The following is a 109685-nucleotide window of genomic DNA, read 5'->3' on the forward strand; positions in this document are numbered from 1 at the left end:
AGGCACCTACCGATATGTTAACTGAACGCTGAGTCAACCTACAGGAGGAACAAAACAGGTTCAGATCTCGTAACTTATTTTTTTTTGTCTGGGGGGGGGGGGGGGGTCAGATGGCATCGAGTACAACGTAAACTTGTGTCGTGCACTCTCCTCCACCCGACACAGCCAAATAGATGCTGTTGCGCCCAATTGTGTTTCTTCAACACACCGGTGATGTTGGTGGGCCATCCGCACCATTTAACAATGAGGTTCCGACGTTTCGCCCGAAGTCACAGCCAACACAGTCCGTTAAAACCAAGCGATGTGGGTAATAGCATTGGCCGTGAAAGGCTGCACGTTAAATAAAAGAGGTTAAGATACCACGTGTCATTGATGTTAGCAATGGCCCGGAATCGAACGCAGGTGGGGGTCTTTTATTTTTGGTGGGGTTTACACCTTCCAGTGGCAAGCTGAAGGTTGGTTTAACAGCAGAGTCCGCAACTGAGCAATTACCAGGACATCAACATGCATGCCATTGTTTATCGTTAAGGAGCCATCATTCAACAGCAGTATCGGTATCAGTACAAGATGGATAGTTCACTGATACGGTCAATGGAAGGCTTTTCGAGCTACGTGGTCATAAAGATGTTGAATAGTGTTGAAGCCAGAGGGCATTCCTGTCACACAGGAAATGGCTGTGACTCACGGCCACGAAGACCCGAAGCCCCAGACTGTTGAGCAAAATGCTGCTATAGCGAGCACAGGTTTATTCAGACTGATGGGGCAACCTCCACGCTCCACCGCCCTTGCCTTCCGAGCACTGAACAGATACTCCCCCTATCCTTGCCCCACCCTTTCTCCATCATAATCATTCCTTGCCATCCCTTCCCCTCCCCAACACTCAAACCCCATCCCTTTTCCCCATCGGTCAATAAGCAATATACCGTTGATAATTCTTGTAAAGCTCTTTCATAAAAGCGCTATATAAAATCCTAGATAAGGTTGAGTCGACCTCGGGGAGGCCCAGATCCGCGGTTCGGAAATCCCTCTCCAAAGTAATGTTCGCCTTGGCAGGAATTCAAACACAGGAAACAGCTTCGTAGCGCAGTGCGTTAACCACAGCACCACGGCTCTCCCGGTCACATCGGACACACACACACACAACATCCATAAGGAGCCCTCTATTTTCTCCGTGTTTCTCCGGAGCCAGCGGGGAACCGCAAAAACAAATATCGAGACCCAAGAATAGCGACGCGCCATCCTCGCGAAGCAATTGGCCGCGAGGTGATGTGACAAATTGTTGCGTGCGGACGTGCGAGTGGTGGGGCAGCGGTTAGCGCACTGCGCCACGACCCCCAGCCGCCCGAATTTGATTCCAAGCTCACGCACGGCCAACACCGGCGACGATGATCTAAACCGGTCAAATGAGTGCCCGGTGCGGTGTGCAAATATCGCTACTCGGGAGACAAAGGCGGCCGGGCGTAGTGCTGGGTCCGCCCACCCGCTCGTGTGCCGTGGAGGCGTTCATAGGTGCTCGCTAACAGCACTTGCCCCAACAGGAATCTGTGCGTTGTCTGCGCAGGAACAGCACGGGTTTGGCTGTAAATTCGTAGCTGCAAATGACCACAATCCCCCCCCCCCCTCCCCGCTTCGTAGGCCCAGAAAAGACTCATTGAGCCTCAAAGATTGTTTTTAAAGGGGGTCCTGAACTCGGGGAGCGTAGAAGTGCAGTGCAACAATGCATGTTGCTTCACTGCCCTCTGCCTCGCCCACGACGTAGTCCCGCAGCAGCCTGTAGTACCTGGTATGCAAAGTGTTCGCCCATCCATGCACGAGCTAGGCTCAAGACCGCTTAGCTTCCGAAATTTGACAAAATTGGTTGCATCACGCGTGATTTGAACATCCGGTAGGTGCATCCTACATGTCGTCATACGTGTCATTATGCATGTCATCATACATGTAATTATACATGTCATCGTACAGGTCCATCAGTCGATGGGCGTTTCGGACACATGTAATCAGGCAAACGCCTAAGCGTTTAATCAAGCGGTTTCGACCTGATGAGTCTCGCCAGTAAGCCGCTGCCTGTCTGTATTGCTGATCAATGTATTGCCCATATTCTCCCATGGCGGTGCATACCGAGTGTTGTGTTAGGAGGGAATGCAAATCAATCGGTCCGTGCAATGCATCATTCCCCTATTTTACATTCGAGCCGACAAGAGTGGTAACCGTGACGGAGCGAGGAGCGACATCTTCACGAAGAATCCGGCGCCTTCACACCCGTAGATCAGCGTGCAGCCATGATCTGTACAAACAAAATTAGCACCGGCGACCGATAGCTTAGTTAATGTTGATATAATCACAGCGTTGATTTAGGAACAAATTAGACCTCCCGTACAGAGAGCAACGCGCAGCCTTTATGAAGCCGTCTTAGTTCTCTTCATGTGCCCCTTGAAGTGCAATGCACTTGGTCAATTACCATCGTCATTGTCGTCATCATCACCAATGTCCAAAGGATGTGATCCCTGCACGGAATAACTCTGTCTCGCTCCTCACCGCAGCTCACATTTCTTCATTGTCACTCGAAAATCTCTTCCGCGCAAGTACTCAGTGAACTGTGTGGAGCGGCGTGGAAGGGGCTTTTGGGGGCTATGGCAGGTGACTTGGGTTTTCTTCAGATTTTTTTCCAACACAGTCTCTGATTTTTTTTCTGCCATATTTTCCGAGTTTCAGATTTTTTTTCTTGAGATTTATCTGAGATTTCTGCAGGGGGCTTTCACCAGGTTTATCTAAACGCTTCGTACTCAGTTTATAACTTAACACAAACAATATTACTTGGAACATTTGACAAAAATGCGACTTAATCCATTGCTATGCTATGTGGTGGTTCCTCATAAAATGTACTTTCAACTTAAAATTCACCCTTCATTGCAAAACCATAACTTCTAGGTTAGACCACAGACTATTCGATTACCCTTCGTAGGAATTACAACCAACCATATCACGTGTGGTTAACCTGAGGCGAATGTTGATACAGCTTCCCAGCTGGAGTTGGATGCATTATCAAGTGGCAATTCTGGTTGTTATACAAGATGGACAAGGCAACACACATATGGCCACGTTGTTTATTTTAACACTTGCATTAAACCATTGTCATTGCTTATTTTTTTAAGTGAAAAATTTATCTATCGGTTGTTTCTTGTTCTTCATGTGGGTTCACCTCAAATCTGTTGTTTACAAAACTCTAGCAAGAACCCCGAGTGAATTGAGACGAAACATAACTGGTGAATGTTCAAATATTACACCATTGTAAACTTTAAAAAGTCCTAAATTCAGCTCAAAATATAATTCATGTGTGCATTAACGTTAATGGCAGTCAGTTTGAACATTTGTTTAAATAAATACAATAACCCTGCGTGTCCAGACGTTCGGGCCACCATGCATATAGACATAGGGTGGAGTGGTGGCCATGTGGTTGGCACACTCTCTGCTGTGGAACCGGCGGCTCGAGTTCGATTCCAGGCCATAACAAAGTTCTGTAAATTATTGTTTTTTTATTGTGAGATGACACCAACAATGATGGAAACCTGGAAAGATGTTTATTAGAATTGTTATACATATGTATAGAGACGCAGGACACAGAAGACATATATACACTGCAATGATTAATCACACATATATCGCATCACAGTGAAATAGTAAAAAAAAAGCACATAATTAGTTTAGCAATCCATCCCCCTCCCAAAAGGGCAGCACGTGTAACAGTAATATTTTAAAGTTTCAATCAAATTCTAGACTAATTCACCAACTCAATGATTGTTACATTCTGAAACATTTTTTTTAACCACATTAAGCCTTTTATTTTTTGTTGCTGCAAGATTACACTTTTTGTGCTGTTCGCATTTCCCTCATAAAGCATTGGGTGGGGGAAAAATACAATTATCTTCGTATCCACCAAAGCAGCCTTTTAAAGAAACTCTCCCCCCCCCACCGGCCCCCTCCACCAAGATGTATTTATGCAAAAAAATCAACATCGGTGAGTGTAATATAAATATTTACATGCAAATGCAATCAGCGCACAGTTGTATGTTTTTATTGCCATTGGGCAGTAGCAGTTGCGATAAAAAATAAACGTAGTTATCCTGCTGCTGCTGCTGTTTCTGCTGCGGGGCAAACAGCAACACAAGCCATCTGCAGTCAGTCGGAGAAACGGGGCCGTCAGAAGTCGGCGAATCCCAATCGCTTCATTGAAAAAGGAAGTTGAAGAGGTGTTATTATTATTATTATTATTTTCACCTACGTGACTTTACCGAAAGAACCAAAGAGTAGTAGGAGAAGAAGTGCTCTGCCCGTCGTATACCAGCAACCCGGCATGAGGTGGCTGACCACAGCAGCGTCCTCGTGAAGTCATGAACAGCCACGGCCATCATCGGATGGAAAAGACAACATTACTTTGCCGCTGTGCAAGTCGCTAACTCTTTGCCTCATAACTGAAACAATCTTAATCTGGACGCAAGTGTGTGCAGTGGGATTTCTCGGGGAACTCTTGCATTGGCTTTGATATCCATACATACAACAAATGCTAAACATCGTAAGCAAGCAATGTTTCTTGATATATAAAAAAACATCTCCACACTTAATGAGGTTTTTTCGGGAAACGGCATTTGTTAAGAAACTATTATTTCATAATTCAGCTGTAAAGTATTAATGAGGTTTAGAAAATGTCAGCAAGAATTTTAACGCCACTGACAGTAAGCTCCCGTTTTAATACCGAATTAACATGCAAGGGGTTTGATTCATAGATTTAGTTTTCGTTATTACCATGTTTAGCATGGTAACAGCATTGAATTGCTTTGAACTGCAGGACACATACGTAGATAAAAACTGCAACAAGTTGTCGGTTTGTTAACCTTGCCATAAACAGTAAAATCGGCATTCTGCAGTTTGAAATAATGAGTGCAAGTGACATCGAAATAGTGCCATCACGTGGTTAACCACGTGATGTTCTGATCCATGCCTCATTTAGGGCGCCTTAGTTCGGCTCATTGGGTTTGGATCAACTCCACGAAATTACTTCAACCCTACAAAACAGCAAGAAAACACCCTCTGCTGAGTATAACGAAGTACATCACCATTGCAACATGGTACAATGCCAAACAGGGATGGAATTGTCCAAACACGGCAATCAATGCAGGTCACTCCTGAAAAATAAATATCTGGAGACTCAACGGGGGCTTTTCCTGGATACGTAATTTGCAATGTTGACATAACCGAATGTTGACTAAATGCTCATAAGCTGCAGCTCGTATGTAGGGGAGGCATGTGACGATTCGCCTCTCAGATGCAACACATTGCCACGATCCGGGGGTCACGATTTGATTCAAGTGTCAATTGTTTGTATGTATATAAAGTGAGAGCAAGCTCTACCATGGCTGCAGGAGTCACACAAACCAATTACATACAACACATACGAAATGACAATAATCCATGCCGACACGTACGGCTCGATGCGCACGTCGCGAAACGATCAATCGGTCCAAGTCCACGAATCGATGCGTCGTTGCGCGCCGGAGCTTCAAGTTTACACGCGAGCCAAGTCGCAGCGGTCAAGTTCAGCGGACTGCGGCGACCGAACTGCCATCGGTGAAGGGGCGTGCAGCCAAGTGCTGATGAGAACGCCGAGGGCTTGGCTGGCAACACGGAACCGCCACACCTACCCGCGCCGCATTTTTCTCATTATCGAACGCAGCACAGACATGTTAATGTACAGCTATCGCTCCGCAGCCCCGTAGGGCTCGCGAGAGGTTGGGAACTAGGTCAGCGTGTTTGCCTCTTGTATAATCCGGTGAAAACTTTCTTACAACAGCCCTTCTAAAGCCATTTGTCTGCGAGACCACATCGCCACTACTCCCTCAGCCCCAACACGAGCCGAGGAAATGGCATTGCACACCCATCCATTCCTCCAGCAATATTAGACTGATATGGCTCAATGAACACTGATTAAAACACATTTATTTATTCATTTTATGCCAAAAAAAACCGTGTACAATTTCAGGCGCCCTGGAGCTTTTTTTTTTTTGCAAATTCACAAGATAATCTGGATTCTGTTTGCAGAAGATAATTTCATTCATGCCCGAAAAACCCCAGCTTTCAATAGATTTTTTTCCCCCTTCATTTCCAAAGGTTGCTCTGGTCAAATTCGCGATGATGTGTATTGTATTATCACTCATCATAACTCAATGACTATCCCCGCTCAATCCACTATAAAACCAACCTGTCAACCTGCAACCCACCAAGACGTACAGCTTGGTGGTGGTGCTGGTGGCGCGGCATGGTTAGCCGGTTCGTTTAGCGCTTGGGACGGCGGAGAGAAGACAAATGAAATCCGGAGCATCAAGTTCATGTTCATCTTTAAAATGTTAATGCAACACGACACTCCAAAAGTTTACTCTCATTCCAAGACGGCCACACCCAAGACACATATTGCATACATTTTTTTTATACATACGAAAATAACGGATGGCGAGGTTTCAAAGTTTGCCACAAAAAATGTGCACATTCCACGTCACTGTCAGGCAGAATGGAAGGGGAAATGATTTCACAATGTATAGACGTTCAACAATGATACACTCGGGCACTGAAAACCAATGGCAAGAGAGGGCCTTGATATATATATTTTTTAATTCTTTCGCAAATTCAGAATTTTCAGAATACAACAACGAATTGTGTGTGCAGCGGGCATAACAATTTGAAGGAAATCCAATATTCAAACTTTTTGGGATATTTCTATTTCAAACGCTTGCGATAGGTTTTCAATCCCAGACTCTGTGGCAAAGGCTTGCAGCACCATAATTTGATGTAGGCTATTGTGGTTTCTGTACATTCCAGCCACCAATTCATCATCATTATTCTTGAATACTGGTCCACAATGGGCACAGTTCATGCGGACTGCCAAAACACATTCTCGGCATTCCCATTTGCACGTAGCATCTGCCGGCCCAGCGCCGTAACCGTGAGCGCACATCATCGAAACCCTGGGTTAGTGTGAGAGCTCAAACTCACGAGTCTATCGAGCACAGCTCAAACGGCTAGGATAGCCATCAAAGAACTTGCGATGAGAGGAAAATGGGGAGAAATAAAACTCATTTTGCGTCAACCTTTTTAATGAATCAAAAAAACAACATTTAGAAAATACGAATAAAAATTATTTTTGTAAAAACGTAAGCATATGCAAAAATTTTAATGGGACAGTATTATGTTTATTTCAAACACGTTTTTATTGCGTGATGTGATTCAAATCGAACCTGATCCTAACAAGTAAAAAAAAAAGGACTCGGATCAAACATAACCAAATGCAATGGCATGGTTTGCTGACGGCAACAAAAGATATATATACTGTATATATATGAACTGGACAGTGCATTGCTGTTTTTATTTTTCATGGAGCATCCGCCAAAGATGCATTCCTGTCCCCGTGTGCACTTGCAAGGCAGCTTGCAGAGCCCCAGATGTGCGAGTATGCGCGAGCGAGCAAGCGTGCGTGCGTGAGAGCGTGAGTGCGTGAGTGGAGCTCTGATGCCACCCGTTAGGACATGACGCCAAAAACCGGGTTGTGGCGACAGATGCTGGGCCCGTACTCCTCATAGTCCTTCTTGGTGTGGCAGACCTGGTAAAACTCGGGCTGGAGGAGGAGGAGGGGAGATGCAGAACCAGCAGGGTGGGGGGAGGGGAGAAAAGTGTTTGGGAGGTTACTAAACACATTTTTTTTTTATTTTAGCAGGTAAAGCCCACTGAGCTATAATCGCTCTTTTTCAAACGCAACTTGGCCACAAATGATAGCTCAATGAAGTGGCTTATCACGTGGAAATTTAGAGAAGCCAAATAATTTAAAACGAATGTTTCTAAATGGGGAGGAAAAAACCGGAAGACACGGGAGGAAAAATCCTCGCAAGAACATGCCAACTCTAAATATACAGGCTTTGGGGTCATGGTGGAACTCATGCCCTCCTGCATACCAGGCGAGGGAGATGACATCTCACTACCACGGCGTAGGATGCGTGGTTGGGCAGGACAGCAGAGGACAGAGAAACCCAAGAGGGAAACGAGTCAGGAATACCGCAGCACAAAGGGCAGTGAAAAAGACGAATCAATGGGCAGATGTTGCTTTATGTGAAATACATTTTTCACCGCATTATTCGCAGGCTGCTGTAATGAATGGGTTGCTAATAGAGCTCAGCAGATGGGAAGGGACTGTAACCGATATGTCCTGCAGGCTCACCATAAATTAATTAATATTACACAGAGCCTTAAAAAAATCCTGACAAGGATCTTGCAGAAAGCATAGCTCATTGCTTTTTTTAAGTTTCTATTCGAACAGACTTTCCATGAATACAAATCATCATGAAAGAACAAAGAGTTTAATTTGCTCTGTACATACTCAGCACCGAGACACAAACAAAACCAATGGGCGAAACAAACTAGGGGCAATCATTCCAAGAGTTACACAATCATTTACAGCGCTTTGTCAATCTACTGCTGGATGAAGGCCTCCACAAACGGTGTGTATCATCGGGGGTTGTCTGGCCACATCTCACCAGGCCGCTCAGTGCAGTTTGGTGAAGCGACATCCAGGACAAACCACTCTCTCCATTGACGTTAATCGTGGCCAAGAATGAAACTCAGGTAAGCAAGGTTCATACCGCAGTGCGCTAACGACAGCGCCACCATGACCCCACATTCCGACAATAAAAATTGAAAAGTCACAAAAAAATATGAGTTAAAGAGTGAAAATGAACTGATATTTTGCCCCAGGGTGCTGTGTATGCAACAATATCAAGAGTGTGTGCGGATTGGCAAGGCACTTACGGTGGAAGCCAGCATCGAACCTCCGAACCACACGGCGTAGCGCTGCATGTGATGGGTAACTACTTGCACATCGATCGGTTTTGGCTGCGGGAGAAATGCATTAATATTTTATACATAGAAAAACCACGGCACGCACAGCTAAGGAATATGCCAAAACACCGCCCAGTGCCACCCGCGGACCGGCATTACGAGCCGCAGCTAACCCCCAAAATGGCTTTTTAATTAGCTTGCTCCGTTTCTATTTTTAACCCCCCCCCCCACCCCTTCTTTGTTCTTCCATTGGAGGGTATATTTATTTATTATGAAATGAAATCAATGTCGTGCTTCTCGGTGACAGACTCACTTACTGCAGTGGTCTTTACAGGAGCCGCTCAGAATTAATTTATTTTAAATGGACATCTTAAGTGTAATTTAATATTGCAAACAAGGACATCGCTCTGCTTACCGTGCTGTGTACTGCATATGAATGCACATGCATGCACATACACGCAGACACACACGGGGCAGTAGTTCACATATTTTGGAATAGAATAAAAAAAATGCACAAACTTATTAGAGTTTTACATCTTAGTGTATAACTATTCACCCCCCTCAAAATGTCACCATTCGGAGTTGCAATACGATTCAAGAAGATATATTTTTTTAAAATTGCAGTCCAATGTTGCGACTCTCGTGTCTACTGGGGAACGGGGTGGGGGGGGGGGTTCACGGGAACTCATTGCATGCAACATATCCGTATAGAAAAATAACGGATTCTCAGCAGCACAATTCGATTAATTTGCTTCAACCGTAACCGATTTTAATCTATGAATCGATGCATCAGTATACCACCAAATAGTTTACCACCAAAGACGGTCACTGCATCACGTGCTTTTACATGCGCTTCTGCGGCTCTTCCTTGCAATATTAGAAAGCCACTGGAGCTATGCACTTTTAAATAGAGGTTGAAAACTCATTTCTTTAGAACGTCTTTTTGTCTTTAGTTTGTTATATTTCCCCCGCACCTCCGATTAGCAAGGCTAGCTACGTACAGTGCGAAAAAAATCAGCATACATACACCCGTCACAACGTGCGATTAGATGGTACTTTCAATGAAGCCTGATAATAGGTGGGTGAGTTATTGCACAGTGCCTGATCCAAAAACCCTTTTGATTTAGATGTCCTGAAAGACACAAAACACCGATAAAAGCCCAATGACTTGACACCGACTTACAAATTTAAGATTAAGATTTCTGTTTGTCTGAGAAATTTGAAATAGATTTCTGGAAGGTCGATTATATTTATTATTTTGGTGCCTGAGAAGAACAAAACCCGCATTGTTCGTCGTGAACGCAGCAACGCTAATGAAATGTAATTCTAGTGCGTCATAATGCTGAGAGCAAAATCATGGTGACGGCGCTGGGAAAGAGTGGCAACAACCTGGAAAACAATCATGTGCCTATTAGCTCAATATATTGGCTTCATTGAAAAGTCAATATTACATTATAATAAAAATTGAGCAAACAATGCATCAAATTTTTGCAGTAAGCTTGGAAACATTGAGATTTATCACACATTCGTTCACTTGGGGACCGAACGCAGAGCAATTTCATATATATACACACACACACACACAAAGATCCCTCGTATAGCCTGAACAGACTGTTGGGGCAAGTGCTGTTAGCGAGCATCACGGCACACGAGGGGGTGGGTGGCCAGCACCACGCCCGGCCGCCTTTGTCTCCCAAGTGGCGATGTTTACTACACACCGCACCAGGTACTCATTTGAGACCGAGTCACCCTAGGTGAGGCCCAGATAATCGTCACTTGTGTTGGCCGTGAGCGGGAATCAAACTCGGCCCACAGGGTTTCATAGCGCAGCAAGCTCACCGCTACACTACCGCTTCCCACACACACACACATATGCGCACGCGCAAACAACAAGCCACCTTACAAAATGGCCTGCTATATAAAGGCATCTCTAAATATAGGTTTTGTCCCTTGTTTATTTTATGCCAGCACAGAGACTCGTCTCCATTTTTCAGGCAGCGAAGTCAGTTTAAATCTAAGTGTTATTACTGTTTGTCCGTGTGGGAAGATGCATTAGGGTGGACTGCCCTCCCGTGCAAATGCACACCCAATACTCTCTGTGCCAAGGAAAGCTTGACAAAAATAACCACTTTTTCCATTACAACGAAATGCTAACTGCTCGTGTTAGTAGCCAGTGCCGATTTCCTGCTTCGTGTATGGCCGCAGAATGCTAATAGCGGACCGAATGTATTACTTTACATGTGTTTAAATGAGGCGAATTATTCCTTTCTTTGTAATGCAATAATCCGATAGTGAAATAATACCCAGCCATCTACAAAATTAATTGCTGGTGTGGCAGTCCTCTGCCTTTTTATTTAATTTTGCCCAAGCTGTGGTGGATAATAGATACACACTGGGCACAGCAGCGTAGGCCTGTGACATCCAGGGCTTTTATAGGCAAAGGTTGGTGGATCGTGCAGACTTGTGAAACTTCCAAATCAGCTGGGCCACCATGTGGCCAAATGACAGTGAACCAAATGCATTAGTTAATGCATGTGTACGAACCGTGGAGTTCTATCTAATCGTACGCCTACATTTTTCATAGATACTACAATAATCTTGCACATACAAGATACTTGTGGTAAAGCAAATGGCCAAACGTCGAAATGTAAGACGGTGCTCAAGTATCGAAGGGGATTGCCTGAATGAATAAATGAAGGGTATCTTTGAAAACTTTATAACCCACAAAAGGCTCAATGTCCAAAACGTGTGAATATGTTGAGAATGGGAACAATAAGTGGATGGAGTGAATTATTATGTTTCATGTGTGTTCTATGGGGAGACGATGAAATAAAAATGATGAAAAGTAGTACTGTAAAGTGTTCCAAAGAAAGCAGTAGTTTTTCAAGAATGCCCCTCAGGTGACAGGGGCGGTGGAGGCGATGCACGCACACCTGTAATCAAGCGCTATGCAGTCGATGGTTGGTGGACCGCACAAATGTTCTGAAACTATCTTCCTGTGGACGATGAGAAGGTGCCATACCCTGGCTTCCAGAAGGCAGTACAGGAGAGTGCAACTTATATAATCTGTCCCTTTTTTGTATGGGATAGAGTACTGCCCCTTCACAAGCGTGAAATCTCCCTGGGAGCTTCGGGGTCTCCCCCACATGTATTAACAATCATTAATTGGATGAAAACATCTGAATATATCGAGGACCACAGCGCTTTGGCAATTGTTGGTAGCGCTGGCTCACCCCCTGGCTACCTTGTCTGTGATTTCTCAGCCAATTAAATTCAATCGAAAAATGTAAGATCCAATATAAAACAAAACATTATTACTGTAGTATGTCTGCCTCCCCCCAAATGATATTGCAAATACATTATTGGTGGCATATAAAGAGACAAAGAACTTTACATTGAGGAAATGCCCCACGCTGATTTACAGAGCAACAATGGAAGAAGGAAATCACAGAACTACTTTGAAAGTAATATCAATCGGACTCTTTACGCACACCAGGGACACACCTGTTTTATGTGCTGCACGGAATGTTCATCGCATGAAAAATCAAATCTCCTTTAATCCTCTCAGCTGGAACATACCGAATTATGCAAAAACACCCACCTTATTATCATGGGTTTGTTTCTGTGCAGTGAACTGGCTGAGACTACCAAGTTGCTAAAAAAAGGCCAGATAATGACCTTGGGGTCAGAGAATACTGAGATGGTAATGCTGAGAACCTGGGTTCGAATCCAGATTGCCATCCATGATGGAACAAAGATCTCAAGTGAGCTTACCGACTCATCCCAATTACCAATAACTAGGGAACACATTCCATGTTCAATTTGGTGCTTCACTTAATTTGGCAAATGTTTAATCTCTGAAAGTTGAAAACTAAGATATTGGTTTGAATGCCATGCAATGTACAAAACTACATAGCGGAGTGTGTGGAAAAGGGCAACACAACAAATGTGGAACGTTATTGTTATTACACTTGTTCGCCCAAGAAAGCCAAACTTGCAACTCTTTTTCAGGACGGTCCTGCCAATTGTTTTGCAGCTGTAAGCGACGTTGTTATGGGTAACCCCACCTAAGTAATTTGCATTGGGATGTTAGGCCAATACCATTTTCGATTTAAAGCTTTCGTGACTGCAGGGATTCATCTTCTTGGTTCTTTCGGTAAAGTCATCACGTAGAAGGGAAATAATAAAATAATAAAAATAAAACATAATAAAATAATTCTGTCTCCCCGACAGACCTGGTTTTCACCTGAGGACGGCTGCTTGCGTTGTGGCCGAAACCTCGTGAGAATTATTTTATTTTTATTATTTTATTACTTCCCTTCTACGTGACTTTACCGAAAGAACCAAGAAGAGGCCAATACCAGTTACAATGTTTTTTTGTATCTATTGGCATCTCAGAAGTAGCTCTGAAATATATTCTTCCATGGGCCATTCTCCACCACAAGGTGATGTGATACTCTTAAGAATTCTAAACGGACACCTCACCCATGTGACAAGACGCCGATAACACAATTGGAATACAATTGGTGAAAACGTCCAAAAATAATAAGGAATCCATTTTAATCACGGGTGGCTGAAACCTAAATTCAAACCCAGGATTCTCAGTGGTGCTCGCTCAATGCTCTTACAGTGATTAGCCACTTGAACCATCCAGCTACCTCAGCAGGTGTGTGTGTTTGTACTTGCCTGTGTGAGCATGTGTGTGTGGAAGTGATTTGACTTGCGGATGACCGGTACAAGCATTGTTAAGATCGACCTCCGTGGTGGATGCTACTGGGCAGTATCATCCTTCAAGAGCATCACGAAAGAGCGATGCTCACAGCAATTAATGGATTTGCCGGCCAGTCAAAACGTGACTTCCTGCCAGAGTAACTTTCGACACTTCACATGGCCTCAAGGTACACCAATCCTGGCACAAGCGACTGTTGTTGTTGCTGTGTTTGTGTGAGCGGCGGTACCTTGATGCGACCGCCACTGAGTTCCTCGCTGATCCGGAGCCGGCTGTCGACCGTGCGCTTGAGGTCACGCTGCAGTCGCCGTCCAAAGTCACGGAACATGGTGGAGCCTCCGGACAAGACCACATTCTGCATGCAACCACATGCACAAAGATTGGGAGAAGTGCTGTTAGCAGGCGACGATAGGCGCTGGTACGGTTGCATGAGGTGAGTGCGGTCGGCACCACACGCAGCCACCTGTGCGTCTCTCCACTTCTGATACTTTTGCACCCGTACCCGGCACTCATTTCAGAATGAGTCGACCAAATGGCGGTCGAGGATAAGTTCAGGTACGACTTTCCACCGATTTTATTCATCGTCGACAATCAAACGTAAAAGGTCCACAGCATAGTGCAGGGTTCTTGAGATATGCATTCCAGTGGGCCACAGAATAAACTTATCATGTGCCGGTGGGTGACGTGACATAATATCTCATGTAACTACTACTCTGCATCTCTTGCCTGGAGGTCTCTCATCTCTCGCTTATGTTTATCTTGATTTCACCTCACTAATCTGTTTCTTTTCAAGTCCCGGTGAGCCATATATCCCTGTGTGGGCCATAGCTTGGCAGGCCACTCCAAAGGCCTTCATGGGTCAGATGTGGCCTGAGGGCCTCCGACTGAAAACCCCTGCTGTCGTACAATAGCCACAGTCACAGTTTCTCATTATGTGCAACCACAAAGACAAATATTCCGCCCCCCACGCGTTTCATCTTAACTAACTGTTGGGGCAAGTGCTGTTAGAAGAAGCACCTACGAAGGCGGGTGCAACCACACACATTCACACACACAACAACAGCAGCAACTGCTGCCGTTAACCAGCAAGTGGAGAATACATCACCAAGTTGCTTGTACCAGGCTAGGCGGAATTTTCAGCCACGTGGAGTGCTGAAGACATGCATGCAAGAGGTTAACTAGCAGGGGTGACTGAAAGACAAGTCAGTGTGTAATAAACTTAAGTGCCTGGGCCCCACATTGTTAGAAATAATTGCCTGTAACATACTGTATATAGCACATTGTGAACAATGTTCAGGAATGCATGCGTTTAATATTTAAAGATATCTTCGAATGGTCTATTGACATACGCCGTTGATTTATTGATAATATTAGGGTAGGACTCAACAACGGTTTAATGAGGCCACAACGTTCTGAGGTGACCTGGTGCAGGTCAAAATAGGTTCAGTGACCTTATTTGACACAAACACTCCTGAAAAACATCAATTCGGAAGGACCATAGGCAGATAAATATGTATTGCTATCCTTCAGCAATAAAACAAACCCCTAGCCTAGTTATGTTCATAAACATAGGCATACATAATTCCCCACTTGTGAATGAACACAATACAAAAACAACCGTGCGACATATACAAAAGACAAAGAACCCCCATCTAAAGCATAATGGGGCAGGTGCTGTTTGCGAGCTCCTATTAAGGCTTACAATGTGCAGGAGGTGGTGATTTGGCCAGTACCAAACCCGGTGGTCACCTTCCCTTGCCCTCCCACCCAGCATTTTGTCCACACACCAAACAAGGACGCGTCTAGGACTGAGTCGACCCAGGAAAAGCCTTGACCATGTAGTCGAGACAGGCTGCTCGGGCAAATGCTGTTAAGCAAGTACTTGCAAAGGCCGAAATGCCACGAGGGCATCGGTGGCGAGCGCAATGCCTGGCCGTTGACTCTCACCAGTGGTGATGTTTACACACTGTACGAGGTACTCATTTGCGGCTGAGTTGACCTAGCGAGGAGGCTTAAGACAGTTTCATATATTCGTCACCGATGTTTGCTGCGAGTGGAAATCAAACTCATGTCGCCGAGTTTGTGGTGCACTGCACCACCACTCCCCACACACGCATACACACACACGTATACACACATACATACACACACGCTCTCACCGGTTACTGTGGAGTCACTTATGAACTGTTAAAGGGGGGGGATTGTAATTGGAAATAGAGCTGATGTCAGGAGCACACGGCTGCCGGTGAACCCGAATCAGGACAGGGGATTTGCCGAGCCCTCGCCAAGAAAAGCAGTCAATTGGAGGCCCATGGGACATTTTTAATTGGACAGAAATTAACCTGGGTCGCCAGAAATATTAATGTGTGGATGCATCGGCCAAGGCGTGCGCATGGGACAGAGTAACGTTTAAAGCGCCGCACTATTTTAGGCGGTCTTCCAGGGCTTGCAGGTGGTGGGTTGGGGGTTGAATTTCCTTGCGCATTTCAGCTGAACCAAATGACCCAAATAAAACACCTCGTGCGCATGCGGAAACGCCGGGCCCTCATTTAACCTTGCAGGAGTTTAAATGCAGCGGGAAAACTTTGAATGCATGGAATATATCAGGCAGGAGGGCGCGTGTACGGCACACACAGATCTGGAGAATCGGGAGCACGTGGGGGATATGGCGAGGTTCCCACTGCATGGCTATCCCTGATGTGTTTTTGGGTTGTAACGCGCACTGTTCACGTTCGACGTTTCGCTCCGTGTGCCGAGAGGTTTTTTTTTCTTTCAGGAATTAATTTCAGAACTGAATTTGTGAGAAAAAGTTCCCAGCCCAGTTCAGAGCTTAATTCCTTAAAAAGCTCCCAAAATTTGGAGAAAATTTTTATAGTCATTATAGGGAACAACATGTGGTACAACCCGTAATGCATTGGAGCTATAGCACAAACAACCACATACAACTAAAAACAATAATGACTTAAAGCTTTCGTAACTGCAGGAATTCATATTCTTTGGGTCTTTCGGTAAAGCCACGTAGATAGATTAAATAATAAAAATAATAACAATATCACGACGTTTCCATCGTAACACAAGCAATCGTCATCAGGTGAGAAATATCGCGGGAGAGCTGCTTAGAATGTATGTTGGGAGCGCTGCTCAGGTAAGGAGTTATAAAGGTTTGGGATGGGTGTAGCCCAAGGGTCCGTGGGAGGGGCTAGAGATGAAATTTGCATGTAAATGTAAGATCGGGTAAATCTTGACAAACGAAGCTGTGGGGGTGGCCATTGTATTGTGAGAGATTACAATGTCAATGTAAGAGATTTGCATGTAAATGTAAGCTCGGAGAGAGCTCGGAAAGAGCTATCGCCACATGGAGGTGGAAGAGGATGGCAAGCCGCTATTTACAAATGAAGCTGTGGGGGTGGCCATTGTATTGTGAGGGATTAGCATGTCAATGTGAGAGATTTGCATGTAAATGTAAGCTCGGAGAAAGCCCGGCAAGAGCATCGCCACATGGAGGTGGACAAGGATGGCAGGCCGCCATTTGCTAATACAGCTAACGGTGGCTGTGTTAGTAAATGTAACTGAAGAGTCGAAAATAACTGCTAACATGGGTAGGTAGGGAGAGAACATCACAGCCAGTTATGACCTAAACTGGTTAATAATGTACTTCCAATGATTGCTCAGTTTGTACCCATCTTCTGGGTTGAAATTGTGTCTGTGTTTATATATCTGGATGGCTTCATGAACAAATCTTTGCTGATAGCCAGTGGGCTTGCAGAGTACCCTCGTCTTGGCAAAATCAATTTCGTGTGTGCCCACAGTGTTAAAATAATGATCAGCCACGGCTGAGGTATTAGTCCTGTCGTGTTTCAGATTTGCCTTATGTTCACGAACCCGCTCAGAGACATGTCGCTTAGTTCCCCAATGTAACAGCTGCCGCAGACACAGCTTAGTTTGTAGACACCGGGGAATTGCATGTCAGGGATCACATCCTTCACAAATGGGATCAAATCACGAATTTTATGTACTGTCTTGAATTGTACCTGGATCTTGTGTTTGCTCATGATTGTTGGAAATCTATTTGGTGACCCCTGCTATGTATGGCAATATTTGATCTATCTACATGGCTTTACCGAAAGACCCAAAGAATATGATAACTATAATACTATATTTTACTCGGAAAGGCCCACTCAGCTATTTGCTCTTTTTCAGACACGACCTGGTCACAAATGACATTTACAGCAGCCAAATACTCTGGACGCATGTCGATTCTAAATGTGCAGGGAAAAACCGGAGGACCCAGATAAATATCTACGCAACCATGCAGAGAATATGCAAACTCCAAATATACAGGCGTTAGGGTTTGGATCGAACCCAGGACCTCTGGTATACCAGGCGATGTAGTTAACATCTCGCCACCGTGGCACCCATCCTTTGGGGTGGTTCGCCACTGCGCCGCAGCCAAATCGCTCACAGGGGCCGTGTGGAAGCACGCACCTTGTACAGAGGCCGGCGCACGTCGATGGGGCAGTTCTGGATGACATCGTCCACAACCTCAGAGATGGGCTGTGTGAAGTCGGGGTTGCAGAACTGTGGGGAGAGGAGAGGGAAGGGTAGGGGGGTCAGCGACCGGCGATAGCGTCATTCAACCCGGGATAATCCGTACGCCAGGGTCAACACACATCTAGACCTGCTGCCTTTTCTACAAGCAAGCAATTCGGCATGCCCCTTTGTTGTTATGCAGTATGTTTTGATATTCAGGAAACGTAGCTCATGATGTAAACACCTGCTCCGCCTACGACTACTGTGTGCAACAAGCGAAGCGCGTAAGACTGCTGGAGTAATCGCAGGGTTTCCGTGATTACTGACTATCAGGTGCATGCAGCCGCTTGGATTGCATAATTAATTTTGGTTAACCAGGTGAGAACGCAAGACACCGGGATGAGTCTCGATTGTAAGAGTGACCTGGGGCATTCGTCTGCCAGTAGGAAGTGATTATTGCTATGTATAATCCCAACAATTAGAATTTTGGTAATTTAGACCGTGATGCCAGCACACGATGGCCCCTTCTTGCGAATGAGGTCAGGGATTCTTTAACGTGCACTGAAAAAAATCAGACGGCACAAAGTATTAACGAGGCTGCTAGAACCGCACTATTAATTAGGGCAGCCGCCAGAACGAATCGTGGAACCTCTGCAACAGGCGGCGAGCATGCTACCGCGAGACTGTTGTCACCATGTCACCGCCCCAGGTAATTTGACCATGCTTCACTCCGCTGGTCAGTGTGGGTTGGTGAAAGCGGAGAGCACAGACTTTAGAGCACGGATATTTCTGCACCAACCTCCGTTGGCAAGGTAGCCCCACAGTAGAGCCTGTGAAACCTGTGTTTAATCCACAGCAGTCACCCAGATATCTGATACGATCGGGCACGTTCCAGGTGATTTGCATGTGAATGGAAAATATTGGTAATCAAGGAAAGCTACACCGTGCTGGGTAGCAAGGACTGGGGTGTGAGAAAGCTTGGTTAAAGAGGATTATAAAGGGACCATAATTTACTGAGCCGTGAACACACAAACTGCACTGCTGAACACAGGCTGCAGCACACGTATTCATGTGTACATCTGCAGGGATTGTCGGCAAGCGGTTTAACAATGACCAACCAGATGCAAGGATGAACACAACTGTGGGTGCCCAAATCTAAACAAAAGTTAAGGTATAATGTCAGTGATTAGTGGTTTTTAAATGGCTCAATGCAGATCAATGTAATGATTGCTGAATGCTACATATTCCATTTCCCTCCCTTCATTTCAGTCCTCACGTTTTTTTTTATTTGTGACTCATTTGAAGCTGCATAGTAAATATTGACATTTCAAATGTCAATTTGAAAATGCAAATAATTGGTTAAGATGTTGAATGTACGTGTGTTTATGCTCCAACAACAAAATGTAGATATAAAAAACCCAACATATTGACATATAGTAGCTCCCTTACAAACACACACACATCCCCTCCCATAGGAATGTGGAGTTTCCACAAAGGGGAAGATGATCGTCATCCAAAGCTAATGAAATGGGAAACCGCTTAGACCATTCTGAGATTATATATGAACGTCAATAAAAAAAAGAAATAAACGTTGCAAATATAAATTAATTTGTCCGTGCCGTTTTCTTTGTTGCCTATTGATTGGTGCCCGTTTCATGTGATAATTGGTGTGGGGCTCAACAGCGGCCCTGCGGGCACAGCCGATTGAGCCGCGCGTCTACAGCTCCACCTGCTGTCCAACCACGTGCACCGCACACAACGCGACGGCTCCAACGGACTCGCATCAAAATGCAGTGCGCGGGTGCCACCAAGGAGCATTCCTAGCCAACAGCCAAGCACAGATTGTGCACGATAATCAATCTCTATTCCTCCTCCTCGTTGCGTTCACTCCACGCTTTTGCTCTTTTTCTCCTCTTGCTCCCCCCCTCTTCACTGGAACAAACTTCCCCTCCACGTTAAACATTCGCTCACTCGTTTCCGCTCTGCACTCAAAAATCACTTATTATCCCTAGCTCACCCCACGACCCCTTAATCTCCCCCTCATATTGTTTTCACTCATTTCCCATAATTCAATGCATTCATCATCATTTAATGTCATAATTTTCGCTTTCACTGAATACAAGCATCACAGATTTGCCCATTGCTTCCTCTCATCTATTGAATTTACTTCATCTCCACCATTACATTCATATGTACTATTGTTAATTTTGTGTAATGCGCCTTGGATAAAGCGCTATATAAATTTGTTTAAGATAAGATAAGATTTCTTGACAATAGTCCATCAAGTGGGGATTTGTAGGAAGACATCGCCAGAAGGGATTGTTGATGGCTGGCGGTCTAGACTAACTACGGATGGGTAGCCAAAGAAGGGAAGACGGAGCCATGAAATCGGCTCGTGTGCAAGTGCTGGTTGGATCGTTTCATTGCGGGAGACGAGAGGCCACACAGCGCTCGGATGTGTCCTTGCTCTATCCACTGCTGCAGCTCGTAAATGCAGTCTCCTGGTGCTGGTGCTTTCCGAGCAGCCGATTGAATGCATTATATAGTTCAATGCAAGGTCCTTTATTTAGAAAGGCGGAAACCTATTTGGGTATATTTTGACCTTTTTGCAGTGAAACATAACAATTCTATTAGAGACTAATGCACAAAATATCCACCAAACAGATTAAGGTCTACTTAACGAGGCAATTCACATTCAGAAGGCACTTTGTGTGACAAATGTGCTTCTTACCTCATTACCCACGCACCAGTTATTACTCGTTTCATTGCCACTGAATGATTGATCATGAATGCGTGTGCACACAAGATGGGACGTGAAAAGGGGGCAGTGATGAATGTGTTTGACATAGCAGTGAACAAGGCTACAGCGACGACGTATTGTAACAATGCCGTTTGCACAGCCTGTTTGTAAAACAGCTGACCTGCATGGCTGTTTATTCAGGTTTTTGTCTCTTTTTACAAATATTGTTCCAGTCCCGTTATCAGCATCAAGCCTTCAGACTCGGAACTCTCGCAGAGCAGGGCACCACTCCATGCGTTAGAGAAGGGCACCGCGTAATCATCACTTCTTTAAGAAATTCTTTGGGGTCGCCTTCTGCTACAGGGAAATGTTTGTCACACTCTTGAAGTTGGAATGCAGCCAGAGTAGATGGAAAAAATGTACGTGTTTTTTTTTGTAGCCAGTGGTGACTGGGCCGAGACCAATAACTCATTACACTTGAACACGTAGCAGGCTTACGCAACCAATATTATCCACAACAGATTTTTTTGGGTGAGATTGCGTAATTATGGCAGTCATCTGATGAGGATGGTTGCAATTACCAGCAAAACGTTGTACTCGAATTCTGAATGTTGTGGGTTTACTCTCTAACACACACCGGTGTGCTCAACTGGTAACGAATTGGCACGTTTTGTTTACGTGACAAACCTTACTGATTGACTGTGATGGGTGTGGCGAGTTTAACGACACATTAATCTTTACGTGATCTAACCCAAATAAACCTCTTTTATGGATCAATACACTTTACAATCCATTATAATCACATTTATCTATCCATATTCAACTGAAACATAGTTTAACACAAGGGTGCAGCCCTAGGTCCAAGACAGATGGCAAAATGTCTTTGGTATCCATCTTACATTGAAAATGTGATCATATAGAGGGATTTCTGAGGCGAGGTGTATATCTAGGAGGTAATTATCCAGAGCATCTGATGCATGGCTTTCTTACTCCGAAACAGGAGGAACAAGGGGAACCACCGTCATATTTACCCAAAGAGAGCGGTGTAGCGCAAATGCAGATTAACGACGGAGGAGAGGGAGAGGCGTAGACATGTGATGCTCATCGACAACCCTCGAGAAAGAGGATGACACGAATAGGGAGTGTGTCTCTCATGTCCCCCCGAACCCCGTCTCCCTACCAACCTCCGGGTGAAAGAAGATCTCGGGCCCCAGGAAGCGCTCGTAACCCACGTCGATGGTGAACTCCTTCTTGGTGATGGCGTTGACACCAGTGTACTGCTTCATCCACTTGCCAGGGTCCGAGTCAAACTTGCTGAACTCTTTGACAATGTCCGGGCAGATGTAGGAGAAGCGCTCCTGGTGAAGAGAGCAACATCGATATTAGAAATGAAAACTACTGAGATGATAACACCCCAATAAATATAAGAGCGGTCGTAACATTTAGCAGTGGCGTTCCATTGGCAGATGCATGCTGATTAGGCATATCATCCATACATCATTTGAGAGACACCCAGCCCAATCGCATGCAGGTCTACAAGATGATGATCTTCAAGAGATAGTAAAGCAGGTAAGCCACTATCAGTTTATGTAAATATGATTTTCATTGCCATGCAGTGACTATCCCACCTTCAGTCGATGGGTTCAATGTCAACCACAAGAAAAAATATCAAGCTTCAATCAACAGCCAATAAACTATTCGACATCAATCCACACGTCGGTGTCCAATAATGCACCTCTTATATTGGCCACTATTAAAGCTCTCCATGTGCCTTTTAATAGACACAAGCTAGTAAAAGAACTGTTATAGTTTTGTACACACGTCCCCCAGGCTGTATAAAAAATAATTTTAAGCTGCGCTAAAATAAGTTTTAAGCTGCGTTAACAAGCAAATGTTTTGAGTAATATTACTTTGGAATTACTGCCATGCTAAACGTGTTGTCTCATTTGTTCAGAATATTTTCTTAAAGGATAAATTTGCACACAATTTAAACAAATTGAATATGACCAATTCTTAAATAAACGGTTCAATGGATGATATATCAACAGTATAGAATTCACAGCTCTGTAAATCCACTGCTAGATGAACGTCTTTTCACGCCACGATGGTGAATGTAACATGCCATACTTCACCACGCTGGTCAGTGCCGGTTGGTGAATGAAGTGGGAGAACCAGGAACGGTTGAAGTTTAACCATGTCCGGAATTTAAACTCGGGTCACCAGGTGCATAGCTCAGTGTGCCAACCATTGCATCACCGGCACACCCCAACGTGAACATAAAAATACATTTAACCGTCACATACCCAGGTTAAAAAGAGATAACGGTGGTCGTGCTCTTGGGTTACGCATTCTTATAACACGAGAGGTGGGTTTGCTCCGTGGCACATGCCGTACCCCACGTGCGCATCGTCCTGCGTGAGACCAAGTACCTTGATGACCTTGGCGGTCTCCAGCGACTGCTCTGGCGGAATCCCCACCTCCCGCTCGCGCAGCAGCTGCTGGATGAAGTAGGTGATGTCGCGGCCGGCGATGGGGATGTGTTTGATGCAGCTCCCGATGACATACCCCTCCGCCTGGCTCGCCACGCGCGCACAGATTCTCGTCACTTCACTACCGCCCGAGAATTTAGGGATGACCACGGCATAAAAAAAAAGCTCTAAGAAGGGGTAATATCCTAAACATTAACTAATTACATGCAAAACTCTTCCATATTCATATCAAGTATGTATAGATTAATTCATAATAAAGGTTTCTGTGTTAGATCGCGTAAGTATAAATGTGTCGCAATCCTCCACCACCCCACACGGCCAATCAGTAAGAAATGTGTCACGTTAACAAAACGCCAATTAGTTACTTCTTCAGCCCACAGGTGTGCTTGAAGAGTGAGTCCACAACATTTACAATTTGAGTTGGACGACGTTTTGCTGGAAATTACATCCAGCATCTTCGGGCCATTTGCCAGAATAGTGAAGCCATCCACCTGCTTCCGGCCTTAAACAATGCAGGACGACATCATCATTGAACCCCATCAGGTTTCGAGATCAGAGGCGGAGGTGGGGGGGGGGTATTGTAATTATATAATAGATTCGTAATCAGTTAATTGGTATGTGATTCCTCCATAAGGAATTGTAATATGTACTTCTTAATTACACGCTTCCAGGCTTATTGCAGCTTGGAAGCAGATTATTAAGTAATACACAATACAATGAATAATACTGGTCGCGAAAGCCTACGTGTTAAAATGTATAGATTGAATATACTGTATATTAATATACACGCACACGTGTTTATATGCAGTGTACTAAAAGTATGTACACAAACGTGGCACTAAAAACACAATTTTAAAAACTCATGCATACACTTAGTGTCTTTCTGATTATGCATTTTACAATTTCCACTCATAGCTAGTGGTATCCAAATAGCTTTTAAACAAGCCACAGGATGGGCTGAAAAGAATTTCAAAATATTGATTGGTGGTCCTACACACAATAACACATGCATACCTCAGTCACTGATGTTACCGCAAGAGGCCTATTGCAGTGGCAGAGGCGACTGAGTTCACTAAAATCGGAAACAATATGTTGTTGCCAGGTTAAAAATATTTCGCTCTCATAGCCAGCTAAGATGCATGTGGCCACGGGTCACAATAAAAATAATTCGCGGGCCGTTTCCAGGCTGTGAGCCAGAGGTTCTCCATTCCTGCTGTAAAGAAAATGTATTTCGCCGAGTGACTGTGTCCGACTGAGCCCGCGGCTCAATCAAGGCGCTACTCACGACGGGGATGACGTGGGTGACGCCGTCTCCGCTGTCGATCACAGTCCCCGTGAGCGTGCGCTCGCCCACTTGCCTTGACGTCCACGACGCAGCCAGCGCCAGCACTGCCTGAAACACGCGACGCGTTGGGATGGCAGGTAAGAGGGGGCAACCGAACCCATTCACATAGTTGCGCATCATGACACAGACGCACCTAGGAGCATGTGTGCCTAGGATGGTTATTAAAGGTGGTCCTGGTATCTAAATGATGAAATAAAGAGGTGGACAAGGGTAGACTGGAGTTCTTTCGGAAAGATGAATTTGATCATGCAAAGCAGCATCCACCCAACAGTTACATACCACGTAAACGAACTATGCAATACCGCATTGTCCCACAGGCTCCTTCCTATACGACAACAATGCACTGCAGCCGTACCCACCCACTATGGCACACCCACACAGCCACACTTAACAGAGCCGCACCAATTTACTCAACAACATTTGGTGCAAACCACACCCGTGCACACAACCACACCTAGAAAAAAAATACCAGTCAGCGAATGTTGTCATCAGCCATGATCTACCCACTGCTGGATGAAAGCCTCCCTATACCATTATCATTCCTCACCGTCTCAAGAGGCAACAATCCATCCAGCTCCTGCACACGAGCCGATTGCATCGCTTCATCTCGGCGGTGAATTACCTCTTGGGTGTGTTATCCCTTTGGCTGCCATTCCATTGTTAATCTCGACCACTGGTTCCATCAAGTGAAACACAACACTTCCCCTTAAACCAACAACTGTATTATTTCCTGCAGTTATTTTTTATTTATTTGCTATAGCAATGATAAAAATAAAAGGGGAAGGCCTACCAAAATGCCGACATGATAACACGTGCAATCACTCGTACGTCCATCCACTTGCGAGAAAGAAAATACCCGAGGGAATGAGAAAATTGGGCTGAATTTACGTTAATGTCCAAACCAAATAAAAAAGGTGTTGGGAGAAGACAGAAGCAGAGAAATTCGATGTGGCGTCTCAGAGGGGTCGTTGTGTCAGGATTGCAGTTGAGCAGCTGTGGGGAGCGGAAATTAAAGCAAATGAACAGGAAGATGACACTCCTGTCGCGTCTGCTTGTATGTATGTTTAACTTCTTCCGCACTGTACATAGCCAAACGTGCTAATCGGAGGTGCAGCAGAGGGACACTTACCTGCACGGCAATGTAGAGGCCCGGCACGTTGAAGGACTCGAACATGATCTCTGCCGTGTACTCTCTGTTCTCTGGGGTGTTGAGTGGTGGCTCCGTCTGTATTACACAGGCAACCATGCATAATTAACCGTGACATGAAATTACACATCAGTTCGTGGTAATTAAGGGTAATTTTTCTTTACATATGAACACAAACTGATTCCGCTATCACTGCATAGGGGATCTCAACTGTCATTTTATGCCTTGGTAACTTATTTTTTCAATGATAATAATATTATTAACAGACCTTTATGAATTAACTGCTGGATCAAGGCCTTCGCACACCATGTCAGACATGGAGGTTATTTGACCATACTTCACCACGCAGGTCAGAATAAGGTGGCGAGTTCTTGGAAGGAGTGAGTTACTTCGGTTCTTGCCATTGCTGTTAGTTGAGGCTGAGAATCGAACGTGAGCCACTTAATATAATGGCAGATACAGATACCTCACCCTTCCGAGAAGCATAATATAATCAGTGCTTCTCATCACAATGAGTGTACAAACTGCGCATAGCAGAAACATCACCACCACGTTCGGTCGACGTTATCCTCTAGAAGGAATGTAGCGCCTCTGGTGGCTGCAGATGTCATGGCAACAAAAATGTCTCTCCAACACACCGGTGTGCTGTACTAGTGACGAATTGACATGTTCTGTTGACGTGACAACCCTTACTAGTTGGCTGCGTTGGGTGGTGGCTGGTTTTAATGACACATTTATATATATATAAATATACGCGCTCTAACAAAAAAACCCTCTTATTACATTTTTACAAGCGACATTTTATTTACGCATCTCAAGCGTTAAAATCAATTTTAATCAATGTTTTGGTTTATACACTGATCCTCTCGCCAATAGCATAAAATTAAAGCTCTAAATGCCATGATGGTGTGAGATTTGGACCAGCGACCTATCATCTTCATTTGTGTTTTACATTAACATGCAATTAAATGAATTAATAGAACGTGACTTTTATTTCCACTAAATTGCATGTTACTGATAAGACAGGGCAACAGGGCATTGTAGAAATACACGCGGTACATAAATGTGCACTACATAAGGCAAATTAAACATTTTTTTTACGGGAATTCATAAGGAAATGGCAAATAGTGGAAATTACCGATCCTGGCAGGGGGAAGCTCTGTTAATCTGGGGCCTTTACAGAAACGGCATCGTGTGTGGTTTTCTGCCTTCCTGCGTCGGCCCTGCCACCGCTGGTTCGGCACAGTTACGAAACCGCACTGGGCCAGCGTGCCAGCCCCCGGCGGCTAAGCGACACACCCCAAACTATGGCACAGGTGGACGTCGTCTGCTGGCGCTGCAGTTTAACCGGTCCTACCCTGCTACCTCCTGCCTCAGTGTAGCAGATGCCAACCACCACCGCCCTCTCAGAACAAACCGACAGTGAACCAGTTATAATTCTCTCTGCGCGCACGGGCTGCAACGGAGAAGTGTATGCAGGATGCAATACGAGTACAGTAATACACACACAAAAGGCGGCTTCTAGGCGCCACGTTGAGCATTGGATCGTTCCTATCATCATGCTTTGCATGTCAAGTGACATCACCTTATCACGTGTATAATGCATACCAACTCAAGAGTAAAAATTTAGGCCATTATTTTAGACCGCAGCAGGACAATGAGATAATTAAATAAAAATTCAATTTTTGTTAGGAGCCATCAGTATAGTATAACAGTATGACCATCACAGCCTATTACTGTTCTGTGCCTCGGGTGCTTTTAATGAGCAAGCCCTCCCTAAACACTGTGTGGACAGTTTGGCAGTGGCTAAGGGCAAAAATACACCAATTATAATACTCTCTGTAAACTATGGGCTCTAGGAAGAATCGTGATTTCTGCCAATAGTGACTTGAGAAGAGAGAAGATTAATCTGCGCTACGTGAACAAAGGTGGAAGCGTGTCGACTTTTGACATCGTGCGTCACTAACACCTTGTTTCTATCCTGTTTGACTGTACATGTGGATTTAAGTAGTTCAAATTGCTTTCATTAAATATACGGTAGAGTCTGCAATTGTGCAATATTCGTTATGGTGTTGTGACAACTTATGGGTAATTAGTCATAACGGCAAAAGCATTGAGACTTGGACAGGAAATACGGACCAGTTTGCCTACTTAAACAAATGCTGCTGCTGGAAAACATTGGCCTAGAATATTATGCCCCAATGGGTCAAAATGTTATCAGATTTTTACATAGTGAATAACACCCTCGTCCACTATTTGATTATTCTTTAATTGTATGTACACATGTGAGAGATGGCTATGCTGTTAACTAACACATACGCCCATGAGTCACTTTGAACAGAGTCGATAACATAGTTCCTGCAGTCACCCCATGATTTCTCTGGGGAATTACCAAAGCACTCATGTGCTGTAAAGGTGCAAAAAAAACCCATGATATCATTATTCCTAATAGTAGGTCGCCTGTTGGGTACAGGTGTCAGGGCAAAAAAATAGCAAATTTGTGAACCTTCCACGATGATTCGTTTCACTTTTCGACATAATCACACTCCTGGTAGTCGTGAAAAGATGCATATATTAATGAATTAGACTCGTGGTTATATTCTGTCATGTTGAATGCAAATTGGTACCCGTGACACCTATTTTCACCATCGAGGAGTGCAATAAATAACAGTGCAGCATGCTTGACAAAACAAAAGAAAAAACATAAATATTACAACCTATTTAACATTTGTAATCATAGGGCACGTTAAGCATTTGTTTACAAAATACAGGACACCAAAACAAAAGGAGGAATTTTACGATACCCATTGTAAGTAAGGGCTTTGCAGGGGCGGTGTCCATGGGTTTGGGGGGGGGGGACGCAGCGAGAAGCAGCAGGTGCTGAAAACAAGTTTGGGGCGACGCAAGCTCACGCTCGCAAACGGGCTATGGGCAGGCAGCTGTAAATACCAACGCCTCGATTAACGGCAAGACAACATTGCCGGCAACCCAGGGGCACTGTTTCCACGAGAAATATCGTTGGGTAAGCCTTCAGGCCAGGAGGTTGAAGTTACAGAATTGCAGCAGGCCTCAACCTGCCCACGTTGACTAGCTGTGGCCTGCTTGCGCTGGGAAACGCCCTTATGCAGTCACTGTGCAGAAGTGACATTTTCTAAATAAATAAAAAAATTTAGGAGTTGTAATTTTTTTTTTTAAACACACAATTCCACGCAGAAAACCCTCTTTGTGTGGGTCCAAACATGTTGCTGAGGAGATAAGTATGACTCATCTGTGGTAAAGTGTGCTGACCAGGGAATGTCCAGATTAAAGATTAAATCTTGCAAATTTGCTTTGTTTCTTTTCAGAAGAAAAGAAAACAAGTTGCGTAAACAGGTCATTGTCTTGCCCTGTCATGTGGCCTGCAAAACAAAGCAATTGCTGGAACAAAAACTGAAGCCGAGTCCTCAACTGAAAACAAGCTAAGAATGTGTGTTTTTGGGATGTTGATAAAAGCGCTGACATTTGTGAACACAGCAAATGGTTTAGTATTAAATAGTTCCGTGTTTACCAAACTTGAAATCTGGCTAAATAGAAATAAAAATTCAATACAGGAAATATACAGCATTGAGCAGCTTGGCATTTTCTTACAGGAACAGTTTACATAAATAAACCCGTGCTAGCACTATTTAAAAAATCTGTGTGTATAAATTGTCGGCCGCAGGAGTGAGAGTGCGATTCGGCAGTCATCCCGAACCCCTCACCAGGAGGAAGTAGTGGTCCTCAGGCTCGGCTCGGAGGTACTTGAAGATGATCTGCTCCATAAACCTCTCCATCAGGTCCCAGTCCTCGACCATGCCATGTCGGATGGGCCACTGTTATAAACAGACAAACGCATTCAGTGTTGTTTTTAATCAAAGCTGTTCAACATCGACCAAAAGCCCTGGAACAGCAATGTAGCTAGCAAGAGACGGCAGTATTGCGAGTACAGCAGATAAGAATAAACATGTTTTTCAAGGTGAAAGACGTTATAGGAATTCGGGAATAGAAAATTTGGGAGAGTTACAAAGTGGAGCAGTTCAAAAGTCAAGTGAATGAAGAAAGAAAATTATTATAGTCTACAGTGCAATCACTGAATGCAGTATGGATGTGATGACAGTTCATCTGGTAGAAAAGGTCCTTGGGTCCTTGATAATGGCGAACGTATCAAGTTGTGCAGTCCGTGGGAACAATGATTGTGGTAGATAACTATAAAAAAAAGTAACAGGGAGGTGAGTGATTATGTGCTCCTTAAATATGAGATGGTTTTCCACATGCAACATCTGAGAATGGTCATAACAGAGAGCCAGACGAAGGAAAGACACATTTAACATTCCTTCTCTGGCTGCAGAAGTGTCGACTTCGTAAAACTGCCCACATAGTACCGGCTGCCAGTTTTCCAGAAGTGTTTATGCAAGTCTCAACTGAACTCAAATGGCCCCACATATATTCCAAGAAATGGAGTCATGTTTAAATGTTTTTTTTTTAAATAGTTGCATATGTGATTGCATTTTAAAAAGATCGCTTGAATACATTCTGACTTCTGACAACTATTTAAGTCAATATCCACTTTAACTGGGCTTAAGTAGCTTGCACACTTAAGTCAGCAGGTATAGCTTTAGTTTAAACAATATATAATTCAAGACTAATGCCAAGCACACACTCGTTTGCGTACAATGACAACACGTGTCTTGACTTGAATGTTAATATTGTTACATATGGAAAGATATATGCATCACACCTAACAGTAGTAGTGATAATATAATAATAATATAATATTAGTAGTGACATACACTGCTTATATCTCAATGAGTAATAAGTTACGTCGGTCACCCGTAAGTCAAGCACTCACGAGATGTCAACATCCGGTAGATATTAGACGGTAGATAATATTACATTTTCAGAAACGTCTCCTACGTATGTACACTCCAATAACGAGGTGGTAAAATTATCAGGCACAGTACATTCATAGACAGTCAATAACACAGAGCCAGACTACCAGACTATTCCACTTTAGGAATCACATGGTTCAGTATTAACACCCAAGGACCATGGAACCACAATACGGTGCCCTCAGGATTGTTATGGTTTGGCTAAAAGGTCCAAACCTAATAAGGCAACACTAATATACCTTCAGGATCCTTAGGGTTCAATGTTAATGAATAAGGCTCATAGGGCTACAATAAGACATGTTTATAACCCTTATTGTTCAGTGTTAATGCACAAAAACCAAGAAGCCAGTGAACTCCAGTAATAAAAAACGAGCGAGTGTGTATGTAAAATCTGCTGGACGGGCGTGCGTGCCTTGGTGGCGTAGTTCGGCTTCTCGATGGCCTCGTCTCCGATGAAGAAGTCCAGGTCATCCACACCCTTCATCACCCTCCTCTGGGACTGGTCGCCCACCTTTGCCGACTCCTTGATGGCAATGCCTGCACATAGATGCACACACACACACGTAGTATCATCTTCTTCTTCACTTTTTCCTCGCTCACTTAGGGCATTTATCTTCCTGGTCCTCCTCCTCCACTTCTTCCTGTCTTAGGCCATCTCCACATCAGCACTCCGCAGAGATATATATTTTTTTTAAATTGTAGTACTGCCATCTCCTGGCCTCCTCACAACTCAAGCCGATAACACCCAGTATTCCCAGACAATCTCCCATCTAAGGACTAATCGGACTCACCCCTGCTGAGCTTGAGACCCGACAAGAACAGACAGCATTCATGATGAGAACACCCAGCATGTGCCGAGATGTGAGTTTGCGACAGTGCTCATATTAGAGGAAGCTCTGGTTAGAAAATGCATCTTACTCAGGTGTCAACTGCATGACTCCCAATCTACAGGCATGTGACAATTTGCCTACATGCATGATGTGTGCATTAAATTAGGGTGTACGATTCAAACTGTAAAATAGGATGAAAAATAATCAATTCTTGACGCGTGATACTGAAACCCGACAGAAATGTGAATTATTAACGGCCTACTACATTATATTGAGCCCTTTGAACCTAATTTCAAATGAATATACACATCGCCAAACTTTTTTCAGTCTAACAATGTCTTGTGTCTCCCGACGTTAAAACACAGTATGACCTAAACCATTTGGTTCCCTAAACTTTTAACTTTTAAAGTTTAAAGAAATCTCTCATGAGCAGAGGGAACGACACTTGCCGTCTGTTCTCCACATGTTTGGAACAGATCCTCCCAGGAAGCTTTGCACTCAGTCCAATTAAAAATTATGTTCGAAGGACTGTGTTGTGTCCATTACCTAGGGTCAACAAACTGTGGCTGCGGAGCCGCATGCGGTTCTTTAAGCCCAGTTTACCATGGGAGCCCAGTTGACCATGGAAGTCCACTTTACCATGGAAGTCCAGTTTACCCTGGGAAGTCCAGTTTACCCTGGGAAGTCCAGTTTACCCTGGGAAGTCCAGTCCACCATGGAAGTCCAGTTAACCATGCGCAGGGGTAGGCAACCTTTGGCTCTTTAAGGACTGCTTTGTGACGTTATCTATTAAGGACCATGTCGTATTCACATTGCATTGTGGCTCCTGAAATATTGAATATGACGGCAGTAAATGTGAAATACACCAACGTTCTCACATGATGGGATGATAAACTGTGGCTCCGTGTTGCCGGCATAACCCAGTTTTGTGTACCTGAAACACAAGAGTGCATATTAAAACACAGCACGTCACGAACGTATTCCTCAAAATTCTTAGGATTTCTCACAGTACAACACAATTCACAATTCAATTTAAATGCATACAGTCTAAACACAACCGTATCTCACGCCATCATGGGAATCGGTGTCAATAAAAAAACATCAATTGACTAGAGTTTCACCCTTTAAATGTGACACGCCTGTATACAACACAAAATGGTAAAATATAACTGAACAATACAAATATAGTACGTGTGTTTGGATTACACTTAAGTTGTAACGTTATAAGCACAGGGAAAGGGAAGACAAGGGCTTCTTGTTTCACAGCAGCAGACAGTCTCAAGCTTTGTTATGTCTGACATTTTTTTTCATTTAATAAGAGTATAGCATTTGCATGCGATGTTGGCAGAACACTTTCATTTCCCGCGCTGTTCGCAAAGCTGCGTGTATAATGTTAGCCACACAAACTCGGAAGACACAAGGAGAACCTGCAGCTACATAACCGCACAGTGTGGAACTTCCAGGCCAAATTTCAACATGCCTTCAGCTTCCTCATTATGTGATCCGTGTTAAATATCTGCAGAGTGGGTCCCCCCCCCCCCCCCCCAACCAACAGCCTCAGGCAAATAAGGACAATCATTTTCCTGTCCCGCATAACCAATGCTCCTCAGTGGAGTTGACAAATTCCCAGCAGCTTCCCGCAGTTTCACCAATTTTCCCAGCAGAATTGAGTTCCCTGAAGTCAACGGCATGCAATTCCCTCCCGGTGGGCCATGGAGGGAGACTGAGCAAGATGGAACGTTTGGTGGTGGCAGCTGGGCTGGCTGAGTCATGAGCTCTCCATGCCACGCACCCTACGCAGCTGTACCCAGCTGTGCCGACAAGTGGTTTTGCAGACACAGTGTTGACATGGCCAAGAGGAATGGTAACGCACCTCTGATTGTGCACAGAATCAAATGCCCATAACTGGGATTAGATCCTGTGGAGTCTGGTGAATGCTGTAAAGATTCACCGGCTCAACCTAAGTTGGTAGCCGACTTCAAACAATTACAATGCTTGTATACAACAAAACACTGTACCGTTAGAAAGACAAAGACGGCAGGGGGACCACAAAAATATGGCCATTTCGGTGAACGTGAACTGCTTTGGCAATTATCAGTAATTAAAAATGTAGGTGTATTGAGTACACCTAACCCAGGCACAGCAGGACGGGGGCTGGTATTTATTTTAATGCACGGCAATGGAAATCAACAGCCGGAAAATGTCATAAAATATTTAGCTAGTGTTAAAAAGTATAGTTTACAAAAGAAGTCAAATTGCAGCGTAAAATCACAATATATATTTTTAAAAATACAAACCTACCCAAGCATTACCCCATACATGTCGAGTATAATTGTGCATGGAGTACTGTACCAGAACTGTACTCATGAGTTCCTTCATAATCTCAAATTTTAATCTGCCAAGCAGGGTTGCCTTAAGTTTTCTAAATCTGAAGCCCCTATACAGGAAATACATACTGGGGCTACAGATACAGTGTGCGGTTGGGTGACAAGTTCATGGAACTGTTCAGCACAAAAGTCCTCAAGTGTGTCAGCGACAGGCGTGTCATACAGCCATAAGTGAACTTTATCTACAAGCAGGTTGTAATAGCCCAGTTTTTTAAGAGACCTGGGTAAATACGGAATAGTATCGGGAGAAAAAAAAACTATTCGCAATAAAAGCAATTCAAACAACAATGAAGTACAACCTATAATACAAATGAAAGTCAAGATACAAATTAAAGTGGGGGTAATGGCTCAAAAATAGGTAAAGCGATGCCACAGTGGTTAGCACAACTGCACTGTGAGCCCAGCCATGACTAACGTGAGTGACGACTGATATGTAGTCCTGCTTCCCCACCACACTTAAACAGCAGTGAGTTGAAAGAAGGGCTGTAAATTGGCCACAAAAACAATGGTATGGTCTGAAAAGTGACTAATAATCCATGAATAACTTACAGATAGCTTTTTTTTACATTTTTAAAGCAAATTTAACATGATTCTATGAGATGACGACATCCTTTTAACCCAAAGCAGCCATGCAATGGGACAGGAGTTGTTGGCACAGAGAGGCACGAGTTAGTGCTCGGCTTTATCACGAGCTGCCAGGTAACATGATTCTGAAGGTGAGGATGGTCCATTGGCTGAGATGCACAGTATGCTGCTCAGTGAAAACTGGCCCTTATTACTATGGGCCAGCTTAATAAGGGCCAGAATACGGGCCATACTATTAGAGTATGGCCCTTATTCTCATTACTGCCGATTGTATATTGACAATGTTAGATGAAGTTGGTGTCGATGGTTATAAGGTCACGTGTGTGTTAAGCATGTGAATGATACATCAATAAAAAATTTATTCTTACACTTGGGATGGATGCCTCGAATTGGGCATTCAAGAATTAATTATTTTCAATTCCTTTATGTTTTACAAGGCGGGATAGATGGCGCAGTGGATGGCTCACTGTGCTACGAACCCAGACAGCTTAGTTTGATTCCTGGACTCAGCAAACATCAACGGTGGGTGATAACTGAACTGGTACCCCTCCATTCACCAATCGAGACTGACCAGTGTGGCGTAGTATGGTCAAACATCCCACATGGCTGACATGGCACAAGGAGGTCTTCATCCAGCAGTGCATTGACAAAGGGATGTAAACGACCATGTAATGTTAATGCATATTTTCATGCAACTGCTCCCTGCAAACTCTGCAGCCACCAAAGGTGCAACATGCACCACCAGCAGGGAAATACGATATTTGATTCTTCAATGGAATTGCACTGTGTCGAGGAGTAGGGCAAATCATTACACAACTAATGTGTACAGTCCGTATGTAAACATTTGCCCAAGCGGCCAAGATAACATCCACTTCACGGAGAGACATTACAGTTTCCTACAAAGGTCACGTCAACGGTTGTCTTGAGTGGACAGTAGGTGCAAAAAAGTAAACGCGGTGACACATTATTACAAACGAGCCTTTTGCCCGTCCAAGGACGGGTGTATTGCAGTAAATCTGAAACTTGCAAGCAAAATGCAGACCGCCACGTGATAGCCATTGCATCAATTCGTGTGCAATTTGTGACACAGACTTATTTCATTTTAAGGTTATAATCCCTTGTTCATCACGACGTCCTTTTTACTTCGATGTCTCAACAGCGTGACGGAGATCGCGTGACGTGAGGGTTCTGCCTTTGTCGTGAGGGTTGTAAGTTGACGCCGAGGAGGGGGGAGGAGGCGCCTCGCCCCCCCATGTGGAGTGACGTCACCCGCTAATTATTATTAACGGAGGGGGCTGTCCATGTGGAGGACGTCACCTGCTCATGATTATTAATGAGGGAGGGTCTCCATGCAGAGTGACGTCACCCACTCAGGATTATTAATGAGGGGGAGGGGGGGTCCATGTGGAGGACGTAACCTATTTGATGGTTCTTTCGTTAAAGCCACGTAGATAGAAAGTCAAAAATTTAGGACGTCACCTGTTCATGATTATTAATGAGGGGGGCTGGTCGACGTGGAGTGACGTCACGTACGGGACACACAGACATTCTTGGCTCATTATAGTAGTAAATACTACATACAGTGGACAAGATTGTGCATACACCAACACACATACGTATATAATTATCAGATATACAATTGTGATGATTCGGAGTTTACAAACAGTTATTTTGGTATCGTGATACCAACTTGTTTGTTTGAACTTGTTAGTCCAGTTTTGTTCGCTCCATTCGCCTGAACGTTAACATTCGCGAATCATAATTTGCAGGAAAGGTAAAATAATTGCTTCCCACACTCAGTTTGATGCGTATGGCAGGAGCATCAGAATTAATTTCAATCAGTACATCTGCGCATGCTACCAATGATGTGGCGTGACTGTGTGCGTAGTGCCCACCAAAATGAAATGAGAAACCTTTAGCCACTTCAGGTGTAAGGGTGTGCCAGCACAACACACAGGTCGCGCACACAGACACAACCAACGATCCATATTTATAGCCTTCAAAGACAGTTGACGCAAATGCTGTTGGCGACCACTTATTAAGGCTGGCACGATGCACGAGAGCAGTGTGGTTCTTAACCTGGGGTGCACGCCAGAGGTCGCAATCGGGTACCCGATACCCGTACCCTACCCGATACCCGGCTACCCGTACCCCGCCGGGTACGGGTAGCCGTTAGCGACCCTAGTGCGGCCGGGTACGGGTAGGCCGTGAGTCACTGGTGAGTCACCGTTTGTCACTCATTTCGGGTACGGGTATGGGTAGGATATGGCTACCTGTACCCGGCCGGGTACGGGTACGGGTACCCATTTGCGACCCTGGTGCGGCCAGGTACGGGTAAGGAATCAAAACCCGTTTGCGAGCTCTGGTGCATGCACCCTCTGCGGGTGTGAGATGACCTTTCTGAGAAGCGAAGGGGTGCAGGCAGCAGTAAAGGTCAAGAACCACTGCACTCGAGGGTGGTGTGGCCATTACCACGCCCGGCCGTGTTCGTCTCCACATTGCTGATGTTTATACATCACAGCGTGTACTCGTTTAAGGCTAGGGGAGGCCCAGGACTCGTTCAGGTATGACTCGCCACTCATATTTAGCTGTGTTCGGGAATCAAACTCAGGTTGCTGGGGAGGGCGGTAACCACTAAGCCACATTTCTCCGCACACATAGCTAAACGCACGCACAAACTGGCTGGATATTGCGGGAATACTTCAGTCTAAACACACCTCACATTCCTTCGCCCTGGACACACCTAGCTGGCAAGAAAGAATGTGGAACCTGCCCACCTAGAGGCTTTGAGCAGGAGTAGAAGCCATGGGGATCCAGAGCGCTTTATGCCAAGGGCACCTGAAGATGATGCTTGCTGAAGGAAGCCTATTATAACCAAATCGCCCAAATCCGTTCAATAATTAGATCTCGTAAGCTCAGCAGTATTAAAGCTGGTTGTCACTTGGACTGGGTGACTGTCTGGGAATGCCAAGTGTTGCAGGCGTGGGCTGTATGGTGGGCCATGTCATTAAAGTACTGTACAGCAATGGAATGAATGCGTGCAGATGTTACCCTCCTTGCACTCACGGTGGGTTTTCTCAGGGTTCTTCGTTTTCCTCCCACATGCCAAACGCTAATTAATATAATTGGCCAAACATCCAAATGCAGGACCCTCCTAAAAAAAGTATTAAAACCGATTGAGCCCTTCCTGGAAAAAAATAAGAGGCATTAACTATGCTTGCAACTTCTGCTGGGTTAACACTGTTTCATAAGAATGCCTCGGGGAGGGATGTGATGAGAGAGGTGGAGGAGATGAAGGCAGACTGATAAAGAGTGTTTGCTTTGGCAATTCAACACACCCTGAAGTCAATTAAAACTCCTACAGTCTCACAGCCGAGTGCTCGCCCAATTGCCATTGCAGCACCGGGTTACCTGATGCCAGGGCGTGTCTGCCTGCGTTTAAATGTTAGGAACAGCCATAATCCAGATTGCTAGCCTACTATATATTTTTCTGCTTTAAGGAAGTGTTAATTATGGTGTATTTATTTATTTTTATTTATTTGCAATAATGACTGAAACAAGATGGGTTATTAAAGAAACGTGCATATGATTTAACAAGTCAAAATATACTGTGGTACATGTTTGTGCCAGCAAAACTTTATAACACCCAAGGGAGAAACTGTTGGTATTTACATCACCAAATGTATTTGACAGCAATTATCCAATCTCATCAAAGACACTGGTTCGAAATGACATTCTCTCATAAGCAATGTCAGTCTTTAGTGTTCATTTATCAGCAAACGGGAACATTTCTGGTCATCAAAATTTTTTGTAAATGTTGAAGCATGAGATAACTAGGTTACTTCACCACTCACACACATTACAGACATTACATACATTCACAAACTTAAAAATAGACACGCAGATATAACAACAAACTCTTTCTCGCTCGTATGCAACCACTCTCGACATTTACACAACTCAAAGATATAAATAAAACGTAATTCACATTTACAAACCCATATAAACTATTACCCTACGTTACCATACTCATGGTAATTGCGTCCAGATAGCGTTTCCTTGCACTGAGCACACATCAGCACATACCCCTCCCACACTAAAATGCACACACAAGTCCTGTGGACTCCTTACTGACACTGCGACCCACCCAGTTCCTCGTCACCCATAAAAAAAATACTCGAAACATAAAAAAAACTTTACCCGATCACCCACCTGACCACCCACACTCTCACCCACCCACACTCTCACCCACCCACACTCTCACCCACCCACACACACTCTCACCCACCCACACACACTCTCACCCACCCACCCACACACACTCTCACCCACCCACCCACACACACTCTCACCCACCCACCCACACACACTCTCACCCACCCACCCACACACACTCTCACCCACCCACACACACACACTCTCACCCACCCACACACACTCTCACCCACCCACACACACTCTCACCCACCCACCCACACACACTCTTACCCACCCACCCACACACACTCTGACCCACCCACCCACTTTGACCCACCCACACACTCACCCACACACACACACTCTCACTCACCCACCCACACTCTCATCCACCCACACACACTCTCACCCACCCACCCACACACACTCTCACCCACCCACCCACACACACTCTCACCCACCCACACACACACACTCTCACCCACCCACCCACACACACTCTCACCCACCCACACACACCCACACACACTCTCACCCACCCACACACACTCTCACTCACCCACCCACACTCTCATCCACCCACACACACTCTCACCCACCCACCCACACACACTCTCACCCACCCACACACACTCTCACCCACCCACACACACTCTCACCCACCCACACACACTCTCACCCACCCACACGCTCTCACCCACCCACTCTCACCCACCCACTCTCACCCACCCACACTCTCACCCACCCATCATCATGTCACCCACTTGACCACACACCCAGCCACCTGGCTCTACATATCCAGCAGTCTACTCAGCCACCCATTTCACCACGCATTTAGGCACCTGTCAAGCCACCCAGCCAGTCATTCACTCGGCAACCTCACCAACGACACACCCACCCAGCCAATCTTCCACCCTGTCAATCAACTGGCACTGCCCATCACCCTGACCACCCAAGCACCCACTCGGCACCCAATTATTCACCTGGCAGCTGCACATTCATCCAGCCACCAAGTTACCATGCAACCATGACCAACTAGACATTCACTGTGCAACCCACTCGAGTAACCAACCTATTCACACAGCTACACACCCCACTCACGGAGCCACCAACTCACCCGTTCACACACTCAACCACCTATCTGTCAGACATCTACACGCCCAAATAGCCACATTCGAAGTCACCCACCCGGTCACCGACTACCACTCACACACCCAGTCGCTCACCAACACACAATCACTCACCCACCCATAGAAACAATCACCCACGGAGTCAACCACCAACGCACCCATTCACTGAAGCACCCACCCCGAGTAAAACCACTCACGCCCTTTCACTACGGCGACCGACCTGGTCGCCCAATCCCACACCCACACAACCCGCATGTGCGACCCAGTCACCCTCGCGTCACACCGGTCGGCCACTCACCCCGTGCCGCAGTCGACCACACAAGCGGGCAGACGCCCAGCCATGTCAGCTTCGTCCTAAAACAGCGGCGGCGGTGGCAGCAGCAGCAACAGCAGCAACAACAGCGGCAAAAGCACAGGACACGCGCATATATGAAGGCAGCGAATTTTACAACAGCCACGCAATTGATTGCATCGCGGGCAAAAGGTGGAGTTGCTGTGAAGGTGGAGCAAAGTGGACGAGGGTGAGGCGTGGGTGGACGCGAGCGAGAGAGAGAGAGCGAGGCGAGGATGAGCAGCAAGGAAGGAGGCAGCGCCACACGCACCGGGACCAGACCTGCGCTCACACTTCCGGGCGTCGGCGAAATGGCGGCGACTCTCGATTCCCGGAATCGCGATTCCAGTTACCGCGCACGTCGATTCTATTGAATTCGGAATCGGAGGTGGTCGTGGATGAAACTGAACTTACACCATTGGAACCTCAATTGGTAGTAGAAAAATATGATGATTGTTTTTTTTACCATTTTATCTGGCAACAAAACTGACACTTTTTTTTTACAAGGAGTCATGTTTGCATTGACCACAATACCTGCAGTCGTAATGCAAACAAAAACATAACTCTGATAATGTATGCACTGTCCCTGAAGTTGATTGGTCCATACCTGAGACAGCTTTCCTTAGAGCCTAGTCTCACATGGTGTTGGACCAGATGACGCCAAAAGGCGCACAACTCAAAGACAATGCACCATCAGAGTATGAGAGCTCGGGTTAAGCATTTACACCGTTGGAACCTCATTTGCCAGTAGAAAAATATGATAATTGTGCGCCTTTTGGCATCATCTGGTCCAACACCATGTGAGACTAGGCTCTAAGGAAAGTTGTCTCGGGTGTGGACCAATCAATTTCAAGGACAGTGCATACATGATCAGAGTTGTGTTTTTTGTTTGTTTACATTCCGACTGCAAACATTACTCCTTGTAAAAAAGGTGTCAGTTTTGTTGCCAGATAAAAGGGCAAAAAAAACAATTATCACATTTTGCTACTGGCAAAGGAGGTTCCAATGGTCGTTTTTATCTTGTCTTCTAATTGGTAGCGTTATTACGCTTGTTGTCACCCACGAGAGAGCGTCTCCCGAGTCTCAAGAGTGTTCTTTGAGTTGGGTCCTGCCAAGTTTTCGCAGTCGGCATGTGTGGGGATTTGCTTATGCGTAATCCTCGATTGAGAGTGATTGGCGGTGTCATTTTGGTTGAAATGTTACATTTTGGACTATGACGCCGGCAAGCAATGGCATCATCTTGCGAATGACAAAACCGTAAAAGTAATATTTAAAGAAACGTTTTAAAACACGCTTTAATTAAATGTACCGTGCTATTAATGGAAGAACTCCACGACTCCTGGAAGTGGCCCCGAGGCTTGCCATAACGTAAGGGGATGTGGGCAATTACAGCCAACGTCAGTTTACCATGGACAATTAGTCCCAAGCCGAAACATAACATATAACTAAGATTGTTTTTAAATATGTTTTTTTACTTTTTATGATAGAATATAGCATTGTCATCAGTAAGACATCAGTAAACCAAGTTTGCAGTCGATACCACATTGGGAAGTGGGTTAAAATTGAGTTACAAGATTTGAGGATATAACAACAGAGTTAAATAAAAGCGTTTAATAAAAACCACCACTTGCCACCACCAGAGATTTGGTGATGCCTTGAAAACTAATTTATTTAGAACCGCTAACCTAAAATTAGCGTGGTTGAATCAGAATATGTATTTATACTGGATAAATCCGATGAGCCACACAGCTCTTATTTTAGCACGTTACAACAATACATAAAACAGCATAGGAGTGCAAAGTACAAGAAAGTTAAACAATTCATAATCAACGTTTTTGGGTTTAGATCGCGTTATTTATAAATGTGTCGTAACCCTCCACCACCCGACACGGCCAATCAGTAAAAAAGTGTCACTGCTTTAGCCCACCGGTGTGTTGAAGCGTGAAACCACAACATTTACAATTTGAGTACGACGTTTCGCTGGTAATTGCATCCAGCATCATCGGGCAATTCGCCAAAGTTAAACAAATCACCCAAAACCCATAAAAATCCAACTAAACCATCCCCAATCCTACCAGACAAAGCCCACTTGAGGTATTAACTTATTTTCAAAAGCGGCCTGGCCACAAAGTGGCCCATCATTTGGTCATTCACAGCAGCACAATAATCTAAATAGTTGAAAGTACGGTGCGAAAGAAATTCAACATAATTCTAGATTTGAAGCTTTCGTGACTGCAAGGATTCATACACTTAGGTTTTTTCGGTAAAGTCAAGTAGGTGAAAATAAATAATACAAATTGAAATAATAACAGAAATAATATTATAAAATAATAGAAAAAAATTATTAATATTATTATTATTTTTATTTTTTATTTTTATCATAAATTGTTGTCGATTCCGATAATCTGTGAATTGCTAATGATCTGAATCGAAATGTTAAAGTCACTGTCTCCGGTGTACGTTTGTTTTTAAATGCACACACAAATAATTATTTCGATGCGAGTCCATATTGTGCATTGCAAATGAATATACTATACAGTTGTTAACTCTAGATATATTTAAATTACGATTTGAGAATCAATTCTATACATTCTTGATTAGATTTTGTTTTGAATCGATCACACCCAGGCGGGGACTGCCCGCTGCCCCCCCCCACCATTTCTACTCCCACCTTTGGGACAAACCATTGTCGATTCAAGTGGAATACTTTGAAAGAATTCGTTTTAACAGAATGTACAAATTCAGCTGTTCCCCCCCTACATATTTTACCATCTTGGATCAGTCCAAATCGGCGGCAGCCAATCGGACGCGCGATGCAGCCACGACCCATATATGGGCATGGGCGCGGCCTACAAACGACGGCCGGCTATTGGCTACCGAGGCTGCCACGTGATCAAAATAAATCTCGACCTCACCGCGCGAAAATTACGTCACCGCCGAGGGCGGGCCCCAGTCGCAGGAATTCTCGGAATGTCGTAAAGCGTCTAACCTTTACGGCACGTCCAAACCAAAACAATTAACTTTCTTCCTTCGAAAAATATAAACGTCGATGAGCACGCGAAACATTACTCAAAATACATAACAGACCGCGGTGAATGTGTACGACGAAAAAAAACGTCTTAAAAAAAAAATCTCACACACCACCGACCAATTATCTTTACGACAGTTTTGTACACAAAGCACGCTGTGCCGTAAAGCGTCGCGGCGCGTGTGGAGGTGGGGAATGCGGCCATGTTCGCGGCGAGCTCACGCGGGGCTCTTCTTCACTCGCGTCTCGCCGCGCCCTGAGACGCAGCTCCTCTCCCGTTACTCCTCCTCTGCCTCCTCCTCCTCTTCTGCCTCTCCGGCGGATTCTTTTGTTTCATTCACGCGAGCAGCAGCAACCGCAGAAAGCACAGAGCACCCATTTGCGCGCTGCCGTTCCCAGCCACGTGGGGGGTGAAACCGTTGCCTCGCGTTGCCCGTTTCAGTTCTGCTGCTGCTGCTGCTGCCGCCTAATTTATCTCTCTTTTTAAAACACAAACACTGAAATCCATCGCAATCATGGACGCGACTGCGGGAACCGCGGCTCAGGCTTGCTGCTCCAGTGCAGCGGCTATGCCGCAAGACCAGAAGCCGAAGGAGCAGAAACCAGGAATGATGCAGCAGCAGCAGGAGGAGAAGCAGGAAGAAAAGAAGTACGAGAAGCCTCCGATCCCGCCCAAGTTCCGCAAGATCGCCGTGCTGGGATTCCCCTCTGTCGGTAAGGACTGGGGGGGGGGGCTGTGTGTGCGCCGGGGAAGCTGTAAGAGTTGTAACGCCGAGATCCACGGCTCTGCAATATCTCTGCGTGTCAATACAGGACCACGTGCGCGTGTTTATGTTTGTCGGCTCATGGGATACGAGTTGCGTGGCGAGCGATGGATCACACGCGTGTTTGAGAGAGTGGTGTAGTAAGCACCGCACGTGTACTGTACTACTAGTTCAGCGTACACGTGTGTAACAGACGTGTTCAGCCCGTGTATAAGCATGACGAGCTGTGTAATAGCATGCTGTATACACTTATGTTATGGCACATACGCCTAATCGCACACGTTTGGTTAACACTCGTGTTCGGCACGTGGAGTCTATAGTGTGTTGTGTGTGTGTGCGCTGTAGTAATGCATCAACATCATCATCGGTGCGTGGCTAGCACCACTTCCCGGCCGCCTTTGTATCTCCAGTAGCGATGTTTACACGTTGCACCAGGTACTCGTTTTAAGGCTGAGTCGACCTAGGGGAGGCCCAGGACCGGTTCGGATAATCGTCACCGGTATTGGCTGTGAGCGGAAATCGAACTCGGGTGCGCCGGGTTCGTAGCGCAGCGCGCTAACCACTACACTACCGCTTCCCACTTAACAATACACTACCATACACAATCTAACATACTCTCTGCACGTTGTAAAAAATATATATTGTTACATTTACTTGTGAATATGAACTGCCTGTCGTGACTGCAATATATACAGCTTTGTGGTCAACTTGGCAAAGCTTCATTTAGACGCACATGTGGACTAATGTGCGGTGTGTGTACGGAGCGCATGTGGCTCCGCTGTGATGTTGCCAAGGGAAGTTATAAAGGCAGGTTGCTCTCTAAGAAGCGCTTTGTTTATAGCGTTATAAACGCCAGGGGTCCCTATATAAACTGCATATGCAGTTTTAAGTTATTTAAACGGAACCCCAAGTGTGTGTGTGCGCGCGCCTTGTCGCTTCACTGTTGTCAGTGTGTTCATCCCAGCATGGTTAGTTTGCCAAGAGAAGATGCTCTCTACATAACCCACTCCTTTCTAATTTACCCCCCTTCTCAATACATAAGTGATAACATTGTGAATGGGATGCCTCCAGATCTTCACAAAGAGTTTTTTGGGACCAGGTTTATCTTTTTTAGCGCTTAAAACATTTGGTCAGGGTATTTACATTGGAGGGAGATGTGTTTTGGGGCTTTAAAATAAGTGGGGTTTCTAAGTTAATACTATTTTTGTGGAGTGTCCATAAATATATAACACTAATTGCAGAAGCCTTGGAAACTTTTGTAGCAAAGTAAAAGTCTGTGACGGAGTGGAGGAGTGGTTAGGGGTGGTAATGGTACTTGGCGCCTAACTTAAATTCTTGGAGCTACCCTTTAACCCAGTTTTTTGTTTATCTTTTTAAAAAACAAGCTGGCGCTTGATTACTTCTTAGAAAAAGTTTGACCTCAAATTTACCGAGTATTTATTCGAGCCCAGCCCAATGCGCCAATTTTACTCTTAATAGCCAGCGGTGTTTCTTTGTCCGTGAATATAAAAACATTTTTTTTAAAAACATCTGTAAAAGCAGGGTTTTGAATCTCAGGAGTCTACATTCCCCAAAAAGTGGTAACGACTACAACACTAGGAGCGTGTTCACCACGTGGCTTATGCGCGTCTTTGTCTTTATGGGGGGCGGGTTTGGGTACAACGCCCTGCATTCATTGTTAACCAGCGACTTGCTGATGAGCACCTCCCAACACCAGCCGTAGCTGTGGGCCCTCTGTAACAGATATAATTCCAGGGGATGTCTTTTGGGCGGTGCCCAGCCCCCCACAATTAGTGTGTTTCTGGTTTTCCCTCGTTTTTTTACCCCATTTGTTTTTCTTTGTCCGTGGAAAAAAAACAGCAAGGCATGGTTGAGGTCTATAGGTGGGTGGTTGTTGGGTGGGTGTGTGGGAAGAATAACCCCCATCACCACCCCCGCCACCCACTTTTGGTCCTTTGTTTGGGCTTTGGTAATTTGAAACGAATGTTCGGCGGATGTGTGTATTTTCACCAGTACATATATAGTCTCGCACACGTATGCATGCACATTGTCTAGACTTTGACCTTTGGGAAGTCTTCCTCCAGGAGTGGATTGGTCATGGATGATGATGATTTGTGTGTGTGTAGTGCACATGTTCTTCACAATTGCCTTGAGCAGTGAGCCAAGAATTAATGAGAGTGAGGAGCAACAAAAGTATCTAATTGAAATTAATATTTTTTTAAAAATCAAACAAAAGTACATTCCATGGTGATATGGATTTTTTTTATTCTGCGGAAGCGCATTGACACATCGTACTCTTAAAGTGTCTTCTACAAGTTGACTAACATGCTTAAATGTTGTTTGTCAAATACTGTGTAGACTACGGACAAACAAATATAATAATCACGTTCATCTTTAGTGCTTGGGACAGCAAAAATATATACCGAGTAAACGTTGCCAGCATTAACCTTTCATTATATGGATACATGTTTTGTTTTTTATTCAGATGAGAGCCCACTGCCATTAAAGTCCCTTCCAAGGGAGACTATTCAAAGACGATAGTGCAGTATAATACATGTTTAAATACAATAATTTGTATTTATTAAAAGCGACCCTATAACAACATATATTAATTCACATGTGCTTTCAAATTACTGTGCAGTACTCCATATGATATATATCCCATGGCCTTGCACAGTCCTAATTGTGAAAATTATTGGGATATCTACTCGTACCCACTGATGAGATAGTTTTTAACTTTTATGCCCAATCACATCGATGGAGAGAGCCTTCTATAACATTTGGCAACCTTAATTAGAGCAGTATTTTACCAGTACCGAACTGCCGAGGAAACGCCCGAAGATAAAAACTGGTCCAGAGTCTTGGTGTTTCTGCTTCAAAAAATTGTTCCGCAGAGGCCCATAGGTGATGGCCTAAAAAAAAAAATCAATGTTATGTTTAAGTGGAGACAGAGAAAGGACTTCCTGTCCCTTTATTATTTATTCATTGGTACATATGCAGATTGTGTGGTGTCCCTTAACATTTTCCACGGACATTTCGCGCGAGTTACAGAATAGACATGTTCAATTTATAGTTCCGTGGAGCTCAAAGGTCAGTTGACCTGTTTTTAAACATTTTATATGGAGTGGCATTTTGGTCGTGACCCTTTAAGCTATAGAGGCCGCTCTTCAATGCAACATTAAAACAGATCCTTGAATAGTCATATCGCCATTGTAAGTGATAGCGGGGGTGGACAACCATCACAACCCTAAAGTATAATGTGCAGTACTTGAGGCAAAATTATAGTCTCGTGTTGAAAATCCATCTAAAAAGATGGAAGCCTTTGATAATTCCAGCCAGATTTCTTGAACAATTCCAAGCAATCACATGATGTCCATCCTAGTTTTGCCATAAAAATTCCAAACTGTCCCATTTTTTTTGTCCATATTGCAATGTCCATGAGCCCATAACACTTAGGCGTGTGAACGTTGCCACGGGTGCAGCCACAGACTATTTATGGAACACGTGGCAGGGTCTGCGAATGCCTACTCCCGGGTCGTGAACCCCTGGGGGCAGGGCTTTTTCTTCCCAGGGTCAGGCCGTGTAATCGGGGCAGAGGCCAGGGAGTGACGCGGTGCATTTTTGGCGTGACTTAGCTGAAGGTCGCAGTGTGGTCGACACGTGGCCCTGGGGCAGACCATATTGTTTTTTGTTTATTTTTCTCACCCAAAAGCCCATTAAAGGCCAACTACTGACCTGTGATCAGTATTTCTTCTAAATGTGAATGATTTATACCAGTAGTAGCAGCAACAAGAACACTGCATTTATTCGCAGCACGCCTCTCAGGATGAAGATCTCACGAGAAACTTTGCCAATCCACTGTAATCCATTGTTACTGTAAAACACAAGAGATTGTAATCCACTAAAATAATACACGGCTAATAATTTGCTGATAAGTTGTGCCACTAAAAGTAATTTCGAACAATGGCTTAAGCCTTGAGTTAAAAATGGACAATGAATGAGCCTCAGTTTTGTAATTGTTTGGTCTCATTATTTTTAACGAAGGGGATGTAAGGAGACAGGAGTTCAAACAGCACATCCCACAACTTCCTACACCGTAATATACTTGTATCAGCATGGCCAGTGCGGATTGGTTAAGAGGGGGGACTCTAGGTTCATGAAATATTATCCATGGCTGGGAATTGCACTCGACGCCGCAGTGGCGAGATGTTAACTCCCTCACCTGGTACGCAGGAGGTTGTGGGTTCAATCCCAACCCTGACGTGAGTATATTTGGAGTTTGCATGTCTCTCTCCCCATTGTCGTGTGGATTTCCTTTGGGTCCTCCGATTGTTGCCTCCAAGTTTATAATCAACATACTTTTAAGAGTATTTGGCTGCTATAAATTTACACGTAATAGGCCACTTCGTTGAGCTATCCATGTGTGGCCAGGTCGCTTCGGAAAAAGAGCTATATAGCTCAGTGGGCCTGATCTGGTAAACTAAAAAATAGTAGATGGTAGTAGTAGGTCTCCGAGTTAATATCAGTGTCAGAAACACTGCTTAACCCACAATGATCATGTTTAAAATTAATGGTTCGGTTTTTATTGCGTCAACAAATCGCAAATGCGAAATTACTCATCAGCTCGTGGGCGTTCATTTTTTGCTACTTCAGCAATATCTGAATTCCTGTAACTTGTTGCGGGGGAGGGGATAAAAAAAATGTTGACTCAGAAAACAGCCTCACATGTGTCTGTGATAACAGATGCATATCTTTCTCATTTACCAGTGAAATAATTGCTCTGGAATGCAGAGGCGGCAAGGTCTCCCTGTGGGAATTCTAGTGTTGGTGGCTGTCCAGAAGTGTGCGCATTTCAAATGAATTCCAGGGCCACTTTGCCCAGCGAGGGGGCTTGGTTTAGGCTTGGCCTTTGTTTTCCTTGATGAAGGGTACCCAAATGGGATTATTTTCAACCCCCCTCTGTGTTCCTGTGTGGAGGAAGTGGGGGGGGGGGGTGAGGTATCATTTGCATTTACTCCGCATTTCAATACTTGTACAGTTTTATTGTACTTTTTTGTGATGAAATCCGGAAATGCAATTATTCGTAGAGTTTCTCGTCTTTGTTTTACTGCTTAAGTGCATTATTCATACTCAAGTAGGACCACACAGACACAATGGACAAGAGGTGTTAGGTAAACGCCTTCGAGTTAAAATAATGCCTGAAAGGGTGTATGCATTACCTCTGTTTGTCCCGAAACAGGGTTGCGAGGGGGCACCTGATTACCTCTATGAATTAATCTGTAGTGTAAGTTGAGTCTTTAGGGATCTACCCTTTTAAATGAAAACAGACCAAATCGGACAAAGGGTTGCCCAAAACTTGGGCGACCCAAACCAGAGAGACGTGGACAATTTTACTTTTCAAATATGCCAACGCTTTTTGGCAGCGGCCTGTTTTACCGCTACTCGCTTGCTTCCGTGTCGCTAGTGAATTACTTCGTAAGAGAAAATGAATGTTGACAAAGTGCAAAAAGTGATTTTTTTTGTAATTCGTTTTTTTGTCGATTGTCTTTTCAGGGAAATCTTCTCTGACTGTCCAGTTTGCCCAAGATGAGTTTCTGAACTCGTACGATCCAACCATTGAAAACAGTAAGTATGTTTTTATGTATTCCTCCCTACATTGCTGCATCACAGCAGAAATTGGATACAATCAGTAGGGTTTGGGAACTCGTCCACGTGTGCTTATGTCAGTGTTGCTTTATCGTACCGATGCTCATATGTGCTTATGTACAGCATATATATTGCTGCAACTTTGCCTTGCATGTGCTCATCTCCATGTTTGTCCGCGTGCTGTGCAGCCTTTAACAAGATGCTGACTGTGGATGGACAAGAATTCCACCTGAAGCTGGTTGACACGGCCGGCCAGGTAAGAATGTAATAATAGTAAGGAATACAAAAAATATGGTCTGCTCTTTATCAATCCACTGCTGGATGAAGGCCTGTCTTGTGCCGGGTAAGTCTTGGGGGTTGTTTGGCCATACTTCGCCAAGCTGCCCGATGGTGGTTGGTGAAAGTGAACCCCCCAGTATTGGTATAGACGTCACTCATCGCTGATCGTGTGTGCAGGTTGATAGTCGCAGCTGTGACCTGTACAGTTGAGGGCTGGAACTATGGCAACTGAAATTTCACAGTAGGAAATGCTCCTGTTGACAGTTGTTTAGCAAACAAAATAAATTGGCCAGAGTTGTGTGTTTATGCTCCTGCGTGCATACAGGTGCGCACGCACACTTGGACAGCGGTGGGCCGCGTGTTTTTATTGCTCAGATCGATGTGGGAAATGGAAAAAACAACTTCTAGTTTGTTTGGCTTTGGTGGAGCGTGTCCATATTGTCTCAGCCTCATAAAATCGCAACGTTTCTGAAAGGGGCAGGTTAGATTGTTTCGGCGTCGAAAACTAAATAATTTTTATTTTCTATTGGTCGCGTGGCTTTTTCTCCGGGTCCTCCGGTTTTTCCCTCCACATTTAGAAACATTCATTTAAGAGTATTTGGCTGATGTGAATGTCCACAAGATAAGCCACTTATTTGGGCTATCATTAGTGGCCAGGTATCTTCTGAAAAAGAGATGTATAGCTCAGTGGGCCTTTTCTGGTAAAATAAAATAGTTTCGTTTTGTTATGGACAACGGCCGTCCGCTAGCAGTGCAGGTTCCAAAAATATCGCACCCACAATCTGCTGTGGGAGTGCATGATTATTTTTGAGCGTGTTCTGGATGTCTTGCCATGTTGACGTCGGTGGGAGAGTGGCCAGGCGGCTCAGAATTTCCCACCAGGAGCGATGAGTCGGCAACTCCCACAATCCTGGGTTTCAATTCCTGTTCTAAAGGACCCGTGGTTATGTTTTTATTGGGTTGGTCACAGGCAAATGACGCCACAAAATGTACGATGAAATTAATTTCATCACTTGGCATATATAGCCAGCTGTGTTTACTAAAATAATATAGCACGGTAACTCGTAAGGACGATTTAATATAAACGAGCCTGTTGGATGATGTTGTGATGCTAATACGTTACTTGGCGTATTTATAATACACTGGTCAAATTGGTTGAAGACTTCCACAAAACTTGGGAAGCTCCCAACTAGAACAAAATATGACTTTGAATATACGCAAACACATTTTTGCCCCGATGGCTACCCGCCGGGGTTCCGTGCTGCCAACTAATGCTGCCGAACGCTTGTTTGGAACGCGTTCCCTACGATCATCGCTTGGGCATGATTTTATTCCCCAACTTGCTGCTCTTGACGTCTGTGTGCGTGTGCTGCCTGTACCTGCCCGCGTGCCTCTAGGATGAGTACTCTCCGTTCCAGCAGTTCTACTCCTTGGATGTGCATGGCTACGTGCTGGTCTACTCCGTCACGTCCAACAGGAGGTGATTTAAAATTAAACTTCCTCATTTTACCCAGGATATCCTCAACGAGTCGCCAGTGTTTTTTTGGCAGGCTTTTACCGCTTGACCGGTTCATTTTGAAGTATTACTGCTAAGGGCGGCTATATTAAAGTTTGGACATGGGTCCCTGTATTGGTCAAGAGATGCCAATGTTTTATAAGAAAAATGTTGGAATGAGTTAAGCTATTAGTTGGGTTCTTGTACTGTAGCCAGAACTAACATTTCACAACATTTTATTTTACCCAAGGTCCTATTTTGCCTAAAATATACATAATAGATTTCACAACTTGTTTTTTTTATATTAAGATCCTGTTGAGCCTGATTTAGAAAAAAAAACAAGGCTTTGTTTTTAGCACTGGCCCAGTGTGTGCGATCCTCCTTTTCGATTGGCTCTAATTTGAGTCACTGGTGGTTTGAGTGTCTGGTTTCCTTTGGTTTATCTAACATAGTTGGTTTCCGTTTGTTTATCTCCTTAAGCAAAACACTGTGGTGGGCTCTTGCAGACGTTTGAAGATAATGGTCCTATTTGCTCAGACCTCTGCACATAAACACAAAACATTGTAAAGGGGGAGCAGGCAGGGGAAAGGGGTGGTGACAATAATGTAGCATGTAAGGGAGCTAAACAAAAGTGGCCTTGTGAGCTCATAGTGGAACTTTGCAGGGGATTACAAACACATTGCTCACTATCCTATGCCGGTAAACATAGGACGAAAGATACCAGACAGAGTGACCTTGCTCTGAACGAAAACACATTTTTGCACATTAAAAAATCCGTGTTGTTGTGGCTGCCCCTCTCGGCCCAAGGCCATTTTTGCTTTGGTCATCAGCGTCTTGAGATGCAGCTGCGTTGAGACGATGCCAGGCTTTTGGTAGGCATGCAATCATTAGCACGGAATCGTTTTTACACGATTTATAAATTCTAGCGGGCAACAAAAGTCTCGCAGGTTTAATATTTATTTTTAGTTTATCGCATATCAGCTGAGCGATGAAAAATTGTACAATATGTTTAAAGGAACGAGTGTTGTGAATAACGATTAGTAATGTTCGTCAGTCCAGGTACACTTCACTTTAAGGGATTCTATTCTACCCGATATAAAGTCGAAGGCTTTAAAATGAAACATTTTGGGGTGACACCATGAGAAAGCCGTCTCTTTGGGGTCAGTCGGTGACTTCCAGCACTTGTGGGATCCCACGGAAGGAAGGGCATTCTTTTTTTTAATTCATAGTGCCTTGAACAGAAAATAATAATTAACAAGTCGACTCTGCGTGACCGTTGGTAAAGATGCCAGCGGCGCGCTCCGTTTATTCCAAACCCTCTCGCGCGCCTTAGCACGAGAGAGGGTTTCCAGGAGCCGTTTCATCATCGTCGTCATGCGGGCGGATGCAGCACTTGTTGCACCTCTCGCGAGGTAACGCCAACTCTGTCCTCTATCCGCAGCTTTCAGGTGATCCAAACGATCCATGACAAGCTGAAGGACATTATTGGGAGAGTGCGGTAAGTCGTACGAAATTGCCAGTCGCCCCGTCTCCTCCCCCCACACTCACGGTGCGCTCTGTCACGCATGGGGAATTATCACAGGGTTTTCCCCTTAACCTCCACCACTGACCCCCACACGAATACTTGGTGATGGTACAGGATGTGGTCACACAGTTCAGTCGCACGCTGCCCGCTGATGTCTCCTAAGAATTGTGATTAACGTAGTCTATGCTTCATGTAATACGTCCACTTTTTGTCTTTTAAGTGGTGCATTTAAATATCTGTTTTGTACTCTCGACCGCGTTACCCCCTTCTGCTAAATATTGTTTGTGATTCCAAATTATTAGTGAATTGTCTCCTTAGGGTAACTGTTATCCTTTTGTGATGTTCAGGGATTAGCCTAACTTATCAGCATTTTTATGTTAATCGCCATCAAATTAGCTTTCCTCTCCCAATTTTTCTTGGGCAAATAGTTTGTCTTCATATTACAACGATGAGACACCCAGCCTGCTCACTTGCTTGTAACTGTCACCGGGAAGCACACCCAACGAGATGTTTGATTGAACCGTGTTTTGTAAAAACAAGCCTCGAATTTCGCTGTTGTCACAAGCTCTCGTGTTCTGGGTGATTTGGGTTCTGCCGTAAATAAACATTTTAATGGCCAACCACGTAAGAATAGGAGTTGACTCATCCCAACGTTTTCCTTAAAATACGTGAAACTCGGGACAGAAAAATGCGTGCAGTGTGGAAACAAATCGGGTTAGTAAAACAGGAGATTTTTTTTTATAGATGGCAAAATATGTCATTGTGACCATTGAATAGATTTTTCCATTGTTTGCTTATACGTGTGGTATGGTGATGTCACGTGACATTCAGGGGTATGATGGGAGGAGTGATCCGGTGTTCACATTCGTGTGTAATCAACTTTCTCGTGCAGTATTACTCGTAAGATGATCGTTCACAAAAGCATTACTCGATGAAAATGCCGATGGAAAGTTGCACGAGTCATGCTTTGTTACACATCTGTCTTATTGTTTTACAGCGTTCCAATGCTCCTGGTTGGAAATAAGAAAGACTTGAGCATGGACCGGTGAGGAATACCCTCGTGTGTGTGTTTGTTTGTCTTCGGTGCTCATGGATACAATGTACGCATTGCTGGAAATGTTGTTGCGGGCGTGAGTGGATTTTACAGAGGCGTGCCTGTTTTGTCACCTTCCTGCCAACAGAGTGATAAGCTACGAGGAAGGGAAGAAGCTGGCCAACTCCTGGCATGCGGCTTTCATCGAGTCCACCGCCAAGGAGAATGAGGTCTGTTCATCCCACCGCTTGCCTTCATCTCCTCCAGCACCTCGCTCTCCGCCTCCACCATCCACCTACAACTCTCTCGTCCCCCCACCACCCCCCTACAACTCTCCCTTCACCCCCCACCACCACGAATACCCTACAACTCTCCCTTCCCCCCACCACCACCACCCCTCCAAACTCGCTCTACCTTCTCCCCCATATGTCCTAATCCCTTCCCACGCCTCCGCATTCTCCAAACTCCTCCACGCTCTCGGCATACGTCCACCACCCTCCAGGGCCACCACCACACTCGTGGTTAAACCACCCTCTAGTCCACGTATTTGCTTTTGCAGCCTCCCCAGAGAGACGATGTGAACCACACCTCCGATGAGCACGGTTGGCTACGTGCAGTGCGAAAGAAGTTCTACATACACAGCTGTTTCTTCCCTTGGTAGCGATTTCCTTATGGCAGTTTTGCGTGGGTGGGGAGAAGTGTCTTGTCCCCCATTTTATGGGGGGGGGGGGGGGTAATTGTGGTTATGTTTTAGTCTCCTGAGGCTGGTTACGTGGGAGGGGGTGGATGTTCAAGATGGATGTCGTGATGGGGGAGAAGGGGTGGATGTCGTGATGGGAGGGAGGGGGTGGATGTCGTGATGTGGGGGAAGGGGTGGGTGTCGTGATGGAGGGGAGGGGGTGTGTGTCGTGATGGGGGGGATTTGGTGCTGATGGGGGAGGGGGGGGATGTGTGTGGTCATGGGGGATGTGTGTGGACACTTCTTGACTAAGCAGCAGGGAGTATGCAGGAATTTACGCTCTGCAGGGGGTCGAGAGGAAGGGCTCCCAGCAAAATAAGCTTTGTAAACATTCCCCTCATTTGCAAGAGGGCACATGGAATGCGCACACAAGGCGTGCCGCCCCCCCCCCAACCTATGCACACCCCACCTGGGTTCGACGAGCGGTGTGCAGAATGATTAATAACCATTAACCACTGAGGCAGTAATGGTCAACACGAGTTACCATGCGTCGGTATCTTTCTACTGAAGAACTAGGAGGTACAACTCGAATCCAAATGTTGGGAAGCTTCCCCCGTTGTGTGGGTTTGTTCGTTTTCGCGTGGCCGCAAGCGATGTCTTGTGCTGCAAGTTGACCACCTTTCACACGCGTTTTGCTGTCTGCGTTTGGCTGAAATTGATCACGTGGCTTTTTCCCCACCTCGGCTTTATTTAACCGCATCCTAAATGCAATTATCGGGCAATGTATTGTTTGTGAAGGGCGTACACACCTATCTCTATCGTATTGATATTTCCAATCAATTTTAACTGAACACTTGGCTTATTCACAGTCCCTTTGTCAATCTGCTGCTGTATGGTCTCCCCACAGTTTAACATGGAGTGGCTTGAGGGGGGAGTTGTTTGACCATACTTCGCCAGGATTGTCAAAGCAGGGTTTGAGAAGTGCCGGTTGGCTGGGGGAGCTGGGCAGGGTTGGGCAGGACCAGGTGATGCTGCATCATTTTCCACTGATGTTAGCCATGGCTGGAACAGAGAATGAACTGGGAAACCTGTGTTGTGCTGTGCGTGTGTTTTCAGGCCGTGCAAGAGGTGTTCCGCCAGATCGTACTGGAGATGGAGAGAATCGACAAAAACTGCATGCGCTCCAAGTTCTCTTGCTGCGTGATGTAGTTAGGCGCAGGTTTGCGCGTGGATGCCCGCCCGGCCGTCACTCCGCCCGGCCGTCCCTCCGCCCGGCTGTTCATCCACCCGACAGCCCATTCATCTGGCCGCCAATTCACCCGGTCGCACATCCACCCGGCCGCCAATTCACCCGGTCGCACATCCACCCGGCCGCACACTCCAACCACCACTTGACCACTGGCTCACGACTGTCCACTCACAATTGGCTTCGCTTGAATTGCAGAGGCAATTGCGAGCTTCCCCATGCTCACCATTTGTCTCCCCCCCCCCCTCCCCCACTTCTACCCCCCCCGCCACCCCAGTTTCACATTACAAGGATCATCAATCGGTCATGGATTGCTTAGCCGGTGGCTCTGCTCCTCTATGGAAGGCCTACTTTCACTGCTCGCAGTGAACACTGTTATACAGGCTTTGCGTTTTTCAGACAAGTTCCTTGACCATTGCCACCTTGTATGGCAGGTCAAAACCGCACACGCGGTCTGTGTGTGTGTGTGTGAGACTGAATCAAAACCAGCCGACTGGGTCTGTGGTTGCGTGCATGCGCGAGTGTGTGGTGTTGCGTGTGTGCTGGATGTCGGCGTACACTAAGACAAAAACCGCTGCTTTACCAGTCGTGATGCTGGATCAACACTCGCGTGTTATTCTACACGCGCACAGCAGCAGCGTGTCTGTTGCCATGAACGTTCAGGATGGCTCTGGGTGTAACGGCTCTTGGTGAGGATTCTTGCATAGGATGGGCAGTGATGTCCTAGTTGGTCTCGCACAGCTGATGTGTTATGATTAGGCAGAGACTGTTACTCTCGCACCCCCCGCCGCCCCCCTCCTGTTTGTAAGACATCTCACCAACAGCCTCCAGCCCTCCGCCTGCCTTTATATCTCCACAACTTGTGACCTCATTTTTCTTTTTTAAATGTTTGTTTGGGAAACCAGTTAAGGAGAAACCTGGCTACATCTGAAATACCTTGTTGGGGGGGTGGGATGTTTTTGGGATTTCAACCCCATACAACCACAACCGCTAGCTGCTACTTGATGAATTCTGTGGTTCACATCAAAATACATTTCATTTCTCCAGGCACAAGTGCTGCCTCTCAAAACTGTTTAGCAGACTAATTGAATCAATGTGATTGAATCTTGAGTTTAAGTAGATTCATTCCCACTGGTGCCCACAGCGTCACTGCTTGAAGGTCGTGATGACACCGAGGACGCTTTAAGGGTAGCCGTCTTCAGCAATTGCCACCATGAATTTTCGTGCGAATGTTGCCATGATGTGTCACCTGCAGCCCATTTTCCACGGGGCACTGGTAACTTGGATTGGTGGTGGCACAGGAAAGGTTCCAAGTCGCAATTATGTCTAGCCAATGAAAACACCCTTTTGTTAATTAAAGTGTATTCACTATGATTAGTCTACCGAGTAACACACCCTTGCGTAATCGAGTGCATCCTCTGCAAACGAACTGGAACTTGCTTTTCCAGTTTCCCGCAAGATTTCGGCAGTCAGTTTTTGCCATGGTTTTGGCAACTACGTGTTTGTAACAACAGGAAACGGTGTGGCAAAGTTTGTCATAAAATCCCCTTGTCACGTGGACCTTCAGGAACACGGCGATGGACACGTCCTCTAAGAATCAAAGTTTACACTTCGGTTGAAGTACCGTTTCTCCTTGACTCGCGCCCCCACCGTTGTTAGTTAGGACCCCCTGCCCTGCGTTGCGTGGTGGTGCCTGTACGGGTCGCTCCCTTGTAGACGGTAGTTCGGATTGCTGCTCCCCTGCAGCTGAAACGAGGTAAATAAGACTCTGTGGTCTCCTTTCCCAGCAGGGCCACGCCAGGAGAATCCACATGCCTCCCTCTAACGACGGGATGGTGCAGGGATCACTTTGGCTTTCCCTTGCCATCCCCTCCCCCTCCCCTCCCAGGGTTTCGCAAACTTTGTCCCGTGACCCACGACGGCGCGCATCGTCCACGTGTGCACCAGTCCTTCGGTTAAGCGCAGATAAAGTCGTCGACTGCACGCGCCTGGCGATTGCAAAACAAGCCGCACGTGACGCGATGGAAATTTTACATCGCTGTCCAGCGCGTGTGTGTGTGTGCGCGCACACGAGTCCCCCGGTATTGGCGCTGTTGCCGTAGGGGTGAACCAATGCCGGGGTAGTGCGTGCAACATGTTTGGTAAACGTCAGGTGCGTGTACAGCGCTGAATTTGAAGGGGGAACGGGGTGGACACGGTGCGTTTTGTGGTGGCCCGCGAGGACAGGTTTGGGGAAAATGCGGCGTTCCACGTTTGACGGAGCGCGCATTGGCTTTGCCATTACGGTGGCAAGGTGGGCGGGGAGGCATGTGATTTAACCTGTGTGGATTTGGGGATGGGACCATGAACCCAGAGACTTATAATAATTGCTGCTTGCCACCGAATGTTATTACATGTATTTTGCCGTATTAGTTAAGGTTCGTTTTTTTTGCTCGTGTATTTTTTTGTTTGTGTTTGGGGGGCCAAATTGTGAAGGGTTTGACAGTGTAGTCTTAGAATAGTTTCACGTTTATTTTTTGTTACAATGCGTAGCGTTAGTTGCCTCCGTTTGTTTGATTAATGATGTCCGTTCGCAACTTGAAGGACCCTCTGATTGCCGACTTGACTTGTCCAGGACTAAACGGGGATGAAAGGTCTCCCAAAGTCACCTGTGACCATTTTTTTTTAAAGTGCACATTTTGATTGGCTGGGAAATACAAAAGATTTAAGACAAAAAAAAATGCATTCTTGGCCATCTGCCATTCTTTGATCTGTGCAAACACGTGTGGTATTATGTTATAATTTGCATGGATTAGTTTACGTAATGTGAGAACGTTAAGCTTTATGTATTAAAATAAAACACAACCTTGCAGAGGTACACATTTTTTTTTGTAAAGAAATGGTGAAAAAAACTAAAAAATCATTACTTGGTTTACGCATATCTCAAAAAACCCGGAGTATTTTCACGATGGGACTGTGCAGTGAGTGTCCGTTAGCATGTGCATGGGACACTGGTAAGTTATGAGGGTCGCTCGTAGATGAGGGAGCAGAGGATAACGGAGGTGAGTTTTGTACCTCTAGTGCTTGAAATATGCCCCCCAGAGGGGCATCTCTTAAGTCACGTGTTGCGTGGAATGTCATTTAAATCGCCAACGCACGGAGAGGCGTAACCATGCATTGCTTGGGTATTGATCCTTGGCCTTGTCGTGCGCGTAATAATCTTATATTTTTTACCCTGTGCGTTGTGCATGAAACTGACGTGTGACCTCCCCGCAGACACCAGTGGCCGCTGTCATTTCCTCGATGAATAGTCGCGCCTCTGCACGCAGTGCAATTCGTATGACAATAAATGCTTGAATTTAACTGTTAGTCGATGACGACCCCTTGGTAAGGACTTGCCTTATTTCCTTATTCTATAGAAGAAATGGGAAAAACAAGCAGCCTATCAAAGCACAAATGTGGTTTATTTTATATATTTTTTCTGTGTCTTTGGTTTTGTATTTAAAGGATTTAGCGTGAAGGTTTGCCCGGGATACGTCTTCTGTGGAGAGACGTGGGTTTGGTTCTTAGGACCCTGGTTTACGCGATGGAAATAAACCGCCTTAGGTGCAACCAATGTGACTAAACTGTAAAAAAACAGGGTAAATCAGTTTCTTTTCGATCTTTTAAAATTGTAAGCGAATTTAAAAGTTAACCAGTTTCGCAACTCGTGTGACAAAATTATTAGTTAACACTGCTGGCACAAGCGCACAACAAAACAACTTAACATTCGTCTAACGCCGCCTTATATTAGCCAACGTGCTATGAAGAAGGGCCATTGCCCGAAACGTTGCCTGTATACTTTTCCTTTTAAAGCAATGCTTGTCGCGGGATACGTTTTTATGTTACCGTATTATTTGCATACATTTCAGATGAAAGACGTATGCGTGATTTAGTCGCCTGTAAAAAAAAAAGTTCCAGTGTAGCGGATTTGACTGCTCTTTTAGAGTTCAATTCATTTTGCAGAACGCTTCAAATTCTATGAGACGCCGCAGAAATGCAACCGGTATCGTGCAACCGATTTGACTGAAACCAGTCTGTGTCTCGCAACCAGCGCTGTGGGTATTTCACAAAACTGTTTTGTCAAAACGGTTTGCATGAAACCGGATCGCACGGTGACGCGCGGAAAAGAGAAATTATTCGCAAGGTGCCACTGTGCCCTAAAACCGATGGAATTTAAATTGGATCCGATGCGTAATCCGTGACCGAACGTCCGCACACTTCCTCATTTCGTTGGTGAAATTTGGTCGTCTCGGATTTTTTTTTTTGGCGGCGCGGGTGCGGGGTGTCCGATTCTCGCGTGGTTGCTGAATGTCGTGTTTTGTCGTCACGATTCCCGCCGACAACGTGACCCATCGTTGACGTCGTTTACCACCAACGAGTGTACATCGCCAGGGCTGACTCGTCCCGTTTGTTCTTTTTTTGGCCGTTTCGTCCAAACGTGAATGTGTCACTACTTCCTGTGACGACACCGCACGTGGCTGTTATGGCTTGGTGTTGTTTGAATCTGTGCGGTCTAACACTATAACCCAGCCTATAGAGTCCTCCAACCCCCCCATACAATTGAGGTGTGGGGGGGGAGAGACGAAACGCGTCGGTGTTCGGGCTGGCGCAGGGTTCTTGCTACCAACGCGCATTCGGGTCTCCGTCTCGGACATTTCGCTTCTCTCGCGTCGTGCGTGGACGATGGTGAAATGAATAATTTGAAAGAAGGAAAAAACTGTGCGCGTGTGTGTGTAATATAGGGTCCGCCAAAGAAATGCACCTGTCCCGTTCTGTCCAGGGTCTCGAAGTGAATCTTGATCAACACTCGTAATGCTTTCTCGTCTCAACAGAGGTGAAGCGTGTTACGAGTGAAGATCAAGGGGTTTAGTGAAACCGATATGACCAAGGCGTGCATGTTAAGCCCAATGTTAACCGAACGTATGATGCATCCTTGAATTCAAGTGACATGGTTGCATGACGATTGATGTCTTCTGAGACACACGTGTAACATGATGATGTACAAGAAATGTTGATTCCTTCACCCAGCAGTGGGTCGGGCATGGCTGCTAATGATGATAATGGTTTCACAAGTTATATTTTGTGAGTCGAGTAACATTCTTGCTTGCACGTGTCTTCAAAAACCCGTCCACGGACTTGAATATTAAAACTCATTAATTTCTAAGTGTGCAAGTTACAGCTCGCCCAAAGGGAAGGTAGTAATTTGGAAATGTCACTTCTTAAACCATTTTCATCAATCTTTTTTAAAGCTATATATATACCACATTCTCCGAATTGTAAAAAGCTCCGGAAATTAAGACGTGCCCGCAACGCTCCCCACCCCGATGTCATGAAGGGCATCACAAATCTTGATCACGGGCACACGCCAAATAGTATTCTTAGATGAGTGGCCACCTCTCTAATTTTGCCTTTTAAATACAGAGGGAACGGGTGCGTCTTATAATCGGGAGGATGTGGTATAATATACATGTGATAGTAATAAAGGGTGTTGTCAAAACGGTTGCACTGAAGTGTGTGTGTTTTGTGTATGCCGGTGTTTTTCGCTCATTTTCAGAGGACGGAGGCGGTGGGGGCCCTTTAGCCGATAAGACATCATCAGTGCGAGGGCCGCCACATTTGAAACCATTGTGGTTTGACAGCAGCAACAGCACGATGATGATGCTGCTGTCACATTCGTGTGTTGGGGCCGCCAGTGGCGTGCGGGCCTTCGCAATGACGAACACTGGTGCGTGATATGGTGAAGTGGCTGTAACTTGTCGTTTTTGAACCGTAACGCTATGGCAGCAGTGCCGAGGGGACCTGCTGTGTGTGTGTGCAATAGGGCGCGCTGCTGTTACCTCGCACGCATCTGTCGACTGGCTGTTCTGGAACAATTGCCCGCTTCTGAACAAAAAAAGCACAGTCTGTAAAAATAGTTATGTTCTTTGAGATCACGGCGATGTCGGCACAACCTTTACGGTGTTAACTGCCTACTGGAGTTGCAATCCAGAAGTCTCAGCCGATTACATTTCCATGCGATGGAGTTGCAACAACGTGGACTTTTTGTTGTCAAGCAGCGTCCAGTAACTGGGTCATCGGGAGGTGGGGGGGGGGTAAAGTGTGAGTCCTGTCACTTCCGAAATTAATTGGAGGCCCTTCCGCTAAGCATGGGCGCGAGCGAACATTTGCAGGGCTGCGCTTTTACCTTGCACACGCATACTAAACACGAACAATGCGTAAGCCTTTTAACTGAAACTGTGTCCTTAACAATGCAACGCCTTAAATACTTGTTTATCTCATGCAGAGAACGGGTTTACTCGATGTTTGTGTTCCGTGCGGGTTTTGGGTTTTTTTTCTCGCAACAAATTCTATTTTGTAAGCCTCTGGTGCTGAGTGTGAGCTCACCACACCATTTGGGTGGTTTACCTGTCGATGATTCCGTCTCGAATTATCCCTTGAATTACTGTTCAGCTACGTTTTGTAATTTTGTTTCCACGTGTGAAGGGGAAGAGGTGTGTGGTGCCGTATGTTGTTGTATTGTTGTTGTACTGTACCTCTAAATAAAAGTAGTCACAAATAAAAGTGTCGCGCCATGTTTTTGTTATATACATACAAAGACAAAGACCACCCGTATAGCCTCGACAAGTGCTATTGCCGAGTACCTATGAAGGCACACAAGGGGGTGGGGTGGCCAGCACCACGCCCGGCCGCCTTTGTCTCCCTCGTGGCGATATTGACACACAGCAACAGGTACTCACTTCCGATACACACGTGCATCGAGTGGTGGGTGTACGTGGTGTTGTGGTAAACGCGCTGCGCCATGAACCCGGCACACCGAGTTAGACCCACGGCAAACGTCGATATCAGAATCGGTCCTGCTCCCCCCTAACAAACCGCATTGACCAACGTGGTGAAGTATGGTTACAAAATCCCCATGACCGACGTGGCGTGGGGAGACTCATCCATTGGTGGATTGGGGATGACTGCACGTGCATCACGAAAACTGAAGACACGCACACACTGGATTCCGTATCGATACTCGCCAAACATGCTATAGTTTATCTGTTACTCGGTAACTACTAAATAGTTAACTTCATATGCCAATTACAAAAAAAATATGCAGATTTGTATTTCTATTCTCAGAAAGTCCCATGGTGTAAAAGGGCAGTCTCCAACTCTTATCCAATTTGTGTCTGGCCTGTGCGCGCGACGACGAAGAAGGGCCATTGCCCGAAACGTCGTCTAGTATTCATTTTTAATTTCTCAGCCCACAGTGGTATTGACAATATGTTGTGATGTTTGGTATATTGTGCACCCTTGCCATCACAGTAGCGTCACTAAATAACTTCGGTTGTGTTTTGCATGCCATGTGTAGTAGAATTTACGACAGTTGAATCAAAATGAAAGTTTTAACTCGATCGCCGAGATTTATATCCGTGACAATTATATTAGGTATCTTTTTTTACATTGTTAATTATATCTTCTTTTGTATTTAGTTTGTTGTCCTTCCCCTGCATTTTTGATTAGCTGTGTTCGCTATGTAGAAAGAAGATCAACATACACGTACATACCGAATAATAGTGTACGAATTAAGATAATTCGATCCAAGAGCTGCGTTGTTGGTTCAAACATACGATGTTCCCTCTCGGCAAACATGTGAATTTATTAATCAAACTTTAACATAGTGAATATAACAGCAATGAAACTACACGTTTGGCACGGTACACACATGACGAATATACATACAACAGCTTCGTGCTGTATATTTTAACGAACTATTCTGAGTGAACACGCGTCACCTAACGATAAGCGATAGTCAAACAGGCAAAGTCTGTGACTGGCACGCACACAGACACATCGATACACACCGGAGGTGATCGCGAGTGGTCGATGTGTAACATTTAGAAGATTTTCGAAAAGCACGAGGAAGTTACAATTTCGTTCTAGTACAATGGAATCTGTATAAATTATACGCTTCCGCTTAATTACATTTTTAGTTAATTTAGTAAATGTTTTTTTTTATATTTATACTATTGGGGTTTTGCCGAGCGTCTGCTGCTGCTGCTGTGTCCTGTACAGCGCTTTGAAATCCTTGATGAAAAGCGCTATGTAAATGTAATCATAATTATTATTTTATTTTTCGTTTACGATAAACATCCGTGGAAATAAATTGTGTTATTAAGTCCATTGGTTTCACTCGGGAGGGGAAGGGGTGAGCCGACAGAGTTCTGCATTGAACCGAGCGATTCACCGTGGAGTGTGACGCTAAACCCAATAGAAAGTTCCGCAACGGCAAGTGACTAATGTACAAAGATACAGATCCCCCGTGTAGCCTTCACAGACTTTTTGGGACAAGTGCTGTTAGGAAACACCACCTATGAAGAAAGCCCGAACGGTGCACGGGGGAGGGGGGGTGAGTGGCGAGCAACAACGCCCGACCGCTGTCGTCTCCCCAGTGGCGATGTTTCACACACCACACCATGTGCAGTACTAATTTGGGGCTGAGTTGACCTAGGGGCGGCCCGGGACAGGTTCAGATAATTGTCACCGGTGTTGGCTGTAAGCGGGAATCGATCTCGGCTCGACGGGTTGGTAGCGCAGCGCGCTAATCGAACACATTGCCGCTCCATTGATATGCAGTATAAAAACAAATACAAAGATCCCCCGTATAGCCTTAACAGACTTTTGGGGCAAGTGCTGTTAGCGTGCACCTATGAAGGCCAGAACGGCACATAGAGGGGGTGGGTGGCCAGTACCGCCTTTGTCTCCCCAGTGGCGATGTTGTTACGCACCGCACCAGGTACTTATTTGAGACTGAGTCGACCTAGAGGAGTTCCATGACCGGTTCAGTAAATCGTCACTGGTGGTGGCCGTGAGCGGGAATCGAACTCGGGTCGGCAGGTTCGTAGCGCAGCGCGCTAACCACTACACTACCGCTCCCCACACGTCCACCCACACTATACGTAGACTAAAATGTACTTCAAATATAGTTTTACAAATTACGGTTTTATTAATTGGGAGACTAGTTTTAGTGCTTGGGAGCCGAGTAGGGCAATCATTCATAGCGCACTGCGCTTTGGACCCCGGTTCCCTGAGTTCTACCCCCGGCCACGGCTAACATCAGTGGCGAGTGACATCTTCTCTACCGGTCCTTCACCAACCGGCATTGACCAGCTGGGTGAAGTATGGCCGTGCAACCCGCATGACCGACCGACACGGCACGGGAAGGCCTCCATCCAACAGTGGATTGGACGAAGGGCTGGAGACGTAGAAATACAAAAGTTCGTAACGATACGCGATGGGCGATAAAGCGCACGGTGATTGGCAAAGCGCCACTCATTGACGCTCCCAGTGTAGACGAACGCGCGGTGCAGGGCGATAGAGCAGAAACGGAGCTGTTCGACACATATTAGATTCATCTTCTTGGTTCTTTCGGTAAAGTCACGTAGAAGGGAAATAATAAAATAATAAAAATAAAACATAATAAAATACAATTCTCACGACGTTTCGGCCACAACGCAAGCAGCCGTCCTCAGGTGAGAAACAGGTCTGTCGGAAAGACAGCGTCTGAATAAATCGAAAGATATTAGATTGGTATATCTAAACCAGCATCACTGACAGCTGCTTCTTCAATCGCTTACAACGCTTCGCCCCGGGAGAACAAACACACAACGCCTCCTGCCCAAATGTTATCTCTTTACATGAAACAAATAAAATGTTATTTTTTCATACTACGCATTTGCCGCACACGGCCTTCTGGAAGTGCATCCTTATCAGCAGCACTGGCTCCATACCAGCGCACTCTATAGACGGGTTTCGACCTTCAGTGTCTCATCGGCGGCGTCAAGCTTGCTTGAACCAAATAGACGGAAGGATTGTCTTCGTTCGAGGCAATTATAAATACACATATATATACAGTCTACCTCGTGCATACAAAACACGGAGCTCAATAGGCGAACACAGCAGCAATCATCGTATTCCAACTGTACTAATATAATAATCATAAAGACTTGTAATGTGTGTTCCGTGTGTCCGTAATCTTTGACAAGACCGACACAAGCGAATCCGCTGCTGTTGCCGAGTGAAGGACGGACTGATGTGACTGTAGGATTGGATCCTTGCCTCTCGTGGACTCTGGATTTGGGGCTAACACATCCTCGAGTTCTTGGTTCTTTCGGTAAAGTCACGTAGAAGGGAAGTAATAAAATAATAAAAATTAACATAATATAATAATTCTCACGACGTTTCGGCCGCAACGCAAGCAGCCGTCCTCAGGTGAAGAAATTCATTCATTTTTCACCTAGACAGGATTTAATCCTGTCATGCCAGAAATTAAAACTAGAATATTGCATTACTGTATTTTCTTGGTTCTTTCGGTAAAGTCACGTAGAAGGGAAGTAATAAATAGACGCTCCAAGCCTAGGACGTGTCATTCAGACTATGTCTTATCGACAGACATGTTCTTCACCTGAGGACGGCTGCTTGCGTTGTGGCCGAAACGTCGTGAGAATTATTTTATTATGTTTTATTTTTATTATTTTATTACTTCCCTTCTCCGTGACTTTACCGAAAGAACCAAGAAGATGAATCCCTGCAGTCACGAAAGCTTTAAATCGAAAAATACATCCTCGAGTGTTTGTGTTGCCCCCGTTGAGGCGACAGCGCACATGAGACACGTGTTACGCTCCGCCTGCTTTCGCTCAACCCGCACTGACCAGCGTGGTGAAGTATGGTCGAATATCCCTCATTCACCACACAGCGTGGAAAGGTCCGCATCCAATAGTTAGTTAATACAATTGACTGCTGGATGTAATAATTATTGGCATTGTTATAATCGTTGATGTTGTAGTTACTTGCAGCCGATTATTAATCAACTGCTGCGGATAAAAAACTATCGCCACGCGGTGGGGTTTGTTTGACCATACTTCACCACGCTGGGTTTATACTACAGTTTAATGAAGCGCATTGCAGGAGCATCGTGTACGCAGATCACGGGTAACACGGAGCGGCGCTGCGTTCACTCTCGCCCTTTGCGTGACACACGACGGAAGGAAACGCACTTGGGCGTGATCACGGATGTCTCAGTGTGTATAACAATGCCAGGACTCGACGCTGAGATCGCACCGTGGTTTGAATAAAACCTCCACTTCGTAATTTCTCGGGGCCAGATTGGATAATTGTGGCTATTGTTATTTTTGTTGTCGTGGTAAATCAAGTAAGCAAAGTGAGGATTACAATCGTGCCATACGTTAAGTTTGGTGTTGTTACTTGTGCTTGTGCACCCACTGCCATCACAGCAGCAGCAGCAGCAGCTTCATCAACATCATCATTGCCAATCGAGATGTATCGCTCATTTTACGATAGTCTATGCATCACAATGGTTATCTACATATTAAATATAATGAAATGCAATCTGTGTATATATATAACAAAAATACGGCATCACATTACGTTACCTTTAAAACCTCTAATAAACATGATTGATTACTCCCCAGGAAAGTAAGAAAGAATAATGGGCATATAGTACGTGATTAGGTGGCATAACTGACAAAATATTGGTGGGCGGGAATTCCCTATCCCCCTTATCAATGTAAATCCATCTGATGAGTGTAAGATGGGAGAATAGGCACTCCCCGTCCAACGAGTGCGTAGTGTGATTACAATTATGACGATGTGTATATGCACAGTAGTACGTGACTCAAGAAGGCCGTATCATACGTGCACACTGACTTGTTAATTTATCTGTGGCTGTTCGCTACATAAACATTTAACTAGGTTATGTATGTGTGTGTATGGAAGTTGCCCCAAAAGCCTGTTCGAGGCTACACGGGGGGTCTTTGTCTGTATATGTGTATGTGTGTGCATGCGCCTGTGTGTGTGTTTGTGCGGTTAACGCGCTGCGCTATGAACCCGGAGACCCGAGTTAGATTCCCGCTGACGGCCAAAACCAGCGACGATTAATGATCTGAACCGGTCCTGGGCCTTCCTTCGGTCGACTCAGCCTCAAATGAGTACCTGGTGCGGTGTGTAAACATCGTCAACAGGGAGACAAAGGCGTCCGGGCGTTGTGCTGGCCACCTACGCTCTCGTGTGCCGTGCCGTCCATCATAGCTGCTCGCTTACAGCACTTGCCCCCCAAAGTATGTTGAGGCTATACGGGGGATCTTTGTCTTCGTGTGCTTGTGCGCGTTCGCAATAAGCGGATTGATGGCGCTGTGATTCGTGTGCGCACTTCGCTCCGAGCGGCGGCCCCCTGAGTTCGATTCCCGACTACGGCTAACATCGATGGCACTTCGTCGTCGTGATAGAGATCGAAAACAATCCGTTAAGGCAGCCTGACACGTGGTCCTTTTTAGTCGGGGCGTCACGGGTCAAATAACAAGGTTGAGTTCAAACGCGTCCCGTAACACAAAGCAACAGAAACACAAAACTGAACAGCAGCAAGAAGTAAGCCAAGGCGAAGTTGCACATGACAATCGTGATAAGTGCAAAATAAATTTCAGATACCTGGGACTGTCCCGGGGTCCTCCTTTACAAAAACATACTTTCCGGCACGGCGTGTGTGACGAAAGTCAGCACGAGGGAGACAAACGCAGTCGGACGTGTTGCTGGCCACACTACCACCCCCCCCCCCCCCCCGTGTCGCACCGGCCTTAATAGGCGCTCGCTAACACCACCTTCTCCCAACAGTCTGTTAAAAGCTTTATGGGGGATCTTTGTCTTTGTATGAAAACGCCCATAGAAATAGGCTCCCGCTGTGGCGAACGTTATAATCACACACACACACAACACGTTTACGCACCACGCTCTGCATTAGGACCATTGCCCGAAACGTCAGCCGTCCTGCCGTTGACGAACGTCACGATCTCTCTGTTAGCAGTCGGCATCTGCCCTCCCCATGGCTGTGTATTGTTTGTCCCATTGGACGTGTTTGTTGTGCCACCACTCATCTCGCCCCACCTCATCACCACCACCTCCTCCTCTTAACACATCAGCCATCACCTCGCGCGCACCAGGATGCAGCGATGGCGGGGCTGCGGGCTGGGCCCCCCATTGATCTGTTTGCCAGCGGCTCCAGAGTGTTCGCGTGGCAATGACTTTGGGCTGCTGAGTCGAAGACAAACAAAGATGGACGGATGTAGTTAGACTCTTGTGTCACCGTGCAAACACGGAGGTCCGAGGTCAGGTGAGAAGCCACTCTCTCCACCCTCTCTCCACCCTCTCTCGCGCCAGCTCTCGCCGCGGGTGAGGATGAGCCTTAAACTTGAACCTTTGTTCATCTCGACCACGAGCACTGCCCCCCTCTCGACTCTCTGGAGGACTGCGAGAGGAGCCGCACCGATCCGGCTGTCGGATCGATGCCGCCGAGGCGAATAAAAGGGGCCCGCGCAGTGACTGTGGTAGACTAGGGAAGCCACGGTCCTTCTACGGGGACTTGCAGCTCCCCGATTGTTCCTGAGAATTCGCAGCAAGAATTTCTTCGCTGGAGTTTGAGGAGCGACTCCAGGGTGTCCGAGTGTGTCCGTGAGAGTCCCAGGGAGAGTGATTCTCCGCAGCCAACATGCAGCCCGGCCTGCCCGCATCGTGTGTCGCTGCCCTCGCCGCGGTCCTGCTCTGCAGCAGGTGATCTTGACAACTGACTCACCTGTCCCATCGCTCACGCGCTCGTTAAGACACCTGTGAAATTCCGAGACGTATCGTTCACACCGCCTGCTTGCTACCGTGTCTGCTTACTCTGTGCGTGTTTCTCTCGCTCGCTCTCTCTCTCTCTCTCTGTGAGCCGTGGGTTTCTTGTCACATCAGAATAGGAATTTATATTGGCAGAATCTGATGAGCTCTAAAGATCTTTCTCACAGATGTCCAGTCAACGACGTCGGTGATTGTGGCATTCCGTCCATGTAGCGCTGTCCATGGTATTTACTCAAAGAACCGTGCGTTAAAGAGTCCCTCCAGATGCATCAAATTGCTCGAACGGCTTGTGAAACTTAAATCGCCGTCTTCGCTGGCTTCTGTGGCACCTATAATTGTCCCAGTCGAAACATAGCATTCAGTGTATTTTCTTTTTATATTTTACATGTCCAAGAGATGTGACTTGGTGTTCTCAAATTATTCTTATTCATGGCATTGTTTGTGTTGCCGTACTGATATTCATAATACATTTCTGTTTCTCATGGTTTCTCTCCGCGCCAATTTTTAACATGCTTCTTATAGACCACATTTTTGTTCATTCTAATTTGCTCTGTAGGATCTTTGTAATTACCCAGCTCTCCTAGAGACACACTCACATAGAGAAACATAGACTAACATAGAGACACGCAAACTCACACAGACCCAGATACTCACATAGAGAGACATAGACTCACATAGAGACCCATAAACTAACAGCTTTCACCTCCATAAAGGAGAACATACCTGCATATTCCCGTTGTCATGATTATTTTCCTTTTTTTATATATATATAGAGATCACATTCTCTGAAATGCATATTTTAACTGTGCAATTGTTCTGTCTATCGCTGTGATGCACCTTCCATGCACCGTACTATAATCATGCGACCCAAATAGTTCAAATGCTCCACTTGCTTAATTGTGCGTGCTGACACACCCGCCACCAATGTCGCATGCAACAACACACCAGAGTAACAGACACGAGTTCGACACCAGTTACACGCCAGAGTAAACTGTTCGTGTTTTGCACGCCTGTCTGACACCCTTACAGCCCCTGTGTAAATCGTCACGCGCTGTATGTACCTGTCTAAAAGCTTGTGTAGCTTACACACCTGTTATATATCTCTACCTTGTGTTGTTACATACCTCACTAATACCGTTGGTGGCAGGGTAGCGCAGTGGTAACCCTCGTACCTCACAGCAGGAAAGTTCCCGGGTTCGATTCCAAACTCTGGCGCCTTTCTCCGTGGAGTTTGTTTAATTCTCTCCCTGTTCTGTGCCTTGGGTATCCTCCGGTCCCCTCCTCCTCATCCCAAAGCCATGTGAACACGCACATGCAACGTGACTAGTGTCGTCCATAGGTCACGATGCTGACGAATTGCCCTCGCACGCGACTAATGTGGGAGTGGTGGCGGCGGTGGTGGTTTGTGTTGCAGGTCCGTCACGTCGGTTGTCGCGCCAAGTAACAATGGTAAGCATCTGATTAATTATACGCAACAGAGCAGTGGTTGAAAAAAAGAATAAGCATAAGTTTTTACCCTTTTTATTAAGAAAACAGCGGGTGTTAAGACGTTCAGACACCAAAATAGAAACCTTTTTGCAACGAAATATGTCAGCATTAACCACACATGCTTGTGGTGTAACATGCAAACAGACATGCTCACCATTATTAGACCTCCTTTGCCAGTACCAAAATATAATAATAGGGGTTTCCCCTTTTTTCTGGCAACAAAACTGAAACCTTTTTACGAGGAATCATGTGTGCATTAACCACAAAACTTGTGGTCAAAATGCAAACAAAAACACACTCTTACAATGCAAATATTATCGATTCGTTTCAATTGCGGCATGTTGTGGGTCATGCGTTCACGCGACACCCGTGTTTCAGACGCTAGAGGCCGCTACTTTGATCACAATCTAAAACAAAGTGTTTAATAATAATTGCACGGTGGAAAACTCGTTACGCTTTCTAAGTAAAGTTCCCTGATTCGTAAAAACAGTCAATGCACGCGATGTTTAAAGTCGTTTGTTGTGTCTCCGCAGCCTTGAGCGACATTGGACTGATACTGGGTGAGTGCCGATTATGAATGTTCGTGGAACTTTTTTCGCGCCGTACGTAGCCAAACCTGATAATCGGTCTGTGGTGTGGGGAACGATACTAATGATCTATAGGTTCCGCACAACTCGTGAGAGATTTTACTGCGCGCAGTTACCGTACACACACACGAGGAAACACGCGCGATCAAGAATTACGGTAGTGAGGTAGCCGGGTGGCTAAAGGGAAACAGAGAATTTGAGCCGCTAATGACGAAAACCTGGGTTCGAATCCGAGTTTTGAGCAGCGCGTGATTAAATCAGGTTATTATATTATTTTATTATATTATTATATTACTTTATTATGTTTTATTTTTTTTATTTTATTATTTCCATTCTACGTAACTTTACCGGAAGAACCAAGACGATGAATCCCTGCAGTCACGAAAGCTTTAAATCGAAATTTAAACCGGGTTCCCCAACGGTGGCGAGTTGGTGGCCTCAGCCCGGTCACCAATGACTGCACATCAAAGCCATGATGCTATACTTGGCTTTTCAATTTAATTTGAATTAATTCAATTTCTGATTAAAGCAAACAAAGATATAGCTTGTTTGTATATATGCATGCGTGCGTGCGTGGATGTGGGTATGTAATTGTGCATGTGTGTATATCTTTGTGCAGATACAACGAAATGTTCGCGTCTTCCTCCACCAGTGAATGGCTCCATCCACTGCGACATCATCCAGACATGGACGTGCGTTATACACGGGGCAGATAACGCACGGCGCAGTTAACACTGAGTCGACCTAGGGGAGGCCCGGGTTCAGATAACCGTCACCGGTGTTGGCCGTGAGTGAGAATCGAACTCGGTTCGACGGGTTGGTAGCGCAGCGCGCTAATCGACACACTGCCGCTTATTGATATGCAGTATTAAAACAAATACAAAGCTCTTCCGTATAGCCTTAACGGACTGTTGGGGCAAGTGCTGTTAACAAGCACCTATGAAGGCCAGAACGGCACAACGATGGAGTGGGTGGCCAGCACCACCTTTCGTTCGTAGCGCAGTGCGCTGACCGTTTCGCTACCGCAACACACACACACATTGCACATACGCTATAATTGTCCTTACTAGGTGCTCGCTAACAGCACCTCTCTCTCCCGTGTGTGTGCGTGTTGTGTGTAGCGAATGCACGGCCTCCTGTGACCCTGGCTTCGCGTTCTCGGGAGGCAACAAGCAGATCAACTTCGCGTGCTCCAACTCCCTCGGGCTGTGGAGTCCCACGGACAGCGTCCCCGACTGCTTTCGTGAGTCCCCGTGATCTATCCACTGCTGGATGACCCCTCCCCCCCCCCCGCCCACATCACCCCCCCCCCCCCTTCCCCCGTCCCTGCTCGCCGCCGTCACCATCCCTCGCCGTGGCCTCGAGATACTTGCAGATGTCCGCACAGATGGAAGTCCGAGAGGGCTCCGCATTGGTCTGGGTTACTGACTTAATTGGCAAAAGAACTGCTCACACGATAATAATAGTAGGGGGTTTCCCCTTTTGTCTGGCAACAAAACTGAAACCTTTTTACAAGGATTCACGTCTGCATTAACCACAATACTTGCAGTCAAAATGCAAACAAAAGCACACTATGATAATATATATGCGTTGTTCTTGAAACTGATTGGTTCTCCAAAAAAAAGGGGGAAAACCCTATTATTATAGTTTGGTACTGGCAAAGGAGGTCTAATGATGTAGATGAACTGTTCACACGATGAGACGTAAACCAGCCGACAACGCGCTTAATCCCGACTCATATGCCACAATAAGTCAACCTCTCAACACAAGAGACGTCATGGGACCTCCCTTGCCACTTTCAAAATACTATCAAAGCATGCTTTTTTGTTTGTTTGCATGTCCACCACAATTACACGTGGTTAATGAACACGTGATTCTTTGCAAAAGGGTTTCAGTTTGGTGTTTTAACATCTTAACACAACTGTTTTGTTGCCAGAAAGGGTAAAAAACATATTCTCATAACACAAGAGCCGTTCGCGTGAAATCGAAGCATCAACTGGCATAGAATATGAATTCCTGCCGTAACGAAAGCTTTAATTCATGGCATAGAATTTCCCCTCCTCGATATCCCATCAGCCTCCTCCTCCTCGATGTACCTCCCCATCATCACCCCCCCCCCCTCTCGTGTTGCTGACCCAGGTCACTCTGGCAAATGAGAGACGTCTTTCACCTCTGCTCGCCTTGACTTCTCGAAACCCTAAATTTCGATTTAAAGCTTTCGTGACTGCAGGGATTCATCTTCTTGGTTCTTTCAGTAAAGTCACGTAGAAGGGAAATAATAAAATAATAAAAATAAAACATAATAAAATAGTATATTATTATATTATTATGTTTTAATTTTTATTATTCGCGTGAAGTCGAAGCATCAAAATAAAACATAATAAAATAATAATATATTATATTGTTTTATTTTTCTTATTTTCTTATTTCTAAAATAATAAAAATAAAACAAAAGAAAAAAATTATTATTATTTATTATGTTTTATTTTTATTATTTTATTATTTCTCGAAACCCCTCCGCGATGCCTCACCGTGCGCCCCCTCTCCCTGTGCCCACGCAGCGCTGTGCTTCGCGAACAGCACGGGCTGCCTCAACGGCGGCGTGTGCGTGGCTCCCGACACGTGCTCGTGCCCTCCGTACTACAGCGGACTCCGCTGCGAGGGTGCGTCAGTTCCCCCCACCACCACCACCACCACCACCCCCAAGGCTCTGGTCCCTCCACCTCCACCTCCCCGACCCACCCCCCCTCCCCTCCAAAACAAGCTATTGGTTTGTTTGCTGTGAAGATGATTGTCATCGTACGTGATTTTCGACACCCAAAGTGCGGTAAAGGCAATGCACCGCGTGTTTTGTCTATTTCCCAAAATGCGAGGCTCTTTGAGAGCTCCTTATCCCGACCTGGAGAGCGCGCAGAACCGATGAGTTGGTTGTGACGCCTATTGACGGGAAGCTAAATGATCGACGTTTACAAATCATCATCATCATCATCATAGATTTATTGACAAATATTTGCTGCCGTCACGATTTTCACGGTGATGGTCCAAATTTGGCAATTTGGAACATTTCTCCCCCCAAAATTTACTCAATTGTGATCATACAGAGCATCGATCGTTGCCATCTACTCATGCCACCCTCCCCACCGCGCTTCCCCGGGCCAATCTCGCAAAATAGACTCATCCTTACATCTTGAGTTCTCATATGGCTACACAAAATAACCCCCGTTCAATTCCCCCCCCACCCAACCCAACTCTCTCACCCCCTCCACTCCCCGCCACCGTGTAGAGAGCCTCAAGTGCGTGGTGACCAGCCAGCCCGCCTCGCAATATAGACTCATCCTTACATCCTTACATCTTGAGTTCTCATATGGCTACACAAAATAACCCCCCGTTCAATTCCCCCCCCCCACTCCCCGCCACCGTGCAGAGAGCCTCAAGTGCGTGGTGACCAGCCAGCCAGCCTTCGGCAGCGCGCAATGTTCCGATGCGGGCGGGTTCCGCGTGTGCTCGCTCGCCTGCCAGGCCGGCTACCGGCTCGCGGGCCCGCAGGCCTACGTGTGCGAGCTGTCCACGGGCCACTGGTTCCCGAGCCTGCCTTCCAGCCCGGTCGTCAACGCCTTCCCGGACTGCGTGACCGGTCGGCCCACCTGCCCAGACCTCGCCCCGCCGGCCAATGGCGAACTTCTGTGCAGCGAAAACGACGAGGGCTTGATGACCTGTCAGGCGAGCTGCTCGGACGGGTACACGTTTGTTGAGCCAGTGCCGGACGCGTACAAGTGCGTGGATGGGAAGTGGTCACCCACAGACTCGGTGCCCAAGTGCGTCGGTGAGTGGCTGGGCTGGGCGGTGAGGACGTTGGGTGGTGGTGGTGGTGGGGGGGGTTTGATGAAGGGAGTTGAACTCAGGTCGGGACGCATTGCGTGAGTTGTGGGGTGGGGTGAGTCTGTTGTTGCTTGGTGCTGCTGTTGTTTGTGTTTGCTTGTTTTGTGTGGTTTTTATGGAATGTTGTCGATTGATGCTGTAGCTGTCAGTCGCAGAAATATAATCATCATCATCATCACAACCATCCTAAGGGTAGCAGGAGGAAGGGCGTCAACGTTATCCGCGGCATCAGTAGCACCAGAATCAGCAGCAGTAACGGCAACAGCAGCAGCAGCGACAACACTGTCATCACCATCATCATCACTACCACCACCACCACAAACAACAGTGGCATCGTCATCACGACTACCATTGCCACCAGCAGCAGTGTCATCATCGTCAGGAGCAGAAGCGGCAGCAGCAATAGCAGCAGAACGCCATCATCCAGTAGAGGATTGACAACGATTGAATATGAATTGGATAGAAACAAATTCACATAACATATCTAACCAATGTCATCTTCTGTTCCTCGTGTGTGTGAGTACAGAGGTGTCACTGCCCCTATCGGACGGGATTCTGGGATACACGACCGGCGTCTTCAGCCCAGGTGTGTGTGCATCTGCACACCATGTACGTGTGCACGTCATGCACGTGTGCACGTCATGTACGTGTTGCACGTCATGTATGTGTGCACGTCATGTACCTACACGAGGTGGCCAGGAGATGGCCGTGAAGCAACAGGTTCTCGCTGCACTTGCAAAGCACGGCAAAACCTGAGTTCGATTTCCAGCCACGGATAACATCAGTGGTGAGTGATAATCTGAACCAGCCCCTTTGTGCCACTTCACGAAACGCCTCCCCACTGAGCGGCGGGGTGAAATATGGCCAATCAAGCCGCATGACCGACAGGGCACGACGAGCCCTTGATCCGGCAGCGGATTTGCAGAGCTGTAAATGTAGGGTGGGAGCAAGGCGCGTGCATTGCTGTATATTTTAATGTGCGTACGCACGTGTTGTCCAGTCGGCAAAGTGGCCTCGCAGGAGATGGGATACGGCATGGCGTGGGGTCAGACCCACTACCGCACCTTTGACGGGAAGATCTACAGATTCCGCGGCCTGGGCTCGTACCTCCTTGTGGGAGACATGCAAGACCACACCTTCCACATCTACGTCAACAACGACATGTAAATCCTCTCGGCTTTCTCCCGAAGTCTTCCTCTTCTTCATCATCACCATCACCATCGTAGTCGTGATTTGTATTCCAATTACGCAGCCATCTGCGCTTTATATTGAAATGATTTGTTTTGACAGTAATGATGATGATGATGATAATAACGATGGTGGTAGAAGAGGCGACAATGATAATGACGTTGCTGCTGATTATTGCGATTTTTATAATGATTCAGATAATAACCATCATCATCATCATGCTGCTCATTTCTTCGATGTCACTACTGCTGCTGAAAAGCTCACCTCTTTAAATTAGCCTTTCCTCTCTAGTTCTGGCCATTAACCCCTGCAGGCTCGGTTTATTCTCTGCTTTACATACACGGTGGCGCATTGGGATCTACAGATAAAATGCGCCGCACAAATTATTATAATTATCATGATCCTGCTACTGCTGCCGCTGATCTTGCTGCTGCTACTTTCGATGATGATAATCATCATCATCAATATCGTCAGCTGGCTGCTGCTGCTAACGACGACACTGCAAATGAAGTTGGCTTTCGCATTGTCCAATGAAGTTACCGTCGATCATCCTGCTCCTGCCACCGCCGCCGCTGCTGCCGCTAAATCTTTACTCCCACTGCTGACAACAACAACAAGCAATGACCGACGACGATCATCGCCGCCCCCCCCCCCCAGGAACCCAGAGTGCGGGCTATCTGGCGCCCCTGCGTGCGAGCGCTCCCTCACCGTCCTCATGGAGGAAGTGCGCATCGAGCTGCGCCGCGACTCGGACGGCCCCGCCGCCTTCGCCCAGGGGGAGCGACTCAAGCTGCCCGTCATCACCTACGGCGTGGTCATCGAGCAGTCCGCCTCCTACATCCTCCTCAAGTCCGGCCTGGGATTCACCCTGCGCTGGGACGGCGCCGACTCCGTGTTCGTCCAGGTGCCTTCCTCGCACATTAAGCCACTGTGTGTGTATTGGGGGGGGGGGGGGGGGATGGGGGGGCGATATAATAGATTGTTAAATCCATCGTGAGTGGGGGGCGGCGATGGCGGGGGGGATTCCTCCCTGGGGGATTCTTCCTAAAAGGAGCGGTACACGCATGCGGCGCGATAGTGGAGCTGTTGCTACTGCCACTGCTGAAGACGTTACTGCTGTGGATTATGACGATGGTCTATCCATTCAGATTTTGCTGACGCTGTTGTTCATGATGTTGCTGCTGCTGCTGGTGAAACTGCTGCTGTTGATGTTGTTGTTCAAGATGCTGCTGATGGTGAAACTGCTGCTGCTGTTGATGTTGTTGTTCAAGATGCTGCTGGTAAAAGTGCTGCTGTTGATGCTGTTGATCTGTCCCTTCAGATTTCGGAGACGATGCTGGGCATGACCTACGGGTTACTGGGAACCTTCGACCGCGACTGCAGCAATGACTTCACCTCCATAACCGGGCAGCTCACCAGCGTGGCGATCACTTTCGCCGCCACGTTCCGCGTGAACGGTTCGTCACCCGTAACCGGTCACGCGCCGCTCCCCGTCCCCGCCCCTAATGGACATCTGTAGAAAAAAAAGCGCTTCATAGCTCATCGGATTCTTCCAGTATAAATCCAATATTCTGAATCTGAATGAAACAGCTGTTGGAGGCTGCTGCCGGGGTTAATTGTGAGCAGAGGGCAGTGCAGCAGGATCAATGGTTATACTGTACTATGCGCCAACGTCTACGGTCGCTGCACTGACTTGCGTAGTGAAGTGTGGTCAAACATGGTGTGGCGAGGCCTTAACCCAGCAGTGAATTGACAATAGGGTTGTACGTGTACTCACCTGCGCTGTTATAGTTATATACAAATGATTGTCTGAGTCGGTGACCCGTGTGCGTGTGTCTCCCCACCAGCCCTGAGCGCTTACCCGAGCCAGGCAGACTTCTGCGACTTCCAGCACACACTGTCTGGGTTCAACCCCACGTCCCTGTCCGCGCTGCTCGCCTGCAAAGATCTGCTCAACACGGCCTGCAAAGACGTAATGAGGCTCACCCATTCTCACCGCGGTGGTTGATGGTGGTGGTGGTATAAATGGGGGTGACAGTTTAGTTGGTGAGAATGGACCCTTGCGGCTCGTGTTCAGGGCCCTCCGAGAGGTGTGTGCGTGTGTGTGTGTGTGCGTGTGTGTGCGTGTGTGTGCGTGGTTGTGTTATCATGTGGGGAGCGGTAGTGGAGCGGTTAGCGCTATGCTGTGCTACGAACCCGGCGACCCAGGTTCGATTGCCGCTCACGGCCAACGCCAGTGACGATTATCTGAACCGGTCCTGGGCTTCCCCTAAGTCGACTCAGCCTCAAATAAGTACCTGGTGCGGTGTGTAAAAATCGCCACTGGGGAGACAAAGGCAGCACAAAGTGACGCACTCCAATCGGGACTCGGCGTTCGACAACTTTGCCCCCCTTGGCCGGCTCTACGCGTGGCCTACATGATGTGTGGACCGTTTGCCTCCGGCAGGTGGTGGACCCTATCCCCTTCTACGACGCGTGCGCCGAGGACATTTGCCGCGCCGGAGGGGACGCGTCCTTCGTGTGCGACTCGATGGCCGCGTATTTCCGCGAGTGCTCGCGGCACGGGATCAGCGTGGAGTGGCGCTCCGCTCAGCGCTGCCGTGAGTTACCCACCCCACCCTCACCACCCCCCCCCCCCCCCTCTGCCCGCCGCAACGAGCCCACAGCGGCCGCTCCAATCATCTCCCTCATAAGTGGGAACACGACGCTGCCGCTAATCGTTGACGGGTTCGTGAACCAATACAGCGGCGTCGTGGCCACATTATCGGCTCAGGGGGTACAGCAATCAGGGGGTACAGCAATCGGTTATTTTACACTGCTGTTGAAAACATATCTCGTGGCGGTTGTCAAGGGGGTCCTCAACTCGTAGCTTTGGCCATCGGTGGGGGGGGGGGGGGGGGGGTGAGGGGTGGGCGAGACACCCCCTGCCCCCCACGCCAGTTACGCTACTGGACCCATAGGTTACATCGCAGGGTCGTCGTGTAACAGATGGTGACGGTTTGGGGAGGCCTTCATCCGGCGGTGGATTGATCAAGGCATTGGATGACCCAGAGGGGTGCTGTAACGGGCGTGGATAGGAAGAATGAGATGGAGAGCGATGGCGTGAGGTGTTAAGTGAGGCCACAACACTGTTTTCCTGAGCAGGTGTATTTCTTCTCGGTGGGTTCGAGTTAGGGACATGGTTCGAGTTAGGGACATGGTTCGAGTTAGGGACAAGGTTCGGGTTAGGGACATGGTTCGAGTTAGGGACATGGTTCGAGATAGGGACATGGTTCGAGTTAGGAAAATGGTTCGAGTTAGGGACATGGTTCGAGTTAGGGACAAGGTTCGGGTTAGGGACATGGTTCGAGTTAGGGACATGGTTCGAGATAGGGACATGGTTCGAGTTAGGAAAATGGTTCGAGTTAGGGACATGGTTCGAGTTAGGGACATGGTTCGAGTTAGGGACATGGTTCGAGTTAGGGACATGGTTCGAGTTAGGGACATGGTTCGAGTTAGGGACATGGTTCGAGTTAGGGACATGGTTCGAGTTAGGGACATGGTTCGAGTTAGGGACATGGTTCGAGTTAGGGACATGGTTCGAGTTAGGGACATGGTTCGAGTTAGGGACATGGTTCGAGTTAGGGACATGGTTCGAGTTAGGGACATGGTTCGAGTTAGGGACATGGTTCGAGTTAGGGACATGGTTCGAGTTAGGGACATGGTTCGAGTTAGGGACATGGTTCGAGTTAGGGACATGGTTCGAGTTAGGGACATGGTTCGCGTTGCTGCCTGGCTGCATTGCTGCACGGTACCTACTACAGCGCCACTATGGGCCGGGGAGAATCCTACTCACCCCATACACACGCACCCACAAACACAAAGATCCCCCTATAGCCTCAACAGATTGTAGGAGCAAGTTATGTTAGCGATCACCTATGGATACACACGAAGGGGTTGAGTGGCCAATAGCACACACGTACACAGACACACACACCCCCATAAACCCACACACGCGTACTCACGAGAATACGCGTTCAGACATATTGCCAAACACACATACACAGGCAAACACTGACACGCACGCGTACACGTAAATAAACATTCACGCACACAAACACGCGCGCGCACATGGGAACAAACACATCCACAAATACCGGCTCTCGTTGTCAGCGAGTAGCACCTACGAAGAACACATTCACACACAACGACAATAGCGCGCGCACACACACACACACGCCAAAAGACACACCTGGAATCTCTGCTCGATCAAGCCTCCGTCCTCCCTCCTGTGCGCGTGCCACACACGTAGCCATCCAGTGCCCGTGCGGCATGGTGTACAACAGCTGCGGCTCGTCGTGCCCCAAGACCTGCTTCGACGCCACGTACGACTGCGAGGACGACCTCTGCATCGACGGCTGTCACTGCCCCGAGGGCACCTACCTGCACAACGGCACCTGCCTCAAGCGCGAGGAATGCCCGTGCCTCTACATCCGCCGCGAGTTCACGCCCGGCACGCGCATCCAGCAGGACTGCAACACCTGGTACCAGGGCTGCTCCCACGGCCACTGACGCTATTTTCCACTGACGCGCACATGTTTGAATCGATACGACTGTTGCTATTAATGCCACTGCTGCTGTTGCTACCGATACTAATAATAGTGACCTTTGAGAAGTCGTCATCCAGCAGCGGATTGACCATGGTGGCCAATGATGACTTTTATAAAATTATTTGATGTGACTGCTGATATTACTAGCGCTGCTGATTTGCAGAGTGATTGGTAATCATACCACTGCTACTATTGCGGTCGCTATAATTGATATGGCTGCTGATGATATGGCGTCTCTATTGTGGACGTAATACCACCACGGCTGCTATTCATGTTATTATTGCCACTGTTCCTACCACCGTTGCTAATACCACGGATTTCTGATACCGCTACCACCGCAGCTGTCATTGCAATAGACACTGACATTGAAACGCTGCTGCTGCTGCTATTACTGCCTCTAAAGGTCGGAAGCTGAAACGTTTAATTCCTGTTTTCTAATGATACAATGTATCGGAGCCAGAATCTTCAGTCCGACCGACAGTTGTTGGTTAGGCAACGTTGCCGCGTGTTTGACCCGAGTGGGTGATTGGGAGCCATGAAGTAGAATCAGTACCAGGGACAGCGCAGTGTCGAGCTGGGAGGGATCAGTTCCGTGGACAGCGCTAAGTGCATTTGTAAACAAGCATGGCTGCTACAAAACGAGCCTTGAGACTCAGTGACGATTTCCCGCTCGCACTTTTGTCCTTCAAACACATTAATGCCTGGTTATATACTGTAAATTCTGCACAGATTACTTAGCTCCACGACATGCTACTGCACAGCGCACACAGGGCCCGGCTGTGTTGTCTCTGATCCCGACTGTTTGTTGTATTTGCAGCATCTGCCAGTACGGGAAATGGACATGCTCACAAAACCAATGTGACGGTGAGTCTGGCCTCCCAATAATAACTACAATTATAATAATTAACGTAAATACCACACGAACTTCAATATGCTGACTGTGATTGGAACTAGCTCACTAACATAGTGGCTTAGCGGTGGGGTAGGTGGCTCACGTACAGATTGAGCCACAACCGCCTACAGGGAACGAGATGGAACCTGTAAGATGCAGTTCAGAAAGTAGGTTGGGAAGGGCATCGTGTCGGTGCATACGTGTGTGGGCATATGCGTGTGCACGCATGCGCGTTGTTGCATGTGTATGTGTCGTGTAAGTATGGGTACGTGTGTGCATATCGAGGTGTACACGTAGCGTATAAAGATGTGTGTGTATATGTATGTGTCTGCATCTCTGTATGTGAACGTATACATGTGCGCGCGTACCTGAATGTATTTATATCACATACGTGTACACGTTGGTGCATGTACGTGTATGTAAAGATGTGCACACGTGTGTGTGTACTCTCCGCAGTAAAGTAGCAGTTTGCACGCTGCGTTACAAACCCAGCGACCACAGTTAAATTCCCACTCAGGGTCGACACCAGTGACACTTATTCGAACCAGTCCTGGGCCTCCTATAGGCCCAGTAATTGGTGCTGTGAATGAACATCGCCACTGGGGAGACAAAGGCAGCCGGGCGTGATGCTGGCCACCCACGCCCTCGTGTGTCATCGGTGCTCGCTAACGACACTTGCCCCAACAGTCTGTAAAAGGCGACACGACGGGATGCTTTGTGATAATTATTTTTTTACCCTTCTATCTGGCAACAAAACTGACACTTTTTTTTGTTGCCAGCTAGAAGGGTAAAAAAACCAACTATCATATTTTGTTACTGGCAAAATGAGGTTCCAATGGGATGGCTTTGTGTTTGCGCTCTCAGCCACGTGCGCCGTGATCGGCGAGGTGTCGTACACGACGTTCGACGGGCGAACGTACGAGTTCGAAGGCGAGTGCCAGTACACGCTGGTGCGTGGCGTCAGCAGCTGCTCGACATCGCTCTCCTACCAGATTGACGTGCAGCTCACCAAGGACTGCAACCAGGGCGGCTTCAGCAGGTGAGAGGCGCGAGACGGAATTGGGCTGCCACTGGTGGCGAGATGTTAACCACCTCGCCTGGTACGCAGGATGTCGTGAATTCGATCTTGAACGTGACGCCTTCCCCTGGTCGCGTGGATTTTTCTCCAGGTCCTCCGGGTTTTTTGCCTCCACATTTAGAAACACGCGCTTAGAGTGTTTTGGCTGCTTTATACTTCAACGATAAGCCACTTCCTCGAGCTGTCATATGTGGCCAGGTCGCTTCTGAAAAAAAGAGCTTTCTAGCTCAGTCTTATCTGGTCAAATAAAACATGCATCTTGACTTAAAGCTTTCGTGACTGAAGGAATTCATATTATTCGGGTTTTTCGGTAAAGTCACGTAGATAGGTTGAAATAAAATGACAAAAAACTACGACGTTTTCTGATGACGATCGCTTGTGTTGTGATCGAAACGTCGTAGTTTTTACCGAAAGACCCAAACAAAAATAATAGTTTAAAAGTTAGATGTTGAATTTCTTTCGCAACGTACGTAGTCGAATGTGCTAATCGGAAGTGCGAAGCCAACACCCGATGCTGCAATTGGCGGAGCGAAGCTTTGGCATGGGCTCTGGTGAAATTAATGCAATGGACCCCCCCTCCTACGCCCTCCCTCCCGCGCCCCATCCAGGGCTGTGATCTTGACCGTGAGTGGAGAGAGCGCTCGGCTGGGTGAGGCAGGGCAGCTGCTTGTCAGCAACAGTGAGGAGAAGCTCCCGTACGCGGGGCAGGGCTTCCAGGTGGAGCGGGTGTCACAGGAATTCGTCAAGGTGGGTGTACCCCCCCCCCTCCCCCCACGCTCTCACAGCACGCTCCGCTTATCCGCCCCGCGGAACCGCAGCTCCCCGCTCTCCCTCGCGTATTCCTCCACACATTGTCAAGCTGCTGTCGTCCGGCAGACAGCCCAGCAGCAGCAGCAACATCGACCAGTACAGGGGCGGCTTCGGAGGCGAACGCGGCTTTTTAAGGACTGATTCGTGGCGTTATTCGCATTGCATTTCGGCTATTGAAATATTAAGTTTTATTTTTTTACCGAATTCGAACAAAAAATACTCCTCTTGTTATTTTATTTGCCGACCCCTGGACTAGCCTAATAAGTAACAGCAGCATTAGTAGCACCATCATTATCACCACCGCCACCACAATAAATATGGTCATCATATTCATCATCATGCCACGCCAATGCCAACAGTGTTATCAAAACCACATTCAGCAGCATTAGTATCACCATTTTCGTCACCATTAGCATTACCACCACCATCACCGTAACATCAGCGCCACCGTCATTATTTCCACCACTACGACCATCATCATGGTTGACAAACAGCACAACCACTATTATTATCACCACCAACAACTGCAATCACGCTCATGATCAACACCACAACCACCACCGCAATTACCATTCCTATCATTACTATGACCACATCAACATGATTATAACCACTACCACCATCACAACCACCACCACCACCACAAAAACTCACCAAATATCCCCGTGTAGCCTGAGCAGACTGTTGGAGCAAATGCTGTTAGCGAGCACCCAGCCATGGCTAGCCAGCACCACGTTCCTGCCGCCTTTGTTGCAACCTGCCAATCATCTCAGTCGGACAACCCACGGCACCTGGGTCTGTTCCGTGACCTCCTGCCAGGGCACCTTCGACACACTCACCACCACCAGCACCACGAGCAGCGCCCTAACCTCCGGTCGCCACCCTCTCGCAGCTGACCCTTCTCAACGGCCTCACGCTGCTTTTCGACGGCCGCAACCGCGTGTACGTGACCGCTCACCCGGCGCTCATGGGCAGCATGGAGGGGCTGTGCGGCAACTTCGACAACCACCAGCTCAACGACTTCCGCACTCCGCTCGGAGACGTCGAGAGCGCGCCAGGGGCTTTCGCCAACAAGTGGAAGGCGCTGGCCACGTGCGCCAGCGCCGCCGTGGAGGTGGTCGACCCGTGCGAGATCAACCAGTACCGGCGTCTACGCGCCCAGAGCGTGTGCGGTCTGCTGCTGCAGGCACCCTTCTCACGTGAGTCACACCCACGTGTGTCTGTGTGTGTGTGTATGCGCGAGTGTGGGAATGTGTGTGTGAACGTGAGAGGGTGTGTGTGTGTGTGCGAGTGTGAGAATGCGTGTGTGTGCGCGAGTGTGGGAATGTGTGTGTGAGCGTGAGAGGGTGTGTGTGTGTGCGCGAGTGTGGGAATGTGCGTGTGAGCGTGAGAGGGTGTGTGTGTGTGTGCGCGAGTGTGGGAATGTGCGTGTGAGCGTAAGAGGGGGTGTATGTGTGCGTGTGTGTTAGGGGGTAGTGTAGCGGTTAGCGCGCTGCACTACGAACCGGGCGACGCAGGTTCGATTTCCGCTCACGGCAAACACCAGTGACGATTATCTGAACCGGTTCCGGGCCTCTCCTGGGTCGACTCAGCCTCAAATGAGTAACTATTCCGATGTGTAAACATCGCCACTGGGGAGACAAAGGCAGCCGGGCGTGGGCCTGGCCACCCACCCCCTCGCGTGCTGTTCCGGCCTGCATAGGTGCTACTCGCTAACAGAACTTGCCCCGATATTGTTAATCCTATACGGGGGATCTTTGTCTTTGTGTGTGTGATGCGTGATGCGTGCAGAGTGTCACGAGGTGGTGAGCCACCACACGTACTACGACTCGTGCATGAACACCCTCTGCTCCACCGACCTCACGTGGCCCGAGTGCGACTCGCTGGCCGACTACTCGCTGGCGTGCGTGCGCGCCGGGGTGGCGATCGCGGGGTGGAGAGACGCGGTGCCCGAGTGCGGTACGAGACAGCCCCCCTCCTCCTCCTCGAGCCCCTTCGTAACCCTCGATTGAAAGCACACCCTCTGCTCGCACGGCAACGCAACGCAACGCACCACACACACACGGCGCACCAAGCACATGCACACTCCGATTGGATACACCCCCCCCCATGTCGTCCTTCGCTTTATCCCCCCCCCCCCCTTGTATGTTGAACTTTTTTCTCACCGTACATGACCAACCGTGCTAATCGGATAGTGAGGGTGAACGACAACAAATGAAACACAAAAATCAGTTTAAAAAAAATAGTTTTCCATCGAGATGATTTAAAAGTCCACAGATGCTTTCTACTATAGGAAGAAAGAGCGTTCCAGACGGCCGCGGAAAGGCATTTAAAAGCGCGCGATGCGGCGACCGCCGTCTGTGACCGACGGGCAGCAGCCAAAAGCCGCCGCTCACGAGGTTGACCGCAGTTGGCGCGATGGTTCACACTCCTCTCGGCCTCCCCACCCCGTGCCCCTCTCGGCTGCCCCTCCCCCACACACTTCTCCCCACCGCCCTCCCCGCCGCGCAGTGGCGCTGTGCCCCATGGGGATGCAGTACCTGGAGTGCGGGAGCGCGTGCGACGCGTCGTGCGGCTCGCTGGCGCTGGAGCTGTCGGCTCGCGTCGACTGCTCGGAGCAGTGCGTCCAGGGCTGCAGCTGCCCGCCGGGCTCCGTGCTCGACTACGAGGGCCGCTGCGTGCCGCCCGAGGACTGCCCCTGCGTGTGGGAGGGCATCTACTACGTCAGCGGAGAGGCGCGCATGCAGGACTGCAACATCTGGTGCGCGCGGTCGCGGACGACGAGGGATGCCCGGGCACCGAATGTTGTTGTCGCCACTGATGTCTCCCGCTAGCTGCTGCCCTTCACGACTCGCCGTCACGGCTACTCCGAAGTGATAGCCACCGATAAAGCCACCTTTGCCAGCCAATGCCCACCAATATCACCGCCACCACCAGCACCGATACCAACCAATTGTCATATATACAACCAAACAATACCAAAGCAATACCCATCAATACCACCACCACCAAAAGAATCTGCCACCCAAAGTGCCATCGCATCATTAAACATCAATATAAACAATTATACACAGTTACAAAATAAACAATTCATAGCAAGATGTGGCTGTGAGCTTTGAGCAATACATCACTCTGCGACTCTCTCCATCCTCTCCCAACCACCCCTCCTCCCCTCCTTGACCCCAACCCCCCAGCGAGTGCTACCGCGGCAAGTGGCTGTGCACCACCAACGACTGCGGCACCAAGGACCTGTGCGGCCCCCACCAGGAGTACGTGAGCTGCAAGGACCCCGAGCCGCTCACCTGCGACAACATGCACCTGCCGCGGACGCGCAACACGCCGCAGCCCTCGGCGGGACGCTGCGCCGGCGGCTGCCAGTGCGACAACACGACGGTGTGGGACGCGGCGACGGGGGCCTGCGTGCTGCCCCAGGAGTGCCCGTGCTACCACGGGGGGATGAGCTACGGCGAGGGCGAGAGCATGAAGGTCGAGTGCAACTTGTGGTGAGGGCGGCGTCCCGCCTGCGCTGTCCGCGCGCGGCACACCGCATCCAGTTGTGCGCGGGTAGCACGAAGCGCTATGCCACCACGCTAGCCATGTCCGTGATATTTATTTGTCGTCTTTTTGTTCAATCCCGCCCCGTGTCTCCACAGTGTCTGCATAAACCAGCAGTGGCAGTGCGAAACTAAGCTGTGCTCGGGTAATTATGAACACCTCCACTACGCTCACAACTACGGCTACCACCACCATCATCATCACCACCACCACTATCCCCAACCACCCCCATGAACCTCGCAACTACCACCACCACCATAACAACAACCACCACCTTGGTGACCCACTCTCCGTGACCCTCCGTGACCTTCCATGACCCGCCCGCCCGCCCTCCCCCCGCAGGTCTGTGCACGGCGTACGGCTCGTCGCACATCAAGTCGTTCGACGGCAAGCTCTACCAGTTCCAGGGCTCGTGCGAGTACGTCTACGCGCAGAGCATCGTCGACGGACCCCTCGGCTCCTTCGCCGTGTCGGCCGAGAACGTTCCGTGCGGCACCAGCGGCACCACGTGCACCAAGGCCGTGACGCTGGCGGTGACGCGCGCCGGCGTCACCCACCGCCTGCGCCTGGTGCGCGGCGAGCCCGTGGCGGCCGACAGCGCCCTCCTCTTCCACGTCTCCTACGTGGGCCGCTGGGTGTTCGTGCGCACCGACATGGGCGTCACGCTCAGCTGGGACCGCGGCACTCACCTGCAGATCAAGCTGGACCAGGGCTTCAGCAAGGGCGTGAGTAACCCCGGGGGTGGGGGAGGCTGCGAGTGCGGGGAATATCCATCGATCGGGGGGCGGGTGGCGGAGCGGGGGGGGGGGGGGAGAGAGAGCAAAGCACGGGGGTTGGTGCCGCTGACGGCCCAACCTGACGGGAGAGGAGGCCGGGCTAAGTGGGACGATGGGTCATGGTCATGGTTGGTGTGGGGGATTGCTGGTTGTGTAGTTGGTTCAGTGCCGAGCGAGTTGTAGTGTCGTGGGTTGGTTGGTTCGGGTTAGGAATCAGTGGGAGGGCTGGTACTCGTGACTGGCTGGCTGGTTGCTCAGGGTTAGGATGAGTAGGAGTGCTGGTACTAGTGACTGGCTGCTTAGTGAGGATGAGTGGGAGTGCTGGCACTAGTGACTGGCTGCTTAGTGAGGATGAGTGGGAGGGCTGGAACTCGTGACTGGCTGCTTAGTGAGGATGAGTGGGAGGGCTGGCACTAGTGACTGGCTGGCTGGTTGCTCAGGGTTGGGATGAGTGGAAGGGCTGGTACTAGTGACTGGCTGGTTAGTGAGGATGAGTGGGAGGGCTGGAACTCGTGCCTGGCTGGTTAGTGAGGATGAGTGGGAGTGCTGGCACTAGTGACTGGCTGCTTAGTGAGGATGAGTGGGAGGGCTGGAACTCGTGACTGGCTGCTTAGTGAGGATGAGTGGGAGGGCTGGCACTAGTGACTGCCTGGCTGGTTGCTCAGGGTTGGGATGAGTGGAAGGGCTGGTACTAGTGACTGGCTGGTTAGTGAGGATGAGTGGGAGGGCTGGAACTCGTGCCTGGCTGGTTAGTGAGGATGAGTGGGAGTGCTGGCACTAGTGACTGGCTGCTTAGTGAGGATGAGTGGGAGGGCTGGAACTCGTGACTGGCTGCTTAGTGAGGATGAGTGGGAGGGCTGGCACTAGTGACTGCCTGGCTGGTTGCTCAGGGTTGGGATGAGTGGAAGGGCTGGTACTAGTGACTGGCTGGTTAGTGAGGATGAGTGGGAGGGCTGGAACTCGTGCCTGGCTGGTTAGTGAGGATGAGTGGGAGTGCTGGCACTAGTGACTGGCTGCTTAGTGAGGATGAGTGGGAGGGCTGGAACTCGTGACTGGCTGCTTAGTGAGGATGAGTGGGAGGGCTGGCACTAGTGACTGCCTGGCTGGTTGCTCAGGGTTGGGATGAGTGGAAGGGCTGGTACTAGTGACTCGCTGGTTAGTTGGGGTTGGTGTCGTGTGAATGTTTTATTGGCGAATGTGCTTCACCTCCCAATAACAACGCAAGACTATTTTAAGATTCCGTCCTGTCCTGATTGTGATGTTTTTTTTCTCTCTCTTCTCATTTGCAAACCTAAAAACGTTTGTCCAGGTGATGGGGCTGTGCGGCGACTATGACGGGAACCAGCTCAACGACTTCACCACTCCTCAGGGCATCGTGGTCATACAGGAGGACGCGTTCGCAGACTCCTGGAAGGTGCCGAGCGCTGAGCAGTTCGCTCGCTCAATCTCACACTAAAGCTGCTCAACTAAACTCTCTTATTTTTTTATCTTACTACGTAAGGCCCACTGAGCTAAATAGCTCTTTTGTCAGAAGCGACCTGGGCACAGACGATAGCTCAACGAAGTGGCTTATCGCGTGGAAATGTATTGCAGCCAAACGCTCTAAACGCACGTTTACAAATGTGGAAGGAAAAACCGGAAGACCCGGAGAAAAATACACGCTGACCACGGGGAGAGAGCCACGCAAACTCCAGATGTACAGGCGTCAGGGTCGGGATCGAACTCACGACCTCCTGCATACCAGGCGAAGAAGTTAACATCTCGCCACCGCGGAACTCTGCAGCCACTCCGCTCCCTCCCCTGCCCGCCCCTTCCTCCACCAGGTACGCAGCTACTGCCTGGACGCCAAGCTGGTGACGGACACTTGCGCGCTCTTCCCGCAACGCGAGGCCTGGGCCAAGCGCAAGTGCGGCATCATCCGCTCGGAGGCGTTCGCCGCGTGCCACGCCGAGGTGCCCTACTACGTCTACTTCGAGCGCTGCGTCTACGACGCGTGCGGCTGCGACTCGGGCGCCGACTGCGAGTGCCTGTGCACGGCCGTGGCCGCCTACGCGCAGGAGTGCAACCGCTACGGCGTGTACGTCTACTGGCGCACACCCGAGTTCTGCCGTACGTATTTGTTCCTCGAGTGACTTATGCACCTCCTACCCCCCCCACACACCTTTTATTCAATCGTCGTAGTGATCATCGTCGAAGTGGTCATCATTTAATTTTCGTTGCGGCGCGTGTCGCCACTTCATTAAATCGTCGTCATCGTTGTCGTCATCGTCGTCATTGTCATCATCCGGGATTCATTTCTCACGAAGGATTGCAGGTAGATGGGAAAGGTGGCACGTGGCTCGTAGCGACAGCCGTAGTGAGATGACTTGTATATTCATATACAACCCGTTACCTGTGACCTACGTAAAGGAATCACTGTGACCAACATTGCTCACCGTGCCAATAGCAAACGGTGGCGGAGCGAGCCTCGCGTCCAAAGCGTGGCATTCAATTCGCGCTTACTATTAATACTGCGAGTTTAGCCAAACCAGATGACTCCATCCAAAAGGACAAGCCTGGGAACCCTGCTTGCCGATTACAACGACTGTTGGTGTAGCAGGGCATCGAACCCCGAAACCCACCACACGCACAGTGATCGTGGCGCTTAGGCAGCCTCGGAAACCGACCGGCCGACTGACCGCTCTCCGGTGCGTGCCACTGCCTCCCACAGCGATGCAGTGCGACGGCTGCATGCGCTACGACCCGTGCGTGCCCGCCTGCCCCAAGACGTGCGAGAACTATGAGCGCTACGAGGAGGTGTACGCGAGCTGCCCGGACGTGTGCGTGGAGGGCTGCCGATGCGTGCACGACAATGAGGTTTGTAGTGGCTTCGTCGAAGTCTCGTCCCGTCGCATTCATGAATGTTATCCAATCAGTCAGTCAGGCAGTCTCTCTTAGTCAGTCTCTCTCTTCTTCTGTTTGTATGGATGGATGGATGCCGGGACTTAACTTATCACTGAATATTATCCGGATCGCTGGTAGGTTGCAGTTGGTTGCTTGGCTATGAGACATCGCTATAGTGAGATGCATACTGGGTGTGGTGTGCCGGGTGCGGAAATATTTTCCAAATCTCTGGCCTGTACACACCCAGTTTTTGGTGTTCGGTTTGCTGTGCTTCCCCCGCACTTCCGATTAGCATGGTCGGCTACGTACGTTGCGAAATAATCTCAAAAGACGGTGCCATAGTGAGTACAAGTGGCCGTTGCTTGCCTCGGTGGTGACCGATTCGTGCCGTTCGCTGCAGGTGTTCAACGAGCTCACGACCAAATGCATGCGACTGGAGGAGTGCGTCTGCAAGGTGATCGACGGAGTCCTCATCTACGACGGCCAGAAGATCGACTCCCTGTCGGACGAGTGCAGGAGCTGGTGAGTGATCGAGAAAGCACGCGTCCTCCTCCTCATCCTCCTCCCCTCCTCCTCCCTCGAGGGCGTTGTCCACCTTCGGACGTTCGTTTTGAGACGGGGCGCGTGACGCGCACTTACGTGGGTGCGGTTCGAATCAAGCGTTGATTATTTTTGTCTCGGTGTTTTTTTTGTGCTCGTCTCGTTTGTATTGTTGCACATCCCCCCCCCCCCTACACCTTTGTCTCTTGCACAGATTTGTTTTCGTTCAATTAGTCTGTCTGCTTCGTCTTCCACGCGTTTGTCCCACTCACGTGGGGGGGGGGGGTCCGCTGTCTTTGCCAACCTTCTCCACGCTGCTCTGTCTTGCGCCATCTCTCTTTCCACTCCTCGGGCCACCATGGTCCGATCGCACCACATCGCTCCCTCCACCTCCTCTGCTGCCTTCCTCTTGATCTCGTTCATTCCACTTGCATCACTTGCACCATCTGACCCACATCATTGTCCTGTTGTCTCTCCGCATGACCGAACCACACCAGCCCTTTCATCTCTCATCTTCTCTGTGATTTCTACCACCTTGAGTCTTCCTCTCACTTCTTCTGATTTGCATGTTATTTTCATAAATAAATATATATTTTTGATTTGAAGCTTTCGTGACTGTAGGAATCCATACTCTTTGGTTCTACGTAAAGTCACGTAGATAGAAAATTTTAACTCACGTAGATAGAAAATGTTCTACGTGACTTTACCGAAAGAACCAAAGAGTATACATATATATTTATATATATAATTTTTGTTGCGAGGATTTTCCACACCAAAAGCCACTTTGTCGAGCTATTTGTGGCCCGGTCGTTTCTAAAATATAATCGAATAGCTCAGTGGGCTTCACCTGGCAACATAAGCAATTGTTTAGTTTGATTTTATATTTTTAAAGTGATTTGTTTACCTTTCCTATACTTTGCACTCCTGATGTGTTTGTGTTTTGTTTCTTGTTGTAACCTTCTGACCCGCCCCTACTGGACATCTTTGAAAAAGAGCTTTACAGCTCATGGGATTTCTCCAGTATAAATACATATTCTGATTCTGAAATCGTCACGAATCCATTCCCTTTGTGCGTGGTTCCATATCATGTATCTCGAGCATAACCAAGGGGATGTAATTAATGTTCTCTGGAATTTCGATATTTTGTTTGGTTTTGTTGTTGCTGTGCTCACGCATCGCGGATCTCTGTCCAGGCAACTCGCTAAACAGGGACAACCCTGTAGCAAATCAAACAAACTCAACAAACCGACGCATCGTTACACACCCAGCAATGTGGTCATGGCATCAAGTTCCTGTCCACACGGTGGGTTGGGGGAGTCTTAGATCAACTGTCACGGGGTGACAAATTCCACCTCTCCACACGGTAGGTCCACGTGTCGCACTCAGCGGATCGTGACACCCGTTCACGTGTGAGTGGAACGTCGGAGTTAAGTCGACCGGGACATCTTTAAACTCAACTTAGATTCCTCATTGTGAGAAAGGTGTTTCCTGTCGCTGAACAGCGCAGAGTGCACCGGATCTCTTGAGATCTTGGGAAGCAAAGCAGGATGGAGCCTTGGTAGTGCGAGGACGGGTGCCCAACTCAGATTGAAACGGGTGTCACGGGCTGGCTGCGGGGCTCCGTCGTGGCTAGCAGAGGGCATTGCAGCACAGTGCATTGTTTTACTGCTGGTCTGCTCTCCCGCAACGATGCTTCGCACCGCCACCAACGTGCGTGTACCCGGCGCGGTGAAGCACGGCCGGATAACCCCCATGACCCGCGCCACGTCGGGTGGCCTGAGTCCAGCGATGGATCAACGAAAGGGGCCTCTCTGCGCGCAGCGTGCGCACGGACGGTGCGGCGACGTTCGGGCGAGCGCTCACCGTCACGCGCGATCTCTCCGCAGTTACTGCATGGACCACGACATCCAATGCATCGGTCCTGCCGTGCCCCAAGACGGTCACGCCTCCGCCGTGGGATCCTGCTGGTGGGTGGCGCCGTGAGCTCTTGGCACCCCCGGGGTGGGAAGGCGTTCGTTCGCGTTCGTGTAGCCGAACGCGGCGAGTTGTCGGTGAACTGCAGGCGAGCGGTAGGAGGATTTGCGCCGCACTAAGCGAAAGACGCGTTCAGCGAATTGACAAAACGAGAAAATTTGTTGACGTACGATGAAGGTCGCACACACGCGGTGCGATGGCGGGACACTTTTAACCGAGGGTGCAATGATTATTGATAGCCTCGTGCATGAAAGAAAACATATTATTATAATAATAACAAAAAATAGCTGCTATCAATTTCTGAGCCTGAGTTTTCTTAAAATATGTTCTTTTTCAATTGGTAAAGTTTGCTTGCCAACATTTCTTACAGATACCGTGCGTGTCTGGTGTGCATTTATTTTTATTCCACAGACACGACCTCACCACCTTGCAATGTCGATTCCACCACAGCCACCTGTCGATTCATTCCCCCGGGTGAGTTTCATGTCCTCGTCGTTCATTCATTCCTTCATCGATTCATTCACTCCCAGGTGAGAGAGCAGCTTATATATTTAATTCATTGCCACTATAACGTCACAGATTCACCTTACTCGTAATAGTGTGACTTCAACCACAGTCCATCTTGCTCCAATTGCGTCACTCCATCTCCCGTCTGTCTTGACCCCCGTTATTACGATGACCAGTGATTACGTTGAACCAAAATTATACACACTGTGTATATGCATGCATGCATACCTGCACGTGTTAACCAAAAACAGTCTACAACACTACGCATGTGCGTGTGTGTGTGCGTGGGGAGCGGTGGTGTTGCAGTTAGTGCATTGCACTATGAACCCCATGACCCAGTTCAATTTCAGCTCACGGCCAACACCAGTGACGATTATCTGAACCGATCCTGGGCCTCCTCTAGGCCGATTATCTAGTGCGGTGTGTAAACATCGCCACTAGGGAGACAAAGGCGGCCGTGTGTGGTGCTGGCCACCCACCCCTTTGTGTGCCATCGCGGCTTTCATAGGTGCTTGCTTGCCCTAAACATCTGTTAAGCCTATACAGATACTCTTTGCCTTTGTGCGTGGGTGTGTGTGCTCGCTGACAGCACTTGCCCCAAAACTCTGTTAAGGCTTTTCGGTGGATCTTTGCCTTTGTGCGTGCGTGTGTGTTCACTAACAGCACTTGCCCCAAAAGTCTGTTTAGGTTATACGGGGGACTGATAATTGGTTTTTTACCCTTCTATCTGGCAACAAAACTGACACCTTTTTTACAAGGAGTCATGTTTACATAGACCACAATACCTGCAGTCATAATGCAAACAAAAAAAACATAACTCTGATAATGTGCACTGTCCTTGAAGTTGATTGGTCCACACCCGAGACAGCTTTTCTTAGAGCCTAGTCTCACATCGGTTGGACCAGATGACGCCAAAAGGCGTCACATAGAAAGGTAAAAAAACAATTATCATATTTTTTACTGGCAAATGAGATTCCAATGGTATACGGGGGGCTCTTTCCCTTTGTGCGTGGGTGTGTGTGCTCGCTAACCGCACTCGCCCCAAAACGTCTGTTAATGCGACACGGTGGTTGGGGGGATCTTTGCCTTTGTGCCGCCGTCACAGAGGACTGCCCGCCCGAGGACCTGCACAAGTGCGCGTACACGTGCGAGGCGACATGCCACGCGTACCGCTACTCGCTGCTCGAGTGCCAGGCGGGCCACGACGATTCCTGCATCGACGTGTGCGGCGAATACCCGCGCTGCGCCGAGGGCTACCTCGTGCGCGACCCTGAGACGTGCGTGCGCGTCACCGAGTGCACGTGCTCGCTGCCCTGCGGAACCGTCATCCCGGTGAGCCCGCGCGCGCAAGCGCTTTCTGCCTCTCGCTTTCAGACCAATCGGTTCGTTCGTCGATTGCCTCACCGCGTGTTCCTCTCTCTGTATCTCAGGGTAATTCTCCGTGTGTACACATCTCCAAGTTGTTTTTTTACATCTTCCCCTTCTGTGCACACTTTCCATTTTATTAATTAATGACTGTGTTGTGATGTGCATGTCATGGCATGCGGTATGCATTTATTCATGGGGGAAAAAAATACTTCCAAGCACAAAGCCATGATGTGCAAGATTTTGCTATCTTGTTATACTTTAATTTGTCACGCCAGGATGCCTAACAATCTATTGTATTGACCAATCATTATATGACTCTAATAATAATTTTTAAAACTGCCCATAATGCAACAGCAGTCTTTGACACCTATGAAATGCTTTTGAAAAATAAATCTCAAAATAAATAATGTATATTTCACCAAATGATTGAAATCGTGTCCATGAGATGCGACTGCTGTATTTATTACAGTGAGTACTTCAAATCAATGTGTCTTAGAGGTAATCTGTTCATTTTCAGCCTGGAGGAATGTGGGAAAACGTCCCCGAATGCTTGAGATACTACTGCTGGAACAACATGCTGCAGCAGCAGGAGATACCCAACTGCAAGCCGGAGACAACCACTCCACCACCTTGCACGTCGACCACAGCACCTGTGACGCCCTGCAGCACCTCCGCTCCCCCAGCACCTCCCGCAGCACCCTGCCACCTTGCTCAGGCTTCACGACAGCACCACCCATCAGCAAGATCTCGACAACAGTCACCAGCGTGCAAACGACCGCGCCTCCGTGCGGAAGCACAGTCCCATGCGGCACGACCGTCAGCGGCGTCACAACGTCAAGCACGAAGGACACGTCCGGGACTACGCCCGCCACCAAGATCACAACCCCGGGATCGGAGTCGACCACGCCATGTGGCTCTGGAGGACCGTGCAGTTCCACCACACCTCCTGGAACAGTTAGCACATGCAGCACGGAGTCACCTGCCACAAAGACAACTCCGGCAGTGACGAAAATTGTCACCACAATCGTACCGCCCACTGGCACGGCAGCACCTCCATGTAGTTCTACCGGTCCAAGCGGTTCCACGGTGCCAGTACCAGATACCCCATGCAGTGCCACAACTGGGATCACAAAGACAACTGAGCCGCCTCCGAAGGTGGTCACTACCGTAGAACCAGCTCCTCCATGCGGTTCCACAGGTCCATGCAGTACCACACCGCCTGGCCAACAGTCTGTTTGTAGCACTGCACCAATAACCAGCAAGACGACTCTGACACCGCCGCCTGTTACGAAGGTAGTCACCACCTGTGCACCAAACAGGATAGAAACGAATCCCCCGAGTAGCTCGCCTGGCCCATGCAGCACCACTGTGCCCTGTGGCGGATCCACGTGGCAACCCGGTGTTTCGACCGCGACGACACCGGCAACAAAATCAACACCCAGCACAATACAAACCTTCAACAACGCACCGCCAACTGGAACCGACGCTGTGGCCCCGTGTGGACCCGCTGCGCCCTGTGGCACGACAGCTTCTGGCAGCTCAGCAGTGCCGGGCGGTGAGGTGGCGACTGAAGTTGTTTACCCACCAAAGAGCAGCGCAGCAGGTAACACCTGCGCCGTGCAACTCAGGAACAGTGCCTGGGTCAGATGTGACGACTTGCAGCACCGTTACACCATTCACCAAGACAACTCTGACACCTCCACCAGTTCCTCAAAACAACCTCGTTGAAACTGATACCACCATGTGGTTCTAGCGTAACACCTGCTCCTGGCGAATCTGCTTTCAGCAGTGCAGCACCTTCCAGCAAGACGACTCTGGTGCCACCGTCCTTTGTGGACGTGCCAGTATCTGACAAAAATGTGATTGAAACGAGTCCTCCATGCGTCTCGACTTCCGCACGTGATGTTACACCAGCACCAGCACCAGGGACAACTGTTTGCTCTACCACTACAAGCCCCTCGACCAAGACGACACCGGCTATCAACATTGTGATTCCAGACACATTTGTACCCGGATCTGAAACAAATCCATCTTGCGGCTCCTCGATCCCGTGCGGCTCTGCAGTCCAGGGCCTTGATATCCCATCACCAACGTCCAATTTTATACCTCCACCAGCCAATAACGACGTTGCGTGTAAGACAACAGTTCCTCCTTTTGTCATCTCATTGTCCACAAGTCATCTCCCCCCACCAACCTCTGAAGCTACTGCCATTCCGGAAACCACACTTATTCCGTGCGGCTCCTCCACTCCATGCGGTTCTACTACTCCAGGTGGCCCTACAATAGCAAGGTTGGACACAACTCCTTGCAGTGGTATAACAACGGTTTCCAAAGAAACATTGACGCCCCCCGCTCCAACGACTAAAATATCTCAAGCTCCGACTGCCAGCTGTTCGTCTGCAGCACCGGGTAGCCCGGCAGGTGACTCAAGTGTAAGTGGGAAAACACCGGATTCTGGACTTCCAAGTAACCAACCGGGAACGAATACCTCACCAACAAACCCGGATTCTTCGAGCAGTCCTTATGCCGTGATTTGTGACACAGACATAGCAAATGTACAAATTTCTACAGATATCTTATCCAGTTCATCATCTAAACTAACGAGTAATGTTGTCAGTCAGAATAAGTACCCATCGGGCCAGAACAACGTTCCAGGAACATATGACAGCCAACAGGGTGGCGTTCCTGCAGCTGATGGAACAATTTGCAGCGTTACAACGCCCGCCAGTCAAACAACACTGGCGCCCTCAAAAGACATCTTTGCACCAGGTTCTGATGGAGGCAGACAATCTGTTCTGCCTTGCGATGCCAGCATTCCATGCGGCTCGACGACACCTGTGGAAGGTGCTCCTCCTCCAGCACAACCACCAGCCTCCAACATCATTCCTCCAGTTGTATCAGTAATTCCTGAAACGACAGTTGCTCCATGTGGGTTTGCATCACCTGCGCAAAAAGAATCAACTTGCAGTCCAATAACGGGCTTCACCAAGACGACACTGACGCCACCACCGGCAAATAATGAGATTCCATTGGACGTAATATCTACCGTTCCTTGTAGTCCCACTGGTCCCTGCAGTTCCACAGTGTCTTCCCAGACGCCAGCACCGACCACAAAACTTAATCCGAATTTTGTTGACGTGGTTTACAGTAATCCACAGACAGTACCGGGCAGTGATGTGGCATCTGTCGCAGAAACGCAACCCGCTTGTGCGACGACGTCGTTACCCCCAGCCACGATTAACAATTTGATTTCTAAAAATTTAGTCACTGAGCCAGTTTGTGGAAACACAGTCCCGTGCAGTCCAGGATCATCTATACAAGACATTGTGACTACATGCAGCACTACAACCCCTATCTCAAAGACAACTCTAACGCCACCACCAGTCACCAAAGTAATTATCCCACAAGACAATATTGTCAGTGGAATAGAAGTAATTTCCCCTCCAATCAACTCTGGCAGCCCAAGTGGCTCCTCTGGTTCACCGGACGCGACTATTCCATGTGGCCCTAACACGTGCGGGCCAAGTGCTGGATCTACAGAGACCCCACCTGCCACAAAGACAACACTCGTGTCCTCACCCAGCAACAAATTGATCGTTGCCGGCGAGATACCAAGTGCATCCGGGACATCATCACTCCCACTTGATTCCACATTACCTGTGCAGAGCTCGGTTTGTAGCTCAACTACAGCTCTGACACCTGCACCAACTACGAAAGTTTCAGGACCAGCTGTCCCCTGCTCTGGAGGATCATCTCAGGCAGCTGAATCTGTCCCTTCGTCCGAGTCTTCTAGTCCATGTGGTCCAACCACACTGGCACCACCATCAACCACAAAGCTAAGCCAAGTGGTAGATATCGGGACGTGCAACAATCCAGAAACAACACCATCAGCTATTATCAATGTACCATCAGAGGGCACCAACGCTGGCGTAGTTTCAGATTTGATATCACCCCCATCCGATTCCACTGTTCCATGTGGTTCTACGTCATCATCATCACCAGCTGTAAAGGAAAGTCTGACGACTTGTGCCGTTCCAGGGACAACGTTACCTGTCTGCTCCACTACACCTCCATCGTCGAAAACAACACTCACACCACCACCGTCTAATAAGGTTTCAACAGTCGTGCCCGATGTGCCTGTCCCATGTTCAACAGTGCTCGCATATTCCGGTTCTAATGAAAATATTCCCCCAAGTGGCTCTATTCGTCCAGTTTCAGGATCCGACGTTGTAGAACCACCCGGTGTATTTGAAACAGTTCCCCCCTGTGGCCCTACAACAGGACCCGATTCGTCTCTCTGCAGTACTACAACTCCAGTCACTAAGACAACGCTGACGCCGCCACCGTCTGCTAAGATTTCCGCCATCTCCACAGTCGCATGCGCAACTGGAGCCAACGAATGCAATCAATGTGCCACTGAGTGAGTCTGCAGGCCCGTGTGCTACCACGCAAGCACCTGGGAGGGCGGTAACCACTTGCAACGCTGTAATAACGACCGCACAGACCATCGTTGGTCCAGAAGTCCCAGCCGGAAGTGATACGGCTTCTTCATGTGAGTCCACAACACCTGGACCAGGCGCCGCTGTTTCAACCACACTGCCAAGCTCAAAGACGACAGTGCCAGTCGCACCAGTTAATAAAGACATCATTACTACCTGTGCACCGAGTGTGCCAGACGTAACATCCCCATCCTGTGGATCCACAGCACCTGCACCAGGAACCACCGTTTCCAGCACGATACCTGATACAAAAACAACAGTGCCGGTCGTACCTATCAATAAAGACATCTTTACTACGGCTGCACCATCTGGGCCAACGCAAGATATCCCCTGTAGCTCAACGACCTTTACAACTAAGCCAACTCTGACACCTCCACCAGTAACGAAAGCTATCACATCCGCTCAACTTGAAGTGGTTGACACAGCTTTACCTTTGTGTAGCAATACTAATCCTAGTGGTCCAACAGAAACAACTCCATCTGATGTTATAACTACAACACCTTTTACGAAGACAACACCGTCAACTACACCAATTACTAAAGTCATCCCAAGCACGTGTGTAACAGGTGTTCCTGAAACAACACCATCGCGTGGATCTCCAACACCTGGGCCAGACATACCTTGCAGTCCTACGGCAGCAACCATCACAAGCTCTGCACCAATATCCATCAATATCATCACCACTGCTGGGCCACAGTGCTCTACAGAATCTTCCCCAATACCGCCAACCACAAAAATAAGCTCCACTGCGGGTATTGTGACCTGCAATGCTCCAGAGACGACGCCTGTAAAAGACGCAGCCCCTTTGAGTACACCGTGTGGATCCGCACCAGTGGTCACCGACACTATTCTGACGCCACCAGCGGTGACTCAAGCGGCTCAGAGCAATGGGGTAGAGGCAATCGCGCCACCCGCCTACAACAGCCCATCCGGTGGTACACAACCGGCACAAGAAGGAACTCCATGCGGCCCCACAACAACGTCTGCACCGTCTCCTACGACGAAAGTCGTGTCTCCGGAAGGACCGACACCTGCTCCCTGTGGACCTGCGAGTGGTGCGTCGAGTATTGTGAAAGGTAAGGCCCTCGGGGCTCCACTCCCAGCCTTTAGCTGCATCGTTTCTTTGTCAGGAGTTTGTATGAGTCAGCGTCAGTTGAGAAATGCAGAGTAAGCAGGTTATGCAAAAAATAGATATGACGATGAGTTGAAAGTGGTTTCAACTGGTGTAAAAACACACGTTAACACTGGCATTGGGTAAATGGAGAAAACTGGGAATTGAAGAGATTAACGTGGCCTATGAATTAATTAAATACTAGCAGACTGTGAGTAGCAAATATGAGGCTTGTACGTCATAAATGGACAAGACGGGAGGATGATGATGTGTGGCACAAAGCACAAGTTAGCAATGTGGTTCCATTGTTTATTATCTTTTAATGGTGCAGGACATTTGATGAGAGCAATCGTTAATGACTGTCATTTTTTTTTTCATCAGACGTAACTCCTTGCGGTGTTACAACACCATTCCCTGAGACGACGCTGACTGAACCACCAACGACAAAGGTGATCAGCGAAAGTACCTCACCATCTGGAGCCGAGCCAACGATACCATCATGTGGACCAACCGTTCCATGCAGTTCTGCATCTGGACCTACACCGTCACCCACCACAAAACAAAGTCCAGTCACTGATATCGTGACGTGTAGCATTCCAGAGACAACACCTGGGTCCGTCACAACGCCTTTCACCAAGACAACTCTGACACCACCGCCAACAACGAAAATTGTTCCTATCACAGAAACGTGTGCACCTCAGTCAACACCACCATCATCTGGATCTACTGTCCCATGCAGTCTAACAACAAACGTTGTCCCAGACACAACTCCTTCTGTTGTTACAACCGTGACACCACCACCAAGCAGTAAGAACCCTCCACCTCCAGAAACACCTCCTCCATGTGGTGGTTCTTCTACAGGTCAACCAGGAGCTCCCTGCAGCAGTTCTACAGCTTCAACACCTCTACCTACAACCAAACTCATTCCCATAGAGACAACAGTTCCACCATGTGGTCCGAGCAGTGCGTGCAGTCCTCCAGTCTCTGAACAGACCCCTGCACCAACAACAAAAGTAATCCCAGTTCCCGATGGTGTTACCTGCAGCCCAGCGACTTCACCTGGATCAGGACCAATACCTTGCTCAACGCCACCACCTTCCACCGTGACAACTATTTCTCCACCATCAAGCACAAAGGTCGTCTCATCTGCAGAAACATGTGCACCTGGTGTTACGCCATGTGGCTCCGTTACACCTGCACCAGAGGTTCCATGCAGTTCTACAACACCAGTTACCAAGACAACCCTGACAACTGCTCCAGTGTCTAAAATTAGCACGGTCAGTGAATCACCAGGACCATCTGTCTCTACAAGCCCATGCAGTCCACTTACTCCACCTCCTACTACAAAGATATCTCCACCTTCAACAGTTGTGCCTTGCAGCAATCCAGATGTTACGTCACTAATCACAGACTTGACACCTGCCTGTTCGACTCCTTCAATATCAACAACTGCAACCCCAATTCCAACCACAAAGATCATCACTGAAACAGCGCCGCCAAGTGGGAGTGAAACGACACCCCCATCATGTGGATCTACAGGTCCATGCGGTTCAACACCTCCACCTGGTACAGGAATAACCACAATCAGCACCTCAACGCCTGTCTCCAAGTCAACACTGACGCCACCTCCAGTCACTAAAGAGATACCTCCTGTTGTGACAACCAGCCCACCTGTATCTACAACGCCTGTGACTGGCCCGACTGCTCCATGCAGCCCAACAACAACATCTGGACCTGAGACAACACCTTGTGGTAGCACAACACTGGTCACAACACCAATTACTAACATCATTTCCACGACGCCTCCTGGTGGTTCTACAATTTCTTGCAGTCCCACATCTCCAGTTGTACCAACAACAAAGTTGGTGTCAACTACTGGGATCCCAATTTGCAGCACGCCTGTTACACCCCCAGTAACAGACGTAACACCTTGCTCCACAAATCCACCTCTCACAAAATCAACTCTGACTCCACCACCAGACAGTAAAGCTACCACTGGTGTTACAAGCTCCTTACCAACAACACCTCCACCATGTGGGCCTACAGGGCCTTGCAGTCCAACACCAACGCCTGTGCCAGGCTCAACTCCATGCAGTACGGAAATGCCTTTCACTACGACGAAAGTGACCCCACCTCCATCCACAAAAGTAATCCCTACGACCGAAATAACATGTTCACCGGGATCACCAGTTCCTTCACCTGGATCTACAGGTACCATGTAGTCCATCAACATCTGGACCTGGCCCGACAACACCACCACCAACAACCAAAGCTTTAACAAGCATACAAGAGACAACGCCTCCTCCAGGTGGATCTACAGGACCTTGCAGTTCCATATCAACAGCTGCACAAGAAACAACGCCTTGCGGTGGTGACACATCATTCACCAAGACCACACTAACGCCACCACCTTCCACTAAGTCCATAATATCAGAAACACCAGCTCCATGCGGATCAACCGTTCCTTGCAGTTCTGCATCTGGACCTACGCCATCACCAACCACAAAACAAATTCCAGTGACTGAAATTGTGACGTGTAGCATTCCAGAGACAAAACCTGGGTCAGTCACAACACCATTCACCAAGACAACTCTAACACCACCACCAACAACGAAAAACGTTCCTATCACAGAAACATGTGCACCTCAACCAACACCACCATCATCTGGATCTACAGTTCCATGTAGTCCAACAACAAACGTTGTCCCAGATACAACTCCTGGCGTTGTTACAACCGTGACACCACCACCAAGCAGTAAGAACCCTCCACCTCCAGAAACACCTCCTCCATATGTTGGTTCTACTACTTGTCAACCAGGAGCTCCCTGCAGCAGTTCCTTAGCTCCAATACCTCCACCCACAACCAAAATCATTCCCATAGAGACAACAGTTCCACCATGTGGATCGAGCAGTCCGTGCAGTCCTCCAGTTTCTGAACAGACCCCTGCACCAACAACGAAAGTAATCCCAGTTCCCGATGTTGTGACCTGCAGTCCAGGGACTTCACCTGGAACAGGGCCAATACCTTGCTCAACGCCACCACCTTCAACGACTCTGACTCCTCCACCAAGCACAAAGATCGTCTCAACTCCAGAACCATTCGTACCTGGAGTTACGCCAAGTGGCTCTGTTACATCTGCACCAGCGGTTCCATGCAGTTCCACAATTCCCGATACCAAGACGACCCTGACAACTGCTCCAGTGTCTAAAATTAGCACAGTCAGTGAATCACCAGGACCATGTGGCTTTACAAGTCCACTGACTCCACCTCCAACTACAAAAGTATCTCTCCCTGCAACAGTTGTGCCTTGCAGCAATCCAGATGTTACGCCAGAGACACCTGTCTGTTCTACTCCTTCAATCTCAACAACTGCAACCCCAATTCCAACCACAAAGATCATCACAGAAACGGCACCGCCAAGTGGGAGTGAAACAACGCTTCCCCCATGTGGGTCTACAGGTCCATGTGGTTCAACAATTCCACCTGGTCCTGACATAACCACAATCATCACCTCAACACCTGTCTCCAAGTCAACATTGACACCACCTCCAGTCACTAAAGAAATCCCTCCTATAGTGACAACTTGTTCACCTGCATCTACAACTCCTGTGAGTGGTTCTACAGCTCCGTGCAGCCCAACAACAACATCTGGACCTGATACAACCCCGTCCAGTGGCACAACACCTGTCCCTAAACCACCAGTTTCTACAGCTATTACGAAAGAAATTACCACCATATCTCCATCCAGTCCTTCAAGTCCATGCAGTGCTACTTCATCAATTATTCCAACCACAAAAGTTGACTCATCTACAGGTATTCCAATCTGCAGCACACCCGTACCACCTCCTGTATCAGACACAACAACTGGATTCACCTCACCACCTCCCACGAAGTCAACTCTGACGCCACCACCAGACAGTAAAGCTACCACTGGTGTTACCAGCTCCTTATCAACAACACCTCCACCATGTGGGCCTTCAGGGCCTTGCAGTCCAACACCAACGCCTTTGCCAGGCTCAACTCCATGCAATACGGAAACCCCGTTCACAACGACCAAAGTCACCCCACCTCCATCTACAAAAGTCATCCCTCCAACTGAAACAACATGTGCACCAGGATCACCAGTTCCTTCACCTGGACCTACGATACCCTGTAGTCCAACAACATCTGGACCTGGTACAACACCACCACCAACAACCAAAGCTGTAACAAGCATACAAGAGACAACGCCTCCTCCATGTGGATCTACAGGCCCTTGCAGTTCCATATCAACACCTGGACAATACACAACGCCTAGCGGTGGTGACACATCATTTACCAAGACCACGCTAACGCCACCACCTACCACTAAGTCCATAATATCAGAAACACCAGCACCATCTGGATCAACTGTTCCTTGCAGTTCTGCATCTGGACCTACACCATCACCAACCACAAAACAAATTCCAGTGACCGAAATTGTGACGTGTAGCATTCCAGAGACAACACCTGGGTCAGTCACAACACCATTCACCAAGACAACTCTGACACCACCACCAACAACGAAAAACGTTCCTATCACAGAAACGTGTGCACCTCAATCAACACCACCATCATCTGGGTCTACAGTTCCATGTAGTCCAACAACAAACGTTGTCCCAGACACAACTCCTTGCGTTGTTACAATTGTGACACCACCACCAAGCAGTAGGAACCCTCCACCTCCAGAAACACCTCCTCCATGTGGTGGTTCTACTACTTGTCAACCAGGAGTTCCTTCCAGCAGTTCTACAGCTCCAATACCTCCACCTACAACCAAAATCGTTCCCATAGATACAACAGTTCCACCATGTGGTTCCAGCAGTCCATGCAGTCCTCCAGTTTCTGAACAGACCCCTGCACCAATAACAAAAGTAATCCCAGTTCCCGATGTGGTGACCTGCAGTCCAGGAACTTCACCTGGAACTGGGCCAATACCTTGTTCAACGCCACCACCTTCAACGACTCTGACTCCTCCACCAAGCACAAAGATCGTCTCAACTCCAGAACCAATCGCACCTGGAGTGACGACATGTGGGTCCGTTACACCTGGACCAGAGGTTCCTTGCAGTTCTACAACACCCATTACCAAGACGACCCTGACAACTGCTCCCGTGTCTAAAATTAGCACAGTCAGTGAATCACCAGCACCATGTGGCTCTACAAACCCATGTAGTCCACTTACTCCACCTCCCACGACAAAGATATCTCCACCTTCAACAGTTGTGCCTTGCAACAATCCAGATGTTACGCCATTAATCAAAGACTTGACACCTGCCTGTTCCACACCTTCAATCTCAACACCTGCAAATCCAGTTCCAACCACGAAAGTCATCACTGAACCAACACCTCCAATTGTGTCTGAATCCACAGTTCCCCCATGTGGATCTACAGGTCCATGTGGTCCAACACCTCCACCATCTAGCCCCACAACACCATTCACTAAGACAACGCTGACTCCACCTCCAGTCACTAAAGAAATCCCTCCTGTTGTAACAACTTGTGCACCTGGATCAACAACACCTGGAAGTGGTCCTACAGCTCCATGCAGCCCAACAATACAACCCGGATCAGACTCCACACCTTGTCCTGGCAGCACAACACCTGGCGTGACACCAATCCCTCAAATACTCTCTTCCATAGTTGAACCACCTCCATGTGGATCTTCTCCTTCATGCAGTTCCACATCTACAGTTACACCAACAACCAAGTTGGCCTCAACCACTGGTATTCCTATTTGCAGTAGTCCGGTGACCCCACCAGCACCAGATGCAACAACTGCATGCACAACACCACCTCCAACGAAACCAACTCTGACTCCACCACCACCAACGAAAGTCATAATTACCACAAGCACACCACCTCCATGCGATTTTTCTCCTTCATGCAGTTCCACGTCTTCAGTCACTCCAACAACCAAGTTGATCTCCACCACTGGTATTCCAATTTGCAGCAGTCCAGTTACACCGCCAGTATCAGATGCAACAACTGCATGCACAACACCACCACCGCCTCCCACAACATCAAATCTGACTCCACCACCACCATCGATAGTCGTAACTATCACCGGTATAACAAGCTCACCACCACCAACATCTCCACCATGTGGACCCTCAGGACCTTGCAGTCCAACATCTGCCCCTGTATCCGACACAACTCCCTCAACCAAAACCACACCGAAACAATCACCTAATTCTAATATTATTTCGAATAACGTTGTAAGTGACTCAAGCACGTCCATTGTTTCTAGTCAGTCTATAAGTTCATCCAGTCAGCAAGTAATATGTGGACCAGACTCAAGTGTCTGTGGCACCAATGTTCCTGTTGCTCAGACAACTCTTGCTCCACCACCAACTACTAAATCAGTCTTAACTGGAGAACCACCGATTGGAAAACAAACAACACTTCCTCCCTGTGGAGCCACCAGTCCAAGTAGTCAAGTAACTCCACCAGGTTCAGATGTGACTCTGTCACCTCCACCGACCACCAAATCAGTGACAAGTCCATCAGGAACAGTTCCACCTTCTGGATCTACAGTTCCATGCAGTCCATCAACAGGATCAGTGCCTGACACAACAATCACTGCACCACCTACCTCGAAGGGTGTAATTATTTCAGAATGTGCAAGTTTGCCACCATCAACAGCTCCTCCATGTGGATCATCTGATTCAAGTAGCACAGGTCCTTCAAGTGCATCGAACTCACCACTGTGCAATACGGAATCACCTTTCACGAAAACCACACTCACTCCGCCCCCATCCACAAAAGTCATCCCTATCAGTGAAATAACATCTGCACCTGGATCACCAGTTCCTTCACCTGGATCTACGGTACCATGTAGTCCAACAACATCTGGACCTGGCACGGCAACACCACCACCAACAACCAAAGCTGTAACAAGCATACAAGTGACAACGCCTCCTCCATGTGGATCTACAGGCCCTTGCAGTTCCATATCAACACCTGCACAAGAAACAACCCCATGCGGTGGTGACACATCATTCACCAAGACCACACTAACGCCACCACCTACCACTAAGTCCATAATATCAGAAACACCAGCTCCATGCGGATCAACCGTTCCTTGCAGTTCTGCATCTGGACCTACACCATCACCAACCACAAAACAAATTCGAGTGACCGAAATTGTGACGTGTAGCATTCCAGAGACAACACCTGGGTCAGTCACAACACCATTCACCAAGACAACTCTGTCACCATCACCAACAACTAAAAACGTTCCTATCACAGAAACGTGTGCACCTCAATCAACACCACCATCATCTGTATCTACAGTTCCATGTAGTCCAACAACAAACGTTGTCCCAGATACAACTCCTTCCGTTGTTACAACCGTGACACCACCACCAAGCAGTAAGAACCCTCCACCTCCGGAAACACCTCCTCCATGTGGTGGTTCTACTACTTGTCAACCAGGAGCTCCCTGCAGCAGTTATACAGCTCCAATACCTCCACCTACAACCAAAATCGTTCCCATAGAGACAACAGTTCCACCATGTGCTTCGAGCAGTCCATGCAGTCCTCCAGTTTCTGAACAGACCCCTGCACCAACAACGAAAGTAACCCCAGTTCCCGATGGTGTTACCTGCAGCCCAGGGACTTCACCTGGATCAGGACCAATACCTTGCTCAACGCCACCACCTTCCACCGTGACAACTCTTACTCCTCCACCAAGCACAAAGGTCGTCTCATCTGCAGAAACATGTGCACCTGGTGTTACGCCATGCGGCTCCGTTACACCTGCACCAGAGGTTCCATGCAGTTCCACAACGCCCGTTACCAAGACGACCCTGACAACTGCTCCAGTGTCTAAAATTAGCACGGTCAGTGAATCACCAGCACCATCTGGCTCTACAAGCCCATGCAGTCCACTTACTCCACCTCCTACTACAAAGATATCTCCACCTTCAACAGTTGTGCCTTGCAGTAATCCAGATGTTACTCCACTAATCAAAGACTTGACACCTCCCTGTTCCACACCTTCAATCTCAACAACTGCAAATCCAGTTCCAACCACGAAGGTCATTACTGAAACAACACCGCCAAGTGTGTCTGAATCCACAGTTCCCCCATGTGCATCTACAGGTCCATGTGGTCCAACACCTCCACCATCCAGTCCCACAACACCATTCACTAAGACAACGCTGACTCCACCTCCAGTCACTAAAGAAATCCCTCCTGTTGTAACAACTTGTGCACCTGGATCAACAACACCTGGAAGTGGTCCTACAGCTCCATGCAGCCCAACAACACAACCCGGATCAGTCTCCACAACTTGTTCTGGCAGCACAACACCTGCCACCAAGCCACCACTTA

The 109685-nt window shown here is 47.8% G+C and overlaps 4 protein-coding genes across 5 annotated transcripts; 3 read left to right on the top strand and 1 right to left on the bottom strand.

Moving 5' to 3' along the window:
• Positions 1–3561: 3561 nt before the first annotated feature.
• LOC133344652 (actin-related protein 3) lies at positions 3562–40571 on the bottom strand. 2 transcript variants are annotated; one of them, XM_061554689.1, is made up of 13 exons: positions 40504–40571; positions 40189–40244; positions 32470–32525; positions 31174–31298; positions 29595–29705; positions 25837–25932; positions 24648–24755; positions 23303–23446; positions 22058–22231; positions 18089–18181; positions 13833–13958; positions 8845–8928; positions 3562–7660 (listed from the first exon to the last, which is right to left on the bottom strand). In XM_061554689.1, the coding sequence occupies exons 2-13, from the start codon at positions 40230–40232 to the stop codon at positions 7565–7567; spliced, it is 1257 nt and encodes a 418-aa protein (XP_061410673.1). In that variant the 5' UTR covers positions 40233–40244; positions 40504–40571; the 3' UTR covers positions 3562–7564. The 2 variants fall into 2 exon arrangements, with proteins under 2 accessions (XP_061410673.1, XP_061410672.1); XM_061554688.1 differs by having other exon boundaries at positions 40493–40551.
• Positions 40572–43434: 2863 nt separating this feature from the next.
• Positions 43435–62488, top strand: LOC133344654 (GTP-binding protein Rheb-like). Its single transcript, XM_061554690.1, has 8 exons — positions 43435–43963; positions 49567–49638; positions 49848–49915; positions 51336–51418; positions 52875–52931; positions 53956–54003; positions 54140–54221; positions 55787–62488. Exons 1-8 carry the CDS (start codon positions 43765–43767, stop codon positions 55877–55879), a joined length of 702 nt encoding a protein of 233 aa, XP_061410674.1. The 5' UTR covers positions 43435–43764; the 3' UTR covers positions 55880–62488.
• Positions 62489–69337: 6849 nt separating this feature from the next.
• LOC133344655 (SCO-spondin-like) lies at positions 69338–97523 on the top strand. Its single transcript, XM_061554691.1, has 31 exons — positions 69338–69539; positions 71020–71054; positions 71627–71653; positions 72300–72372; positions 72802–72923; positions 74242–74343; positions 75105–75503; positions 76086–76145; positions 76560–76722; positions 77405–77651; positions 78069–78204; positions 78595–78719; positions 79194–79347; positions 81039–81270; positions 82154–82200; positions 83093–83267; positions 83915–84053; positions 85009–85315; positions 85908–86075; positions 86628–86877; positions 87311–87619; positions 87770–87816; positions 88014–88396; positions 89757–89861; positions 90271–90556; positions 91158–91303; positions 91731–91852; positions 93757–93837; positions 94256–94318; positions 95457–95683; positions 96237–97523. Coding segments are annotated over exons 1-29 (4503 nt in total). The 5' UTR covers positions 69338–69477; the 3' UTR covers positions 94257–94318; positions 95457–95683; positions 96237–97523.
• LOC133344491 (mucin-2-like) lies at positions 97075–103684 on the top strand. Its single transcript, XM_061554463.1, has 4 exons — positions 97075–97274; positions 97634–97707; positions 100056–101294; positions 101711–103684. The coding sequence occupies exons 1-4, from the start codon at positions 97075–97077 to the stop codon at positions 103549–103551; spliced, it is 3354 nt and encodes a 1117-aa protein (XP_061410447.1). The 3' UTR covers positions 103552–103684.
• The last annotated feature ends 6001 nt before the right edge of the window (positions 103685–109685 follow it).

The sequence above is a fragment of the Lethenteron reissneri genome, chromosome 20 (assembly GCF_015708825.2).
Source record: "Lethenteron reissneri isolate LAM-NWPU_2019-01 chromosome 20, ASM1570882v1, whole genome shotgun sequence".
In the NCBI taxonomy this organism is placed as follows: Eukaryota; Metazoa; Chordata; class Hyperoartia; order Petromyzontiformes; family Petromyzontidae; genus Lethenteron; species Lethenteron reissneri.

Coding starts and splice junctions, on each gene's coding strand:
- LOC133344652 (XM_061554689.1), bottom strand. CDS start 40,232: ATGGCTGGGCGTCTGCCCGCTTGTGTGGTCGACTGCGGCACGGG. Junction 29,706..31,173: donor AGCCGAACTACGCCACCAAG/GCACGCACGCCC, acceptor TGTTTATAACAG/TGGCCCATCCGACATGGCAT. Junction 24,756..25,836: donor GCCTCTACATTGCCGTGCAG/GTAAGTGTCCCT, acceptor CGCGTGTTTCAG/GCAGTGCTGGCGCTGGCTGC.
- LOC133344654 (XM_061554690.1), top strand. CDS start 43,765: ATGGACGCGACTGCGGGAACCGCGGCTCAGGCTTGCTGCTCCAGTGCA. Junction 51,419..52,874: donor TCCGTCACGTCCAACAGGAG/GTGATTTAAAAT, acceptor CTCTATCCGCAG/CTTTCAGGTGATCCAAACGA. Junction 54,222..55,786: donor CCACCGCCAAGGAGAATGAG/GTCTGTTCATCC, acceptor GTGTGTTTTCAG/GCCGTGCAAGAGGTGTTCCG.
- LOC133344655 (XM_061554691.1), top strand. CDS start 69,478: ATGCAGCCCGGCCTGCCCGCATCGTGTGTCGCTGCCCTCGCCGCGGTC. Junction 78,205..78,594: donor CGCCACGTTCCGCGTGAACG/GTTCGTCACCCG, acceptor TCTCCCCACCAG/CCCTGAGCGCTTACCCGAGC. Junction 79,348..81,038: donor GCGCTCCGCTCAGCGCTGCC/GTGAGTTACCCA, acceptor CCACACACGTAG/CCATCCAGTGCCCGTGCGGC.
- LOC133344491 (XM_061554463.1), top strand. CDS start 97,075: ATGCAGCACCACTGTGCCCTGTGGCGGATCCACGTGGCAACCCGGTGT. Junction 97,708..100,055: donor CGACACCGGCTATCAACATT/GTGATTCCAGAC, acceptor GACAACGCTGAC/GCCGCCACCGTCTGCTAAGA. Junction 101,295..101,710: donor TGCGTCGAGTATTGTGAAAG/GTAAGGCCCTCG, acceptor TTTTTTCATCAG/ACGTAACTCCTTGCGGTGTT.